Genomic DNA, 144,179 nt, shown 5'->3' on the forward strand with positions numbered 1-144,179 from the left:
TTCCCATATGTAAACGGATGTGCAAACTCAGATGAGAGCTTTGACTGTAAAAAGACTGATGCTTCAACCATTTTAATCCACGAAGGCCGGGGAAGATGTGGAAAGCGATATTTCCATCTTGCTTTGTTCAGAACACATTCCCTCCAACTCCTGCTTCTTTGCAGGAAAACTTTGTTCAGACAAGCTGCTTGGAGCAGTAAAGATCACAAGCAGCAGGCCCAGATGTTCCAGATTCAGAGCACAGATGTTCACATATTTCAGGCAGTACCTCACAGTTTATTACCCTGTCTACCTCAGCAATAGATCATTCTGGTAAACCTGCAGCAAACTACAGTTAACAGGAATGGGGAGCCATTCGACCCATCGCATTCCTGCCAGCTACGTAAGAGCCAGTCGACCTAATCCCAATTACTGGCTCTTACTCCGTTGGCTTGGCGGGTTACAACGGTTCCAGAGCCATTTCAACGTGGTGATCACCTCTCCCACCCCTTCAGGCAGTGTGTTCCAGACCCCCGCCCTCAGGCTGAGAAAAAGGTCTTCAAGAACCCTCTCGTCCTTCTCCCACTTGCCCGACATTTGGCCTCTCTGAGAAGTGAGATCAGCATTCACTCAGTACATGAAATAAAAATTAAAATAACCCTGCAGGTTCTGAAAATCTGAAGAGCAAAGAGAAAGTGCAAGGAACACTCACCAAGTCTGGCAGTGTTGGTGGAAGAGAGTTAATTCTTCAGATCGGAGTCACTCTATATGGATTTACTGCAACAATGGAATGGTTCCATTCGGCCCATTGAATCTATGCTAGCCCCTGCCAGTGTAATTCCATCAGTCCCACTCCCATTTTTATTTCCCTGAAACCTGTTCTCCCTCATCTGACCATCAATTCCCCTTTGGATCCTTTGCCACTTACATACATTGGGGGGCAATTAACCCACCAACCCACACGTCTTTGGAAACTGGAGCACCGGGAGGAGACCCCTGCGGTCACAGGAGAACGTGAAAACTCCACGCAGATAGCCCCCGCGGTCAGGATGGAACCTGAAATTGTGAGACAACAGCACTACCCGATGCACCACCCTGCCACCCAAAGCCCTACTGCTTTATAAAATTCAATTAAGTATCTCCTTACTTTACTCTCTTCCAAAGGAAACAATTCCAGCCCAGCCAGACTTTCTTCATAACTAAAGCTCTCAAGTAAATTTCCTCTGCACCACCTCTGGGGTGATCACATCCTTCCTGTAACTGTGACTTGAACTGGACACACTACTCCAGCTGTGCAGCAGCTGTTTTTCCTCTTTCTTTACATATTTCAGCATTTGGGTGTTGCTGGCAATGCCAGCATTTATTGCCCATCCCTAACTGCCCTTGAGACAGTGTTGGCGAGCCACCTTCCTGAACCTCTGCAGTGACACCCTGACTGGGCGACAATTAGACGGCTTGCTGGGACAGTTCGGTGGGCAGTAAGGAGTTAACCACATGGCTGTGTTTCTGGGGTGAGGGCCGCAGATTTCCTTCCTTAACAACATGAGTGAATCAGATGTGTCTTCAGAGGCAAATTATTGAGGTTAACCTTTTAATAAAAAAATTCATTTTTTAAAAAATTTAATGAAACCCCACAGTTGTACTGGTGGGAATTTGGACTCTGGATTGCTGGTCGAGTAATTTAACCATTGCACCACCACTTGACGGTCTAACAGTCATGGAGCATAACCTTGCATTCTGTGCCTCAGTAAATCCAGGGACATATTCCAGTTTCCTTCTTACCCACGTTATCTGCCTGTCCCACCATCTCGCAGATCCCTCCACACTCCTCATTTATTGTGTATTCCTCCACCCTGTTTCTCCTCTCCGAATGCATCACTGGCCACTTTTCCCCTGAAGGAACACAATTTGATGTTTGCAGGTTGGCCATAAAGGAGTAGATACCTCCAATGCCCACCCAACCGAAACACAAGAGGGAAGTCACGGCGGGAACGGCAAGGAGGAACAGAGGAGAAACTCGCGGAATTGTTAGGACCCCAGATGTGTTTCTGCCTGGGGAGTTACATGTTACCTCAGTACTCTGTTGCTTTCTCTGCAATCAATAGGGTAGCCATCATTCTGTGTCTGAGCTGGCCCACTCACTTGGTTCATTCTTCTATCCACCACGGCAACAGAGAGGCCACAGAAGAGGCTGGCGAGGGTGTTGCCAAGGATAGAGAAGTTTAGTGATGTGGAAAAATAGCCCTGGAAGGGATGGTTAGCTTTGGAGCAGAGAAGATTGAGGGGACAAAGAGCAAGATGCTGGAGGAACTCAGCGGGTCAGGCAGCATCTGTGGAGGCAAAGAGGTAGTCGACGTTTTGGGTCGAGACCCTGCCTCAGGACTGTGGGGAGTTTTACAGAGGGGCGTGCAATTATGTGAGGTCTGGCCTGAGGAAAAGGGACATTACCCCATGACGGAGAGGTCAGTAATTATTCAAGATAAAAGTGCAGCAGAATGAGAGGATTTGAGGTAATTTTGTTTTACCACCCAGAGGGCTGTGTATGTCCTGAACTCACTCCCTTCATGGTAGTGGGGACAAAAACCCTCATCACATTAAACACATAACTGTCTGAGCTCCTGAAACTCCATTTTAAAATGTGATTGCCCATCGGTTTTACCTGAAGGATTCATGTTGAGGGACTGGACCAGAAACTCGCGTCCATCTCATCCTGTGAGCAGAAGGGAGAGGGGAGGAAAGTAGAGAAGGGAATGTCTGTGATAGCAGAGCCAGTGGAGGTGGTACCTCACAGCTCCAGTGACTCCTTCCCTCCAATGCTGCCTGTAGGGAGTCTCCCTGTGACCATGTAGCTTCCGATAGGTCCGCTGACTTCCTCCCACGTCTTAAGTATGCCCTAATACGTGAACTGGTCACTGCAGATTACTCCTTAGGAGAATCGGGGAAGTTGATGGGCATTTGAGAGAGAAGAGTTTACAGGGAAATAAGTGATGGAATGGGATTGCTCTACGAACCGGCTTAGACCAGATGGGCCGAATGGCCTCCTTCTATCCTGTATGGAAATGTTAATGCCAACACTGTGCTTCCTTGGCACCCTCTGTGCCAATCCCAAACACCACCAAACAGCAGTCTGCATCTGGATTATCTTTTTCCTCCTCCTTCCTCAACCTCATTATTTTGTTTTTAACTGGTCTCCAGTTCTCACCTCCTTAGCCATGATCTCACGCGAGCGGACAAACAGCCTGCTCTCCGCTCTGCACACTGCAGCCACAATCAGGACACCAAAGAGCAACGAACAACCGTCCAAATGGCTCATCTGCTCCTTTACAAATTTGCCTCAGAGGGTGTAATGTTGCTAAGATTCTCCCAGCTGATAACCCAATGGTGTAACATTTCAGCAACTGGGGAAAGAAACATCAAAGACATGGACGGAATTCAGGCAGGTTTTGGATCTGTCCCCGGTATCTGGACTTTGAGACTCTTCCTGGAGTTTAAGGAGAGAGCTGGAGGCATGAAGTGGTGAAGTACGGTGAGTCAACGACTCAGTAGCAGACCAGATTTAGATGGGTTGTCTGCCTTACTCTTCCTTCTATTCCTTAAGGTCCTCAGTAAATTAGAAATGATTCTGGAGAAACAAACAGAAATGTTCTGATGAAATAGACACCTCCCATCCCAAGTACAATTAATCAGACAGAAAGAACAAATCAAGACACACACCGGACTTAGGAATTCCAAAGGCTTGTCCCTACTCTCAACCCTCCTTTTAAGAAATTAATTCCCATTCGTTTCCAGGTTCAAGAAGTGCAATAATTAGGGAATAGGCAGTCTGAATTCTATTTCGCTCAGTGGCTGCAAGTTGACAGCCCATGTGACCATAAGATATAGGAACAGAATTAGGCCATTCAGCCCATCGAGTCTGCTCCGCCATTCAATCATGGCCGATTTTTTTTCAACCCCATTCTCCTGCCTTCTCCCCTTAACCCCCTTACCAATCAAGAACCTATCAATATCTGTCTTAAGTACTTGGCCTCCACAGCCGTCTGTGGCAATGAATTCCACAGATTCACCACCCTGTGGCTGAAGAAATTCCTCCTCATCTCAGTTTCAAGAGGACATCCCTTTATTCTGAGGCTGTGCCCTCAGATCCTAGACTCTCCCACTGATGGAAACATCCTCTCCACATCCACTCTATCCAGGCCTTTCAGTATCTGGTAGGTTTCAATGGATCCCCCCTCATCCTTCTGAATATTGAGTATGGCCCAGAGACATCAAACACTCCTCATATGTTAAGCCTTTCATTCCCGGGATCATTCTTGTAAACCTCCTCTGGACCCTCCCCAGGGCCAGCACATCTCTCCTTAGATTCAGGGCCCAAATTCGCTCACAATATTCCAAAAGCCAGTCTGACCAACGCCTTATAAAGCCTCAGCTGCACATCCTTGCCTTTACGTTCTAGTCCTCACGTGGTACGCAGCATCCGCAATGCTAATTCTGCAAAGGAGATTCAGCGGCAAAAGGACTCAGGAATTTTAAAATGGTTCCAGCTTTAATTCATTCCTTTCAACAATGTATCACAGGCACTCATTGACTGTGAGGTACTGCTGGGCACATTTTTCCTCTGAAGTTTCAGGTAGTAAACAAAGTGCAATAACTCAAGCCGCCATAGGAATGCAAAGTTCCAAGTGAAGCTCCTTACATGGCTTCCCTTCCAATGCATTGGCCTGATCCTAGCAATGATCACTGGACACATGGACGTCAAGCTAAGCAATGTACAAGCAGCACTTCTGCCAGAGTTACTAATCCTAGGAAAAAACAAGCGACAGGAAGGACATCTGTTAAACATCTGTTGTTCGAATCCCATCATCGTCGATGTTGTAATCGAAGTGGCGCTCCTTTTGGGGAGCTGGCTGGGACCGGTGTCTGCGCCGGTTATCCTGACCATTCACCCCAGCCAGCTGCGAGCCGGGCACTGTGGAGGGCGTCTGCAGCTCGCTGTGATGCCTGCTCTCCTCCTCTGTCGACGAGTCGGGTGGCTTGGTAGCAGCAGGCACAGGAGTCCACGGCTGCCACGACGACACCATGGAGGTGGACTTGGTGAGAGGTCGCTTCTCCTCGCCGTGAGTCACAGCGCCGGAGGAGTCGGCTTGAACTGGAATTGCCTGCGGACAAATAGAGCAGAAATGAGGAGGGCAAAGGAAGTCGAGAGGTTTTATTTCCACACCCCCATCCAACACGTCCTCCCACTAGGACCCGAGACTTCTCAACACATCCATCATCATGTAGTCACCCGACCATCACCCTTCCCGAGAAGGTGATGAGCAACATTTGAACACATTTTGAAACTCTTATTGCTGCTTTCAAATATGTCTGACTTCAACCCCTCCCCAACTGTGTCACCCTCTCCAGCACATAAACCCTCTCAATTCTACCCCCTGCGATGTCCCCAGATTTAATTGCTCTATCACTGGTGGCTGTGCCTTCAGCTGCCTGGGCCCTAAGCTCTGGGATAACCTCCCTAAACTTCTTCACCTGCCTTTAAAACACTTTGTAAAACCCACAGTGGTGCAATTAGCACAGCTGCTGACTCACAGCTCCGGCGACCTGGATTCAATCCTGATCTCTGATGCCGTCCATGTGGAGTTTGCACGCTCTCCCTGTGACTGAGTGAGCTTCCCCCCCCCCCCCCCCCCCCCCCCCCCCCACCCCCCGGCTGCTCCGGTTTCCTCCCACATCCCAAAGACGTAGGCTTGGTAGGTTGCAAATTGCCCCTTGTGTGTGGAGGAGTCAATAGAGTCTAGGGGGAGTTGATGTGAATGTGCAGAGGATTAAATGGGTTAGTGTAGAATTATTGTAAACGTGTGCTTGATGGTCAATGCAAACTCAAGGGCCAAAGGACCTTTCACCATGCTGAATGACTTTACAACATATTTTTGTGTAATCTCATGACCATCAGCCCTAATGTTCTCAGGAAGCACATTCGGACTTCACCTCATTGAAGGCACTATACAAATGAAGACTGTTGTGGAGCAACATGCGTCCAGATGCATTCTGACTATGCTGAGAACTGTCAGCACTTTCATGGCCTACTGGTAACGTCCCGCTGTAGGACACACATATCTTCTGAAGCAATGAGCATTTGTCTCTCTGGGTAGGGACCAGCGCCTGGTATTGCCCCCCTCCACGTGTCCTGATATCTCCTGGCCAAAACCACCCCAGCTCCGCATCAGCAGACGTGAGTTAATACAGCTCCACTGAAAGCCGCAGCAATCATGTGGGCTCTGACTCACTTCCCTAGCAACTCAGTCAGTGGGTTAGTGACTAATCAACATATGCAGTCACTCCCTTTCTGAGCTGACTGACTGAGTAATCGAAGACTCCATCCATCAAAGCGAACTGGACACTGTTTTCTGTGCTATCAACAGATGGTATACATGGAGGGGGAAATTTGGGTCAACAGCTTCTTACTCCTATTGAATTTGTCCCATTCATTTCAGCTCCATTGCAACAACAGCTCTTGCCTGTTGCCAAGTCCTGAGAGGGGATCAACTCCTTTGGGTGATACCTCCAGTGCAACTCTGGGGCCACTGTCAATGTCCTCAGGAGCGTGGCTGGTCCATCGCTGGCCATTTGTGGTGGGAAGAATGGGAATGCGAAAACTGACCCTGATTCAGACTCTACCTCACCAGGAGAGAGCGTCAAGTGGACGTGTGAACGGCAATGGTGCTCGTTTATTCAACAGGGCTCTTTTAAATAACAATTTAAAATGTTTTGGTAGAATGCAGTTGAAAAACACACAAACACCACTACACATACACATACAATCCCCATCTTGCAATCCTCATTTATAATTCACTATTCCATTCCCATACCCTACATCTCTAGTCTTCTTACAGTGTGATGGATATTCACTCTCCAGGCCTCAAAAAAGGTTTATTGCTAACCTCAGCTTCTTAGCACGGCAGCATGACCTGTCCAAAGGTCAGGCAGCGGTTCTTCACTGAGCTAAAATCCCCTTTGCAAAAATAGCAGAAACTGTCCAAGGCTCAAGATGTTTGTTGTTTGCTAAGTTAAACTTCTAACCAATATTCCCTGCTCAGCCTCTTAACATAAACAAGGGAACAATGGGGTCCACATTAATTAAACCCTCCAGTCACCTGGCTTGAAAATGTGGTTGAAAAAACATCACGTGTCAATGATGTCAACTAAGTGAAAGAAACAGTATAAAGGTTAGAAAGCAGTCAGGGTCGGGGGAATGACAGAGAGAAGGGGCAACAGAAAGAAGACCTAGAATTCATTCCTCAGCTTTTGGTTTTTGCAACAGACAACTTGTTCGTCTGCAACTTGTTGGTATGATTTTTTAGTTTGTTAGAATTGTACTTGTGTTTGGAAATCCTTTGTAAGTTACAAGTTGTTGTTAAGAATTACTTATTAGCATTAAATGCATCTCACTTAAAATAAAATAAACTGTGTTTAAACTGCTTCGTTAGCTGGAAGTATCTTCTCCTTGGTTCCTTAGGAAAGACGTGCTGATGTTGGAGAGGGTTCAGAGGAGATTTAACGAGGATGATTCCCGGAATGAAAGGGCTTACGTATGATGAGCGCTTGTCGGCTCTTGGACTGTACTCACTGGAGTACAGAAGAATGAGAGGGGACCTCATAGAGACATTTAAAATGTTGAAAGGACTGGACAGAGCTGATGTGGTCAAGCTGTTTCCCTTGGTGGGTGAGTCCAGGACTAGAGGGCACAATCTTAGAATTAGAGGGTACAGGTTTAAAAAGGAGGTGAGGAGGCCAGACCATTGGAGGTGTTTAAGGAAGAGATAGATAGATATCTAAATAGTTGGGGTATCAAGGGATATGGGGATAAGGCCGGAAATTGGGGTTATAATAGTTTTTTTTGCCCCCCCCCCCCCAAAATTTCTCATTCCTTTTCCCCTTTTCTTTGGAGCAGACTCGATGGGCTGAATGGCCTACTTCTGCTCCCTTGTCTTGTGATCTTGTGATCCACCACTTGAAATAATGATTACTGACAGCTAGACCTTTCCATAGAGACTAAAGTAGTGAAGTAAACTCGTCCTTGAAGTGTAGGTTGATACAGTGTAATCTCCCTATAGTGAGGGTACTTGTAAATACTTATGCCAGATAGAACATAAAGTCTTGACTTAAAGTTTAGAGCTCTCGGATGGTACACTCAACATCATCATAACAGGAGCTGTTTTGAGTACTGCTGTACATGTGACCAATGACACAACAACCATCAGTGGGTTTGTAATGTCTTTAATTTGACTCCCATTTTAATCTGTGTTTTTAATAAGCAATGGATGTTTAAGTTCAGGGGTACATACCGTGGCATTGCTTGAACCTTTATGCAGCTTAATTGCCGTGTTGATGGCTTTGATCCAGCTTTCCATCTCTGCAGGACTGTCTGCCTGTTTAAACAAAACACACGACAATAATCACACCTTCTACTGCAGACATGAAAGATCGAGGCTCACATAAGTAATATTAGTCGGCCATCTGGCCCATGGCTGATCTGGTTGTGGACTCAGCTCCACCAACCTGCCTTTTCCCCACAACTCTTAGTTCCCCTACTATGCAAAAATCTATCTCACTGCGTCTTAAATATATTTAATGAGGTAGCCTCCACTGCTTCCCTGGGCAGAGAATTCCACAGATCACTATTCTCTGGGTAAAGCAGTTCCTCCTCATCTCCATCCTAAATCTACTCCCGAGTCTTGAGGCGATGTCCCCTAGTTCTAGTCTCACCCCTACCAGTGGAAGCAACTTTCCTGCCTCTATCTCATCTATCCCTTTCATAATTTTATGTTTCTGTAAGATCCCCTCTCATTCTTCTGAATTCCAGCGAGTATAGTCCCAGGCAACTCACACAACCCTGTTTATCACTGCTCAGCTGCTGAATGTGCCCAAGTCCTTTGCGGAGCAGAGTTCGGTTGGCACCATTGTGTACTTTGACCACATGGGTTCCCAGACTTCCAATGATGCCTGGAGAACCCATGTAGTCAAAGTACATAATGGTGTACGTTCTTCTAGATCTCTTGGATTCACATTGCAAGTCTTTCCATTAGAGAAGGGGCAACAAACACCTGGTAAGGCAGATCTTCCCCTGCTCTGTTACTGCTGCCTGTCTACACCTTGCTGATTCCTCCAGCCTCATCCTGGGGACCAATTTTCCCAACCCATCAGTATGACCAACCCAGAACTCAGTGCAGGCAGCTGGCTGCACTCATAGAATGGCTTGGACAGCAGCCAGTGAGGACTTTGGGCCACCAGCAGTCAAAGGTGTCACTGGTACTGAATGACTGCATTCACTAACATTTGGCATCTGTCAAGCCAAAAGGCTTTTAAAAAATTAAATGGATGTTTCCTTTTGTGGGAGAACCTAGAACTAAGGGTCACTGTTTAAAACTAAAGGGTGGCCCATTTCAGATCATGAGCAGGTGATTTTTTTTCCAGAGGGTAGAGGTATTTTGGAACTCCCTTCCTCAAAGGGCTGTGGAAGCAGAGTCTCTGAAAACATTTAAGGCAGAAATAGATGAATTCCTGGTAAGATGGAAAAGGTCATGGGGAGGCAGGTGGGGAAGCCCGAGTTCCAGAGTGGAACTTGTATTCAAATCGATTATACAGCACGGAAACAGGCCCTTCGGCCCAACTCGTCCATCTCAACCAAGTAACCTACCTGAGCTACTAGTCTTACATCTCTCTAAACCCTTCCTATCCATGTACCTGCCCAAATGTCCTTCAAACGCTGCAGTTGTACCTGCCTCTACCACGTCCTCTGGCAGCTCGTTCCATATACACACAGCCCATCAGTTGAATGCGGCTTTGGAGGATGTGACACTGGATGTTACCTCAGTGCCAAAGACCCCAAACCTGACCGATACCATCATTTCCAACTCTCCTCCAGTCTCTCTGTGCTGCTATACCCTCGCTCGTCAGCCCAAAGGGCGTGGGTTGATGCAGTTGAAGTTTGTTCTCTCTTGTTACAGCTAATGACTGCTCTTCAAAAGTGAAGGGAAAGGGAACCAACAACTAGAGGGCACAGGTTTAAGGTGAGAGGGGGTAAAGATTTAAAAGGGACCTGAGGGGCAACTTCTTCACCCAGAGGGTGGTGTGTACATGGAACGAGCTGCCAGAGGAAGTGGTTGAGGAAGTGTTATTGTAAATGTACAATAACAACATTTGGAAGAGATTTGGATAGGAAAGGTTTAGAGGGATATGGGACTAGCTTAGATAGGCATATCAGTCAGCATGGACAAGTCGGGCTGAAGGGCCTATTTCTGTGCTGTAGTACTCTGAGTCTATTCCTGAATTTTAGGTTACATTCTGCATGCAGCAAGACCTGGACAACATTCGGGCATGGGCTGGTAAGGGGCAAGTAACGCTGGTGCCACAAAAGAGCCAGGTACTGACCATCTCCAACATGAGAAGAGTCCAACCACCTTCCCTTGACATTGAACCATCGTTCAGCCCCACACCATCCACGTCCTGGGGTGTCACGATTCACTAGAAACCCAACCGTACCAGCCACACACATACTGTGTGGTGAGTGACTTCCCTCCTAACACTCCTATGCCTTTCCACCATCTCCAAGGTACGAGTGATGAGTGTGACGGAATACTCTGTGCCTGGACGAATGCAGCTCCAATGCTCAGGACGCTCATCATCCAGGTCAAAGCAGCCTGCTTGATTGGTACCCCATCCCACCACCCCAACCATTCACTCCCTCCGCCACTGGCACACAGCGGCTGCAGTGTATGCCATTTACAGAACGCACCGCAGTTACTCACCAGGGCTATTCCAACAGTGTATCCCGAACCCACACCCTCTAACGCCAAGACACGCAGGGGCAGGGAACTCCACGATCGGTAGTCACTGACCGTCGCTGGGTCTAACTCTGGGAACTCCCTCCCCAACAACACTGCAGGAGCACCTTCCCCAGAAAGACCGCAGTGGTTGAAGGCAGCAGCTCACCAGCACCTTCTCAGGAGCCATGAGGAAGGGGTAAATAAATACTGGAGCAACACACAACCTGCTAGAGGAACCCAGCGAGCCAGGCAGCGTCTGTGGGGGGGGCGGGGAAGAATTATCGACGTTTCAGGTCGAAACCCTGCATCAGTAATAAATGCTGGCTTTGGCAGTGACTTTCAGATCCCAAAATAAAATATGTAAAACAAAATCAGCTGAGAAATTGGGAAGTCTGGGTGCTTTGACTGTCAGAATACCATTTTGCCCCGACATTTTGCCATGGCAGGCACGGTAGTGTATTACAGCGCCAGAGATCCAGGTTCAATTCCGGCCACTGTCTGTAAGGAGTTTGTATGTTCTCTCCGTGACCGCATGGGTTTCTCCAGGTGCTCCGGTTTCCTCCCACATTCCAAAAGACGTATGGGTTAGGAAATTGTGGGCATGCTATGTCGGCGCCAGAAGCGTGGTGACACTTGCAGGCTGTCTCCAGAACATTCTACACAAAGATGCATTTCACTGTGTGTTTTGACTAATAAAGATATCTTATCTTACCTGATAGGGGTATGATGAGTTAATTGTGGAAGGGGGCTGGGCCCTTCTGAGGCATGTGACATGTGGAAATCCTGCTTTAAATGCTTGGTGCTGCCACACACTCAGTTCCACTTGTTGATGTTGACCATCCCTTGGACACGTTCTGGACACTCACCCAGGTGCAGGCCCAAATGTTTCAAAGCTCTGGCTCATTAAGAACATTTTGCGTGGTTCGTTTTAGTGCAAAGAGATGGATATTGTGCTACAGATAAAGCCCATAGCAGCCGACTGCAGAGGTTCAGGGAAGCCGGCTCTCTCTCAAAGTCAAAGTCGAGTTTATTGCCACATGCACAAGTACATGTGTGCACAGGTGCAATGAAATACTTCCTTGTAGCAGCATCACAGGCACATCGCGCCAGATAAGCAGCATACAAGAAGCAACAGCAACACACGAAGGTGCTGAAGGGACTCAACGGGTCAGGCAGCATCTATGGAGGGAAACGGACAGTCGACGTTTCGGGTCGAGACCCTTCATTAGGACTGGAAAAGCGGAGTTAGCCAGTATAAAAAGATGAGGGGGAGGAAGTGGTAGAGCAAGAGCTGGCAGGTGTTAGGTGGATCCAGGTGAGGGGAGGAGCAGGTGATAGGCAGGTGGGGGAGGGAGGAGAGTAAGAAGCTGGGAGGTGATAAGTGGACGTGATAAAAGGGCTGAAGAAGATGGACTCTGATAGGAGAGGACAGTGGACCATGGAGTACAGGGAAGGAGGTGGGGAGGAGAACCAGAGGGAGGGGTGTGTGGGTGACGGACAGACGGAGAGGGTGGGGGAGGGGAAAGAGAAGCGGTGATGGGTGTCGGTGGGATCAGGGGAAATAAAAGGGAAGGGACAGAGGGGAGGGGTTACTGGAAGTTAGAGAAATCAGTGCTCATGCCGTCAGGTTGGAGACTGTCCAGGCAGAACATGAGGTGCTGTTCCTCTAATGTGTGTCTGGCCTCAACTCGGAGGAGGCTGTGGACAGATGTCGGCGTGGGAGTGGGAAGTGGAATTAAAATGGCTGGACACCGGGAGATCCCGGCTGGTACGGCAGACGGACGAAGCGATACCCCCCAACCTGTGTTGGGTCTCACCAGTGTAGAGGCCTCGGCACTGGGAGCGCCGGATGCAATCAGTGACCCTGATGGGTTCACGTGTTGAGGGACTGCCTCACGTCTGTCCACGGTCTCCTCCACAGCCGAGTCGAGGCCAGACACAGGTTAGAGGAACAGCACCTCATGTTCTGCCTGGGCAGCCTCCAACCTGATGGCATCAACATCGGTTTCTCCAACTTCCGGTAACCCCTCCGCTCTGTCCCTTCCCTTTCTTCCCCCTTATCCCATGGATCCTATCATCCCTTCTCTTTCCCCTCCCCCACCATCTGCCCATCACTCACACACTCCTCCCACTGGTTCCCCCCTTCCCTTTACTCCATGGTCCAATGTCCTCTCCCCTCTATCTTCAATCTCCTTCAGCCCTTTGTCACTTCCACCTCGCAGCTTCCGACATCATTCCCACTCTCCCCCCTCCCTCACCTGCCTATCACCACCCCCCACCTCACCTGGATCAACCATCACCTGCCAGCCCTTGCTCCATCCCTTTATACTAGCCATCTCCCCTCTTTCTTTCCAGTCCTGATGAAAGGTCTCGACCCAAAACATCGACGGTCCATCTCCCTCCACAGATGCAGCCTGACCCGCTAAGTTCCTCCAGCTCCTTTGTGTGTTGCTCCAGAATTCCAGTGTCTGCCGTCTCTCGTGTCTCCACATAAACAGCAGACACTCTTCAGTGTCTAGGTGGTGACACACACTCTACGACGATTGAAGAAAGCAGGGTCCTTGGCTTGGAAACGAGCCACAGAGCTCCAGTGGATCTCAACAGGGCACTGCTTCGACTGCATCTGATCGCTGTGTCTACAGTGTGGAAGGGGTATGGAACCAGACTATTTCATATTTTCTTATGACATGGAAGGAGGCCTTTTGGCCCATTGAGTCAATGCTGGTTCAGAGTGCAATCCCATTCCCTACGAATGTTTCCTGGAACTTGTTCTCCCCACATTTCCACCTGCTCCTTCCAACTTCTACTGTTCACCTGCCCTGGCACAATTTACGGTGACCAATCCAGGGGAGATGTCAAGGGTAAGTTTTTTTTACTCAGAGAGTGGTGAGTGTGTGGAATGGGCTGCCGGCAACGGTGGTGGAGGCGGATGCGATAGGGTCTTTTAACAGACGTTTGGATAGGTACATGGAGCTGAGAAAAATAGAGGGCTATGGGTCTCTAAGGTAGGGACATATTCAGCACAGCTTTGTGGGCCAAAGGGCCTGAATTGTGCTGTAGGTTTTCTAAGTTTCTAATTCACCTACCAACCCACACGCCTGCTTGAGATGGAGAGAGAGGCCGAGTCTCCTCAACTCTGCTCGTGTGACAGACTCCCCATGACCAGGAACCAGTGTGGGGAATCTTTGCTGCATTCCCTCCATAGCAAGCATAAACGTTTTAGGTACAAACAGAACTGCACGCAATATTCCTGGTACACCCTCACCAAGACCCTGAGGAACTGTACTCCGTTATCTTTTCTCTTGTACTCAAATGCTCTCACACTGAAGGCCAACATATCAGTTGTCTTCCCAAATGCTAGTGCACCTTCATCCAGTGACTTGAGTACAAAAGCTCACAGGTCCCATTGAACATCAGCATTTGTCAAACTCTCACCGTATAAAGATACTCAGCAAATAATCTCACATTTTCCCACACTGTAGTCCTCATGATGTCGTTACCACTTCAGTTTGTCCTCAGCCTCCTATAGTCTCCCTATCACTACTCACAATCCCACTGAATTTCATATCTTCTATAAAAAGCCTCTTTAATAGTCATGCTCTTTATCAACTGACCTGCACTAACCTATTTCCATCTAGTCTTTTGTCTAACACTGCCTCTCCCTATGTCACACACCGGCAGGATGTAGAGTAATTCTGCACTGTATATCAGTCCATCGTGAAAACCAGCCTCCCCTCCATCAACTCTGTCTACACTTCCCACTGCCTCAGGAAGGCAGCCAACATAATCAAAGACCCCTCCCACCCCAGTCATTCTCTCTTCTTCCCCCCTTTGGTGGAGATAGGATATACGAGCATCTGGAATCCAGTGGCTTGATTAAGGAAAGCCAGCATGGCTTTGTGCAAGGCAGGTCGTGTCTTAATAACCTGGTTGAGTTTTTTTGACAGGGTGATGAGAGAGATTGATGAAGGTAGAGCTGTGGATGTCATCTATATGGACTTCAGGAAGGCATTTGATAAGGTCCCACATAATAGGTTAATCAAGAAAGTTCGGATGCATGGAGTCAGTGGAGAATTGGCTGTGTGGATCCAGAACTGGTTTGCCCATAGAAGACAGAGGGTGGTGATTGAAGGGACTTATTCGGGCTGGAGGCCTGTGAGTAGTGGTGTTCTGCAGGGATCTGTGCTGGGACCTCTGCTGTTTGTGATGTACATAAATGACCTGGACGAGTATGTTGTTGGGTGGGTTAGTAGGTTTGCAGACAATACCAAGATTGGTGGACTTGTGAATAGTGTAGAAGGCTGGCGACAGATATAGCATGATATAGACCAGCTGCAGATGTGGGCAGAGAAATGGCAGATGGAGTTTAACCCGGATAAACGTGAGGTGTTACACCTTGGTTGGACTAATGTCAAGAGGCAGAACACTCTAAAGGGCAGGACCCTTAGTGTTGAAGAGCAGAGAGACCTTGGGGTGCAAGTCCATGACTCATTGAAAGTGGCTACACAGGTAGACAGGGTGGTTAAGGCGGCTTATGGAATGCTTGCTTTCATTAATCAAGGTATTGAGTACAGGAGTCAAGAAGTTATGATGCATCTCTATAGAACTCTGGTTAGGCCGCATTTAGAGTATTGCGTGCAATTCTGGTCACTTCACTATAGGAAGGATGTCAAGGCTTTAGAGAGGGTGCAGAGGAGGGTTACTAGGATGCTGCCTGGATTAGAGGGCATGTGCTATCAGGAGAGGCTGGACAAACTTGGGCTATTTTCTCTGGAGCAGCAGAGACTGAGGGGTGATCTGTTGGAAGTGTATAAAATTATGAGGGGCATAGATAGGGTGGACAAGCAATATCGTTTTCCCATTATTGAGCGATCCAATACCAGAGGGCATGCATTTAAGGTGAGAGGGGGTAGGTTCAGAAGAGATGTGAGGGATAAGTTTTTTTACTGAGAGACTGGTGGATGCCTGGAATGCGTTGCCTGATAGGGTGGTGGAGGGAAATTCATTGGGGACTTTTAAGAGGGGCTTGGATGGGCACATGAACGAGAGGAAAATGGAGGGATATGAGCATTCTGTAGGTAGGAGGGTTTAGCTATGTCAGCACAACATTATGGGCTGAAGGGCCTGTTCTGTGCTGTATTGTTCTATGTTCTCCCATTGGCCAGAAGATACAATAGCTTGAAAACACGCACCGCCAGGCTCAAGGACAGCTTCTATCCCATTGTTCTAAGACTCTTGAACAGACCTCTTGTACGATCAGATGGACTCTTGACCTCATTATCTACCTCGCTGTGGCCCTTGCACCTTATTGTCTACCTGCACTGCATTTTCTCTGAAGCTGTAATACCATATTCTGTATTCTGTTATCATTTTCCCTTGTACTACCTTGATGTACTTGTGTTTTGAAATAATTTGTCTGGATGGCATGCAAAACAAATTTTTTCACTGTATCTCGGTACACGTGACAATAATAAACTAATGACCAATTAAGTGTGACGGCAGTCACGGGAAGATTCTGTGAAAGCCAATGTCCTCGTGTTGTTGTACAACAGTGCATCCTGCTGACAGGACAGTGATATTACAGGAGCTTTTCCACAGTATTGCCTCTTCACCATTGTGTGGCGCTGCTGTGCCTTCACAACCAATATCACAGTGTGAAGCTTTCATTATTTACCATTACCTTAACCTGCCACTTACCTGCAAAATGTACTTCATTCGGCAGATGAAAATGCAAGGAAACCAAACAGAGGGGCACAGAGGGAGTGCTGCAATGTTGGAGGTGCCAGGATGTGTAAATTCAATTGATGTCCCATCTGAATGAGATGTTAGACTGAGACCACTGTAACTATTGTGACGAGTCTGTCCTGGTGTCCTGGCCAGTACTGCTGCTGCCTCACAGCTCCAGTGACCTGGGTTCGACCCCAACCTCGGGAGCTGTCTGTGTGGAGTTTGCACATTCTCCCTGTGACTGTGTGTGTTTCCACCAGGTGCTCTGATTTCCTCCCACAACTCAATGACATGGGGGGTTGGAAGGTTAATTGGTTACCATCCACCTACACTCGGGGTGACACACAAAATGCTGGAGGAAGTCAGCAGATCAGTCCTGAAATGTTCACAGTCCCTCCATAGATGCTGCTGCTGAATTTTAAGACTGCACTAAGGCCAGTTTGCAGTCATGGATCATAGACTTTCCATGCCGTATAACTATGTCTGTAAACTACTCCTGGTGTAGGTGGGCAGTGGGAAAATTAGGGAAGTGTTAATGGCATGTGAGATGGGATAAATTACTGTGGGGGAATGGGATTGATGGGATTGCTCCAAGAGCTGGCACAGACTCGGTGGGCCGAATTGCCCCCTTCTATGCCGTGACAAAATATGAGAAAAGAATTCTATTTGTTCATTATCTCTTTACTGTTTGCAAGAGCTTCCTGTACATAAATTGGCAGGTACATTCCCTTCTTTCCAACAGTCACTGCACTTCAAAGAAAAAGTCATTGGCTGTGAAGCACTTTGGGAAATCTGACAGGGATGTGAAAGGCCCTATGGAAATGCTGGAGGAGTGTGCACAGAAGGGGATGGGTGGCCTCTTTCTGTGCTGCATTTAACTGGTCACAGAGACCAGCAGTGTGGTGGGTGCAGCTGATCCCTCAGCCAGTGCTTTGATTACTCCCCGTGGATTATTCCCCATGGATCATTGTTAAGAAGCGTCACTAGAGCCGACTCCCAACTTTCTTCAGGAAGGATTCCCGTATCATTCGCATATTTCATTACGGCACGGAAGGAGACCATTTGGCCCATCAAGTCCATTGCATTCTCAAAGCAATCCCATCGGCCCACTAATTTCCCTGCAATCCATCCTCTCCTACACGTCCACCAATTCTCCCGCCTCATACCAACACACTGGGGGCAATTCACAGCGGCCATTGAACCCACCAACCTGCACGTCTTTGGGATGCGGGAGGGGAAACCGGAGCACCCGGGGGAAACCCACGCGGTCACAGGGAGAACGTACAAACTCCATGCAGACAGCATCCAAGGTCAGGATCGAACCTGCCATTGCTGGAACTGTGAGGCAGCTCCGCTACTGTGCCAGGTGACGTACAAGTGATCAGGTTTAATGCCGCTTTGCTTTCTGGCCCCAATTTTTTGTTTGCTTGCATTTTCAAATGGTCCGTCTCAGTGTGAAACCACACTAGTTCACCCAGCTATGCAAATAGAGTGAGGTATTTTAATAATTTTGACAGAGTTACCTGAATGTAGAAAGTTCTACTCGTTGTAACTAATTCAAATAAATTATCCCTCATCAGTGCTTGGCTGCAAGCAAAAGAAAAGACTAAATAAGTGAAGGAGCACATCACAGAGTGGACAGAAGTCTTGAACGGATTGTGTTAAATGGTTCCTTTTACCTGCAGCTACAGTTCTGAGCTTTCTGAATATCCTTCAGTGGGATCGCCCGAAGTGGTTCTTTTTCCTAAAAATAAAACAACTTTTATTTAACAAAAATGAATGAAAAGGTGTTTCACAGGACAAGAGAACAGGAGTTGGGATGCCAATGTTACAGCTGTACAAAGACATTGGTGAGACTGCCCATGGAATATTGTGTGCAGTTCTGGTCGCCCTGCTATAGGAAGGCTGTGATTAAGCTGGAAAGGATGCAGGAAAGATTCACAAGGATACTACCTGGACTTGAGCGCTTGACTTTAAGGAGAGAGTGGATAGACAGGGACGGTTTACCCTGGAGCGTAGGAGGCTGAGGGGTGACCTTATAGAGGTTTATAAAACCATGAGGGGCATCGATAAGATAGATGATCACAGTCTTTTTCCCAGGGTAGGGGAGTCTAAAACTAGAGGGCACGGGTTTAAGGTGAGAGGGGAAAGAATTAAAGGGGACCTGAGGGGCAGGTTTTTCACACAGAAGTTGGTGGGTATGTGGAACGAGCTGCCAGAGGAAATGGTAGAGGCAGGTACAACTGCAACATTTAAGACATTTGGACAGGAAAGGCTTGGAGGGGTATGTGCCAAATGCTGGCAAAAGGGACTAGCTAAGGTGGGCACTTTGGTCAGCATGGATGGGATGGGCTGAAGGGCCTGTTTCCGTGCTGTACAAATGTATGACTGTCATCAAGCTAAATCCTCACAGGAGACAGGCCAGGTAACCCAAGCTAGGTCAATGAGATGGAGAGTGGAGGGGTGGGGGGGAAAGGGCTGACGGGGGGGGGGGGGGGGGGGAAGGGCACGGCCATCTATGGAATGGTGATTCAAGTTGGAGAGGACCCGGGTCAGCAGATATTGCCGGGGGGTGGGGGGGGTGCAGATTACAAGGGATGGAGGGGCGTGGGCTTGAACATAGAACAGAACAGCACAGGAAAAGGCCCTTAAGCCCACCATGTCTGTGCTGAGCATGATGCCAAATTAAACTAATCCCTTCTTCTCTTATACCTGCACATGATCCATATCCATTCATTCCCTGTCTGTCTGCCTCCAAAACACCACTGGCATATCTACTTCGACCACCTCCCCTGGCAGCCTGTTCCAGGCACCCACCACTCTCTGTGTGTGGAAAAACTTACCCCACGCATGTCCTTTAAACTTTCCCCATCTCACCTTAAACCCATGCCTTCCAGTGTTTGACACTTCTTCCCTGGGAACACGACCCTGATTGTCTACCCTACCTATGCCTCACACGACTTTATAAACTATCAGGTCTCCCCTCAGCCTCCGGTACTCCAGAGAAAACAACCCAAGTGTGCCCAACATTATAAGATGGAGGTGATGCTTAACTAGAAGCCAGGTGGTTACCGAGCACAGGGGTTAGGGCGGAGGGCTGTGACACAGGGTCAGAGACAGAGTCTGTTTTGGAGGGGACCAACCTGAGGCAGTTTCCCAGTGCCAAATCCCATTGTCGGGGTCCTGCTTGGACAGGTGCCCTTTCAGAAGGATTGGAGCAGGGCTCAATGAAGCAATGTTTGCGCCTCATGTCTCCACAGTAACCCCAAGAGAGCATCTGGGAGTAGGTGCTGCACCCCAGGATCCACTGTGTCTGACTGGGTTCCTCACTGCCTGAAAGTGCCAGCTGCAGGGAGGATCTGGGTGGTGGTCTGGAGACCGTCCCGCTCACAGTTACATCCCCAATCAAGTTTTATTTTATTGAGAGAGAACTCTGCTGATTGCAAAATGCAGATCTCGTTGAATGAGGGGGGGATTCTCATTGAAACCTACCGTATACTGAAAGGCCTGGATAGAGTGGATGTGGAGAAGATGTTCCCATCAGTGGGAGAGTGTCGGATCCGAGGGCACAGCCTCAGAATAAAGGGACATCCCTTTAGAACTGAGATGTGGAAGAATTTCTTCAGCCAGAGGGCGGTGAATCTGTGGAATTCGTTGTCACAGAGGGCTGTGGAGGCCAAGTTTTTGGGTGTATTTAAGGCAGAGGTTGCTAGGTTCTCGATCGGTAAGGGGGTTAAGGGTAACAGGGAAAAGGCGGGAAAATGGGGTTGAGAAAAAAATCAGCCATAACTGAATGGCGAAGCAGACTCGATGGGCCAAATGGCCTAATTCTGCTCCTATATCTTATGGATTTTTGGACCATCTCAGCTGTCTGGGGCACACTCAGACTCACCAAAGGGACTCACCAAAGGGAAATTCCAAGTGACCAGTCTTCCACCCAGCCGCCAGGGAAAATCAAGACTAATTTTTAAACGACGAGTGACTGTGTACAGCCATTTCACAGCCCTGCCTCTGGACCAGTGTGTCCACCAACTCCCCCTTTTTCTGATTCTTTCTGCCATCAGTCCAAGGGCCAACTCGCCTACGAGATCGCACTGCCAACAGTTAATCCCAAAACGCCAAACGGCTCGCAGTGAAAACTTACCATTTCACATTTGAAGTAACTGAAAGAATTTTCATCCAGTGTGAAGTACCGCCTCTTCCAACTTTTCCTCTGCAATATTAATGACAAACATGTCAGCTGTCCGCCAGGAGTGTGTGGAGACACAGTAGGAAACAAAGGATAACCTTAAACGTTGAAGGAGCATTGAACTGACACCCTAAGGAGACCTCCCTACTGTCACAGAGTGGTACAGCACAGAAACAGGCCCTTCGGCCCACCGAGTCCATGCTGACCTTTCTGCTCATCTATACTAATCCCATTTGCCCGCATTAGGACCACGTCCTTCTATGCCCTGCCTATTCAAATGTCTGTCTAAATGCCTCTTAAGCATAGAGATTGTATCTGACTCCGCCACCTCCTCTGGCAGCACGTTCCAGATATCAACCATTCTCTGTGGAAACAAAACATTTTCCCCTCAGATCCCCTTTAAAACTCCTTCCTCTCACCTTAAACCTCTGGCCACTTGTTTGTGACACCTATGCTATGAGGAAAAGATTCTGACTGTCGACCATATCTATGCCTCTCATAATCTTATAAACCTCCTTCAGGGTCACCCCTCAGCCTCCTTTGCTCCAGGTAAAACAGGCCCAGCCTGTCCGATCTCTCCCCGAAACTAATGACCTCCAATCCAGGCAACATCCTGGTGAATGAGGTATCCGGTGCAATGACGGGCCTGCTCCCGCTCCTCCTTGTGCCTGGGTCCTTGTGCACAGCAATCTGTCCGAGCAGGGTGTTGGACCAGCACAGCTGGGCCCAAGGTGTCGGGTGACTGGTGGACAGACCCGATGATGCACAGCACCAAAGCTCGGGAAGCCACAGAACCCTGGAAGACTTACACACAGGAGGCCATTCAGTCCATGGAGTCGAGGAAGGTCTCCTCACTTTAACCCCACCTACCCACACTGGATCCAAGGCCCAGCACGTGAAAATGTAGGGAGGATTTCTGCCTTTCAGGTCAGTGAGTTTCAGACCCCCACCGCCCTCTGGGTGATAAAATATTTCCTCGTCTCCTCTCTCATCCTTCTACCCATTACGTTCAATCTAGAACCTCTGGTTTTTGACAGACCTGAGGGAAACAAGTCCTCGCTGATGATTTAGGCTCCTAATGATGTTATATGCAGTAGTACACACCAGGGCACTATGCATGCCCAGGGAGCCAATGTTGTTGTAGCCAGGGGTCCATATCTCCATGCAGGAGGCCATTCAGCCCACTGAGTCCATGCTGGCTCCCAGGGTACTCCCCCAAGGCCCATTGCCACACAGTGATCTAGCCCCTGATGCTCCCACCACTCACTAAATCCGGGATCGTTTCCAGTGGCCAGTTAACCACTGGAAATGCACGTCTTTAGGATGTGGGAGGAAACTGGAGCACCCGCGATCACAGGGAGAACATGCAGACTCCGCACGGACAGGACCAGAGGCGAGGATCAAACCCGGGTCGCTGGAGCTGTGAAGCGGCAGCACCTGCTAGCAGCTCAGCCGAATCTGAAGGGCGCCGCGTTATGACGGTGTGGCAGCCCACGGCCAGCCCCAACTGCAGCAACACTCACCACGATGCCCTGCTTCACACAGAAGCCACTCTTCAACACCTGTGGCCCCGACGTCTGCTTGCTCCCGCTCGGAGCGTAGCTTGTGGAACGTTTCAGGACGCTGTGTGTGGTGGACTCCGCTGCCTCCTGGCCTTCTCCGCCATTCACCTTGGAGGCAAAGCAGAAAGACACTGAGCACAGAAACAAACCCAGCCCATGCCACCCCATGGTGGGGGATGTGGGTGGGGGTGGTGGGTGGCCACTCCGAGGGCAATTAACCGCAGTGTTGGCCAGGACACAACTCAGCGCCATCTCTCCTTCCAAACACCATCTGCTCCACGGACGGAGGTCACATTAACTGTGAACCATCTGCCCCAAAGCTCTACAGAAGATTAATTAAGGGTCTCGACCCGAAACATCGTCTGTCCATTTCCCTCCACAGATGCTGCCCGACCCGCTGAGTTCCTCCAGTCTCTCGTGTGTTGCTCCAGATTTCAGCATCTGCTGACTCTCGTGTCTCCACACCAAACCTGTTTTCTGCCTGAGAAAGCTGACCAATTTATCACCCGACTGGCCAGAATGCAACATGAGAAAACAGAGACCGAGAGACACAGGAGACTGCAAATGCTGGAATCTGGGAGGAACTCAGCGGGTCGAGCAGCATCTATGGGGGGAAAGGGATTGTCGACGTTTCGGGTCAAGACCTTTCATCGGGACTGGGACCTCCATTCCAAAACCCACTTTGCACTTAAGGAGTGGGAAGCGTTACTGACCTGGAGGTGAGGTAACACTTCACGATGTTTTGGCTTGCCGGTATCCAATAGAGGTCAGTGAAACTGGTAGCTGAGTTGCTAAGCGACTATTACTGTAGAAACGGTCCTGGAGAGGATGCAGCATGGTTGCATCTGGTGCATTTAGGAATTACGTTACTGACATTCAGGTCTGGGTGCCAACTCCTTCTCTCCTGCACCATCGCCGACACCAGAGATCTTTCTTTCATAGAATCATACAATCGTTGAGCACAGAAACGGGGCCTCATCCTTACCGACCCTGATGCCTGTTTACGTTAATCCCATTTTAGGCCCGTATCCCGCTACACCTTTCCTATCCTAGTACCTTTTATACATTGCAATTGTACATCCTCTGGCAGCTCGTTCCAGATAACCACTACCCTGTGATTGACAAACTTACCCTTCAGATCTTTAAGTTTCTGCCCTCTCACCCTCTAATTCCACACTTCCCTGCCCTGATGAAAAGACTCTGACCATATACCCTGTCCATGCCCCTCATGACTTTATAATCCTCTGTAAGGTCACCCCTCTCTTCTTATAACTCCAGTCATCCATTCCAGGCAAAATCCTGGTGAATCTCTTCTGCACTCTCTCTACTGCTATCACTGTCTTTCTGTAGTGTGGCGACCAGAACTGTACACGGCACACAGAGCAGTCTAACCAGTGTTTTGTACAGCTTCAACATGATGTCCCAACTCTTATACTCAATGCCTCGGCCTCCGAAGGCAAATGTACCAAACGCCTTCTTCACTAGCCTATCCACCTGCGTTGTCAGAAATGTCCGACTGGTCACATCACCTAAATTCAGCAGAAAAATGGTTCACATATTTCAGGGTAAACGTACATCACGAGTGTCACGGCAACCAATCACCACCCACGCAAAAGGACCATTTGCAGTGATCAATTCAACAGGCCCACACTCTCCCTCCTGCCTTTCCATTTCACCAACACCAGCATAAAACTGTTCCGATGCGCGAGTGAAGACCATGATCACACGCAGCCGTACAGCACAAAAACAGGCCCTTCAGCCCACCACATCCAGGCCACCACTAGCTACACTAATCTGCAAATGGTTTCTCAACTGCAGGAACTTCTGGCTGGTAGCTCCAGCACAGCGCACTGTTCGTCTGTTCTGAAATGGGTCCCAAACAGGCTGAACCTCTCGTCCCCACGCACCGACATCCACGGTGCAGCCAAGGTCAAAACCGGCGGAAATTTGGGCAGAGAATCAGAGGAGGTGGCGATGGAGCAGGGAGCTCGAGGCTCTGGATCAGAGCAGAGAATGGAACATTAGGGCAGCACGGTGGCAGAGCAGTTACCACTGCCGCTTCACAGCTCCAGCGACCCGAGGGTTCGATCCTGACCTCGGGCGCTGTCTGTGTGGAGTTTGCATGTTCTCCCTCTGACCACGTGGGCTTCCCCCGGGTGCCCCGGTTTCCTCCCACATCCCAAACACATGCGGGTTGGTGGGTGAATTGGCCGCTGTAAACTAGTGCTGGTTTTGTTCATGGCAAAAAGGACCAGAGGAGTTGATAGGTTTGTGCGAGAGAGAATAAGTTGCAGTGTTACAGGGAAGTCAGGAATGGAACCCTGGAAGCTGGCATTCACCTGATAGGCCAAGTGGCCGCCTTCTGCATTACAAGCCACTTCCAGTAGTTCGAAGCCTATTCAAAGATCTGGTGTATGGTGGGATTTCTGAGGTCTGGTGCGGAGTGTCAACAAAGGAGCATATAACAAATGTGGAGAAACAGAAGGTCACAGGGCTGGAGCTGGGAACAGCAAGAACCTAAAGGAATTTGAAAATGTTGCCTCTGGGAGGGCAGTTTCAAGACCCTCTGTAAGTCAGGGACCGCAGGGGTGGGGGGGAAGAGGGAGGGGGAAGAAGGGTGGGGAAGGTCGGAGCGCGGCTGCAGAGTTGCAGTGAGTTACGTAGAGTTGAAGGGTTTTGTTGAGCTTGGCCTTACGTGAGATTGAAGACAGAAGGCAGGCTCGTGCCCTACCAATTAACTTTGCAACCTTCCACCCAGTCCTCTAAGTTCCCAACAACTCCAGGTAAACACAGGGTTAACACTGCATCTTAGCCTGTCGTAGACAAAGCATCATCATCCCAGTAACACCACCATAAAATATTACTATTCTAAAGTCTCTTTTTACAAAAAAATGAGTCAAGACTTTTCACAATGGAGACACAAGAGACCGCAGATGCTGGAATCTGAAGCAACACACAAGATGCTGAGGGAACTCAACGGGTTGAGCAGCATTTTAGGTCGAAACCCCACATCAGGACTTTTCACAATAGCTGCAGAGAACCGATTTTTTGATGACGCTAGAAAGAATGTTCTACAGATGTTGCTCTGGAAGAGAGAAGGTGGTACTTGCCCTGGGTGACAAGGGCTCGAGGAAGCTTCTCATATGCCAAATGTTTGGATGATCAGCTCGCAAACAGAGTTGTTTCGTATCATCTTGGGCACTGTGCTTCAGAACAGACGTGAAAGGTATGGACAGCCCAGCAGTGAGGGAGTTTAATTACAGGAAGCAGCCCCTCTCCTTACTGTAGAGAAGGTGATTTGAGAAAAGCATGATGGGGTTAGATAAGCAATGGAGAAACTGCTTCCAGTGACAGCAGCAGTGGCGGCCAGATGCCATAGATGCAAGGCGATTGAAACAGAACCACAAGGCATCAGGAGGAAACACTTTATTTATGCAAAGTGGTTGTCATCTGGAATGAACTGCCCTAAAGAGGAAGTAGAAGCAACAGCAAACTTTCAAAAGATCAAAACACATGGTCTGAAGATTTAAGACCATGAGACTAATTAGGCTGCTCTTTCGAAGAGTCACCACAGGCACAATGGGTGTCCTTCAACACATGACTCTAATGACTTAATTTCTCCTCTTTGGGTTGGTCTAACCTTTGTGGATCTTCAGCATGGTTGCAATTCACTCTTTAACCAATTTCCTCAGGGCTGGTGCTCTGTAACTAACCACCAGCCCCACCAAGCTTCACACCCTAGCCAAACAAGAGCCTCAGTCGGGTTTTGTATGGCTGGGCCTTACACCCACCAGAAGAGGCTTCAGCTTCTGATGTCAACAGTCCTTAAGTATAAACATCAAGGTGGTGTAGGTACAACCACATCACAATACACTCTTGACCTCTGTCAGCAGCCTCACTGGGCAGGCACCCATGATGTGGCAATGGGCAGATGTGCGTTGCCAAGCTACACAAAGACCGACTGCTCGAGTCCCCAACTGTGTTCTTCATCCATTTTAGGATGTGGGAAGACCAGTACTGGCTGCCCTTGGGAAGGTGGGGCTACTGTAGTCCGTGTGACGATGGAGTTCCAGGACTTAGCAGGAAGGGTCGGCGATATACTTCCAAGTCAGGATGGTCTGGAGCTTGGAGGGGAACCTGCAGAGGGTGGTGTCCCCTTCTGCCTGAAGGGACTGCAGGTTTGCAAGGTGCTGTTGGAGTGGCCTTGCTGACAAACTATGGTGCCCTGTGCAGATGGTACACCCTGCAGCCTCAGAGTGCCTGTGGCAAAGGGAATGAGTAATTAAGATGGCAGAAGGGAAGCCAATCAAGTTTCGCCTGGAATGACGTTGGCACTGAGGTGTCAAGGCAGAGGTGTTAGGCTCAGGATCCCTGGTCAGTGAGGTAAAGGGTACCGACCAGACAAAGCTCCCACTTGCACTCAAGTGGGGAAGCGGGTGGATGTGGAGGTAAATACGGCATTCAATTCAACTCTCCCCAGCTCAATACCCCGCTAGTAACCTCGGCCAGAGACAAGAGGCAACAGAGACCAGCGTAAGCTCCAGAAACACCACCTCACCTTCTGCCAAATTACAGCCGTCAGGACCCTACACTGTTTCAGACAGACAGCCTTTCCAGTCTGGGTCAGAACTGGCCAGTACTGGTAAGATGTCAAGCACCTGTAACCCAGTCTCTCTGCTTCCACCCTCTCACCAGACATTTCCTTTGACCTCTCCACCCTTCCCCTTCTCTGCAATCCAAAACAAGCTCCACTTTTCCCCACCAAGAAATGGTCCTGGACCTGAAACGTGAACTGTTTCTCTCTCCACAGAGGCTGCCTGACCTGCTGAGTGTTTCCAGCATTTTAATTTCAGAATTCCAGGATCTGCAGTTCCTTCCTTTCGATCTATGTTTATCGTCTGACCCGTGGCCCACAGCAGATGTGAGCTTTAGAGGGGCAAGTTTATTAATTCCAGGTGAGAATGCGCAAGGGGTGTGTGAGTCAGAGTTCCTCTCGCTGAAGCCAGCGATTCACGAACACAGTGTCCTGCCAAGAAAAGATACCGAGCTCTTCCTTTAAAGAGAATGACGACAGCACAGCATCCTCAAGTGCAGTGAAGAAAGAAAGAAAAAAGCTGACACAACTTCTGTTCACCTTTGACTACAGTTCCCAGTGCTTAGAAAACTGAAGTGGTTTCACCCTGTGCAGATAGAATCGTGTTAAGCAAGTGCACAAGCCAAATAAGGCAAAGATTATTCACACGTTTAGTGAGAATATGATTGATTAAGCTCAAACTTTCCATTGCATCCTGTAGAACCGCCCCGAGTCAAACCATTTACCCCCTGTGAAAGAAGCTTAGACCTTGTACAGTGTTTGCAGAATGAGAAATAACTGCCACACTGTTTTGCAGAGTGAGGGGATTTTCTGAGCTTCGCGGGGTCTCGTTGAGCGCAGTTGGCCCCGTGCCAGCTGGGCTACCTCATGCTGACAAACCTCCCTGTGGGTGATGCACTACCTCTCAACTGGAGGGCAGGCACAGCCATAGACGTAGCTAGCACTGAACTGGTGTCCAGACCCAGTGACCCGACTGACTGACTGACTCTCTCAACGACAGTCCAGCTAAGCATTTGAATCGGTTACAAACCAAATGCTGGAAGATGGGATTAATATGGATGTGTGCTCACTGGTCAGCAGAGGGCCAAATTGGCTCTTTCCATGCTGCACAACTCTGTGATTAACAACCATGAACCAAGGTGCCCCTGGAAGCTGCTCCAACACATAAACAGCCCCGCTGGTTCCTGTGGGTGAGGGGACATGGACTGCCCCTGGAGGAGGGGCAAAGCAGATTGGGCCCATGGTCTCTCGAGAGCAGAAGATTGAGCAGAGATCTCATTGAAATGTACAGAAATTCTAACGGGACATGACACAGTAGTCGCAGGGAGGATGATTCCCCTGCCCGGGGGTAGCCAGAACCAGGGGTCACATCTGGGGTTGGCCATTCAGGACAGAGATCAGAAAAACTGTCTTGATACAGGAGGTGAATCTTTGGAATTCTCAATTCCAGAAGTTGTGGAAAGTTAGTTGCTTGGTATACAAGACCATCATGTATAGGAGCAGAATTAGACCATTCGGTCCATCGAGTCTGCTCCGCCATTCAATCATGGTTGATTTTTTTTTCTCTCGCAACCCCATTCTCCCTGTAACCCTTAATCTGTTAACCAATTGAATCAGTCTCTGCCTTAGACACACCCAATGACTTGGCCTCCACAGCCCTCGGTGGCAACGAATTCCACAGATTCACCACCCTCTGGCTGAAGAAATTCCTCCTCAACTCAGTTCCCTTTATTCTGAGGCTGTGCCCTCGGATCCTAGACTCTCCCACTATTGGAAACATCCTCTCCACATTCACTCTATCCAGGCCTTTCAGTATCCAGTAGGTTTCAATGAGATCCCTCCCTCATCCTTCTGAACTCCATCGAGTACAGGCGCAGAGACATCAAACGCTGCTCATACATTAACCCTTTCATTCCTGGGATCATTCTTGAGAACCTCCTCTGGACCCTCTCCAAGGCCAGCACATCTTTCCTTAGATACAGAGCTCAAAATTGCTCACATTTGTCACGCATATAAATTGCTCACGTTAAGGGACTAGAGGGATACGGGGTTAGTACAGGATAGTGGCACTGAGGTAAAAGATCAGTCATGATCTGATTGGATGGTAGTGTGGGTGTGAGGAGCCAATTGGCCTACTCCTGCTCCTATTTCTGATGCTGTTATAATTTATTGCTGGTTCCACGCTGGTTTTGACCCATTCTCAGCCACATATCGCACGCATTAGAATAGTGAATCGATGAATTGAAGTGGCACAGAAGGAAGCCATTCGGCCCATCGAGTCTGTGTTGACTACAAGGGCCCTGAGTGCATAATTGGAAAAACAAACAAAATGCTGGAGAAACTTAGCGGGTCAGGCAGCATCTGTGGAGGGAAATGGACAGTCGACATTTCGGGCTCAGGCCCTTCCCAAGACGTCGACTATTTGAAAGAGCATCCCTTCTCAGATGCTGCTTGACCCCCTGAATTCCTCCAGCAGATTGTTAGTTGCTCCAGATTCCAGCATCTGCAGTCTCGTGTCTCCATTCACGGAAGGACGGCAACCCTGTCCCTTCAATCTCCCAGCACAGTGGGAGCACTTAAAGCAGCGTTCCCATGGGACAGAATTCCATCAGGCATTGAATTCCTAGGATAAGGATAGTCATGGAACCTCTTCATGAGAAGGCTCAGCTCAGACTACCTTGGAAGAACGTTCCCTGCTGCGATCCAGATTGTGATTCTGACCTCATACGGAAGACCTTTACCTTCTGGATAAGGTCTGTTCCAGTGCCATTTCCAAACCGTGTGATCCCATTAGAAGGTTGAGTGAAGAGACATCAATCCCGTGTGGCCCTCTGACTCATGTCACTCAAACACATGGTCCATGTACTGGTAACATCACTCCCACAAGGGCTACACCACAGTTTCTGGATGCCTGCTTGAGTGTGCCATCATGTTTTGGATCAAAGTCCATTGTGCAAAAGCAATGCCCTGCCTGAAAGAATTTGAAGCCAAGTCCTTTCCTGGGGAACACCAGCTTGCAACTTTGTGGGAATTCCAATTGGAATCTTTCTTTCCCAGATTCCAAGGCACTAAACTCTACTCCTCCCAGTTGTTATTCAACCAAGTCTCTGCTGATTCAGGAATCTTCCCAGTTGATGCAGGCTGGCGTTACATTGAAATTGCTACAGAAAGTTTAGAGTTCCTGAGCTATTGACTTAGAGTACTTGGTGGGCATTCAAAGTTTGTGTGTTTGAAAAACCAAGTGGTAGTTCAAAGCAAAAATACTTTCACAAAATGTTTGGCTTTGAAAATCTATGTGTGTGTAATATTTCTAGACCTTTAGGAGACTGTTTGTAAATTCCCGTGACTTTTTCAGTCATTTAGCCCTGAACCACAATCCCACACTCAGTTTGCCAACTTTGCTCCGCCCAAACCTTGTTTAAGTCTAATAATTGTCGAGATTACCAGAGGGGGAACAAGGCAAATTATTTTTAGGTTTACCTGTTTTTACCTGCTGAGTTGAAAGATTCTGTGTCACAAGGTTGCCGCGCAGGTCGATAGGGTTGTTAAGAAGGTGTATGGTGTGTTGGCCTTCGTTAGTCGGGGGAGTGAGTTCAAGAGCCATGAGGTAATGTTGCAGCTCTATAAAATTCTGGTTAGACTACACTTGGAGTATAGTGTTCAGTTCTGGTCACCTCATTAAAGGAAGGATGTGGAAGCTTTAGAGAGGGTGCAGAGGAGATTTACCAGGATGCTGCCTGGATTGGAGAGCATGTCTTATGAGGAAAGGTTGTGTAAGTTAGGGCCTCTCTCTTTGGAGCGAAGGAGAATGGGAGGTGACTTGATAGAGGTGTACAAGATGATAAGAGGCATAGATCGAGTGGACAAAGACTGCATCCCAGGGCGACAATGGCTAACACGAGGGGGCATAATTTTTAGGTGATTGGAGGAAGATACGAGGGGGATGTCAGGGGTAAGTTTTTTTTATACACACAGAGAGTGGTGGGTGCGTGGAACGCACTGCCGGCAGAGGTTGTGGGGTCAGATACATTAGGGACATTTAAGAGACTCTTAGATAGCCACATGAATGATAGAGAAATGGGGAGCTATGTGGGAGGGAAGAGTTTAGATCTTAGAGCAGGATAAAATGTCAGCACAACATTGTGGGCTGAAGGGCCTGTACTATGCTGTAATGTTCTATGACCCAAAAACAGAAGTTGCAACTTTCAAAAGGGAATTACAGTAATATTAATAAAGGAAATATTTGCTGGACTGCAGAGGAAAACAGGGACTGGGCCCAATTGGATGGCAGTATCAGAAAGCTAGCACCAGCCCTAAGGGCCAAATAACCACTACAGTCTGATATTACCAAAATAACCAAGATCAGTGTCAGGAAAAGGGTGGCACAGTTGGCAAAAATTGCCAAGTTCTAGCCAAGTGCCACTTTAAGGCCAGATCCTGCAACTCGGATTCAATGTTCTGTTAATCACCCACTCCAGGCATTTGGGCAAGTTTACTCTTGTAATCACCATGTAAGTGAGGTGAAAGGTTAGGGAAGCCCATGAGCCAAGATATTTAGGGAAACAGTGAGGGCGACAGGGGAGGAGCTTCCCTTGAGCTGCGGGTGGGAAATGAATGGGTGCCAGATGCACATACAAGGGACTGAGGAGGAAGAGAAGGAATTGCAAGTTTAAGGGGAGGGACCAAGGAATGGGAGTGACTGGAGAACAGGCATGGACTCAATGGGCTGAACAACCTCCTTTCCTGCCATTTCATGCCATCAGGCAGGAGGTACAGGAGCCTGAAGACCCACGCCTCAAGGTTCAACAACACTTTCTGCCGTCGGGTTCTTGAACCCACCTGAAAAACCTTAACACTACCTCAGACTGTATATTTTTTCCTCTCTCATAAAATCTTTCACTAGTGTCACTATGTATACTTTACACTCATACGAGTTATATATATATCTTATGTTAATTTAACTTCATGTTAACTTGTGTTTGTTCCTCGTCTTGTAATGTACTGTGCTGCAAAAAGCTGATTTTCACAGCATTTATACCCTGTGTATGTACGCCTGTGACAACAATAAACTTGAACTTATGATTCAGATCAGAAAACTAATTCAGGTCCTTTGGAACTAACGGGAACAGGCAGAAGGAATCAGTCCCTCTCTCCATCCCGTTATCCCCAATAACTGAAGGAACAGTCAGCGGCCCCAAGAAGGTGTAGTTCCTGGGATGTGGTCTTCTCTTGGAACACCAGCATTCATTGCCTCCCCTGAAATGAGAGTGCAGGTGAGAGTCGATTGCATTGTTGGGTTCAGAGTTGCATGTAAATTAATTGGTCAAGGTACAATGAAGAACTGTTTTGCATGCCATCCATACAGATCATTTCACCACATCAGTACATCGAGGTAGTACAAGGGAACCAGGGAAGGAAGACCGTCGGCACAACATGGTGGGCCGAAGGGCCTGTTTTGTGCTGTATGGTTCTATGGTTTCATTTTGTTGAAGGCCAGTGGCTACTACCTTTGGATTTTTTAAGGCAGTGGTTGACATGTTCTTGCTTAGCAAAGGGGTGAGAGGTCACTGTGGGTGGGCAGGGATAAGAAGCTGAGGTCACATTCAGATCAGCTGTGCTCTCACCGACTCAACGGGCCGAGCAGCCTACTCCTGCTCCTAATTAGTATCATGTGAATTTCTACAACAATCCGGAAGTTTCACTGTCACTCATTCTGTTTTACTGCAAATTTTCTTTATTTAATGACTCGACTTTCAGTTCCCTTGCTATTGCAGTGAGATTCAAACCCATGGTCTCTGGGATCAGAGCTCCATCTGCCAGTAACCCAGCCACTGTAACCCACCTCCCAGTTTGATGCAGAATGCCCGAACCCAGAGTGTGTCGAGGTGCACAGAAAGGCTTCAAACTGATATTCTGGAGCCCAAACGGTTAACAAATCTATTTTAGAAAGCAAATGAGGAAAAGCAACAGTTATGGAGAGCCAAATGCAAATGCAGTTTCTAAATGTGCACTGTGGTTGATTGTGCTGATGAGATAACTAAACTAGAATTAACCAGCACTGCCCAGTCCTTAAATGGCTGGGCCCCACAACTTCCTGCATGGTGCCTTTCACTACACTAATGGCTGAACACAATCTGGCCACTGCTTTATCATGGGTAGTTCAAATCCACTGTATTGGTTTGAACAGCAGTGAGATGGCTGTGTCTTGTCCTCGAGATGGATCCCCCAGTGCCGTGAGGGTGTGGGGTACTCAGGGGAACATCGAACAATACAGCACAGAACAGGCCCTTTGGCTCACAATTTTGTGCCGATATAGCTAATCCCTCCTACCTACAGAATGCCCATCTCCCTCCATTTTCCTCTCGTTCATGTGCCCATCCAAGCCCCTCTCAAAAGCCCCCAATGAATTTCCCTCCACCACCCTATCAGGCAATGCATTCCAGGCATCCACCACTCTCTCAGTAAAAAAACGTACCCCTCACATCTGTTCTGAACCTACCCCCTCTCACCTTAAATGCATGCCCTCTGGTATTGGATCGCTCAATAAAGGGAAAAAGATATTTCTTGTCCACCCTATCTATGCCCCTCATAATCTTATACACTTCCAACAGATCATCCCTCAGCCTCTGCCGCTCCAGAGAAAATAGCCCAAGTTTGTCCAGCCTCTCCTGATAGCACATGCCCGCTAATCCAGGCAGCATCCTAGAAAACCTCCTCTATACCCTCTCTAAAGCCTCGACATCCTTCCTATAGTGAGGTGACCAGAATTGCACGCAATACTCTAAATGCGGCCTAACCAGAGTTCTATAGAGATGCATCATAACTTCTTGACTCCTGTACTCAGTACCCCGATTAATGAAAGCAAGCATTCCATAAGCCTTCTTAACCAGCCTGCCTACCCGTGCAGCTGCTTTCAGTGAGCCACGGACTTGCGCCCCAAGGTCTCTCTGCTCTTCAACACTGTTAAGGGTCTCGCCCTTAAGAGTGTACTGCTTAGTGACAAGGGAAGAGTTGGTGGTGAGGGCAACAAAGCTGTGGACCCACACACAAGATGCTGGAGGAACTCAGCAGGTCGACTGTCCATCTCCCTCCACAGATGCTGCCTGACCCCGAGTTCCTCCAGCATCTTATGTGTTGCTCCTGATTCCAGCATCTGCAGTCTCTTGTGGCTCCAATCACATGGCACACGTGAGGCCTTTATGTAGCCACTACTGGATTAGCAATCTAGGATTAAATAACAGGAGGCAGCTAGAGGAAATTAAACTTCATTAATTTGATCAATCTGGAATTAAAACAAAACCTAGTCTCAGTAATAGTGAGACTACTGGCCTGTTGTACAAGCTCCTGAAATTCATGAATGGCCTTCAGGAGAGGAAATCTGCTGGCCGCACCTAGTTTGGCCTGTATGTGACTCCAGACCCACAGAGGTGTGGGTGATTGTTGACTGCCCCCTTAAATGGCCCAGTAAGCACTCAGTTCGAGGGCAGCCCAAGCAGTGATCTTTCCAGTAGTGGCATATCCTGAGAATTAATATAACACCAGTGCTCGAAAGAAGCAAGAGGTCCCATTGAGGCTCACATCAGCCACCCACACGGGGTTCCCAACCCCACAGCCTGAGCGTGGAAGATTACAGATGTAAACGTGCTCAGAAAAACTCAATGTGCTGATATGGGGGAGGGGAGAGGGGTGGCACACTGGTGCAGCGGGTAGTGCCACTGCCTCTCAGCCCTGGCGTTCTGGGTTCAATCCTGACCTCAGGTGCTGTCTGTGTGGAGTTTGCATGTTCTCCCTGTGACTGCATGGATTTCCCCCAGGTGCTCCAGTTTCCTCCCACATCCCAGACAAGTGCAGGTCATTAAGTTAATTGGCCACTGTAAATTGCCCCCAGTACGTAGGTGGATTTCAGGTGAATGGGGGGGGGGGGGGGACTTAATTGGAAAGATGAGAGAGAATAGGGTTACAGGGAAATAAGTTGGGGAATGGAAGTGATGGGTTTGGGTCTGAGGGCCAACATAGACTCAATAGATCAAATGGCCTCCTCCTATGTTGTAAGAAGATCTGAAATGTGTAAACGACCAGTGGCGGTCAAATTAAAGGTCCATGTTCTGGGCAAAATCCTTGCAACAGTCGAGCTCCCGGGCACTGCAGCGACCCGCAGCCCGTTAACAACCACTGGCCACTCCCTCACTGTAGTTTCCTGCTCTGTCTGTCCTTGCTCACTGCACTGAGACATCATTGTCCATCCGGACCAGGGTCTCCACACCCAGACTCCCGTGACCACTTACACAATCCGTCGAACACATGGCCAAGATCTGAGGCTCAACTCACCCAAGCCGCCTGCATTTCCTTCCCTCAATGTACCTCCCCTGACACCCCCAAGCTTTCACGTTGCAACCTTGGGGGAGGTCTCCTCGCCGCTCTCTTTACAGCCCAAGCCCCAACTTTCCCTGGCTCTGCGTGGAAATTCCTGTTGTGGTCATCCTCTCCCCTACTCTCACCTCCTTCAGTCTCAAGACACCCTCTCCACTCGCACTGGGGTTTTCCTTGACTTAGTACCCTGGGACGAGAACTTTAAACAGAGAATGGGGTTGGTGGATAGAGAGTTTTCACTTCTTCCTGAAACCCCTCCCACTTTTGTACCATCCACGTATGAGGAGTGTTCGTGTTCAACCCCAGATCCAAGTGCTCTATAGCGAGCCAAGGCCCCACTGCTGAGGCCTGACCCGTCGCTGTCAAACAACCCTCTGCAGAACAACAAAAACTTCATTTCTATAGCACCCTATACAACCCCAGGACATTCCAGTAAATCCAGTAGTCAATGTGCACACAGCAAGCTCCCACAATCGGAAACCTCACGACAGACCATGTGCTTCAGAAATCTTGATTATAAAATCAGAGTTATCCAGCACAGAAAAAGGCCCTTCAGCCCAACTTGTGAATGCCAACCAAGGTGCCTTGCTGAGCTAGTCCCATTTGCCTGTGTTTGGCCCATATCCCTCTAAGCCTTTCCCATCCATGCACCCGCTCAAATGTCTTTTAAACGTTGCCTCTACCACTTCCTCTGGCAGCTCATTCCATACACCCACCACCCTCTGTGTGAAAAAACTTGCCCCTCAGGTCCCCTTTAAATCTTTCTCCTCTCACCTTAAACCTCTGCCCTCTAGTTTTAGACTCCCCTACCCTGGGGAAAAGACTGTGACCATCTATCTTATCTGTACCTTATATAAGGACAAGTTTTAGCCAGGGCATCAGGAGAGACTCCCCAGGGTGCCTATCTGGACAATCTCTAGTTGCTAGTCTAGTAACTCCTTCATTACCCTCCCACGTGAGGAGAAGCAACTTCTCCTTTCCAACTCCAAATTCTCCACCCCAAGATCTGTGGCAGCTGAGTCATTGAATATATTCGAGTCTGAGATAGATACGTCAGGCAGGCACGGTAGTGTAGCGGTTAGTGTAATGCTTTACAGCACCAGCGACCGGGATTCAATTCCCACTGTCTGTAAGGAATTTGTCCGTTCTCCCCGTGACCGCGTGGGTTTCCTCCGGGTGCTCCGGTTTCCTCCCATGTTCCAAAAGACGTATGGGTTAGGAAGTTGTGGGCATGCTATGTTGGCGCCGGAAGCGTGGCGACACTTGCGGGCTGCCCCCAGAACACTATGCAAAAAGATGTATTTCACTGTGTGTTTTGATGTACTTGTGACTAATAAAGAAATTTTATCTTACTTCAGCTCCGGAGAAGTCAAGGGTTAAGGATTCGGGATGAAGGGAATTGGGCAGGTCAGTGTTGAGGACAATATCAGATGCCATTGGGTGTTGGAGCAGTTACACAGGGCTAGACAACACTGATTTCCTACCTTCATGTGCTTATAGGCACTTAAAATGTGTTAATAAGATGAACTGTTTGCTGAGATTGTTTTACAAACTAGTGTTAACTGTCCCGCTTCATGTGGGATAAGAACCTTACAGTTGGCTCTCACATGACATGCACACAGTCATCTTTTCTTGCTGTATGCTCTCCTACTGCGTCATATTACAAAAATAACCATCTATCACTTTCGGTCAATGCTCTAAAGTATAACCGTCTCACCTTCCGCCTCTCTGTATACAGTTCTAATGTCTGCTTCCTGTCACGTGAAGCCCAGTGTACTGAGAAGTCTGGTTTAAAATTGCCTGATCCAAACTGTTTGCAAACATGGTGTTGTATCTGACCCCATCACTAAGGCCTCTGTTACCTCATCCACCTGCTGCTGAAACCTTCATCCACGCCTTCGTTATCTCTGGAATTTTCTCCAATGAGCTACTTGTCTAGTTCAAGATTATCGTCATGGGCATACATACCCAGGGTACAAATGCCATGAAAATTAGGGGATTTTTCAGCAGCAGCACAGTACATTACACACATGACAAACTTAAATTAGCAAATTATACATAACTTACAGGACAAAATAAACATAATACCCTGTAAACCTGAGGTTATCCAAAATTCCACTGCCTGTGTCCTGACACACACAATAACCCATCACTCTGATGCTTGCTGAAGTCTCCTGGTTGAGCAGTAAAGTTATGGCTACGATCCTGTTCTCCCCTTTCTCCGTAAACACCTTGTTGTGACCTTGCACCTTATTGTCTACCTGCACTGCACCTCCTCTGTAGCTGTGACACTTTGTACTGTTATTGTTTTTACCTGTACTACCTCAATGCACTCTGCACTAACTCAATGTAACTGCACTGTGTAATGAATTGACCTGTACGATCGGTGTGCAAGACAAGTTTTTCACTGTACCTCGGTACGAGTGACAATAATAAACCAATACCAATCACCCGGTATCCTTAATTTCAGTTCTTTTCCCTGAACTTACTGGCTCCACCACTGATGGTGTGTCTTCTGTTGTGAAAGCCTTCAAGCTTCTTCCCCTCTACCTCTTTCTTCCTTTCAGATGACCAAACCTTTGGATTGAAAACTCTCCTGGGAACCTCCTGGATATGTTAAAGATGCCATATAATATTGTCACTGAAGCCTCCTGTTAAGCATTGATCAAACGGACTCCCAATGAATGACATTCTAACCCAATCCCAGTCAAAGTGGATTGGATTGCAAAGTGAGTTGCACGAGCCCTTATTATACTTTAAAATGGAATTTACCATGTCAAGGAAAAGGGTTTTGACTTCGAAGGACCTTCCCTTTAATCATCTAGCGGCTAAATGGCCAACATGCAAGGTTAGTAAGGATACTGGTTCTCTATTTTCAGACACAAAACTTGGAAGAATTTCATGTGAATGTGCCCAAAGGCATTTGAGTAAAATTTGCATATACTTTTAGGTACAGGGCTAGGGCATACATTTCACACTTGCTTATCACTGTATGCAAATCTACAGGATTAGCAATCTGGTTCAATGAGTTGCGAGAAAGGCATGCATGCATTTCTAGTGCTGCTGGTCTGAAGAACTTTTGTGCTGCAAACCCCGGGCCTGTCACAGGACTGAGGCGGCCCCTAGGTGCAAGTCAAAGGCCAAATCGACTCCAAGTTTACTCTGGGACAGAGGGACCTATCCAGCTCCTGGGCTGTTGGGACAACACAGGAGCCAGAGTGGACAAGCAACACCCACTTTCTAGCTGTATCCGGCTCAAGCACAGCTTCCTATTCTGCTGTTATTAGACTCTTAAACTGACCTCTCATATGCTAAAGATGAACTCCTGCTCTCCGATCTACCTCCTCATGACCCTCGTCTACCTGTAGCTGTACTTCTTTCTCTTTAAATGTACAGTATATTCTGCATTGCTATTTTTTTACCCCCTTTTGTACTACTGACATAAGGAGTGATCTGTCTGGATGGCAAGCAAACAAAGGCTCTTCACTGCATCTCGGTACATGCGACAATAATAAACCAATTACAGTTACCTCACATTGGACTAATTCTCACCACAGCTTCAAGCAACACTTTCTCTGTAACCTCAGAGTCCCACACGACACTCAAAGCCATCCAGTCTCTGAATCCTTGCGCACACCCCCGTCCCTTTGGCCCAACCTTTGTAGATTCTACTTTGAGTAATTCCCTTCATAACCTCCCTCCACTCCAACCCTCCACCTCCCTCCTCAGCGCTCAGCTGTGCCTAATCGATGGAATACCCACCTCCGAGTCAGAATGGTTGGGGTCATGCCCCGTTACAAAGATTCGAGCACAAATACTAGGCCAGCGCTTTACACGGTACTGAGGGGGTGCTACGCTCCCTGTCCAGGCAGATGTAAAGGATCGTTATATTTATTCATTTATGGGACATGGGCAATGCTAAGCAACGCCAGCATTTACTGCCCATTCCTAGCTGGCCGTGAACCGAGAGTCAGATAAGAGTAAACCACGATGGTACGCCTGGAGTCACACACAGACCGGACTGGATATAGGTGGAAGATTTCTGCCTCTGAAGGAATTAAGTGAACCAGATAGGGTTTTAACAACAATCTGATTCTGGTTTCTGGCTTTTTCTTTCATTCCAGATCCATCTAAATACTTGTATTTCTGTGGCGGGATTAGAACTCGCGTCTCCGGATCAGTGATCCAAAGCTCTGGGTTCTTGTCCCTCTCGGAGCTCTCCTGGTCTTACTCATCCGTTAATCAATGTTGTTGCTTGTGGGAGCTTGCCGTGCAAAGTCAGCCGCAACTCTTCCTACTTCAACAACAGTGACACTGTCGGTTCACAATCTCTATGGAGAAGGGGTGACAGAGAAGAACATTTTCTTTCTCTTTTAAGCTCATCCCTTTGCCAAAAACTTTGGATGTCACTTCTATGCTCTCCTTTTCTCCTCTCCTCCCATTTTCCTCCCTCTCTGAAGCCACCATGGCGTCACCTCCGCCCTGTTAAAGGGACAACGTAAATTTAATTTGTTGGTGAAAAAATAGTTTTCTAATCCATAAAAAAGTCTCCAGGGCAAGAATGCATTTAAAAGTGAGGTGGGGGGGGGAGGTGGAGGGGAAATGGGGGCTGGTGGTAAGAGGCAAGGAGGGCTTCTGGGGGAGAGAGTTTCTCTCACCTGGGTGATGGGTGTTTGCACTACAACCCCACCAATGATTTCAGTCTTGTAGGGGATCTGTTTCCGCCCAGTCTGGGCTTCCGCTGGAGGTTTATTAATTTCGGCGCTCGGCTGAGGGTCATTGATTTTGCCCTTTGGCACCTGCCAACATAAGAGAGGAAACTTATCAAGACACACCTTCACCCACCCCCTTCACCGCTAGAGGGCAAAGGTCACCCGCAGCCTGGCATTTCATCAGCCAGGGTGTCGGGCGTGCTCAGAGAGGTCAGATGTGGGGTGTCGGGAGGCTGATCTCCATTTCCAGCTTCATGACATCAGCCAACTCTGGCTCAGTTCTTGAAGCCCTCAGTCATTTCTTCAGCCGAAGGTCTCCTGCGTCTTATGAACGCCAGCACCCTCAAAGCTCTGCTGCCCAGGTCCTAACCCACACCAAGTTGTTACCCCTGCCGCTCCAGCTGACCTACATCAGCTTCCAATTTTTAAAACCCCTCCACAGTCTTACACCTCCCTATCCCCAAAGCCCCCTCCAGTCCTGTAACCACACTACACCACACCCAAAGTCCCCCCAACACAAGATCCCTGCATTCCTCCAATTCTGGACTCGTTTCCTGAATTTCCATGCTCCACTCTTGAGAGCTTAGCCAATAACTGCTAAAACTATCCCACCTCTCTCCCCACCTTAAAGACGTTCCATTAAACCAAACCTCAAGAAGAGCATTTGGTCATCTCCCTGATAGCGCGTGGCATCAGCCTTTCAATCTGATATCACAGCATGTCTCAAGACATTTTGCAGTTATGTTCGGTGTTGTGTAACCTGCTGTCTCACATGGGAGAATGTCCTGTTCACCACTCCACAAATCACCCAGCCACGGTTATTTACTGATTTGCCCACTCCTGATAAGTCCTTTGATCTAATTACTGTGAAGTTAATGCACACCAGAATGTACCAATGCTTTCTGTGAAGGGAACAGAGAGATTGATAACTGGGGTGAGGTGGGGGTTGAGACATTTTTTTCTTTTCAAACATGCACCAAGCACAGTTCAGAGCAAAGGCCATGTATGACAGCAGGAAACCGTAGGGTGTAAGAATATGAAGCCATTTCCTGAACATGAAATAGCTCGCTAATGCTGCCCAGGCTGACCTGAGCTAAAGAGACCACAGAGTTTGGCTGCACACAAGGGGCAGCAGCTCAGGGTACAATGATTCTCTGAGTTGCCGCTATAATGTAGCTATACAGCAGCTAGTGCATATGCACAGCAAGCTCCCAAAAAAAATGACGTGATACTGACCGGATCGTCAGCTTTTTGGTAAACATTAACGAGGGGTAAGTGCTGGGAAGGACCCTGGAGAGAACTTGCCTTTGGAACCGTTCCTTGGGACCTTTTATATCTACCCAGGGCTGCAGTCAAGGCCTTGGGTTAATGGTTAGTCCGAAGGCCAGCCCCTCTGACAATGCAAATCTCTCTCAGTACTGCACCAGTGCGTCAGCCTGGACTTGAGGGCTTGTTACACCTATGGTTTATTGGTTTTACTTGGGGGGTGCTTGAGTCTGCCTCCTTACTACCCCACCCCTCCCACCTCCCCATTTCGTCACCGAAACAGGAACCCACGCGCCCCCCCCACCCCAGTTCCCTCTCAGTCCTGCCAAACCTCACCACCCGTCAGTGCCGCAGAGATCTGCAACTCCTCCCCTCCCACCCAGTATCATGGAAACAAAGGATTAGCCCCACGCGCCGCTGCCCCCCGTCCCACTCCTCTCACCCCACACCCCAGCCCGAAACTGGCAGATCCGAGGCTTACAACTAACTCCAAAACCATAAATGAACATTTGATACAGAAGGATGAGAAACTGTCCGTGTAACCGCCAAATCCTTAATTTACTTACACTTATTATTTTTGCATTAGTTAGCAATGCATTTTTAAATACAAACAGAAAATGCTGCAAGTACTCAGCAGGTTAGGCAGCATCTGCGGAGAAGGAACATTTCAGGCTGATGACCTATCAGAATTTTTAAGGCAGTTTGATTGTTTAAAGCTGACTGCTGTATCCCAGACTCTGGGTCACCAACACCTGGATACCATTCCCAGAATGGGCAGGCTTCTCATCAGGAAAGGTTGGTCAGACTACACTTGTATCCACTGGTATTTAGAAGAGGGAGAGGGGGCCTGATTGAAACACTGCTGAGGGGTCTCTGCTTCCCTCTTCAGGTGGATGTGGAGAGAATGCTCCCTTTTGTTGGAGAACCTCAAATGAGGGGTCTTGGTTAACTAATTCAAGACAGAATTGAGGCAAATTTTTGCTGAGGGCGGAAAGTCTGAATGTTTTGAAGGTGGAGGTGCATCGATTTTTGATAAGAGGGTGAAAGGTCACTGTCAGTGCAAAATAACACAGCTGAGATTACAATCAGATCGGCTATGACCTTACTAAATGGCACGGCAGGTTTGAGAGGCTGAATGACTTATTCTTGCTCTGACTGAGCTCATACGTGAGTAGAGAAGGCTGCCAGGAACCACTCTGCTTTCCTTAATTCTTGCTGCTCTTGCAGCGTCCGTGTGTTACGTCAGGGGCTGCATCACAGGCTCGTCCCTTGATACAGATGTTCTGGAACAGCTGCCGGCCGTGGTCTGAGGTGGGGGGGGGGGGGGGTGGTGGGGTGAGATGGTCTCCCAGTGGCGTGTCTACACTGTCTCCCCTCCACCCCCGTTCCAGCTGTCCTAACATGACGTCCTGACTCGTGGTGAAAAGCAGCCACACCTGAAAAGCAAACCTCTGGACTCCCCCCCACCCGCCCACTCTGTGCCATCCCAACTCGTCTCCCGCCCCCACTCACCCACTCCCGCCTCCCTATTCTCCCCTGATCCCACACTTCCCCTGCCTTCCCCGCTCTCCCTTTCTCTCCACACCTCCCCCCAATTTTCCCCTCTCCCCCACTCTCCCTTGCCCCTTCCCCCCACCGGCCTGTTGCTGGTTCCTATTCTGAAGCAGCTCATTTGAGCGTTGGTGAGATTGGACAGGTGGCAAGAAACCCGGGGAAGGGACACCACTGCCATTCGCACTCCGGGCAGATTTTACATTGGTTGAGGGGATGGGGTGGGATTGAGGGACCAGGAGGGAAGGCAGGAAAGTGGAGAGAAGGTACGGAATGGTCACAGTCCAACTGATCAGTGAGGTAGTCTCAAAGGGCAGAGTGGCCTTCTCCTGTCCCCTCCACTCTTTGGAGGGAGAGCTGCATACTGCTCTGGGCCTGTAGGTTGGGTCGGTGGGGGTGAAGGAACACTTCTCCCACTGGGGAGGGGTGCGCACCCTCGTTCCAGTGCAACCACACAGGGGCCAGCCAGGTGTGGGACCTCAACGTGGAAGGGAGGTTGGAAGTAACACGTACCGTAATCTTGCAGGACTTATTCAAGGCTTCCACCCAGTCGAGCAGATCCTTCCTGTCATTGGCCTGAAGGAAGTAGGGACGCTTGGCTGAGTTTATAACTGCAATCAAAGTAGAAATGGCTTTGTTAGACAAATTGGATCATAATCTGCTGAGAAAGCAGATGGCTGTGGTTTTCAAACCCATTTTGTGGGTTGCTGGAGGATCCAGGTTGTGCTCCATGCCAGCAACAAACAAGATGCTGGAGGAACTCAGCAGGTCAGGCAGCATCTATGGAAGGAGATGGACAGTCCACCTTTCAAGTCGAGACCCTTCATCTGAGTTCTTCCAGCATCTGCAATCTCTTGTTGTCTCCACGTGCTCTCTATTATACTGTACATCAGTTCCACCGGGGAGGCTTGGTTGGTTTAACAGAGCTGATTGGAGATCCGCTATCCTCTAAAGCATCCCAGAAGATTGAATGGAGCTGTCAACAGAGTCATCTCGTGGCATCTACTCAATACCCTGCTCACCAAGGCCCAGCTTGGGTCTCTCTCCAGACCCCATCACGGCCTTGGTCCCAGCAGCTGAATCCCAGAAGTGAGGTGACTTGATGTCACTTGACCAAAGTCAATGAGCACCAATGGTTAGAGTTAACCCTTGTACAAAGGAAGATGGTTGCAGCTGTTGGAGGTCAATTATCCCAGCCCCACGACATGACTCCGGGAATTATTCACGGCACTGTACAGTGGTGGTGCATTGGCGAAACTAGAATCCTGGACTAACAATCCAGAGATCCGAGTTCCAACTCACCAGGGCAAATATGGATCTTAAATTCCAGTTAATAATCTGAAATTTCATTATATATATATATATATTAAAAAAAAGAGGCATTTCGACAGACACTAGGCCTGGAGTAGGATTCTGTCCCAACGTGGGCAAGTGTAGATGGGCAATAAGGTTGGCATGAACGTGGTGGGTCAATGGGATACTACTCTGCCGTAAACCTCTATGACTCCAATCTTAATAACAATGGCCACAGAGTCCTGGGATGTTGTAAAAACCCCATCTGGTTCACTTATGCTCTTCAGGGGAGTTAATCTGTCACTCTTCCTTAGTCTGCCCTATATATGTGACTCCTGACCCACCAAAGTGGTTGACTCTTAAATAAACCAGACAGCAACTCTGTGGGTAATAAATGAAAAATGAAATAACAAAGTACAAAATATTTGTGTTTAAAAAAAAGACCTTCCTCCCACCATAAGGAAGTGTGAATGTTTGATGATAACCGCAAAATGTTGAATTCCACTCCCAACTCCTCAACAGATAAATCAACCCGTGGCTGCTTGCAGCAAAACCAAAACATTCAGGCATGCACTGGTAAGTGACAAGTAACGTTTGCACCCTAAGTGCCAGACAATGACCATCACCAGCAAGAGAAAGTCAAACCATCTACCCGGCCAACACCCCCAGTTGTTGAGACCGCAGTCCATTGGGCAGGCCACTTGCCTGACACCAGACCCCTGCAACAGGCACTCTGCTCCAGGCTCCGTCACGGCAAGGGACTGCCCGCGATCAGAGGAATCGATTCAGGGACATTCTCAAAACCTCCATGAAAAAGTGGAACACCTCACTGACTCCCCGGGCTAGTGACCGACCAAAAGAGAAGCAGCAGCATTCAGGATGGAGCAGAGAATCTCAAGCCCTTCACCACAACACAGTGCAAGGAGCATGTCATCTCCCAAATTACTCACCCCACCTGCCCCATCAAGCACCTCCTGCCCCACTTGGGTCAGATCTACACATCTCATGTTGGCCTCAGCATCCATTTCAGAACCAGTGTGGAATGAAGTCACCCTCAACCCCAAGGGATAGTCCAAGGAACCATCTCACAAGCATATCAAGAGCAGTGAGACTGGACCAGACTCAGGTGTTGCAAGAGAGGAGACGACCAAATTTTCATTGCTATGAGTGATGGAGATCTTGTGTTCAATAATCTTGATTTGGTACTCACAGAGAGAGAAATGAAGTGTTAGTAGCATGTGCTAAACACATAACAGTGTGCATGTGTTGCACTGATTTTAAACTCCATTGGTATCAACAGATCCAACTTTTGGAATCAGAATACCTCATGAGATGTGATGTCACACATCGAGTGCATGCAGCCGATGACGTGTTTCCAACCACAGCAGTAATCTGGGCCCACCTGACCTTCTGTCGGTCACACTGTCTGTACAGCCTCCCCTCACTCTGCTCCTGATGCCTGCCCTGAACCGCTCCTCCCCATCTATTCTTTAGATTAGTTTGCAATCCTCACAAGACCATGTATGAAATACGTCAAGGTACAATGGAACCCAACTTGCCTACCTCCGCCACCCACCAAATTTAACATAAAGAGACAAAAACACACAACTCCCAAGACGCCAGAAACTTGCAAACTGGGAGCACCTTAAAGGGACAGATTACACCCCCCTCCCATTACACTATACACACATTACATCATCCCCTCCAGTGGCAGGACACCACCCCTGGCACTGTGAGGACCGCTCACAGATTGGAATGCACGTCAGAGTCAAAGTTTATTGTCATATGCACAAGTACATGTGTAGAAAGGTGCAAGACATCACAGGCACATAGCAGCAGATACACAACATTCACAAGAAAAACAAACATAAATTATGCAAAATTATACAAGAAAGAACACAATTAGAACAAAAACAACAGTCCATTGCAGTGCAAAGTGGTCATAGTGTTGCTATACTGAGCTGACTGGGGGTGTGCAGGTCGGTTCAAGAACCGAATGGTTGAAGGGAAGTAGCTGTTCCTGTACCTGGTGGTGTGGGACTTCAGGCTTCTGTACCTCCTGCCCAATGGTAGCTGTGAGAAGATGGCACGGCCCAGATGGTGGGGATCTTTGATGATAGATGTTGCCTTCTTGAGGCAGCCCCTCCTGTAGATACTACCGATGGTGGGGAGGGATGTACCTGTGATGTATTGGGCAGAGCCCACTACTCCCTGCAGCTTCTTATGTTCCTGTGCATTCAAATTGCCATCCCAGACCATGATGCAACCAGTCAGAATACTTTCAACAGTACATCTATAGAAGTTTGTTAGCGTGTTGGGTGACACACCGAATCTCCTTAACTGCTTCCTGCACACATCGTTTCCAGTCTCTGGGAGCATTCTTTCCGCACAGGAGTGACACCCAGCCAGCCTGCAACTCTGACATAGTCAGGGCTGTGTAAAAAGCACACAGCCTGCCGCGCTGTGGATCTTAAACCAAGCATTGAGAAGGGGTTGGGTTGACGAGGGGAGTCTGCGAGCCAGTGGCAGAGATGTGTTTAACTTGGCAGACAGTTGAGGAAGCGGGGCTTGTGGCCACCCTGTTGGATTGACACAAGGCACCCTGTCCAGAAGATGGTGGTACACCACACACATCAGGACAGACGGCAGGGTCTGCCCACCTTACAGCTGCTCCAAGACCCAGAAGCAGGTGACAGAGAACCCATCCTGACCTTTGAAACTCAGCGTAACCATAGCAAAAGGATGTCACAAGTAAGTGCAACGTTCTGAACTTCCCTTTTCTTGATCAGGAGGGGATATTGGCTCATATTTGATACCTGTGTTGCACTCGAGCTGAAAGGTCACAGAACACAAACTGGTGGAGACAGCTGGGTTGGCTTTGACAACCTGCCAACGTATTCGTTCACCCTTTGCTGTTTCTGTGGTTGCTTCTTAACGCCTACGTTGTCTGCACACCATTTCAGTTACTGGTGTTACTTGAAATGCTAGACCTCAGTAACACAATAGTAAAAATGTTGATCCAACAGTCAGAGAAATTTATAGCACAACAGGCCTTTCAGTCCATTGTGTCCATGCTGGTTAATAATACACTTCATGTTAATCCCCCAGCACCAGCACTCTCCCCACCACTGCCCACTTTGGGGCATCAGGAAGTGAGTCACTTGCCACTGGATACCCAGCGTCTGACCTGCTCTTGAAGCCATGGCATTTGCGTGGCTGGTCCAGCTGAGTTACTGATCAATGGTGACCCTCGGGTGTTGGTGGTGATGCAAGGGGCACGAGTGGTTTCTTTGATCCCCTCCATCAACCTCATCTCTACCTCTTCTCGTGTTTCCTTCCATCTCCACCAATCCTGCCAGTCCTCTCTAGCCTACTGTCCACCCACCTTGTGTCAAAGATTCGGCCACACCTGCTCAGGTATCAGGGTCATAGAGCGAATCAGCACGGAAACAGGCCTTTCGGTCCAACTGGTCCGTGCCAACCAAGATGCCCATCCAAGCTAGTCCCAGTTGCCACATTTGGTCCATATCCCTCTGAACCTTTCCTATCCACATACCAGCCCAAATGTCTTTTAAACGTTGTCAATGTACCTGCCTCAGCCACTTCCCAGGACCACTTTTAGGCCCAGGATTAAGGGCCAACTCTCTTTCCCAACCACCAAACAACATTCTCCAGCACCATGAGGCAACCTTACCCTTCTTTCTACACACAGTCATGCCGAAGTCCTGCTTTACCTGCGTTGTTGTTCTGCCATATTAGCGGGAAGGTGCTTGAAACCGATTTCTCTGGGAGATGACAAGCCTCCTGCCCCCCAACGAGATACCCCATGTGATTTTTAAGCTCTTCCTTGTGACAACGTACTGCAGTTCCACGTACAGAGCAGGGCAACACGGGAGAGGTCGGGGAACCCTGTACCCCAGCTGTGCGTGGCTCACTCCATTACCCCAGCTGTGCGTGGGTTATATTCTGTTATGCCAGTCGTGTCCAAGAAGTATTCTTACTTATTTTTATTTATACTGTTACAGGACGTGGGCCTGGGACGACACAGAGCAGGGGTTTGTGGGCAGGCACAGTAGTGTAGCGGTTAGCGTACCGCTTTACTGCACCAGCGACCCGGGTTCAATTCCGGCCACTGTCTGTAAGGAGTTTGTACGTTCTCCCTGTGTCTGGGTGGATTTTCTCCGGGTGCTCCGGTTTCCTCCCACATTCCAAAGACGTACGGGTTAGGAAGCTGTGGACATGCTACGTTGGCGCCGGAAGCGTGGCGACACTTGCGGGCTGCCCCCAGAACACTACGCAAAAAGATGCATTTCACTGTGGGTATCAATGTACATGTCACTAATAAAGATATCTTATCTTATCTGTGTGTGTACCCCACCAGACCAGGGACGACACGGAGCAGGGGTATGTGTGTACACCACCAGCCCCGATCCACCACTCAGTGAGATCACAGCCGATCCAATCTCGACCTCAGCGTCACCTGATCCCCACAGCCTCCCACTTCCTCACAGCTGAACATCTGTCACTCGCGAATACATTCAAATTACTCCTCTTCCCTCATCTGGAGAATTCCAGAGATCTGCGACCTTCTGAGGAATTCTCCCTCATGTTAAATGATTGACTGTCATTCTAAAACGCTGTCCCTCATTCTAGACCGGCCCACAAGGCAGACATCCTCTCCCCCATGGACCAGTCGAGCCCCTCACAATCTTACATTCCAATAAAATCACTTCTCATTCTTCTAAACCAATCCAGTGGGCCCAATCTGTCCAACCTTTCCTTATAAGACAACACCTTCATCCCAGGAGTCAACTCCATGAACACCATCCTTCGTCAGTCCCACACCATATAAACAATACTCTGCTTTTCCATTATAGGTATAGACAGATACAGCATGGGAACAGGCCCTTCGGACCATCAACCACACATTGACAGCAATCCTACATTAATCCCATTTTATTCTCCCAACATTCCCATCAACTCCTGCAGATCCTACCCCTCGCCTACATATCTGGGGCAATTTACAGTAGCTGATTAACCTACAAACCTGCACTTCTTTGGGATGTTGTTGGGGGGGGAGCGGGGTGGGGGAGAGCTGAAGCACCAGGGGGAGATCCACAGAGTCACAGGGAGAACGTGCAAACTCCACACAGACAGCACCCAATGTCAGGATCAAACTTGGGTCCCTGGAGTTCTTTCAGCTGTACCATGATGCCACCCTAATTGCCCCCAAACTCACTGGCTCGTCAGACCATCACAGAGATGTTACTGTGGGTTTAAAAATCACATCTAGCCCACATTGGGAAAAGATGGTAAATGTCCTCAGTTAACCAGATGGTTTTCCAACAATCCAGTGGTTTTGTGGTCATAGTTACTGATACTAGCTTTTCATTCCAGATTTATTCAATTACTTGAACTAGAATTCAGCAGTGCCCATGATAGGATTCGAACTCGTGTCTCGTGATTAATTTGCCAGGCCTCCGGATTCGGGTCCAACAACTCCAATTAAGAAACAGGCCATTTGTCTGTTTTATCTTTAGCCAATTTGATTCTCCTCCAGCTGGAGAATGTAAAATTTAGATGTTGGTTTTCCAGATCCTCTCACTTATTTACATTTACAGCATTCCATTGGGAGCGACATTTCTGAAATAAAAATTGGGCACTCACAAAAAGCCAGTATTCATGAAAATATTGCTGAAGTTGGGAATCCAACAGCAACACAGCCCTGTTAAGTGGGATAAGTGGTTGGGAAAAATTTAGCACAGACCTCAACCCACAGTGTGTCTGAAAGAGTTAAAAGCTCCAGAATTTGTCTGAAACCCAACAGATCTTTGAGATGTGATACACAGCAGATCTGCGCATTTGCTTTCTGGATGGATATACGTTTGTCATCATGTTATAAGTATTTAGAATTACTTGCAAATATTGGACATCAAAGACCAAGAACCAGCGAATTCAGACACCTGAAATGACACCTTTGTGGATCTGGAATCAAATGCTGAGTGGGCTAAATGAAGATGGTAATTTCCTTCCAGAACAGGGAGCAAGGGTGTGGCACAGAGGCAGGAGAGGGGGTCAGGCAGAGGGGGAGGGAGATGGCTTTTCAGAAACAGTTTCATGGTCACCATTCATAGTTCTAGATTTATTGAATGAACAGAATTGAAACTCTCCTGAAGCTGGGTGGAACTTGAAACGAATCACCATTATTAGCTGGGATCCCTGGATTAACGTTGCCTGGGATGGAATCTTTCAGATATGAGATTAGATAAACTGGGTTTGTTTGCCTTGGAGCTGAGGAGGCTGAGGGCTGACCTGACAGAGATGTACAGGATGGTGAGAGCCACAGATAGGTAGATAGCAAGAAACTTTTTCCCTGTAGTACAGGTGTCTAAAACCAGAGAGCAGAGGGTAAAGGTGAGGAATAGGAGTTTAGGGGGAATTGGAGGAAGGGTTTTTTTTCACCTAGAGGGTGGTTGGAACCTGGAACACACTGCCCGAGGGGGTGGTGGAGAGAAAGACTCACGTTTAAGCATCTGGACAAGTACTTGAATCAGCAAGGCAAAGAAGGTTACTGGGTCAAGTGCTGGAAAATGGGATTGGTATAAATCAGAACTTGATGGTACAGCACAGGAACAGGCCCTTCGGCCCACGATGTCTGTGCCGAACACGATGCCAAGTTAAAATAAATCTCTTCTGTCTGCACATGATAGATTCCCTGCATATTCTTGCGTCTAAAAGCCTCTTAGACACCACTATTGTATCTGCTCCACTGTTGCCCCTGGCAGCCCATTCCAGGCACCCACCACTCTGTGTGTGAAAAAAACTTGCCCCGCACATCCCCCTTAAACTTTCCCCCTCTCATCTTAAATGTATTCCTCCCAGTATGGTTGGCATAGACATGGTGGGCCAAAGGACTTGCTTCTGAGCTGTATGGATCTGAAGGAGTTAAGCCATCAAGATTGTATCTACTATGCACTAACAGCCAGTTATACTGGAACACAATGCTTCAGAGACCCCAAGGGTGAGTGTTAGCATTTAATTATCTATATTAAATTTAAGCACTTACCAAAGCAAAATTCAACTTTTGGTTTCTGCTTTGCTGTAGCTTCACTGACCTGAAAACCAAGTAGAAGTTGTATTAGGAAATGTTTACACTGGGAGCTGGTTGTTCAAAAGTACACTCTGGATTTACCCAGGAGACTAAGGCTTGGAGCCCCTTCCATAAAAAACTGAAAATATTGGAAACACTCAGCGGGTCGGGCAGCTTCTGTGAAGAATTTTCATCCTGAGGCATTAACTTTGGTTCTCCTTCCACAGCACTATGTTTCAGATTTTCAACAGCTGCAGTTCTTCTGATTTTCATTTTCTGAGTCCCTTTTAAAATTTGCCGTGGGGATGACAAGTTAGACATCAAGTGGAGGTTTCTAGAACAAGGGGGCATGATCTCAGACTAAAGGATCATGCATTTAAGACAGAAATGAGGAGGAATTCCTTCTCCCACAGGGCTGTGAACCTTCGGACTTCTCCATCCGAGAAATTGTGGAGGCAACCATGAGGTATTCGCAAGACAGAGAGACAGATTTTTGGTCTATAGTGGGGTCAAGGGTTATGGGGATGATGGAACAGGGAGCGAGAAGAGATCAGCCGTGGCCTTACTGAATGGAGGGTCTGGTGAGGATGTGTGGCCGACTCCTGTTCCCATTTCTTGTGTCCTCATAAACAGGGTCTGAAGGATTTCACCATTAGACCATAAGATATAGGAGCAGAATTAGGCCATTCAGCCCATCGAGTCTGCTCTGCCATTCAATCATGGCTGATTATTTTTCAACCCCATTCTCCTACCTTCTCCCCGTAACCCCCTTACCAATCAAGAACCTATCAATCTCTGCCTTAAACACACCCAATGACTTGGCCTCCACAGCCCTCGGTGGCAACGAATTCCACAGATACACCACCCTGAAGAAATTCCTCCTCATCTCAGTTCTAAAGGTATGTCCCTTTATTCTGAGGCTGTGCCCTCCGATCCTAGACTCTCCCACTGATGGAAACATCCTCTCCAGGCCTTTCAGTATCCAGTAGGTTTCAATGAGATCCCTCCCTCATCCTTCTGAACTCCATCGAGAATAGGCCCAGAGACATCAAAGTCCTCATAAGACACTCGGGTTCAATCCTGACCACGGGTGCTGTCTGTGTGGAGTTTGCAGGTTCTGTGTATGTGTGTTTCCCCAGAGTTTCCTCCCACATCTCAGAGACGTGCAGGTCGGTAGGTTAATTGGTTGCTGTAAATTGACCCCTAGTGTAGAAGAGTGGTAGGAGAATTGGAGGTGTGGGGGTAGGTGGGGAGGAGTTCATGTGCAATGAGAGAGAATAGGTTACAGAGAAATGAGAGTGAATGGCTTTGATGGGATCAACATAGACTCAATGGGCCAAATGGCCTCCTTGTGTGTCATAAGTAGTAAGCAAGCGGATCTGACAACGCACTGGGCACACTTCAAATCCAGCCCAAAATAAGCCAAGCCATGTCCTCACCCATTCTGAGACAAGTCCACAGCACGCTGACCCTGCCCACATCCCTGTGACCGCAGGCTGCTCTCCGTGCTTCGACTCAGCCTTCGAGAGACAGGATACGCCCAAACTCATTGACTAACGCGACTTGGAAGTGCATTCACGTTCAGACTGATGAAATCTTCCTCTTGTGAAATGGGCCCAGGTTTGCAGCTGTGGGCCAAGTTCAGCCACAGGTGACATCAGAGTGTCACAGCCCCTACCAGCCCTCTGCCCTTGGGTGTGCGATGTGAGAACTCCCCCACCTTGGCCAGAGGGGAGCAACAGCAGGGGAAACACTATCACTGCTACTCACACACACCCTTCCCAACAATGCAGAGGCCAGGAACTGAGCACCATGGAGAGTTTAAGCATCGAGAATGCATTTGCAGCATAGACAGGTTGCAAGTCATTATGTTAATTCTAAATGCAATCCCCAGAGTATAGGACTGTTGGAAATGGCAGTTGCCTTCTCACTGAAGCTCCTCATCTCAGAGGTCCCCTAAACTTACCAGTTTGTTTATCAGTGTGCAACTGCTGCTCAGGAATAATGGAAGGTTGGATGCCACTTGAAGGAGGCCATTCAGCCCATCAGTCTCTCACTGCCTCTGAAGGAACTGTCCAATTTGGCGCATGCCTCAGTACTTTCCTAATCCAACTGCATTCCACCAGTTTTTTCGGCGGAATGGTCCATAAATTCCTTTTGCCTGGATTGGAGAGCATGTCTTATGAGGATAGGTTGAGTGAGCTAGGGCTTTTCTCTTTGGGGGAGGATGAGAGATGACTTGATAGAGGTGTGCAAGCTGATAAGAGGCATAGATCGAGTGGACAGTCAGAGACTTTTTCCCAGGGCGACAATGGCTAACATGAGGGGATATGATTTTAAGGTGATTGGAGGAAGGTATAAGGGGGATGTCAGGGGTAAGTTTTTTTCTCCCCCACACAGGGAGTGGTGGGTGCTTGGAACGCACTGCCGGCAGAGGTTGTGGGGGCGGATACATTAGGGACATTCAACAGACTCTTCGAAAGACACATGAATGATAGAGAGATGGGGGGCTATGTGGGAGGGAAGGGTTAGATAGGTCTTAGAGCAGGATAAAATGTCGGCACAACATTGTGGGCCGAAGGGCTTGTACTGTGCTGTAGTGTTCTATGATCTATAAATCAACCACCAGAACAGTCCATAAATTAACCACCCACTTTTGTGACAACATTTCTCATTTCCTTTCTCACTTGGACATGGTCCAGAGGAAACCATTTTTCTCTACTTGCTCCTGATAATTTTGGACACCTTTATTAGGTCTGCTCTGCTCCAATCTCAATCCCAGTTTCTCCAACCTCTCTGTTGGATTACTGCGCCTCCTCTCTCTAACATCCCAGTAGATCACCTCTGTACTCTCTCCAGGGCCCCGCTAATGGGCATCGTCAGAGGCCAAGCATGTAAACTATGCAGAAGTTGGAACAGGCTAGAGAACATGTGCCTCCCTCCCCTCCCACCAGACCAAGGGAGTTGAGAGTCTGTGGAAAATGCGCCATGTGCACCAACTCCCAGCCTGCCTTCTAACGGGAACTGTATGTTGGCTAGGGTTGCAATTGTACCACACAAAAGATAAAGTTGTGCGAATGTACGTGGCCTCCTGGACTGATTCCGATTGCCTGAGAGGACCACACAGCAATCTTCCAGTTTTGTTGCTCCCTTCCTGCCCCTGGTCTATTGCCTGCGAGTTGACTCCCTTGGCTGCAGGGAGTGTGGAGCACACCGGAAAGCAGCAGAGAGCGATGTGGCTTTCACATGTATCATTCCCTGACCAATCCGTAGAATACAGCCAGCACATAGGGCCTCTCAGAGAAGGTTGTTCTCAGACACAGTATTCAGCCAACTTCCTGCTTCTCAAAACAGAGTTAAGGGGAGACAAAAGTTTCCTTCGACCAAGCCACTCAACTCACTCTTGTATTAAACAGGAACAAACTGTTGGGTGTTCTCAATCTAGCTTTCTCTTTCTTAGGACATAGAAGTGTCATTTCTTGCTCATTCCTAACTGCCTTGTTGAACCACAGCAGTGCATGTTGGAAAAAGAGTGCCAGGATGTATTCCCAGTGGTGCCGAAGGACTGGCGATAGTTTTCCAAGTCAGGATACTGAGCGGCTTGGAGGGGAGCCCTGCACCCGCTGCCATTGGTGGAGATGGTGGCTTTGGGAGATGCTGTCAGAGTAGCCTGGGTGAGTAACTGCGGCCACGACGTGCCAGTGGTCAAGGGAGCGAATGCTTAGGGTGGTGGACGAGGTGTCAGTCAATCTGGATGACATCAAACTTCTTGGGTCTTCGGCAAGTGGAGAGTAATTTCTCTCGCTTTTGACTCGGACCTTGTAGATGGTGGAAAGACCTCGGTGTATTTGGAGTTGAGCAGTGTGGCAGGATACCCCACCTCTCACCGGCCCCTGTAGCCACAGTCTATGTAGTTAATCTAGTTAAGTTTCTGGTCAAGAGTAACTGCAAGAGTGATGATATTGGACAACACTGAATGTTAAGAGGAGTTGGTTAGCCTCTCTCTTGTTGGAGATGGACATTGTTTGGCATTTGTGGCACCTATGCAGTCTCTTTCCCAGTTTTAGGACCAGGCTACAGGTTTCCCTTCCCACACCACAAGTGCCATCCCAATGGATAAACGTGTCTTTATTGTCTCAAGCATGTGTTAAAGTAGCACAGGTTAACAATCATCTCCGAGACCTAATCAGTCACTTGTTGGTGAATACCTAGCATGCCCAGTGTTCCTTCACCTTCAGAGAGATAAGATGCCTCAACAATGTCTTACCATGAGATAACATTTATTTGATTGTACAACTTAACCCTGAAAAGTTAATTGGAATGGTATCACAAAACTTCCAAATTGGCTAAAACAGCATTTTCAATGGAGAATGCATCAATTCATTCCATTGCCACTTTCTACACTTAAACTATTGTAGTAACTTGTTGAAAACCACGATGTAGTACAGAATTGATCTTCACATTCACTGAAAAAACAATAAGATGCTGGAGGAACTCAGCAGGCCAGGCAGCATCCGTGGAGAAAAGCAGGCGGTCAACGTTTCAGGTCAGGACCCTTCTTCAGGACTGAAGATAGGAAAAGGGGAAGCCCGATATATAGGAGGGAAAAGCGGAGCAGTGATAGGCGAACAAAAGAGGGGAGGCGGGGTGAGCACAGGGTGGTGACAGGTAGATGCAGGGAAGAGATGGTGATGGGCAGGTGCGGGGGAGGAGGGGAGAGCAGATCCACCGGGGGATGGGTCAAAGGTGTGGAGGGAGGCGGCCCATGGGGGGAGGGGAGGGGAGGAAAAAAGGTGAGGAGAGAAAAAAAAATAAGAGGCAGGCTAGGAAAGAAAAGAAGAAGCAAGCTGGGGTGAGGGTGGGGGGATTGGTTTACTTAAAAAGTGGGAGAATTCGACGTTCATCCCATTAGGCTGCAAGGTCTCAAGGCAGGAAATGAGTTCCTCCATATCAGTCCTCAGTCTCCTCCACTGCTGAACTGGAGGAACAACACCTCAGTTTCCATCTTGGGATCTTACCGTCTAACAGGATAAACATCGAATTCTCCTACTTTTGAGTAAACCAACACCACCCCCCACCTTGCCTCTTCTTTCCTTCCCTTTCCAAGTCTCTTCTCCTCACCATTTTTCTTTTTTTCCCCCTCTCTCTCCCCCCTTTTCCTCTCCTCCCCTCCCCCCCATACCTTTGACCCATCCGCCGGTGGATCTGCTCTCCCCTCCTCCCCCACACCTGCCCATCACTATCTCTTCCCTGCATCCACCTATCACCACCCTGTGCCCACCCCCCTCCCCTCTTTTGTCCACCTATCACTGCTCTGTTTCTCCCCCCCCCCCTATATATCGGGCTTCCCCTTTTCCTATCTTCAGTCCTGAAGAAGGGTCCTGACCCAAAATGTTGACCGCCTGCTTTTCTCCAGGGATGCTGCCTGGCCTGCTGAGTTCCTCCAGCATCTTGCTGTTTTTTCACCTAGATTCCAGCATCTGCGGTCCTTTTTTTCACATCAGTTGAAGCAGTTTACAGTCTGTCACTGTGCAGTGGGTAGAAGTCACTCCATACTTTGTCAATGACCTTTGCACAAAAAGTACCTGGGCCACAACTTTCCACACTAGACTGCGGAACAGCAAGTAAACCACTGACCTTGTGGGAAGTCCCAAGACAAGCAGGTTGCTTCTTTTGAAGGTCAAGTGCATTTTATAAGGAGGATGTAACCCTTCAGCTTGGGATTCAGTCAGTACCAAGGCCAGTGAGAGTCCTGTGATGGTGACTCAACCTTCCACCCTTCTTTGTGGAGACTCTCTAATTGTTTCACACTCGAGTCACAAGCTGTCTACATCTGGCAGCCAAATCACAGCTGGCATAGCACTAAAGCAATTACATCTGGTCTGCCAAGCAGTGCACATCAGAACTCCTTTTATAATGGTTGTATTAGCACACAATCTATCTTTATCTTCATCACTATCACCTGTCTTAATGCAGTCATCTTCCACTCCTTGCTGAATATTGTCCAATTTGTGCTCCTTGGGACGTTTCACAAAGTTTAAGGCATTATATTCCATATTTCTCACCACACGATGTGGCCACTTGGGCCTTCCAGTCTCTGCTGGCTCTCAGCGCAGTCCCAACAATGCAATTCCCCCACTTATTTCCCTGTAACCTCTTTAGCCGCACATGTCCATCAAACTCCCTCCAAACCCACCCCCCCCCCCCACCAATTCTCCTACCACCTGCCAACATTGGGGAAAAGTTATAGCCACCAATTGACCCATCAGCAGTGGATGTGGGAGGAGATTGGAGCACCTGGGGTAAAACCCATGTGGTGAGAGAGAGAACGTGCAGACTCCACACACAGACAGCGCCAGAAGTCAGGATTGAACCGAGGTCTTTACAGCTGTGAGGCAGCAGTACTAACTACTGCGCCACTCTTCTTTGCAGGCAGAACCATCTCTGCCTGAAGTCGCAAAGAGACCCAGCTTCCATCTTTCATTACAAAACCACGGACAGCTATGTGGCCAATCTGAGATTTCACCCTCTCCTCAACTCCGATGTCTGATCAGGGAAACAGCCGAAATAATTGTTCTACCCCATTTAGATTTCCCTCTCTGAGAAAGCAGGTAATTAATTGTAGTTGCATGCTGCATGCAATATGGTAGACTTTTGGACATTGAGGGAATCGATAGATATGCGGTTCGTGCAGGAAACGGCCACTGAGGTAAAAGAACAGCACAGAAAGCTTGAGGGGCTGAATGGCCTAATCCTGCTTCTATACTTCTGATGTAAACTAGGTCAATTAAATACCTTGGAGATGTAGGGTAACTGCAGACTGCCGACATACTTAGCTCCAGGGGGCAGATTCTGAAAGAAAGCAAAGCAAAATGAATATTATTAGCCAGTTATTTTTGTGGGATTACTTGTTGAATCCTTAAGCAACTCGAGGCAGAACCAAGGTAAGAGACTTCACTCCCATGACCCAGGCAAGGCGAAGCTGACATGTGTGCTGACACACAACACTCCATCCCTCTCCAGGTTTCCTTCTCTACAAGACCTGGTGCAATTCTCAGCATCCAATGCAGCAGTCACACATGCAGCAAGCTGTGCAGGTGTGAGAGCCAGATGCAATATGGTATCACCATTCAAATGCAGTTATGTTACTGGACTGTAATCCAGAGGTTTGGACTAACAACCGGGAGACCAGAGTTCAAATCCCAACCAAGGTAGCTGTGGGATTTAAATTCAGTTTATAAACAAAAATAATCATTATTAATGATCGGCAACATTACTGTCTTGTTGGAGAAACCCATCTCATTCAGTGATGCCCTTTAGGGGAGGAAACTTGCTGTTCTTACCCAGTCTGGCCTATATGTGACTCCAGACCCACCAATGTAGTTGACTCTTAACTGTCCTCTGAAATGTCCAACAAGGGCAATAAATGCTGTCCTTGCCAACAATGTAGGGATTGTTTTTTTTTCCCCCAAGTTCAATATATGGTTACAGTTATGGACAACATGTGTAGGATGCCGGTGAACACCAGGAGCAGAGAGAAAAGAACCATTTTATTCCTTATTCTACCTTCAATCTACGCCAACAGTGCAGCGCATCACAGAGGGGCAGCGGCAGTGTCAGAGGCGACGTTTCTGGGGAAGACAGGAGTTGAGGATTATGGGGAACAGGCAGGAAAATGGAGCTGAGGCCAATCATTGGAATGAATGGCTAGAGCAGGTTTTTAGGGCTAAGTGGCTCCTCTTGCTCTTAAGTTGCAGTGTTCAGATGTTGGGGTGGATTGCTTCAACTTAACCTGGACAATTAAAGCACGAGATTAAACTGCCGTGAATGCTGGAGAACTATGAGCTGTATCTGAACGGACGATCTGACCAATCACATCAGGTCAAATCAGGCATTTTGCTCAAACTATGAAAGTTATGGTCACGCATCTCCAGAGAACTTTCCAAGCACCATGCAGGGTGTCCCTTACTGGTGTAGGGTAGGAAGGGGTGGAGAAAATTCCTTCAAACTGCAGATGATTTCGAGATAATCTGGTGTTTTGGGGGTTAATTTTCGGTAAGGAACAGGGCTGAACAGACCCGTCTTCTGTGAAGCGTTGCCATGGGATCAGTTGCATCCACGCGATAGGGAAATTAAATGGCCGGTGAATCTGTGCCGACCGTCAAATGCCCATCATCACCAATCCAACACAAACCCCATTTATTCTCTGCACATTCTCATCAACTCCCCCCAGACTCTACCACCTGTCCACACGCTAGGGGCAATGCACAGTGACCACTTAACCGACCAACCCACATGTTGTTGGGATGTGGGAGGATACAGGAGGAAACCCATACAGTCACGGGGTGAATATGCAAACTCCACATCAACAGCACCGGAGCTTAGGACTGAACCTGGGTCTCTGGAGCTGCGAGGTTCTCTACTTCCCCTGGGTTGGAGAATTCCAAACATTCACTCAGAGAAGAAATTCTTCCCCATCCCACAGAGACAGTCGTACTGCACAGAAACAGGCCCTTCAGCCCACCAGGTCCATGCTGACCTTTTTGCCCATCTACACCGATCACATCTGCCCACATTAGGACATCTTCAATGGGCAGCCCCTTATTCTGAGACCATGCTCCATAGTTCTAGATGCTCCCACGCAGCAAAACCTCTGTCCCAATGGGATTCAATTGGCCGTGAAGTGTTCAGCACAGTCTGTGTGCTACACAAAGTTCAAGCCTCCGTTTGTTTAACACACAAGCTGAATCAGCTTGTATTTGGGCTCTGGGTGTGGACGAGGCGGTGCAGTGAAGCCTGTGCCCACCAATCCACCCCGTGAAACTGTGCTTTCTCTTTTGCAATAATAATTAACTTCAAACAAAAGCAGCACTGATATGGATACAGGCTGTTGGTTTAAAGAGCAAGATGTGGGCAGAACTTCCTGTACCCCACCCAGGTCTTGCTGAAAGGAAGACGTGCAGTCACAAGGTGTTGAAGCAGAGTCAGATACCTTGTGGTGTCACTTTAAGCCTCAACTTAAATCACCATTCCCATTGCGCTCAAAGCCCAGTTAATGCCCGTGCCCTTGGAACCTTGCTCCTTTTTGTTGAATCCAGCATCGCTCTCTCTGTTAGAGAGGAGAGGGAAGAAAGGGAGCGAGGTTGGCACTACAACACACAAGAAGCTGGAGGAACTCATCGGGTCAGGCAGCATCCACTGTAGGACGTGGACAGTCGACGCTTCAGGTCACTTCTGGACAGATGAAGGGTCTTGACCCAAAACGTCGACTGCGTACTTCCCTCCACAGATGCTGCCCAACCCACTGAGTCCCTCCAGCTTCTTGTGTGTTGCTCCAGATTCCAGTATCTGCCATTTCTTGTGTCTTCACCAATTCTGAGTGTCCACTCACCACAGAGAATGAGGGGCGGGAATTTACAGGGACGAGGTGAACTGCCGGAACCGTCACAGCAGGGGATCGGGTGGTTGGGAAGGGGTGGGGTGGGGGGGGGGGGGGGGGAGGTAGACCTATCAGGGAGCTGGGAAGGGGTGAAGGTGTGATGGGGCACAGGGTGAGATGGGGAGTTGGACATGTCCTGACAGGTGTTTGTGGGGGTTGGGGGTGGAATGAATCGTGGAGAGAGGGAAGGATGGGGAGTGTTGGAGACAGGCATGGTTGGCCCTGGATGATTATGCTTGTTGGTGTTGGAGGAAACACCTCATTCATGATCACTGCTGGAAGCTCCCTCAGCTCTTGGATTAGGCCTGTTCAGATCCAGCAATTCCGAGACCCAGGAATCCCAGCCTCCACTGGTTAATGAGTACAAACGAGGCCTGCATTCTCGTCTGATGACTTTCCTGGATCCCAGAAGCAGACTGGTCACCTGACCCGACCCCCAGACTGGTCACCTGACCTGACCCCAATTAAACCAGAATTTGGAGGGTTTGGGTACTTTCACAATCTGACTCCACCTCACTAGAGCTTTGAGACCTCTCATCCCTCACAACCTTCTCTCAAATCTTTGTGGTCACAATGGCTACCTCCAAGTGCCAAGCCCCAGAGGAATGAGTCCACTATATTATTCATAGACAGGTAGACTGGTACCCAATATGCTGCTGCTCCATACCCACTGCCTGGCACAGCTCACGAGGTAGGCATCAGTGGCAAAAGTTCACACATTGAACAGATGTCAATGTCACTGGCAATGCCAGCATCCAGTACTCTCTCCCCCAGTGGAGGGAGAGTCTAGGACCAGAGCGCACAGCCTCAGAATAATGGGATGTCCCTTTAGAACAGAGATGAGGAGGAATTTCTTTAGCCAGAGGCTGGTGAATCTGTGGAATTCATTGCCACAGACGGCTGTGGAGGCCAAGTCATTGGGTGTATTTAAAGTGGAGGTTAATAGGTTCTTGATTAGTAAGGGCGTCAAAGGTTACGAGGAGTAGGCAGGAGAATGGGGTTGGGAAGGAAAAATACATCAGCCATGATCGAATGGCAGAACAGACTTGATGGGCCAAATGGCCTAATTCTGCTCCTATGTCTCATGGATCCCTGATTGGTGCCCGCCCCCCCCACCCCCGAATCGAGGCAACAGTTACAAGCGAAGCACAAGGCACATTTAGACCAGAGTGGGAAAGCACGGCAGATTTCCTTCACTAACAGCTATCAGCGAACCATATGGATTGTTAACAACATCTTGTGTTTACCATTACTGAGACAAACTACTTTTCTTCCCCAAATTCCAGAGTTAATTAATCACTTCAATGGAAATAACCCAGCTGCCATGGTGGGATTTGAACTTGCGTCTCTGGATCCCAATGGACTGACGTTCTATTTTTGTTTAAACATCCAAGGGTCTAATTCTGTCCAAACTTTGGCTTTTCAACTAGGCCAGCCTGTGGGATGCGGATGCTGTGTGTAAAAGGTTCAAACCAGTCACCGATGATGTTGGCTGGGGGAGGGAGGAAGGGAGGGAAGAGAGGATAGAGGGAGGGAGGGAGGGAATTTCTCTGCCACCTCTCGGACTCAAGGCCGCAGGTCAGGGGTCAGAGTCATACAGCACAGAAACAGGCCCTTCAGCCCAACTGGTCCATGCCGACCAAGATGCCCCATCCAAGCTAGTCCCATTTGCCAGTGTTTGGCCCATAACCTTCTGAGCCTTTCCAATCCATGTACCTGTCCAACTGTCCTTTAAAAGTTCATACTGCACCCGCCTCAACCACTTCCTCTGGCAGCTCATTCCACATGGATACCATCCTTTGTGTAAAAAAAGTTGCCCCTTACGTTCCTCTTAAATCTTTTCCCTCTCACCTTAAATCTATGCCCTCTAGTTCTTGATACCCCAACTCTAGGAGAAAGTGCGAATGCACTCAGTCTATCTCTGCCCCTCATGATTTTATATACCTCTATAAGATCACCTCTCAGTCTCCTACACTCTCAGGAATAAAGTCCTAGCCTGTCCAACCTCTCCCTATAACTCAGTCACTCAAGTCCTGGCAACATCCATGTAAATCTTTTCTGCACTCTTTCCAGTTTAATAATATCGTTCCTATAGTAGGGTGACCAAAACTGAACACAATACTCCAAGTGCGGCCTCACCAGTGTCCTGTACAACCACATTGTGACCTCCCAACTTTTATACTCAATGCGCTGACTTATGAAGGCCAGCGTGTCAAAGCCTTCTTCACCACCCTGTCTACCTGTGACTCCACTTTCAGTGAACCATGTACTTGTACTCCAAGGTCCCTCTGTTCTACGACACTCCCCAGGGTCCTGCCATTCACTATGAAAGTCCTACCTGGATTCGACTTTCCAAAACGCCACACCTCACGCTTATCCGAATTAAACTCCATTTGCCATTCCTCAGCCCACTTGCTCAGCTGATCAAGACCCCCCTGTAATTTTTGATAATCTTCTTCATTGTCCACTATACCACCTATTTTAGTATCATCTGCAAACTTACTAACCATGCCCTGTACATTCTTATCCAAATCGTTGATATAGATGAAAAACAACAATGGGCCCAGCACCAAGCCCTGAGCACACCACTGGTCACGGGCCTCCAGTCCGAGAAACAACCTTCCACCATCACCCTCCGCTTTCTACCATCAAGCCAATCATGTATCCAATTAGCCAGCTCTCCCTGGATTCCATACAATCTAATCTTCCAGAGCAGCCTGCCATATGGAACCTTATCAAAGGCCTTACTGAAGTCCATATAAAGCGCATCTACCGCCCTGCCCTCATCAACTTTCTTGGACACCTCATCAAAAGACTCAATCAAATTTGTAAGACATGATCTCCCATGCACAAAGCTATGCTGACTACCCCTAATTAACCCCTATCTTTCCAGATGTACGTACATCTTATCCCTCAGAATCCTCTCCAGTAACTTACCTATCACAGATGTTAGACTTACCGGCCTATAGTTCCCAGGTTTTTCTTGGCCGCCCTTTTTAAATAAAGGCACAATATTCACTACCCTCCAGTCTACTGGCACCTCACCCGTGGCTAACGATGATGCAAATATCTCAGCCAGGGCTCCCGCAATTTCTTCTCTAGCCTCCCAGTGTTCTTGGATAAACCTGGTCAGGCCCTGGAGATTCGTCTACCTTCATATAACTTTTAAGACATCCAGCACCTCCCTTACTGTAATGCAGACTTATCCCCAAGACCTCCCCATTTACTTTTACTAGTTCCTGAGTCTTCACATCTTTCTCCATGGTAAAAACAGAGGAGAAATATTCATTAAGGACCTTGCCCATCTCCTGTGGCTCCACAATAAGGTGTCCCCTTTGGTCTTTGGGGGGGCCCTATTCTCTCTCTAGTTACTCTCTTTCCCTTAATATACTTCTAATATCTCTGGATTTTCCTTAATTTTCTCTGCCAAAGTTATCTCATGCCCCCTTTGCCCTCTTGATTTCCTTCAAAATTTTTAAAAATTTTTATTTACAGCGTGGTAACAAGTCCTTCCGGCCCAACGAGTTCGCGCCGCCCATTTTAAACTCAAATTAACCTACCCGTACACCTTTGCAATGTGGGAGGAAACCGGAGCACCCGGAGGAAACCCACGCAGACACAGGAGAACATACAACCTCCTTACAGACAGCGACGGGAATCGAACACCGAACGCTGGCGCTGTAATAGCGTCACGCTACCGTGCCGCCCTTCCCGAGTACACTTCTGCATCCCCTATACTCCTCCAGGCATTCACGATCCCAGCTGCCTGTACCTGACCCGTTGCTGTCTCCTTTTTCCTGGCCAGGGCCTCGATATCCCTCGTCATCCAGGGCTCCCCCCCATGGTGCCTCAATGTAGACAATCCATGTTTTAGGTCAAGACTCTTCATTTGGACCCTTCATTTGTCCATTTCCCTCTACAGATGCTGCCTGACCCACTGAGTTCCTCTGGCAGTTTGTTTTTTGCTCCATCATCTGCTGTCTCATGTCTTCAAGAACATTTGACTTCAGAAGGGATGAAAACTGATCCTGAGCAAAATCCATACCACACAGTGTTACCCAATGGACTCTGTATTGATTAGAGCTCTAGGGACGGGTTTGAGCCTTGTAATCATTCCAGGACTATGTTTAAGCCACCATAAATCCTCAATAGAAATATGAAATAAACCCTGCTTGCCTGCTGCTTTCTTAAAATGAATTCTATTTGTTGATCAACTTTAGCCCTCTCAAAGGGCACTGGCGTTGCTGGCTCAGAGAACGGTTAGTCTGCTTGAAGTTACCATCAGAGCTGTCACGGTGTGAACCCAATGCCAACTGATTGGGAAGGAGTTACGTGCATCGACAAAGGCATTGACAGCAGCCTCCTCCTGCACCCTTCTCTGATTCTATAAATCAGAACACCCACTAATTTTGCTTCCTTGCATCAGCTGCTTTTCATACTGAGTACACCAAGGGCACAACTTCACTACCAGTAATGGACGACACAGACAAAAACTGTCCACAATCCCCCCCTAGTGTCCGGGCCACAATGGCTTTGCTTTCCCGTTCCTTTTTCCCTACAGAATAGCTAACAGTAAGTACTTCTGACCCCTCAATGGTGGGATAAGGTTGCTTCAGTCAAGACATTTCACAGCACGGCCCAAATCACCAAGTCACGTTGCAGCTGTATAAAACTTTGTTTAGGTGACATTTGAAGTATTGCGTCACCCCATTACAGGACCGATGTGGAGGCTTAGGAGAGGGCGCAGATGAGGTTCGCCAGGAGGTTGCTTGGTTTGGAGTGTATTAGCTAGGAGAGGTTGGATGAACTTGGGTTGTATTCAAGAAACAACCCTACACCATCACCCTCTGCTTCCTACCATCAAGCCAATTGTGTATCCAATTCGCCAGCTCTCCCTGGATTCCATACAATCTAACCTTCCAGAGCAGCAATGTGGAACCTTATCAAAGGCCTTACTGAAGTCCATATAAAGCACGTCTACCTCTCTGCCCTCATCAACTTTCTAAAACACCTCATCAAAAAACTCAATCAAATTTGTAAGACAGGGTCTCCCATGCACAAAGCATTGCTAACTACCCCTAATCAACCCCTATCTTTCCAGATGTACGTACATCTTATCCCTCAGAATCCTCTCCAGTAACTTACCCATCACAGACGTTAGACTTACTGGCCTACAGTTCCCAGGTTTTTCTTTGCCCGGTAAAAGTATATAAAATTATGAGAGGCATAAATAAGTAGAGTCTTTTTCCCAGGGTGGGTGTCAAATACCAGAGAGCATAGCTTTAAGCTGAGAGTGGTAAAGTTTAAATGAGGTTTTTGAGGCCAGCTTTTTTGACACAGAAGGAGGTAGGTGCCCTGTATGGGCTGCCAGGGGAGATGGTGGATGATACAAGATGATACAACAGCAACATTTGAGAGGCATCCAGACAGGCACATGAACAGGCAGGGAATGGACAGATACAGACCATGTACTGGTAGATGGGATTAGTTAGATTGGCATCATGGTCAGCATAGACATGGTGGGCCGAAGGGCCTGTTCCTGTGCTATATTGTTCTACATTCTAACCTCAAACAGTATCACTTACAAGTTCAGATTTCATACCATCACTGAGGCATGGACAAATGAAGTGACACACTCAGATCTCAGCATTGCAAATGGGTAATTCCAACCCAGTCAATTAAACAAATCTGGAATAAAGAGCTGGTCTCAGCGTTGATGACCACAAAACGACCAGCTCGTTGTAAAACCCCATCTGGTTCACTAATGTCCTACTGGGAAGGAAGTCTGTCATTATAATTCCATCTGCACAGTGTGGTTGACCTGTGAATGCTCTATGAAATGGCCCAGCAAACCACTCTGTTGAACCAAACCACTATTAATAGCTCAAGGTGGTGGTTCACCACCAGCTTCTCGAGGGTAACAGTGCCCAGCATTGCCCTCATTACACACACAACAAACAAAATTGAACAAATTGGGATTCTTTCCTGCTGGAACTGTTTACAAGATCAGTTGGTTTATAGCTGTAGTACAGAATAATTGGGTCCCCATGTTACATGAAAAAATGGCGAGGGTGCAAAGGAGGTTCATGGGGACCTGGTCAGGACTGAAGAATTGTAGTTACCTGGAAAGTTTGGAGAGGCTGAAGTTATTTTCATTAATAACAGGGTGGCTGAAGTGTACAAATTGATGAGGAGTCTCGACAATTAGGAAGGACCTACTTCTCATAGCTGAAGGGTTAAAAACAGAGCCTGGAAGAAATTGGTCGAAACGTTCAGGAATTGCAGACCCCACCGCCCTTTCCTTCCAGAGGCTGGTGGGGTCTGGAGCTCACTGTCTGAGAGAGTGGAGATGGCAGAAACCCTCCCCACATTTAAACGGTGCTCGGGTACAAGCCTGCAGGCTCCTCAGGTTATGGATCCAGTGAGGGAAGGTGGGGTTAGGGTCAGGAGCTCGTTTCCCAACCAGCCCAACAGGACGGGCTGAATGGACTCCCACGGTTCTACAGTATGTTCTTGGCTTGGCTTTTTGTGTGTTCAGATAGTTCCCTTCAGGAGGTTTGGGAGTAAACAGCTCAATCACACTGGGAACTGATTATGTCAATGACTTGTACCAGATGTTCCCCGTACCAAGATTTACAGAGCAGCTTGTACACAGCATAGCAGAAGGAAATGTTCCCCGTACCAAGGTTTGCAGAGCAGTTTGTACACAGCATAGCAGAAGGAAATGTTCCCCGTACCAAGGTTTGCAGAGCAGCTTGTACACAGCATAGCAGAAGGAAATGTTCCCCGTACCAAGGTTTGCAGAGCAGCTTGTACACAACATAGCAGAAGGAAATGTTCCCCATACCAAGGTTTGCAGAGCAGTTTGTACGCAGCATAGCAGAAGGAAGAGGAGGAAATAAAAGGGAAGGCACAACACACTTCTGCCTGCATTCTGGATTAACCAATCCCATGACAGAAGAGTGCTGAAAGCTGCAGTAAATCAGGCATGGGTTAGCAACCAAACAGACCCGTGCCTGAAATACAAACAGCCCTCCAGGCCAACACGGACTGCTTACAACCGAGAGTGATTTCCAGTGGTGCTGACCTAAGCGTTAGCCACGAGCCACATCTGGCAGGCAGGGAATCCAGATATGCCTCAGTGCACTGCTGATTATGCAAATAAACAGCATTTAAAGATGAACTATTACTGAGCTTGTGATCTAAGCACCCATATCCACGCCACCTACGCTTGTCAACCTGAGCCTCCTGGTGTGCTCGTTGGGAAGACTGAAGAACAAAGCACGTGAGTGCTTTTGATGTCTGCCAGTGATTTACCTCCTTTCATTCTGGATGGCAGCAGCTGTTAAGTAAATCCACATCTGTGTTGTACGGTTATGGTGCATTACAATACAACAGGAACTGTATCAAACTAGACTGGAAACCAGCACATACTGACAGGTGGTAGTACAAAGAATGGGGGAAGAGTGTGTGCTGGGGTATAAAATTAAAACTGGCCTGGATCCAGGGACATCTGTGGAAAACTCATTTGGACATTAACCCCACACCAGATTCAGGCAAAGCCATAAAAGCACCCCCTCCAATCTGGCAGAAGCCCTTTGCCCAACCCTTATCACCTGACCGTCACACCAAGACTGACATCCAAGATTCCGGCTCTGGGCTTGAGCAACGTTCTCATCCTCTGTTCCCTGGCTGTTCCCTGCTGAGTTATCACCACCTGCCGCTCACACCGCTAAACCTGAACTCGCATCCAAAAGTCACACTCCGATACTCGACTTCTCCCTGACCGACGTAGACACCTCCTTCCACCGCGAGACCGACAAGACCACCTCCCTCCACCGCGAGACTGACATGGCCACCTCCCTCCACCGCGAGACCGACATGGCCACCTCCCTTCACCGCCGACACCAAGTAACGCCAACTGGACTCAAATGTTTCAGCAGAACGTACACCCACACAGTCCGATCCCATTGGGCTCTGGTCAGGGAGCCTGGTCCCAGTTTGATTCCCCTACTCATTTTGGCCTGTTTTATGCCTGGTTTCTTGCCTCTTGCAGGAACCCATCGATTTTCAGGAGATACGGGGATCATGTACACATGTTGTGATACCAGTGTATGAAGCAAACTGTGTACCAAAGTGTCCTTCACTGTCCTTGGATGTTCTATAAACGTGACCAGGGCATTTTCCATTAAAATTAATGCATGCAACATGGAAGGTAACACCTTTCCAACAGCAGCCTCCGGTAACCAACAGTTAGTTATTAGACTATTCCCTGACCCCAGATCTCAGACACACCTTACTGCAAAATGAACTGTAGATGAGATTTTATCCTCAGGGAATAAACAAGGAACCTGTGCTGGATCTGGTTCTGGGGAAGTAAATGGCTACAATGGAGCATGTTTCAATGAAGAGCATTTGGGGAATAGTGATCATAACTTCATCAGGTTTAGGAAATGTCTGGAGTGAAGAGGTGATGAGTGCTTGTATTGTACTGATGGAAGGCCAACAACCTGAAATACCTGCTCTTGGTTCGTGGCCCAGTGACACTGCTTGACCACCTGTCCTTCATCACTGTGTCTAAATCCTGCAACCCCCATCAGCACTGTGGGAGCACCTTCACCACATGGACCGCAGCGGTTCAAGGAGTTGGCTTGCCCCCACCACCTCAGGGGCAATCAGGGATGGGAAATAAATGCTGGCCTTGACGACAACACCCAGATCCCAGAAATGAATATATAAAGTTTGCTTTTATTTTGTGTTTCCAGAATTTGCAGCATTTCACTCAGCTGTTTCCACCCTAGATCCCATCAGACCAGTGGCTTCTCCTCTCTGAGCACCACAGTAAAATTCTGATCACTTGCTATCCTGTTGTGAGAGCTTGCCTGGTTCCATTTCCCGCACTCCCTGTTTAATTCATCTGGTTCAGCTGAAAATTTATTTTATTATTGTGTCACATTTGTAAAAAAAAAATGAATTAAAAGTGTGTTAGTATATCAGCAAAATACCCAATGTTCTGGAAGATCTGCCTGTCCTGGGGACACCAGTTTATCTGAGTTTTACTGTACCAACCTTTTATGTTACCTCTTCTCTATCCCATCCAAATTCAACGTACTTCATCCTTCATTGTCTTGTTACCACCGATGTGACAAAGTGCAACATTATCATTTTAATACCAGCTCTCAGCTTCAACCACACCCTTTGCATCTACAGGACCTCTTTGCTATCCCTTTCTTTGACTTATTTTTTTTAACCATTTCCACGTCCCTTTTACGTTACTTGTAGCCCAGACACACTCTCCTTACTCTCTTGCTTCCTAAGCTAGTCACTCGTGTGGTTTTTGTGTTTGCCCTGGGTGCTACCGAGCCGATATTTACTATAAACCTCTGCTCCAAGTCATTTTCTTTCCTGTTGTCTCAGATGTATCTCTGCGTTCTACGGTGTCTCTGAAATCTGGTTTTGTCAAGATTGCAGGCAAAACAGAATGGGATGTTTCCACCACAAAGTGTGCTCTAAGCATTATTGACCCAAGGATTTCCAGGTGTGTGTTTTTCCACCGTCTGGGGAGCTCTGGCTTGGGAACTCCTGCCTCTCATCCAGTGGGAAAGTCCCTCGTCTGTACCTGAGCAATCTCCCCTTTGAAGTCCTCACCCTAATCAAGTGTTGCTTGCTTGCCAATCTTTGAGTATATCGGGGCCAGAACTCTCAGCTCCCTGCAAACAACCATCTTCCACTTGACCATTTTAACAACTGACTTTTCCTAAATTGATGACATTACAGTCACTATTGCCCACAGAAATATCCTACAGATTTCCTGTTTTCTTCCCCAGTACGGCGCCCTTAGGGAAACGGAAACATGCTGACCAAGGAAGTTCCGCTGTACACATTCTAGAAATTCCACCCCGTCTTTGGCCTATGCATTACCCTAACCCCACTGTGCGTCAGGATGATTAACGAACCCACCACCCCTGCTGTTAAGTTCTTGCATCTTTCTGCAATTTTCCTGCAAAATTTTCTCTTCTTTTCACCCCATTATTTCATGACCTCATATCTCACCAACTGCTCCATATTTTCTTAATTCAAATGAAAAGGACTTTGTCTTTAAACCCTCAAGAACGTCATCGCTTCCTGACACTCTCTCATCTTTGACCAAGATTGCTACCGCCAATTTCTTTACCACTATCCCCATTTTCCTGAGGACATGCAAGTAGCTAATCCTCCCCTTGATAGACCAAAGTCTACATTACTGCTATTGGTATAATCCTCTGTGCCCCTGGCTCACCAATCTTAACAACCATGCTTCTGAGCACTCACACACGTTCTCTAAACCACTCTCCATTTAGCTCGCACTCCGTAAGCATTGCATTCGAACACAACTAAATGTTGTATGATGGAGCAATCCGCTTCTAATGTACATTACCTAGTTTGACTTCCTACCTCAAATAATCGTTGCAAACCAACTATATTTCATTCCTGCAGCTTATTCTGAATTCTGCATGGGTGAAGCTCTGCTAAACTAGTGGCTGTCAAGATCTAAAGCATTGTCTGACACTTGGCTCAGACTGATGCAACCAGAGAGTCAGTGCTCACACCTATAAGATCAGCCACTATATAAACCACAGGGTGTGGTACCTCTGCACAACATATACCGGGCTACAGGAGATCAGAGTCGTCTTCCCCTGAAGACTCAGCATTATTTAACAGCCTAATCTCCACAAGTTAAGTACATGGAGCTATGCTCAAAAAAAAAAGCACAATCTCTACAGGATTTGCAAAACTGCTCGAGAAGACCAATGTTTCCAAATCTGCAAGTTAGCAATGGGAGCAGGTTGTACCTCTCCAATCTGTTCTGCCGTTCCATAAGATCATGGCTAATCTTAACTTTGCATTTCTGCCTACCTCAGGTAACCTTTCATCCTCTTACTTATGAATCTATCTGCCTCCATTTTAAGATTATTCAACTATCTCAAGTCATAGAGTCAGAGTAATACAGCACAGAAACAGGCCCTTTGGCCTAACTCGTCCATGCTGACAATGGGGACCACCAAGCTCGTCTCATTTGCCCGCGTTTGGCCCATATCCCTCTCCTATCCATGCACTTATCCAAATGTCTTTTGAACGTTGTTATTGTACCTGCCTCAACCACTTCATTCCATATACTCACCACCCTCTGCAAGAAGAGGTTGCCCCTCGGGTCCCTTTTAAATCTTCCACCTCACACCTTAAACCTGTGCCCACTAGTTTTTAGTTCCCCTTCCCTGGGAAAAAGACTGTTTGTGTTCACCTCATCTATACCCCTCATGATTTTATACACCTCCATAAGGTCGCCCCTCAATCTCCCACGTTCCAAGAAATAAAGTCCTAGCCAGCCTAACCTCTCCCAGTAACTCAGACGCTCGAGTCCTGGCAACATCCTCTTAAATCTTCTCTGCGCTCTTTCCAGTTTAATGATGTCTTTACTAGAACGTTGCCAGGACTCGAGGGCTTGAGTTATAGGGAGAGAATGGTCAGGCTAGGACTTTGTTCCTTAGAGTGAAGGAGACTGAGGGACGACCTTATAGGTGTATAAAATCATGAGAGGCATAGATAGGGTGAATGTACACAGTCTTTTCCCCAGGGAGAGCAAATCAAAAACTAGAGGGCATAAGCTTAAGGTGAGAGGGGAAAGATTTAAAAGGGATGCGAGGGGTAACTACTTCACGCAGAGGTGGTGGGTACATGGAATGGAGTGGCTGAGGCAGATACAATAACATTTAAAAGACATTTGGACAGGAAAGGTTTAGAGGGATCTGTGACTCTGCAACTCTCTTCCTCAAAGGGCTGTGGAAGCAAAGACTCATGACCTTCAGAGAAAAAAAAATTGCTATCTCTGTCTCAAATTTAAGAGACTCTTAGAAGGGACATTTAAGAGACTCTTAGATAGACACATGAATGATAGAAAAACAGGGGGCTATGTGGGAGGGAAGGGTTAGATAGATCTTAGAGCAGGATAAGATGTCAGCACAACATTGTGGGCTGAAGGGCCTGTACTGTGCTGTAGTGTTCTATGTTCTATAAATAGGTGATCGCTTATTTTTAGTAACCCCCTAGTTCTAGGTTCTCATGCAAGAGAAAACATTTTCTCCACATCCATGCTGTCAAGACCCCTCAGGATCTTGTGTGTTTCAAACAAGTCCCCTCTCGCTCTTCTAAACTTTAACAGATACAAATCCTCTTGTCACCTTTTCCTCCATTAAATGACCTGTAAGATGATCTAAAACTGTATTTATGATTTTCCTCCTCTGGATACTTATAGTGCTTCAATGAATACTGAAGAGATTGGTCAAGGAGAGGGACAAGCATCAGAGGACAATGAAGACCCATTCATTGTAACGCTTTAATGGAGTGTCCAAGAAGCAACCAAACAGGGTTAGTAGGGAATAGTTACGCTGTGCAATTGGTTACATAATCTCAATAAAGGATACTGAGCCTTGGTTCTGCAGTGTTTATGTTTATATTCACAGAATCTAACAGCACAATATTTGGCATAACCCATACAGCAATCCCAAACTAATCCCACTGCACTACTCTGCCTAATACAGTTTGTTTCAAATATCCACACTCTCCCCCTCTCACGAAAATCGGTTTGTACCTCCCGGGATAGGGATTGGGATAGGGAAGCTTAAAGGATGGACTGACCAAGGCTCTTTGGATGTTGAACTAACAGACTCCCTCCAAATCTGGTATCTGCCTTCTTCGATACAGGGATCAGAACTGTGCACACTACTCCAGATGAGAGCTCAATTAATCATTTTAAACCAGAGGTGGGTAGATTTGTACAAACTGAGAGCAGAAAAAGATAAGGAAGTTTAAGAAGTTAGGGCAGCAAGGATCTCACTAAACAGCCAGAGAGGGTCAAGGGGCTGAAGGTTTTCCTGCTTTTAGTAAAATGATGGAAATAGTCTTTACTCCATTTGCCCCTGTGGAAAAGTACCCCTCATGGTAGGGGTACTTTCATTAAATCCTTCTCTGGGTGAAGGGTTTAAATGAACAGCAATGGCAGTGCAGAGACCCGGAGAAAGCAGTTCTCTCTTATGTGTACTAAATGGCTGATATCACAATGCATGTGCATTCAGCTCCAAACCTGAAATTTGGTTCCATTTAAGTCAATGAACCTAAAGTGTTGAACATACATCACAACACCAAGTGCTTAGGTTACAACATAGAACAGAAGACAATTTTTCAGATCTTCAGGGCACTGGTCTAAATAAAGGCAAGTGGTGGCCCACAAGGTCTAGAAGCCCAGGCCACACAAAACGGTGCTTGTAAACCTCCACCCTTTGTTTTACCAAAACATTACAACAGACCAAGGTGAAAAATAACACACTACAAATGACTGACATTAGGGCACAAACCTGGGGGTTATCCATGTACCATAAGAGCGCATTGTCTGAAGTGTCCAAGATAAAATATCGCCGGAGAAATTTTCCACTGCCTTCAACCTCCTCAATGTCCAAGAACCCGCAGACACGGCTGTATCGATCCACATAAGGCATTTCTGTTCTCACTGATCATCACACTGAAGGAGAACAAAACCAAGTGTTAAAATGGTTACCATTGCCTTTCAGGACAGATAAAGCAAACATTTTTTTTTAAAAACAGGAATGCCTATGCTTTTGAAACACATCAGGGAACCAATCAGCCTTTGGTTCTGTTGTTAAACATATGCAAGACCATTGGCTACTGATTGTGTGAATCTTGGGATCCAAGTCTATAGCTCCCTGGAAGCGGCCACACAAGTAGATAGGGTGATAAAGTAGGCATCTGGCATGCCTGCTTTCATTGGTCGGGGCATTGAGTACAAGAGTCAGGAAGTCATGTTGCAGCTGTATAACACTTTGGTTAGGTCGCATTAGGAGTATTGTGTGTAGTTCTGGTCACCCTATTATTGGAAGGATGTGGAGGCTTTGGAGAGAGAGCAGAAGAGGTTTACCAGGATGCCGCCTGGATTGGAGGGTATGAGCTACAAGGAGAGGTTGGACAAATTTGGGTTGGCGTCTCTGGAGCATTGGAAGCAGAGGGGAGACCTGATAGAAGTTTATAAAATTATGAGAGGCATAGATAGGGCAGACAGTCAGAATCCTTTTCCCTAGAATGGTAGTATCAAGTACTAGAGGACATGCATTTAAGGCTAGAGGGGGAAGTTTAAAGGAGATGTGCGGGGCAAGTTTTTGTTTTTACCCCAACTACCAGGGGAGATGGTGGAAGCAGATACAGTAGTGGCATTTAAGAGGCTGTTAGACACTTGAATATGGAGGGATATGGATCACGTGCAGGCAGAAGAGATTTAGTTTAATTCACCATCGCGTTCTGCGCAGACATCACGGGCCAAAGGGCCTGTTCCTCTGCTGTACCGTTCTATGTTCTGCTCTTCATTCAATCAATAGAACCCAAAGTGCCGAGGCAGGGACGACCCACAGCCAATTTTCAAGTTAGTGACCAGTGGAGTTTCTCATCTCCATTGTCATCTTCCAAGGAACTCCACGCAGCGGCAGATTCCAAACACATTTTACATACTTTACAGGATAAAACGAATAATGGAAGCAGCTTGGAAACAATCAAAGAATGACAAATGTGGCTCCCAGAATGGGACCAATACTCCAGTTGTAGCCGAACCAGTGGTGCTCACCATAACGTTCTTGCTAGTTCTCTATGTCTCCATTTATAAAGCCAGGGGGATCTCTGCTGTACACTTCTCTCCAACACTAAAGGTAACCACTTCTACATTCTTTACTGTTACTTTGCCAAACTTCTATCCATGATGCTACAGCAATCCCCACCTCTCGATTCCACAAGCTCCAATCTTGATAACAAGTCTATTATGTGGCATTGTATCAAATGCATATGCAAATTCCATAAACTACATTCCCCTCCTTGGCCCTCCCTCGTCACTTCAAAGAATCCTATTGAATTAGTTCAACACAATTTGCCTTTAACAAATCCATGCCGACTTTCTCTGAACAAGCCACACTTGATCTACTCATTGCTAATTCCGTCACTGAATGTTACCAAAACTTTCCCCAATACCAAAGTAAAAAGTTTTTTAAAGGCTGCCTTTCATTTCAAATGGCAATAAAGATAAGAAAGGATTAAAAAAAACATCTGGTAACGAGAGTGTTGTTACCGAATTGGAAACTTCCTAAAGATTTAACCATGCATCCTAAAAAGATTAATCCAACCCACACAATGGGTCAAAAGTTGAGAATGCAATCTCCATCCACTGTTACTGCAGCTGAGCTGATGTTCAATGTATTACCAAACAGCTGCCTAGCTAATCACTTCCAGTAAACCCAAGTCGGAAGGAGATTAATATTCAAGAAAGTCTAATGCAGTATCACACCGAGTAAATGCAAAGCTTCCAATAAATAATAGTTTTTGATGCAAATTCTTGTGCCCGTTACATGTGAAGTGATGACGGTTGTATGGAGGTAATGAGCTGTAATTTTAAAGCCGGTCTTTATCCTTTGGCGATACAATATCATGACAGCGATACACATCAGGCCTTGGAACGTCAATGTGATTCAAATACAGCCCATCACTCCCACACAAAGTCTTACAGCCCGGAAGGTGGCCATCAGATGGAACAGTCTTAAACTTACTGGGAAATGTCAGAGGCTCCACTTCCAGCTCTCCACACTTATCTGGAGATTCAGCAGTGCTGTGCAAGTCTGCAAGTCCCAGATTTGGCAATTGGTTTATTATTGTCACACGTACAGAGATACAGTGAAAAGCTTTGTCTGTGTGCCATCCAGACAGATCATTCCACACATTAGTACATCGAGGTAGTACAAAAGGAAAAATAACAGAATGCAGAATTTGGTGTTACAGTTACAGAGGAAGTGCAGTGCAGGTAGACAAATAAGGTGTAAGGGCCATGACAAGGTACATTAAGAGATCAGGAGTTCTTTATTCTACGAGAGGTCCTTTAGGATTTGCTGAGTACTCTTGAGTTTGTATGTGGTAGGAACAGCTGGGAGTGTTTATTTGCATTTGTTTGGATTGAGTTTAGACAAGGTGTTTTTAAGTTTTTAGTTTTTTTCCCCTTTTTTGTGATGTTTAAATGACTGTTAATCTAGGAAGTTCTCCAAATGTCAGAAGATGTGCTCAAAGTCTTTATCTATGGACAAAGTTGGGGATCTGGCTTAGCCAGCTGTTAAAGTTTTTTTCAGGTATTTTATGGGCGAGGCTTGTTCTCCCCTGTCCCACCCTCACTACGTCTGCACAAAGGAATTAAGTGGCTGCATCACACTACCAAGACTCATTACACTGATGGAGACAGCCATGGGTAGCAGACTGACTCTGGCACATCTGCAAGTCCACCTCTGGTGCTTACAGCAGCAGTGCCTTCAGCAGCATCGCTGTGAGCACATGTGGCCCAATCCTAGATGTTTATCTGTTCATTCACAGATAGTAGGCATCACTGGCCATTTATTCTCCATAATTAGATGCCCTTGGACTGAGGGGGCAGTTAGTGTCGACCGCATTGGCTCTGCAGCCACATATGGGCCAGACCAGGCAAGGTAGTTACCAGGGAACCAGATAGGTTTCATGGTTACCATTGGCTACTGACACTAGCATTTTTCCTAAAAGAAAAGTTCACATTCTTTTAATTACTTGAATTTAAATTTCCCAGCTGCCACAGTGGGATTCGAACTCACCTTTCTAGACCAATGACCCAGGCCTCTGGCTGCATCCAGTAACAACCATTGCCCAGCAAATTTGAGCTTTACCCTCAAGTACATGGCCAGTGACCTTTGAAGTTCCCTATGGATGCTAATCCTTTCAAGGTCCATTCTAGATTATAACACCCTTCAGTGTTAAATGTCTTCTCCTCACTAACATTTATAAATCCATGCAATTTATTGTTCCCAACTTCAATGACTATGGCAGCTGGGAAAATGGCTCAGAAGGCCAGAAACATCTTGGTTTTGGTTCTCAGGTGCTGCCAAGCCAGCTGATCCCGAGATGGAAGGAGAACATCTATAACTGCGAGAGCAAGATGGGGCAAAACAGCCAGGTTTCTGTTCCCAACAGAGTCAATTGGAATTGTGCACATGTAGGTGTGAGTACTGTTGTGGGAGATACCCTCCAAACCCCACAGTAGTCAACTGAGACTCAGTTCCTTTGTTTAACAGTTTATCCAAGCAAGGAAGCCACTCAGATACAGAGTTCCAAAATGACTTAAAAATCTTAACTTATGTAGTGATTATTATATCCCAAGCATTATTACACATAATCAATACTGTCCATTTCTATGGTTACACATCAGACATCAGCATTTCCTTGACCAACCTGAGATGAGACCCTTTTACTGGTCTGTCAGCCAACCATAATAATGCATCCCTTTGATTCAATCAACGTCACACCCTCCAAAAGGTCATTTGTATCCTACAGGCCCCAGCCTCTCTGCTGACTACTTGTGTGCACCAACCTATTACATCTCCCTATATTGCTGCAGAGACTAATTGCTGTGTGGGCACAGATCGGAACTGGCTTAAGTACGTTGGTGTGTACATCATACCTCCAGCACAGACTACACCCTTGCACAAGTAGACTATTGAACGGTTTCCTTATACAACGAGATGGACTCTTGACCTCACAATCTACCTGGCTGTGACTTTGCACCTTTATTGTCTACCTGCACTGCACTTCCCAGTAGCTGTGACACTTTATTCTGTATTCTGTTATTGTTTTTACCCTGTAATACCTCAAATCACTGTGTAATGAATTGATATGTACAAACAGTATGCAAGACAAGTCTTCACTGCACCTCGGTACAAGTGACAATAATAAACCAATTCCAATATCAACAAAACTGGTTGAGAAAACTGAACCATACAATGCACAAAGATTCCACTTTACCTGCGGTTGCTCTTGGAATGAACAATTCCACTCCCCTCTCTTTACCCAGGGAAGAGCTGCTACTGTCTCATGCCTGACTTGCATCAGAATGGTCTCCATTTCAGGATAACACCGACCGGACACGCCTTCCATTTCCATTCCCTATTCAGTGGGACACGCTCACTGTCTCAACCACAAAACTTTCCCACCGGTCACCACAGTGAGTGCATGGCGACACCATAGCGAGCACTTCACTCCACCAAGGATCAAGCCTCCCAGACAACCAATCAGAAAGGACCTCAGGCAGAAAAACAAATTTATCTTTCTGCTTCCATCTTGAGAGGCTAATCTAGCTTTCTCCACCTCTACCATTCACTTTAAACTGACACAAAGCTTCACCAATGACGCAATCTGTACAACCAATGGATTCACAACAGACCATTTCATAATCTAAGGCACATACCCTCATCGTTGTGACATTTTCCCCAAAGTTTTTAAATTTTGTTGAAGATATTCTGTCAAGTTCATTTCATTGAGACAACTGTGTCATCTATATGTTAACTGTAGATTACAAGATCAGGGAGGTTACGGTATATCTTAATAAAACATCGGTTGGGCCATAGCTGGAGTACCATGTGCAGTTCTGGCCACCACACTATAGGAGGGATGTGATTGCGCTGGAGAGGGTGCAGAGGAGATTCTCCAGGATGCCGCCTGGGGTGGAGTGTTGCAGTTATGAGAAGTGACTGGAGAGGCTGGTCGTGTCTACCTTGGGGCTGAGGCAGAGCTGATAGGGGTACAGATCCTCCCCAGGCTCCGCTCCCGTGAACTGTTCGTAACCCGGACAGTTCGCAAGTCAGAAATGCGGCCGCGAACCCAGTTCCCGGGCAACAGCAGATGCCTGCAGCCCCACGATGCTCGTTCACGCGTACGGGCTGTACATAAGTCAGGCGTTCAGAACCCGAGGACCTGTATATAAAATTATGAGGCATAAACAGAGTAGATAGTAAGAAACTTTTCCCAACAAGATAGGTAAAATTAGAGGACACAGGTTTAGAGTAAGGGGGAAGAAAAAAAAGAGGTTACGAAAGGATGTGGAGAAGAATTTTTTCCACCCAGAGGGTGATTGGAATCTGGAACGTACTGCCCAAGGGGGTGATGGAGGAAGAGACTCTCACAATATCTAAGTATCCAGACAGGCACTTACATCACCAAAGCAGAGAAGGCTACAGACCAAATGCTGGCAAATGGGATCAGAGTGGATGGTAACTGATGGTCAGCACGGATAGGGTGGGCCGAATGGCCTGTTTCTGTGCTGTGTGACTCTACGTCAATTACAAGAGGGAAACTATTGCATTGACATAGTGGCTTAATTCAGCTTCAAACAGCTCCTCAAGCACTGTTAGTTTTGACATGGAATCACTGGGCAGCCAAAATCTGATGGTAATGTGGGCACAGCAAGATCACACAACGAACGAGCTAAGTGACTGGTTGATCAGTTAGTTGATGGATGAGTGGGCACACTGGTAAGGATGCCAGAAAATCTCTTTAACAGTGATGCGATGGGGTTCTTGTGTCCACCTGACAGCGCAGATAAGATACAAGATATCTATTTATTAGTCACATGTACATTGAAACACACAGTGAAATGCGTCTTTTTGCATTACTGAGAATGTGCTGGGGGCAGCCCGCAAGTGTCGCCACACTTCCGGCACCAACATAGCACACCCACAGCTCCTAACCCGTACGTCTTTGGAATGTGGGAGGAAACCGGAGCACCTGGAGGAAACCCACGCAGACACAGAGAGAACGTACAAACTCCTTACAGGCAGCAGTGGGAATTGAACCCAGGTCGCTGGCACTGTAATAGCATTACGCTAACCGCTACGCTACCGTGCCACCCATGCAAGGCCTCAATGCAAGGTCTAACTGAAGATTCCAACCACACCCTGGGTGAAAAAAAATTCTTCCTCAGATCCCATCCAAAAGACAACACCTCTGACTGTGCAGCAACCCCTCTGGAGTGTCTGACCATGCCAGGTATTCAAACTGGAGGTGGTGGGCCATGGTAAAGTTAGAGGAACAAAATCACATGTTCATAGTGGGGAACAGGGGATCAAAGAGCAGAGAGAGGACACAGAGAGCAAGTTCCAGAACATCTGGCTTCAAACTTTTTGCACTCATCTCTGGGCTGGGATTTGAACTTTCGATCGTGAGCTGGAGATTTACCCAGATCTTGGTATTTAGATTTACCAGGATGCTGCCCGGATTACAGAACATGGGAAGGTTGAGTGAGCTCGGGCTTTTCTCTTAGGAATGACGCAGGATGAGAGGTGACTTGATAGAGGTGTATAAGATTATGAGGGGCAGAGATAGAGTGGACAGCCAGCACCTTTTCCCCAGGGTGGCAATGGCCAATAACAGAGGACATCAGTTTAAGGTCAGAGGAGGAAAGTTTAGGGGAGATGTTGGAGGTAGTTTTTTTTTATACATACACGGGAGAGTGGTGGGTGCGTGGAACATACTGCTGGGGGTGGTGGTAGAGGCTGATACAACAGGGAAATTTAGAAGACTATTAGATAGGCACACGGATGCAAGAAAAATGAAGGGTTATGGGCTGTTTAGGAGGGAAGGATTGGATTGGTCATGAGTCAGTGTTTCTATAGGTCAGCACAACATCGTGGGCCGAAGGGCCTGTACTGTGCTGTACTGTTCTATGTTCTATTGAGGGGAGTACTGAACCACAACTGACACTATCGCACGGAATTTATAACGTCGAGCCAGAGGCAGGCAGGGGCCACAGTTTAGCACAAGATCCTCAGGGTGTAGTTTAACCTTCCATCCCCTATTGAAACCTCAGGCCTGAAATTACACTGTCAAGTCCAGAGCAGTGATTACAACCACAACCTAACACCAGCGTACTGTCAGACGATCAGTGCAGATGTGATGAAACGCAAGTCTGGACACATTATCATCATCTTTTAACCATTGGCTCGAGCGCTGAGTTAAGGATCACTCTAGACACCCAGGTATGACAATCTATACACTATCGGAGCCATTGCCTTTGGGGCAAGTTGAGACCCCATCTCCTCCAGAAGATGGAATGCCAAAGATCTGATGGCATTCTGTCAAAGAAAAACAGGGGAGCTACCTCACCATCTTGGCCAACGTTTTCCCTCAGTCAACACTGGTGTAAAACAAAGTAAATAGTAACCCCACACAAAATGCTGGAGGAACTCAGCAGGTCAAGCAGCATCTGCGGAGGGAAATAAACAGTCGATGTTTTGGGTCGAGACCCTTCATCAGGGCAGGTGGCCAATCCTGATGAAGGGTCTCGAACCGAAACGTTGACTGTTTATTTCCCTCCATAGATGCTGCCTGACCTGCTGAGTTCCTCCAGCATTTTGTGTGTTGCAGATTCCAGCAAGTGCAGAATCTCTTGTCATTGCAACATTGCTGCTTGTGGGAGTTTCCTGGGTTGTGATAGTTGGTACACTTCAAAATACTCAAAAAGCTTTTGTGTTTCAGAATGTGTTAACAGGCAGAGATGCAGATTGTCCTCAACTTCCTCTTTCCAGTGTATACTTCCAGCGCCCCACACACACACAGCTCCGATTTGTACTCTAGTTTTGGCAAGACCAAAGAGGAGGGTGGTCTTGCCTGATCTCCCACCCTTCTCCAATTGATTGCCAGAACAAAATGGGATTTAGCCAGGAAAATTCAGAGATGACAGAAACCTACTGGTCACAAGCAGATGCCTGTTTCAATGGAAGTTCTCATTCCGGTTTAACAGCCAAGCACTTATGAAATTATAACCAAGATCTGCAAAAACCAAAGAATACTTTAAGAGAGACGAGTCTGAAAAATGATAATAGAGCTTCCTCTTTTCTTTCCGTGTTGCACAGCTATTAAAATGGGTTCACTGTCAGTTGGCTTTCCGAGCTTTAGAGTAAATTCTGAAACATCCCACCAAGTTATGTGGTTCAAGGACCTGTTTGCCGATTTGAAATTACGTTCACCCTCCCCTTTCTTCGTGGACTTGTGAAGGTTTTATCAGCATTGCCCGTTCACTCCTGTGTAAAACTTAACTGTCTCCAAGAACCAGATCTGGAGGTTTCCACACGCCCCTGCACTCAACGTTGGCATTTCCAAGAGTGGGCCACCACATGGTGCACAAAATGAATGCTGGCCAGGTACTCGTGACTCCCACAGCCGGTCAAGCTTCTACATTATAGCGCTGGTCCCTTTATTTAAAGGAAAGATATGCTAGCATTAGAGGCAGTCCAGAGAGATTCATTAGGCTAATTCCTGCAAAGAGCAGGTTGTTCTATCTCAAGCAGCTAAAAAAGTTAGATCTACGTTCTTTGAAGATTAGAAAAATGAGGGGTGATCTTATTGAAACATGTTAGATCCCAAGGGAGACACAAGAGACTGCAGATGCTGGAATCTGGAGCAACAAGCCGTCTGCTGGAGGAACTCAGCGGCTCGAGCAGCTTCTGTGGGAAGAAAGGAATTGTTGATGTTTTGGGTTGAAACCCTGCACCAGTCCAGCAGATTTGTTAGATCCTAAGGGGACGTGACAATGTAGATGTTGAGACGTTTCTGCTTGTGGGAGAATCTCACAGTTACAGGATAAGGGGGTAGTCTTTAGAACTGGGATACATAGGAATTTCTTCTCATGGAGGGTTGTTCTCTACCCCAGAGAGTCATGGAGGCCGGATCAGTGGATACGTTAAAAAGGAGTAGATAAGTATTTGAAAGTTTGGGGAATTGAGGGACCTGGAGAACTGGTACAGAAAAGGTCAGCCAGGAACACACTGAATGGCGGGTCAGGCATGAGGGGATGAGTGGCCTACTCCTGCTCCTATTTTCTTGTGTATTCATGTTTGATGGAGCTCAGTCACAGATCAGCTGCTTTTTACTCCATTTTACTGTTCCATCCACTCACAGCCCACCCACTGACAATGGGGAACTGGTAAAATGGTAAAACCAGTTGCAAATTACAACCACCTTCTCCTACCTTCAAGGTCAGAAGTCTCAATTAACTCAAACCCCATCAGAGTTTTGTATCAGTGACCTAGCCCAATGCCAGCTGAGGATCAGAACAGCAAGACGTATGGGAAATAAAGAAAGACCTTTTATTTCTCGAGGTCCTTAGAACCAAGGTGAAGCTTTGGAAGTGTAGCCAGTTGCGATGTGGGGAAATGCAGTGGCCAATTTTTGGCAAAGCAAGCTCCCACAAGTAGAAGTGAAAGCAGCGCCAGATGATGGGTGATCTTGATGGACAGATTATTATTCAAGCACCTCGGGAAAACACCCCTGGCTCTTCTTCCAAGTAGTCATGGGTACCAATCCACCCACAGCTTAGCATCAATCCAAGGAGTGGTGCCTCTGACAGTGTAGCACTCCCCCAGTACAGCAATGGTGTGCCGATGGGGATTTTTGTCCTTGGGTTTCTGGACAGGGAGAAATGATCAGAGTTTGGATGTGATGCAACGTTTAGGTTTTGATTAGTGAATCCCTCCCATCATGGGCACCCCAGTGGGTTTAAAGATAGACTGCATGGTGGGGGCTGAGCCACAAGCAATGAAATAGAAACTCAGCCCCCTTCACTACACACCATCACTATTCCATTACAAAGTACTGAGCACCAGCTAGAGATACAAATGTTGAGCACGTACCATACACTGAGACACCAGTTTTCTTCAGCATTACCATTACCCTGCCACAGTGGAGCTTAAACTCTCCCCCTCTGTAACTATTTTCCCTCTGAATACATTGCTTATATTGATTTCTCACAATAGCGAAAGAGGCCATTCAGTCCACCGAGTCTGTGCCAGCTCTCAGAGCAATCCCACGTCACCCTCGTTTTCCCTGTTACCTAATCTCTTTCACACGCCCATCCTGTTCCCCACCCTCCCCCCACTTCTCCTGCCACCCACCTACTCCAGAGGTCATTTACAGCAGCCATCCAACCCGCACGTCATTGGGATGCGGGAGGAAATGCCGCACCTGGGGGGAACCCAGGAGAGTGTGCAAACTCCACACCGACAGCGTCCAAGGTTAGGATCGAACCCGGGACCTCGGAGCTGTGAGGCAGCAACTTTACCCATGCAGCTCACTTCAACCCCTTCTTAAAGCCACCACCACCACTCGTGGTGCTGCACTCTCCCAGGTTACTTTATCGCCACACTCTCTTTCAGAGAGAGAGGGCCTCAGCTACATTCTGTTTAAAACTTTAGAAAATGGAAGGTTTTCACAAAAGAGAACTGACCCCCAACCTGCCCCCCCACCCACATCGGATACAGACATGAGGGGCTTACAATCGAGCCAGTCAGCCCCCATCTCACTGGAGCTCAGTCGCTTCTGTTCCTTCCTCTTGCCGAGGGCTTTTAAACCTCCTGCCTCCACCATTCCAACAAACTAAAACCAATTCAGGCGTGGACCACTTAACCCGAATAACTTACTACGTTTGTCTGTCTTTCAGTTGGAGGGGTTAAAAATGAGGGTTGGAGAATAATTTCACAGCTCATTCAAGAAGGCAGCAGGATGGGCCAACAAGATACCATCATCCCGGGAAACCCTAGAAGGGAGAAAGGCCCGTATCCCCTCTCACCTTTCAGCTCCCATTCAGGATGTTCACGTTACCTCGCAGCCAATGAAGGGCCTTTGAAGTATGTGAGGTAAAAAGTATGAGTCAGCTTAGAGCCAGTGGCCACACACAGCAATGTGATAGTGAATCATCTGCCTCAGGTGTGGATCGGGGGAAGTGTTATGCACAACACCAGGGAAAACACTCTGCTCTTCCTCAAACTGTGCTGTGGATCTTTAACGCCTGCACTCCAGAGCAGACAGGGCCTCACTTTCATGCTTCATGCAGAAGAGGTGCCTCAGATCCTACTGCACTCCCTCGGCGCTGCACTAGATTACTGGCCTAGGCCCTCTGCTGAGATCTATGCAATAGATACGCTCAAAGCTCAGGCAGACAGCTTCTTGGTCTACAGGGGAGTCCAGGGTTACATGGAGGATTGATAGACCAGACCCCAGGGGCCAAATGGCCAACTTCTGCCCCCAATTCCTGACACTCCTGGAGCGGGACTTGGAACCCATGACGTTTCCCCTCAGGAGCGAGAGTGGCTCAAATGAGCTGCAGCAATAACGATGGACAAAGGGCCTCGGCTGAATCAAACAAAGCCCTCACATCATTGTCATACAGCACAGAAACAGGCCCAACCACAGCCGTGAATGTCCAGAGGGCATCATCACTCCTTGGATCCAAGGATTGTATCGGGGTTAAAGCAGTGCCCATGTCAATCACAGCCCTGCTGCTTCAACAGTACTGAAGCACCGTCTCCCTGTGGACTCTGCAGCTGACCCCTGCTGAATCGCCATTGTGGCCCACAAAGCCTCGACCATTAGGAGACTGGAGCCTGGGAAAGGTTGGCCACTGGTGAATCGTGGGCCTGTGAGCCTCCAGGGGATGGAGAGCTGGAGGCCATAAGATGGGTGATCCTAGGAGCCATGCCGATTCAGCAGACCAGAGATCAGTGCCTTGCTGGGGCCGGGGATAGAGGAAGGTAGGGGAATGAAGATCAGAGCTGTTATGTGTCCAGCGGAAAACATCACAGGGTCAGGTCACTGCATTACATAGAAAAGTACAGCACAGGAACAAGCCCTTTGGCCCATGACGTTATGCCAAACTAATTAACCTTAATGACACCTAATCCCTTCTGCCGACACAATGTCCACATCCCTCTGTTCTCTGCATATCCACGTACACTTCTAAGAACCTCTTAAATGCCTCTATCGTATCTGCCTCCACCATCACCCCAGGCAACATATTCCAGGCACCCACTGGTCTCTGGTTAAAAAAAAACTTGCCCCACACATCTCCTTTGAACCTACCCCCTCTCGCCTTAAATGCATGTCCTCTAGTATTAGACAGTTCGACCCTAGGAAAAAGATACCGGCTGTCTACTCTATCTATGCCTCTTGTAAATTTTATTAACTTCTATCAGGTCTCCCCTCAGCCTCCTCCACTCGACAGAACACAACCCTAGTCTGTCCAACCTCTCCTTGTAGCACATGCCCTCTAATCCAGGCAGCATCCTCTTCCGAGGAGTTGGGGAGTATAGGATAGAAGTAGGGGGATTACCGTAGCGGGGTCCCAGTCCGACAACTCGTGGAACCTAGCACTTGGGATTGACTCAGGACAGTGCTGTCTAACATCACCCCGATGAAACGTCACCGTGTGGGGAAGGACACAACTTCGTCAGCGCTTGACACATTAACCACGCCAGATGTACAAGCACAACTCATGTTAGGGGCTGGGTCCCAATCCCATTCCCAGAGGAACACAACACAAGCCAGATGTGCTCGTTCTCGAGGTTCACTCTGGGAAAGGTGACCATGATGATGTAAACAGAACCAGTAATCGGGCACCAAGGCCAGTGTTCAACCTTCCACCGATTACTTAACCCGAAAACCAACTCCAATCGGAGGAAATTTCATCCAACTCTCACTGCTCAATGACTGATCCAGTGTCGCGTAGCTCACGTCTCCGAGCTCATGTCTGATCATCTTTCCCAGAACCTGGGAAGCACAGCTCTCTTGACCAGCTGCCAACAACCAGTTCGGTCTGGCCAACAAATGACTTTATTCATGTTAAAATTCAATGCCTTAAAATACAATGCAGAGGCAGTTCCTGCTAAATACATTAACCCAAGCCTTCTGAGAAATGCTCCAGCCTGGAATTTTAATGTGGGTCAAACAGAAACCAACTTTACTGGCACTGTCAACACTGAACAGTTTAACACATCGCCGAGAGTGATACTTCTTCAGTTTGTAAAAGTGAAGTAATTACTAGGAGACCTGACTTACAGCTGATCATGTAAAAGGTGTCCTTGTAATAGGAGAAGTTTGTAATGTTATCAGAAACTTTGTGGTTGTCTCGTTTTATTCTGTACACTGTGCACACTTTGTTGTAGGTTCCACTCGTTTGCTTAAACTCCTGACTTCCCAATGTTCAAAGGTCAATCAATATTTACATGGGGTTTTCTATGGTTTTAGTAAGGGGAACACTGTGGAATCTCCCACACATTTCCCACTCAACCACTTGTGCAGAGAGATGGGAAGACCCCTCTCTGAGGAACTTACTCACTGCCCTGTGGCAGTTTAGCAGGGTAATACACAGAGACAAAGAACCAAAGCAGGCCCTTCAACGCATCACGTCCATCCTGAACCTTTTGCCCATCTGCACTAATCCTACTTGCCCACATTAGACCGGTGTCTGTCCACGCCTTGCCTACGTGTGTCCGTCTACGCCTTGCCTACGTGTGTCCGTCTAAATGCATTTTAAACATACTAATTGTACCTGATTCCACCACCTCCTCTGGCAGCAAGTTCCAGACGTCAACTGCTCTCTCTCATTAAAAAAAATCTTGCTCTTCAAATCAGCTTTAAATCTCCTTCCACCCACCTTAAACCTATGTCCTCTTGTTTTCGAAACCCCTACCATGGGAGAAAGAATCCCACTATCTACCCCATCTCTGCCTCTCATAATTTTAAACACCTCTATCAGGTGGCTCCTCAGTCTCCTCTGCTCCAGGGAAAAACAAGCTCAGCCTGTCCAGTCCCTCCCCATAACCAAAGTCTTCCGATCCAGGCAACATCCTGGTGAATCTCCTCTGCACCCTCTCCAGCACAATCACATCCATCCCATAGTGTGGTGATCAGAAAGGAGGGAACTCCTCTTGACCACGGTGAGAAAGAGACTGCACAGAATCCCGTTGAATTTATAGTGACCAATCGCTGATGTTTCTCTAATGCCCAGATGTTAATGGGCAGAGTTTGTCCTGGGCTCAAAGCCCCTCGCCTCTTGCTCAGACCACCACCAACTTTTTTCTATACAGTCTTTCTAACATTGCAAAACATCCTAAGCAATTCTCTGAAGCATTACTGAGAAAAGTTTGAGCAGCCTCTGTGGGAGGTTGTAATGTGTTCCTGGAATATCTCCGGACTGGCCCAGATGGAGGGATTTAGGGAGGGGGTTGCAGAGCCTGGAGCTGAGGTAGCTGTAGGCACAGCCACCAATGGCAATGTGATTAAATCCGAGATCATGAAAAAGCTGAATCTACCACCCCAAACACTCTCTCCCTCCACCAAAGGGTGCAGTGTGTACCATCCACAAATTGCACTGCAGTTACTCACCCTTTCTACTTTGACAGGGCCTCCCAAACCCACCACCTCTACCAACAAGGACAAGGGCAGCAGGTGCAGGGCAACACCACCACCTTGCAGGTTCCCCTCCAAGTCACGTATCATCCTGACTTGCAAATATATTGCTGTTCCTTCATCTAAAACCTAGAACTCCCTCTTCAACAGGACTGTGGGAGCACCTTCACTGAACAGACTGCAGCAGTTCATTGTCACCAGCTTCTGTGGGACAATGTGATTGGTGATAAATGCTGACCTTGTTATTGGTGTATTGTTGTCACATGTACCAAGATACAGTGAAAAGCTTCTGTTTGCCTGCCATCCAGTCAGGTCATGTCATACGCAAGTACAATGAGGTAGTGAAAAGAAAGACAGAATGCAGAACAGTGTTACAGTTACAGAGAAAGTACAGTGCAGGTAGACAAATAAAGTGCAAGGGCTACGACGAGGTAGACTGGGAGATCATCGTTCAAGGGTTCATCTTTTAGTGTATGAGAGATACGTTCAAGAGTCTGATAACGGCTGGACAGAAACTTGCCAGAGACACTCAGATCCCAATGCAAAGCAAGCTCTGGGGGAGGTGCAGGGCTGGAGGATGTTCCCTATTACAGAGTAGAGAAACCACAGAAGGGGCTGAAAACACGGACGGAGATTTTAAAAGATATTGTTGAAGTGCGAGTCAGTGTAACAGTGAGTACAGGGGTGAGGTCTGACCAGGAGTTGGGACAGGGACAGAGGAACTTCAGAAAGCTCCTGGTACAGAGGACAGCAGCTGCCTAACGTGCATTGTGAAGTCAGTCTGGGTGGTACAGGGATGGACAGGGCAGGTGGAAGTAGAGGGGCGCATTAAGGGCAGATACGAAGGTCCGACGCCTATCTCATCATCAGATGCCAAGGTTACCAAAGGCCTAGTTCACTGGCAGAGCCCGATGGTGGCCAGAGTACGAAGTCAGGCGGGCTTTGAAGTTGAAGCAGTTACCCATATTTCGTTCACAAAGGAGACCATTCAGCCCACAGAGTCTATCCCATTTCCCCACCCATTTAGTCCCCTGTAATCCATGCTACCTCACAAGCCCATCAACTTCCGCCTGATTCTCCTACCACCCACCCACACACTAGGGGCAATTTATATCGGCCAATTAACCCATTGACCCACACGTCCTTGGGATGTGGGTCACAGGGAGAACGTGCAAACTCCACACAGACAGTGCCCCAGGTCAGCATCGAACCTGGGTCGCTGGAATGGTGAGGTTTGCAGCACTATCTGCTGCACCATTCTGTGGTCTGTGGAAATTTCTGCCCACCCTGTAGTGGAAGTTGGGCAAGGAAAGTCACAGCAGAGTGCTGGAGAGAGAGGCCGTGGGGTGGAGAGGGGATAAATGACGGCACAGGGGACTGGGGGCACATAGAATGGGACCTGGATGGGAGGTGGAAGAGGGACCATGGACACGTCCTCCTACAGATCTGGGAATACACCAGGTCACATCCCAGGCCCACGCCGACTCCATGTCCACGTTCACCTTATGGAGCGCCAGTTGTGTGCCTATCCTCAGATACAACCCTTGGTCTGAGCGACAACCACGAGAAAGGTGCGCCAGAGTCTTTACTTTCTTAGGAGGTTAAGGAGAATCAGCTTGTCACCAAACACTAACAGACTTCTACAGATGTACTATTGAAAGTGTCCTGACTGGCTGTATCACGATCTGATACGGCAATTCAAATGCACAGGAACTCAAGATGCTGTACAGAGTAGTGGACTTAGACCAATACATCACAGGCACATCCCTGCCATCTTCTCACAGCTACCATCGGGCAGGAGGTACAGAAGCCTGAAGTCCCACACCACCAGGTTCAGGAACTGCGACTTCCCTTCAACCATTCGGTTCTTGAACCAGCCGGCACAACCTTAATCACTACAGTATAGCAACACTACGACCACTTTGCACTGAAATCAACTTCGTTATTCTTGTTCTAATTGTGTTCTTTCTTGTAAATATTGTGTTTGATTTGTGGTTTCTTGTGAATGCTGCTTTTATGATGCTATGCGCCTGTGATGCTGCTGCAAGTACGTTTTTCATTGCACCTGTGCACACATGTACTTGTGCCTGTGGCAATAAGCTGACCTTCAATAAAGCCTCCAATCACCCCCAGCAGCCAGAGGTGTCACCCAAAGACAGACCAGCCCTGCCCATATTCACTGCTTTCCTCCATTAACCTGTGAACTCTGAACTGGAGCCCCAAACTTGGATCCTCTCTTCCTGCGCCGGTCCTAGCTGCCTAGCTGGGGCAATTCCCCCACTGCCTCCAACCCCACTCCTGCAACAACAGGCTCATAACAGTCAGCAGCACACTTACCCATGACATGTATCACAAGACAACCCTTCAGCTGAACCCTGCACACACAGATACTCCAGATTCCCTACAGGATTCCTCCCCCCACAGAGAGGCTGACTGTAATGCTGCCTACAGAGAGTGCTCCTGCCCTACAGGTCAGGAGCAAAACTGAGGCTCAGGTCTTTGGCCTACTGTTGTCATGTGACTGCATCCAATGTACAATACCCAGAAAACCAGTAAGACAAGTCAACAAAACTGTTTTAATCATCAGTTGTAGACTGATAAACCCTGGCACAAATCGACACTCAGTTTAACCGTTTCCTGACCATCCTCTGGTTGTCTGGTGAACAGATTCTGAAAGCAGTGAAAACTGTCTAGACTCACAGAGCCCAATTTCGACTGAGATAAGGGCCCCAGAATCAGTGTGCCGGTCTACAGGACAACATGTGTCACCGAGGAGCTGGTTCGCTGTGGTGTCAATGCAGCCCCAACAGGAGTGTCCTCCACGGTGCCCAGCCCCAGTTCACACCACCACAACCGGTTCTCGAGTACGCGAGTTATCCCGAGAATGGCCATTTCCCCAACAACAATAAACCAGGGGTCCTTGAAAGGCCAGGCTGGGCAGCTTCAGTGTTCATCCGACCCAGGCCGCAATGGTGGTGACGTCCAGGGGCACTGAACCAGCGCTCACTCCAAGCCACCAGACCCACAGATCAGAAGGACTAGCAGAGACCCTGGGCCACATCAGGAGTTCCCAGTCATCCAAAGTAGCAAGGGGCGCGAGCAGGTGGGCCTGGGACGAGAGTAGGGACAGAGGGGCACAGGGAAGGTGGCAAGGATAGGAATAGGGCCAATGGCAGGAGCAGGGAGGAGCACAGAAGGGGAGACCTTGGGGACAGGGGCAAGTGCAGTGTTCAAGGGGCAGGGAGATCTGTGGGGCAGGGAAAGGGAGCCCTCAGGGGCAGGGCAGTCTCTGAGGGGCAGGGGCAAGGGCAATTGAGCCCGAGTAGCCAGGCTGCAGAGCCACCAGCACTTGGATCAGCCACCCAGCAGGAGGATCAGGAAGGGCTTGAGGGGAGGGGGGGGGGGGAAGAGCCCCAAAGGCTGGGCTTTGGCTTCAGTGCAGGAATTTCTGCCCCCGCCTCCTCATCCAACCCTCACCACGTTGCTGCACCGCTGAGAGACTGACCAATCGAAATACCCAACCAAGTATCGAGGGGCACAGCCCCAGCCCCCACACGGCCGACATTTTTAAAGGAGAAAAGGATTTTGACAATGCTGCCCTCCAGTTCCTCAGCTGAAGTTCAGCCTCGAGGCACAGGACTCAGAGAGGCAGGGAGAGCTCACCAGGATGGACAGACCTGAAGCGGAGACCCAAGCCGGAGGTTAAAGCTGGAACAACGAAACCTACCTCGTCCCTGACAAACATCGGGTTCTCCGGACAGGGTTGCTCGAGATTCCTTTCACGGCAGCCGGCAGCAGAGACGGAGCCAGTCTGACACCTCGTCTGAATGACAGCGCCCGTGACAGTGCGGCACTCCCACAGCTCACAACAAGACGTGTCTGACCAGGGCTGTGAGGTCCACACACACCACAGAAGGTGCAGCACCGGAAGGTGACTCGGGCCACTTGTACACAATGGGGACGGATACTGGACCACTGACTACGCAGCCTACAGCTCAGTTTAAAAGGAAAGACAGGCCGTGGAAAGTTGGAGCTGCAGCCACAGCTGCCTCTACGTCTCGTCTCTGCAGAATGCCCAGCTGACTGAAGGGCACATGACGAAGGAGGAAGCTGGTGGGAGGGGGTGAGACAGATGGGAGGGCGCCGAGAACGGGACTTCCCCACGGATCAGTCCCATGCTCACAGTGCCGGCAGGGCAGGCAGTTTCACCGGAAGTGGGAATGGCCGAGGCTGGTCTCGTGATGCACCGCGCACTCGCTCAGCCCGGTGACGGGAGCCCGCAGGAGCCCAGTACCAGGGCCCTGCGCACGGCGTCCCCACGCACACTGTGTCCCCACACCCCCGGGAGCTGAGACCACCCCCCCCCCCCACCCAGAACGTGGCTCACTGCAGCAGGGTTAATGCCACTGGCATTCATCGAAAAGACCCCCAGGCTGGGCGAGCAACGTCTGTTTTCTGTGTAAGGGTGCAGGGGTGTCAGGCAGAGGGGGAGAGAGAGAGCGCGAGGGAATGTGAGAGGCAGAGAGAGTGAGGGAACGCGAGAGAGAGAACACAAGAGAGAGAGAGAGGAGAGAGAGAAAACGAGGGAGAGAGAGAGAGAGAGAGAGAGAGAGAGAGAGAGAAAACACAAGACAGAGTGGGGGGGGGGGAGGGGGGGATATAATGGATCTGGGATTGACAGCTCTCCAAAAAAACATAAAATTACAAACATGTGGGGTTCAAGCAGGAAATCGATCCCCACACGGAAGTCTTTTAACTGCACCCTGGTCTCCAGCAGGTGTTTGGCCAAGCCCTTTGCTGTGGTGCAGGGTTAGGCATCACTGAAGTCGCCCGGCGCCCTGTGGAACAGGTAGTGTGTCTCCAGCGACTCTCCATTGATCAGGCCGGGCAGCTCTAGCCAGAGAAGGGGGTTGCTCCTGTTCCATGTTCTCACCCCCACAGACACGCACAGGCCCAGGGGCTCAGTCACCACAAAGTGACTGCCTCCAGTGCACAGGGTGACAAGCAGGCCATTCTGCCAGTTCAGTCTGTGCTGGGTTTACCACAGGGCACACTGCATCCCTGATTCCCACAGCCCCTCCATCACCCCACCTCAAACATCACATCCCTCTCTGCCTCCATCACCAATGCCAGGGGTGGAAGGCCTCAGAAAGCCTCCTCCAGATTTGCATCCTTGGCATGCACATCTGCTGCACCTCATTCCAGCCACCTCCGCTACAATGGGCCCTGCCTTCCCATCCTCTCCATCCCTTCACCAATTTCAAGCTGTCCATGAGAAGTGATGCCTGCAGATTTCCCTCTCCTGACCACAACCTCCCTAATCAATAGACCATGCCCTGCAATGGGTCAGATTCCCCACGCTAGGCCCGGTCTCTCGGCCCCAGACTGGTCCCTCCACCCCAGGGGGAGGCTCTCCTCACTGGGCCTTGCCTGCCTGTGTCCCAGGCCAACCTCCCCATGCCTGGCCAGTAACCAAATCTCTCGGTTACCCCCTTCCCCGTATCGGATGGCCTGCAACACAAGGCCACAACTGCCTCGAGTAGAGGGCTGTACCTTTAACCACTGCTGGACCTCAGAGATACAACCAGACTCAGGAACAGCTTCTTCCCCACCGCTGTCAGACTTCTGACCCCATCACCTGTGTCACATTCCCTCCCCGGTGGTGCTGCCACATTCTCGAACCCTTAATTCTACCTCTTCTGTTATGGTCTTATTTCATTCTGTTCCGTTGCACTCCTAGTTCTGTTTGCAATATTATCTTTGCACCATTCCATTGTTCTGAGCGCATCCTCAATATTGTGCTAATATTACCATGTACGCTGTTCACTCTGTGAGCTTCACACGATCAAGGAATTTCACTGCACCCTGGTGTATATGACAACAAACTAATCCGAAGCCTGGATTTCAAGTTGCCATTGAACGCAGTGAGTTCTGCAATATCAAAGGAAAGGCAGCATCAAGGGGTCGCATTGACAGCCAGACACAGCGCACAGGCTCTTTTCCTCAAGAGTTGTTCTCGGGGACAATGTCTCCAACCATCCACAATCCGGGGGTGGGGAGCATGCAAGCCATCCAGCACCACTGCATGACATACTGCTCCAGGCAAGAATAAACGACGATCAGGAACCGGAATCACGCTTGCCGTCACTTGGCAGGTTTCCTTCCCTAGGCAGTTGTTTTGAATGATCCCACAGCTTCACTTTCACTGATTAGACTCTTGACTGACAACACCACAGCAACCAATGAGATGGAGGTGGGCCAAGTTTCTCCTTCCCAACTTCTTCCAATTTAGTGCATGGCATCAAGCTCCCAATGTGGTCTCCTCTACTTTGGGAAAAATCAACTGACAACTGGGCGATCGCTTTGTCAAACACCTCCCTCCCTGAACTCCCAGATGCCTGTCATTTTAATTCTCCATCCACACTGACCCCTCTGTATTTGGCTTCTCTCTTCCAACACAAGCTCAGTGAACGGCACCTCACCTTCTGACCAAGCCCTCAAACCGTCAACATATTCAACTACTTCAGATAGCCAGCCCACCTGGTTTACGTCACAACATGCCAGTTCTGACAAAAAGTCAGCAACTCGAAATGTTAACTGTTCTTCTCCCCACAGATGCTGCCTGACCTGCTGAGTGTCTCCAGTATTCTGTGTCATTTCAGACATCAGGCACTGCTCTGCTTTGTATCTCATTGTTCCTACTCTGAAATTCCCCTCTCGCTCCTCTTTTCTTATTAACCATCCACGTTTACACATCCTCAAGTCTGATCCGCTGCAATTAACTATCCTCCACCATCATCTCTCAGCTGATGCCACTATCAGTCTGGTCGCCACCCTATCGCAGACATTTTCCTGTTCTCTCCACCCTTTCGCTACTTGTTCCATTTCAAACATGTTCCATTCCCTACTTTCCTCAATCTAATGATCGAACTGCAACGTTAACTCTCCTCTCTCTCCACAGACGCTGCCTGACCTGCTGAGTGCTTCCACCACACCCTCCTTTTATTTCAGATTCTCAACACCTGCAGTGTTTTGATTTTCACCAACTTGTTGCAAGGCCTTAGAACAAATTCAACCATCAATTTCAACTGCATAAAATTACTGGATCATCTCTGAGCATTGAATAATTTAGTTGGGGTGCTTGGAAGAAAAAGTCTCAAAATAGCCCCATGTGCATGCAGTATCTGCACTTCTTTTGCTTCTGGAAGATCTGTGGTCCAAAAGAGACCGGTACGGTACCATACAAGGCCTGTGTTTCCCTGCTTATCACCGCCCAGCAGCTGTCTCCACCTTCACCCTCCTCACACCTCGCTCCCTCTGCCCCTTGTTTTTCCCTCATCTACTTCCAACTATCACCCACCTGCCTCTCTCTCCCCCAACACCCTCGCCCTCCCCCACACCTGGCCCCATCTGCCCATCATCATCCACCCACTCCTCAGTCCATCTATCACCTACTGGCCCCCGTCTCACGCCTCCCCCTTCAGACCAGCTGCCTTCCCTCTCCACTCTCAGTCCTGATGCAGGCTCTCAACCCTAAACATCAACAAGTCCTCTCCCCCCACAGATGCCACTCGACCTACTGAGTTCCTCAAGCAGATTGGTTGTTGCTTCAGTGCAGATGTACGAGAGGGAATTTTATGTGAAGAATAAATTTCATACTCTCATAATGGTAACAGAAGAGGCTGGAAACACTCAGCAGGGTCAGGCAGCATCTGTGGAAGACCTGAAACGTTAACTCTGGTTCTCTTGCTACAGATGCTGCTTGACCTGCTGAGCATTTCCAGCATTTTCAGAATTTTAGCAGTTTTTTTTTGATTTTCAGACTTCTAAACATCTCCCTAGGAGAGGCAAGTGGGAGAGAAAACATTTGCCCCATAACGTGGAGTCAGCTCTGCACTGACGGTGAACATTTCACGCTCAGAAGCAGTTGCTGCCTTTACAGTTTACGCTGCCCAAAACATTAATTACATGTAAACACTGCACCTAGCCAGATCACTTAGTGCTCTAGAGTTGCAAATAAAAAGATATTTCTGCCTGTAGTTTGGTGCTAACGTCATCTGGCAGCAGCTCGTCCAAACAAGATGTTCTCCGCCAGGCTGCCGCGTAGCCGTGCTGAGAGCCTTCGCGGTACCACAGAGCACCCAAGGGCGGCTCAGAACAGCAAACGGAGCACCCTCCCAACTCAAAGCAATCAACCAGTACCCATACCCCTGGGACAGGTCATGAGCTGGATGGTGAGCTTCAGCAATGTCCCGTTTTGATTGGAACATGCACAGTCAACTCCCGCCCCTCTGCACACACAGTAGATGGGAGGGGTCGGATGGAAGACAATCGGGCTCCTTGAATCTTCTCCACCACTGATCAGGGTACATACTGCTCACATTCTACCCAATCCCACTAATGCCCAGTAAGTCCTGGATATAAAAACAGGAAATACTCAACAGGTTAGGTCAATGAAACACTAACACTCCACAGACACTGCCTGACCTGCTGAGTATTTGCACCATCTGCAGTCCTTTGCTTTGCAATGCGGAGGTTCCACAACACTCAGCAGTCGAGCAGTCAAAGATTCACGACCCACCGTAGAGAAACGTCTCCATTTCTCACCCTAAACTCCTACTGCCTCACTTCTCATGAATTACGAGGAGGCCATTCTGCCCATTGAATCTATTTTGGCTTTCGAAGCAATCCAAACACCAACCTCCTCCACTTATTTCCTATAACCTCTTCTCTGTCACAACCCCATCAACTCCTCCCGATTCATCTACCAATTGGCGACAGCCGGGGCTGTTTACAATAACCTGGAGACACGAGAGACGGCAGATCCTGGACAAGTCTTGACCCAAAACATCAACTGTTTGCTGCCTGACCTGCTGAATTCCTCCTGTAGTTCTTTTCATAAGCTAATGAACCTACCAACCCATGGTTCTTGGAACACCCAGGGGAAACTCACCCAGTCACAGGGAGAACGTACAAACTCCACACAGACAGCACTGGGGATCAGGATTGAATTCTGATCGCTGGAGCAGTGAGGAAGCAGCACTACCTGCTGCGCCACCATCCCCCCGCTTCCAGGAATGTTCTCGACCTCACAACCCCTGTAAGACCCCTCCATGTTTCAAGGGTACGGCTCGATCTCACCTCCGTGAAGGAGTTGAGGGCAGATTGCCGGACCGCAAGACCGCCGAGCGATTGGACAACAGTGGCCTGCCTTCGCCAAGTATCTCACTGGCTGCACAGCGCCATGAAGGCGAAAGGTGCTATACAAATGCAAGTCCCACCTATGCCAACCAAAGAGCTTTCCTTTGGCAGGGTAACACAGGGAAAGATTGCTGATCAGCTGTCACTGATGAAGGATGGTTTGCATTCATTGCCCAGCTGGGACAAGGCAGGCACCTCCCCTACAGGGTAACCCAAACCCAGATGCCACCAATAAAATAATTTTGATTCACTGACAGTTCCGCAACAGCTAATTTGGCACAGTGAGATCAAAGGACATAAGAAACAGGAGCAGGAGGAGACCATCTGACCTGTCGAGCCTGCTCCACCATTCAATAAGACTCAATCTCTCCTCATAGGCTAATCCCCTCACCTGCGGAATCAACCTGGTGAACTTCCTCTGCACCGCCTCCAAAGCCAATATATCCTTCCTCAAGTAAGGAGACCAGAACTGCACACAGTACTCCAGGTGCGGCCTCACCAATACCCTGTAAAGTTGCAGCATAACCTCTCTGCTCTTAAATTCAATCCCTCTAGCAATGAAGGCCAACATTCCATTTATCTTCTTGATAACCTGTTGCACCTGCAAACCAACCTTTTGCAATTCATGCATGAACAGCAGTGACATCAGTGCAGAGGCAATTCAGAGAACTCCCCCATTCCTCTTCAAGACATAGCTGCAGGGAGCAGAGGCTGGGTCCTTGTTTCTGTCAAGGTCTGAAACCATCACCTCCCACCGTGCAGAGGTGTCAACCTTCACATCAGACCCACAAACTGCAAGACCACATCCTGGGCTGCTGCTCATGCACCTCCTGGGCGGAGTGTGGAAGAAGGGTCAGGTGGCACCTTCCTCCTCACGCCAAAAAATCCAGGCAAATCATGGAAACAGTGCGAGAAACTCACCCGCACCGGGACAGCCGTCACTTGCCATCGGAGCAATGCTCATCACAACCTCACAGCCCCTGACCTGCGTTTCAGCACAGATGCGTCACACCTCACGACCACTCACTTTCAGGCTCCATTTGTGCTCTTCCTCACACCGACTGCACAAATCACACAGACACACTGAAGCAGCTCCCAGATCCATTCTCCACTCTGGCTCCCACATCCGAGGGAGGAGTCAGATCGTGACTCAGGGTGGGTGGGGTTGGAAACCTGCTTGGACTCTCACATCCCCTCAACATTGAGCGCAGAGTTAATTGATTTATCATCATCACATGTACATTGAAAAGCATTTGTTTGCGTGCTATCCAGACAGATCATTCCACACACAAGTACATTGAGGAGGTACAAAAGGAAAGCAAGACAGAATGCAGAATATAGCGTTACAGTTGGTATTGGTATTGGTTTATTATTGTCACTTGTACTGAGGTACAGTGAAAAACTTGTCTTGCAAACCAATCATACAGGTCAATTCATTACACAGTGCAGTTACATTGGGTGAATACAGAGTGCATTGAGGTAGTACAGGTAAAAACAATAACGGTACAGAGTAAAGTGTCACAGGTACAGAGAAAGTGCAGTCCAATAAGGTGCAAGGTCACAACAAGGTAGATCGTGAGGTCAGAGTCCATCTCATCATATAAAGGAACCATTCAATAGTCTTATCACAGTGGGATAGAAGCTGTCCTTGAGCCTGGTGGTACATGCCCTCAGGCTCCTGTATCTGATGGAAGAGGAGAGAAGAGAGAATGACCCAGGTGGGTGGGGTCTTTGATTATGCTGGCTGCTTCACCAAAGCAGCGAGAGGTAAGGACAGAATCCAAGGAGGGGAGGCTGGTTTCCGTGACACGCTGGGCTGTGTCCACAACTCTCTGCAGTTTCTTGCGGCCCTGGGCAGAGCAGTTGCTGTACCAAGCCGTGATGCATCCAGATAGGATGCTTGCACAAATAAAGTGCAAGGACCATGGTAAGGTAGGTTGGGAGATCATACAAGAAGTTCATTCAAGAGTCTGATAACAGCAGGGCAGAAGCTGTCCTTGAGCCTGGCGGTAAGGAGAAGACTGAGGCCACCTCTCAGTCTGCTTTGTTCAAGCTGATAATTATGAAAGGCTGGTTAGGCAGACAGGTGAGGAGGAGGGAGAGGAGCCTGTTCAGAGAATCAAAGAGAGGGGTAGGTTTCTGAAGTGAGAAGGTTGCTTTTCAATTGCAGATTTGGAAGACGTAATGCCAGGAGAAAGATGCAAAGCAGAACAGCCACAATCCTCCGCAAAACATGATGACCATCTCCCAACATAATGCCAAACTTTCCCTCTCCTCCACACACATTAAACAAACCACGTTGTCAATGCAGGTGCTGCTGAGCTGTGTCCAGCCAATACCCGAGGTACTCAAATCTTTCAGGGTTGTGCATGCACCGTCATGGGTCTGAAGAACATAGAACACTACAGCGCAGTACAGGCCCTTCAGCCCACAATGTTGTGCCGACATTTTATTCTGTTCTAAGATCTATCTAACCCTTCCCTCCCACATAGCCCTCCATTTCTCTATCATTCATGTGGCTATCTAAGAGTCTCTTAAATGTCCCTAATGCATCTGCCCTCACAACCTCTGCTGGCAGTGCATTCCACGCACCCACCACTCTGTATAAAAAACTTACCCCGACATCCCCCTTATACCTTCCTCCTATCACCTTAAAATTATATCCCCTTGTGTTAAGCCATTGTCACCCTGGGAAAATGTCTCTGACTGTCTATTCGATCTATGCCTCTTATCATCTTGTACACTTCTATCAAGTCACCTCTCATCCCCCTCCTCTCCAAAGAGAAAAGCCCTAGCTCGCTCAACCTATCCTCATAAGACAGGCTCTCTAATCCAGGCAACATCCTGGTAAATCTCCTCTGCACCCTCTCTAAAGCTTCCACGTCCTTTCTATAATGAGGTGACCAGAACTGAACACAATACTCCAAGTGCAGTTTAACCAGAGTTCTATAGAGCTGCAACATCAATACATCATGAACTCAATACATCAGGACAGAAGTGCCTTGAAGAACAATAATACTTGTAACTCCCGTGTACAGACAGAAGCCTTTGGAAAGGGAAGATGGATCATTGGTGACACGCTAGCTTCCCCATTTCTGGCACTGATGTTATGGCAATGTACTGAGCAAAGCACCATCAAAAAGAACCTGGTCATTCCTTCAATGCAGCGCTGAGGGAGTACTGGATTGTCAGAGGTTCTGTTTCATTTTCCTGAATGAGACATTAGACCTGCCTCCCACGGAACAGTTCTTCAGGATCTTGGACAACATTCAGCCCTGAAGCAACAACGGCCAAAGGCAAATCAACAGCCAACTTCTGTCAGCAAAGTCTGAAGGACATTGTGCAGAGATTGCTGCTTGCATTTTCCACTGTGAAACACAGTGGGAAGTCCTTGGACGATGAACGGTACTGTACAGAAACCTGACCTTTGGGTCCTGCAAAAAATCTATTTCGGATGCAAACGGAGCAATGCCTACGAATTCCAGTGTGAGGTTTTTGTACTGGATGGGTTGTGGCTGCTCATTCCAAAGTAGGCATCGTCAATTCTTTGCAGTGTTCCTGCTTTTTGTCCCCACCGCAACCCCCCCCCCCCATTCAATAACAGGACGCGAACATCACTGGCAACACAAACAATCGTTAAACATCCTAAATGCCCTTGAACCGAAGATGTAATTAAGAGTCAACCTCATTGGTGGGCCTGGAGTTACATATCAGTTAGGGAAAGCAAATTCCTACCACAAATAAAATCAGTGAAGCAACTGCATCATATTGACAATCTAACAGTTTCATTGTTACTATTACTGAAAATATTCTTTTCTTAAATTCTAGATGTTATTTAATTTTTCAAATATAAATTCACCAGCAGGATTTGAACCATGTCTCCGGAACAATAGTTTAGAACCTGGCCACTAGTCCAGCAACTTCACTATCCTACCGTTCTCAAACAGCCTCAATCCCCATGACACCTCAAAGCAACAAGTACTGATTGTGATCAGCAAAGCCACAAGTGGGCTGATACAGTTTGTAGAGAAGCACACCCAGCCTGGAATACAGTAAATTTAACTGTACCAACTCGAACACATCATCAGTGAAAATGAGGCGTTATTTGGATCTACTGTGCACTGTGGGGCCAGATGTGTGGTTCCCAAACCACCATCGGAAAGGGGGTAAGATAGGGCTTGTGGGAACGATACCTCAATTATTTTCCTTGACACTTTAGTGCCTTTCTGAGGGAGCCCCACACTGCTTTTCAAAATCAGATATTAAGCTGGGCTGCACCTGCCCTCTCAGGTGAGTGTAAGAGACCTCCTGGCACTTCCAAGAAAAGCACAGGAGGTCCCAGCCAATGTTTTCCCCATCGACCTATACGTGGTTATTATTCATTGATAATCGTGGAAGCTTGCTGTGCACAGATTAGCTGCTGCTATTTGCTTTTACGTGACACATCACTGGCTGTAAAGCGTTTCGAGCTTCTGAAGGTGCAATGTGTGCAATTCCTCCCCCTGTCCTGTTGGTTTGTGTTATGCAAGCACCTCGACAGCTTGGCTCACACCTCAGTGTTACCTCACGCCGCTTGCTGAGAGAAATGGACAGAAACTCAAGGGCCCAGCCACTGATATCCACAACCCAGAACACAGCCGCTTGCAAACTGATTGCTGCAACTTAATTTTTTAATCCACAGCCTGAGGAAAGCCCCACAAAAGGGAGAGAATTGCAGAAGGAAAATGCCCCAGTGTTGGCAAATAGAGTCAGCCAGCACAGAGGGGCAGGGAGCGTGCAGAAGGGAGGGGGAACAGCAGAGGGGAGAGAGGAGACGAGAGGAGAGGAGGGAAGGAGCGGGTGATGAAGTGGGTGCAAAGAAAGGGAGGAGGGGGTCAGGAGGGTGAAGTTGGGCTGGTGGCTCAGAGGAAGGAGTACAGAGGGGTTGGGGACAATAGAGGAGAGGGCAGGTGGGTAGGAGGAGAGGGCGGGCAGAGAGGGTGCTGGCAGAGGGGGGAGCGGCAGGGAGGGTGGGGTGGGGGTACAGGAGAGGGCCAGCCGAAGGGGAGCTGGTGGGGTTCGGCAGGGAGGTGGAGGGGAGGATTGGTGGGGCAGGGGAGGGCTGGCGGGGCAGGGAGGGGGAACGGCAAAGGGAGGCTGGTTGGTGTGGAGGGGCAGGGAGGGAGTCAGCGGAGAGCGGAGGGCGGAGAGCGGTGGGGGGGGGGGGTGGAGCTGGAGTGCCGGGGGATGGTTCTGGGGAGGGGAGGGGAGGGAGAGGGTCCTGAGGAGGGAGTGGGGGTAAGTGTCCTGGGGAGGGGGGCGAGGGGGAGGGGGGGGAGGGGGGCGAGGGGGAGGGGGGGAGGGGGGCGAGGGGGAGGGGGGGAGTGTCCCGGGGAGGGGAGGGAGTTGGAGGGGAGGGAGTTGGGGGGGGGGGGAAAAGTGTCCCGGGGAGGGGAGGGAGTTGGGGGGGGGGGGGGAAAGTGTCCCGGGGAGGGGAGGGAGTTGGGGGGGGGGGAAAAGTGTCCCGGGGAGGGGAGGGAGTTGGGGGGGGGGGAAAAGTGTCCCGGGGAGGGGAGGGAGTTGGGGGGGGGGGGAAAAGTGTCCCGGGGAGGGGAGGGAGTTGGGGGGGGGAAAAGTGTCCTGGGAGGGGAGGGGAGGGAGTTGGGGGGGGGGGAAAAGTGTCCCGGGGAGGGGAGGGGAGGGAGTTGGGGGGGGGGGGAAAAGTGTCCCGGGGAGGGGAGGGGAGGGAGTTGGGGGGGGGGAAAAGTGTCCCGGGGAGGGGAGGGAGTTGGGGGGGGGAAGTGTCCCGGGGAGGGGAGGGAGTGAGGGGTTCTGTGGAGGGGGGGGGGCTAGAGGAGAGGGAGAGCCGGAGCGGAGAGGAGGGAGAGCCGGAGGGGAGGGGAGGGGAGGAGAGGAGAGGGGCTGCAGGGGGGGTGCCTACAAGCTGAGGGGGTGGACAGAGAGGTGGAGTGCAGTGAGGGGAGAGGTGGAGTGCAGTGAGGGGAGAGACTCCCTCCCCCCCAGCTCTCCCTCCCTCCCTCCCTCCCGTCCCAAACTGAAACTTTGAACGTCTGGCTATAAAAGTCAAGATTCAAACCCAGGAATGTTTTGCGTGTCTCCCACTCCCCAACCCGCCGACAGCAGCACTGAACCCAACACCCAGGGCAGAAACCACCTGCTCCAAAGCTGCTCACCCTCTGCACAAACCCACCAAGACAAAAAAAAACACCCTAAAGTTAAAAAGCAACGTGTTCAGATAAACGCAAGTCCCCAACACCCCATTTCGCTTTGGTTGTGTTCAATGCAAGGGGTCTGTGATAGTACCAAGGCACTCCGCCCTGTGTTGGAGACAACGTCCAGAAACTCACCCACAGAGGAGCAAACAATCTGTGCCATCACAGCCCCGCCGCTCTGACCTCAGCTCACAGCTGAATCCCCTTTGCAAATACAAAACTCCAAACTTCTCGCCCTTCTACCGCGCCTGGTGCGTTGCTGTTCGAAAGAATTTCTTGCTTGCCTTTTTTCCGGGTTAATTTTTCGTGAAGACAATTGTCATCAAACCAGCTGATGTTGTCCGGATGTGCCCGTCACCGATAGCTGGGAAACGCCGCTCTTCCTCGCTCTGCAAGCATTGATCAGTTATTTTCCTGTCTTTTGGGTTTTGTCAATTGCAAGCGGCAGGAAGGACAGGCGAAGAAAATCTCAAGGCTTTTGCAGTTTCTGTGCAGCTGGGCTAGGAGGAGTGTCTGCAAATGCAAATCTCCTGCAGAGTTTGAAGGGGCAGGGCTGTCGGTGGGTGCGGTCTAGTAGATGAGACTTTTCTTCCTCATTGGCAACCTGGTACAGAAAAGCTGTTGATTTTTTTTCTCTTTCTGATACTGCTGCTTTCCTACAAGTTTCCTGAGATTCGGTACTTAAACTGAGCCTGTAATACCTGGAGCTATCAGGCATGGAGGCAGGAACTCGGCTTGAGTTGCTGACACTCGGTAGCCTTGCAATTTGAAGGCAAGGGACTTTGCAGCCACGTTTTATTAACAAAACAAAAACGCCCGGTATGTGAACTCTGAGGCTTGACTTTTACAACCTGTATTTCGCAGGCACTAGGGTGCAAAGGTTCAAGTTTAAAAGCGGTGCCAGTGTCTTTGCAGCGTTGTAGCAGGAGGGTCTGCAGAGTGAGGTTCGGGTCTGAGAGGAGTGTGAGTGGGCAAATCACCGGCTAGTAACAACCGGAACTTTATAAGCAGCCCAGGGACATCAGTACAAATCCCATGCTCGCAACTGTGGGATTTTAAATCCAATTCATAAAGGGGAACTTTGAAAAAGTCTACTCATTAGTAATGATTAACCCATCTGGTTCACTATTGGAGGCTGCAGCACCCTCGCCGTTTAATCACTTCAATTCTGGAACTTTTATCTCAGTACCACTAACCACCTTTGTCCATACAACATAGAATGGGGCCATTCGGCCCGTCGAGTCTATGCCAGCACTCAGATCAATCCCATTTCTTCACTTCCCTGTAATCTATTCTCTCAAAATCCCTCAAGGTTGCCGTGCAGGTCGATGGGGTTGTTAGAAAGGCAATATGGTGTGTTGGCCTTCGTTAGTCAGGGGATTGAGTTCAAGATTCGCGAGGTAATGTTGCAGCTCTGTAGAACTCTGGTTAGACCATACTAAGGAGTATCGTGTTCATTTCCGGTCGCCTCATTATAGGAAGGATGTCGAAGCTTTAGAGAGGGTGCAGAGGAGATTTACCAGGCTATTGCCTGGATTGGAGAGCATGTCTTATGACGATAGGTTGAGCGAACTAGGGCTTTTCTATTTGTAGAGAAGGAGGATGAGAGGTGACTTGATAGAGGTGTACAAGATTATCAGAGGCATAGATCGAGTGGACAGTCAGAGACTTTTTCCCAGGGTGATAATTTTTTCCCGAGGGGTCATAATTTCAAGGTGATTGGAGGCAGGTATAAGGGGGATGTCAGAGGTAAGTTTTTTACACAGAGAATGGTGGGTGCGTGGAATGCACTGGGTCACTGGGGCTGGTATTGGTTTATTATTGTCACTTGTACCGAGGTACAGTGAAAAACTTGTCTTACAAACCAATCGTACAGGTCGATTCATTACACAGTGCACAGAGTTAGTACAAAGTGCATTGAGGTAGTACAGGTAAAAACAATAACAGTACAGAGTAAGGTGTCACAACTACAGAGAAAGTGCAGTGCAGTAAGGTGCAAGATCACAACAAGGTAGATCGTGAGGTCATAGTCCATCTCATTGTATAAGGGAACCGTTCAATAGTCTTATCACAGTGGGGTAGAAGCTGTCCTTAAATCTGGTGGTACATGCCCTCAGGCTCCTGTATCTTCTACCCGATGGAAGAGGAGAGAAGAGAGAATGTCCCTGGTGGGTGGGGTCTTTGATTATGCTGTGAGACAGTGTGCCAAGCTCCTGTACCATGATTTCCTTAATTTTTCAAAAATATATTTATCTTGAACATATTGAATGACTGAGTGTCCACAGCCCTCTTGGATAAATAATTCCAAACATTCACCACCCTCTGGATGAAGAAATTTCTTCTCATCCCTGTCCTGATTTGCCAAGCCTTTACTTTGGGACTGTGACCCCTGGTTGTAGACACACTAGCCAGGAGAAACACCATCCCCAGATCTACCCCGTCAAGCCACTCTAAGAGTTTAGTACACTAATGAGAACACTTTCATTCTTCTAAGCTCAGGAGAGCACAGGTCTGCGTGGCCTTCGATCCACTAGTACTTCTATGTACTGACCTGGCTTATCAAGCTAAGCAGTTGTATGGACTCAAGTGGTTGAGGAAGGAGCTTGCCCTCGCCTTGTGAGGGGTCAGTTGGGATGGGAATTAAAATATGCCCCCTCTCTCCCCAACCCCTGCCCTCTCTCTCTCCCCTGCCCTCTCACTACCTCCTGTTAAATCCTATGAAGCCCCTCAAACAATAAAAGGGTGTATTACCCCAGGGGACCACATAGGTGGGAATGGGCTATGGTTTTTAAAAAAAATAAGTTACCACTACTGAATGTAAAAGTTTTGCACTGTTTCTTCTTTTGTATTTTTTAAAATTATGAATAAAGTCTATTTTTGAAATTTAAAAAAACCTCCTGTTAAATCAGTTCCAAACAACCATTGAAGCCTGTCTGCTCCTGGGCTGGCAGTATTATTGGGCTGAGAATATCTTCACAGTGCAATGCCAGTGCATGAGGTGATGATACCTCACCAAAGCAACCACCCCACTGCTGGATTGCAATGGACACCTCTCCATTGTGAGCTGTCAGTGTTGCAGTAGGACCAGCTACAGCACACCTTGTCCATCCACAACAGACGTGCTCAGATAATTTATTTCCCAAATGATGCCCAGTTGGTTTCAAAAGCACTAACGGGCAAAAATTGGGAAATTAATCACCAGAACATATGTGTGGCTTTAAATTCAGCAGTGGCTTAAAATGCACCCAGCTCCCATTGTATGCACCATTGCATGGGTGCTTTTAAATGGTGAGGCACTGGGAAATATTAATCTGCTTTACATAGGTCACTGGAAGAGAACATGTAGGTGCAACTAGGAGGATAAATGAATGTTGGAAGAGAATTGGATTATATAGGGCCTTGGTGAGCCCAAACCTGGAGAATTGGGTTCAATTCTGGTCTTCCTACCTATAGGAATATCGGCTCTGGTGGTCAATTCCCTCGCTCTAGCCCCAGGACAGGTGGTCACTCTTCCAGTTAGAACTTCAAGATGTGGTGGTCACTCCCTCGCCTGGAATCCCATGACACGCAGTTACTCTCCCAGTTGGAAACCTGGGCAGGCGGTCACTTCCCTGTCTGGAACACTGGGCTGGACAATCACTCTCCCAACTGGGATCCCAGGAGGGGCAATCACTCCTGCCAGAGTCTGGATCTGGTGATCAGTCATCTCACCAGAATTCCAGGGTGGGTGGTCACTCTCTTGCTGATGCACATTTAATTCCTGAGTTTGTTTAACCTCTGTTTAGGAATCTCAGATAAACCATGAACAATAAAACCTCTACTGTGTGAGATGTTTGAAGGTGCAGTATGTCCTGCATTATCTGTGCTTTTGTACTATCTGTCAGGCACTCCCTGCATTATCCTACCTATTCAAGTCGACGGTATATATTCCTGTTCATTTTCCCTGTACACATGTGCTGTTTGTGACAGTACTGTTGTGAATGTATGTACTGAATTAAGTGCATACCCATGTATATCGCAGGTGTGTGTCTGAATTTACTTGTTCCAGCCTCAGTTTCCCATTTGGTTTGTTAGTTTCTTACAAGATGACTCCTCAAAGACTCCATTGGTTCACTGATTGATTTTGATTAAATGAACATTTTAAAAAATGGGTTTTGAAGTAAATTTGAGGAGGTTTGTGCTTGTGGTTACAGCTTGAACATTTCGAGCCTGTGATGTAGGTCGCCATTTGAAAGACTGATCGTACACATCAAAGTGCATTGGAGTGCGCTTTTTATGGTCCCTGAGTGTCAATAAACTGGGGGTCAACAGTGCATGGTGTATGAACATGTGTGTGCATGTGCACATGTGTGGGTAGGTCTGTTGTATCTGTGTATATGAGGGCACATATGTCAGTGTGCATGGGGTGTGCATGGGTGTGTTTGGTGTGTGAGTGTACATAGTGCATGTGGGTGCATAGGCCATGTTTGTGCATGGTGTTTGAGTGAACATGATGTGTGTTCGAGTGCATGGAGTGTGTGTGTGTGCATGGTGAATGTGCATGGCATGTGCTTGTACGTGGCATATATATGTCTGCATGCTGTGTGTGTGAGTGCATGTGTGCACCTGCATATGCAGACTATGCTTGTACCTGCCATGGTTTAATATTTCTGTCTGCATATTGGTGTTATTATGCCTGGTCTGTATATGGTTCTCGGGCGTTTGGAAAGTCAGCTGTGGTTGTAACCCCAGCATAAGGAAAATTGCCAGCCCCCAAATTTCCCCCATTCATTTTTGTTCTTTCTTGCAGCTGAAGTAGGTACAAAGGCCACGGGCAGTTTCAGATCGCTCTGATTTTAATGAGAGTTGGTGTTCTGTGAGTGTGATTCTGTACATGAGATGCAGAGCAAGCGATTGCTCTGTCTGGAACATGTTTAATTGCAGTACTGGCTTGCTTTGAGATCTGATGGTGTTGCAAGGGTTAAGTTATTGTGCTAAGAATCCAAAGGTCACAACATCTGCTCTGGAGTTGAAATATAATTAATAATCTTTAATTTAACTAGTTATGAATTGTGATGACAAGAAGATTGTCATAACAATGCTTCTGGTTCACTGATGCCCATCAGGAGATGAAATCTGCCTTCCTTGTCCAGTCCAGCCAAATGCCCCCTGATTTGGCCTGGCAAACTGAAGGAGGATCTCCACCTTCTCAAGGAGCATTTAAAGAGGGGCAATAAATGCCCCAAAAATGAACGAGAAAGCTGTGAAGCTTCTCTCGGGTGAAAAATTTCCCGAGCCACAATGCATAGACGATGTATAATGGACTAAGCATTATCCAATGAATTCAAAGTCGCATTAAATCAAACATACTTCCTTCTAATAAAAAGTCCTACTTTTTAGAAATCACAAGACTTCAGAACATGCTACAAAATGAGGTCATATGGCTTGTTATCTGTGTTTAATATATTTGTCCACTGATTCATTGGTTGGAGCTTTATAACCTGAACTCCCTGGTCATTGTAAGATGCTTGTTAAATTGGATCATTCTGTCTCCAAAGACCCTTTGGTTCTCACTGATGTCATTGTCCAGTTGTTTCTGTGGGAAGACTGCAGACTTGATCACAGGAGGCTGGAATCTCCCTGCTCCCATTGGAGAGTCACAGCAGTCTAGACTGTAACCTCCCTGCTGGCTGAAGTCAACGTTTCACGATCAGATGCACTTTCACCAAGAACTCTACTCCCCTAAGGGCTGAGTTACTTGTGGTTAGAAACAGCAAAGAACTTTATCACGCAGAAACACGAGCAAGGAGCCAGGCTTTGGTCTCCTATCTGACGTCAACGTATTCTCAAGATCAGATGGTTTAGATGTCTTCAGAAGACCAGCCCACTGTTCTGCTCCCCCGAGTGCCAGCATGTGAGCTAATGTGGTTAGGGGTGGCAAAATCTGCTGGGAGCCAGTTACAGATTAGCCTGAACAGCAGACACCCTGTCTGATGTGGAACTGCCTTAAACTCTGCCTTCAGGCATTGATCATTTGAAGCTTTGTGAGATTCTGTACCCTCAGAGAGTGTTGTGTTTGTCTTCCCCTAACCTGGGCATGTGCAGAGGTGGTGGGACCCATTGGGTATATTAAGGACACGTGGGTACCTGTGCTTATAAATGACATAGCCCAGGTGGGGTGAAACCTTAATCCCTCTGCTGTGCCTGAATGCCATCGTTTCATCGAGGATCAGCACCACATATTCCCCCTGGACGGTCTACAACCCGACAGCATGAACATTGAATACTCCAACTTCAAGTCACCTGCTCCCCCTCTGTCCCTTTTCTCTCTCCTCCTGATCTCCCCACTTCCTCCCCTACCCACCCACCCCACCCCCCATCACCCAGTTTCTTTCCCCTCCTCCGCCCACTCCATCTGCTCATTGCCCACAAACTCCTCCCACTGGGTGTCCTCCATCCCCACTGTTCCCATCTGCCCTTCCCTCCTCCCATCTGCCAATCACCCCCCTCACCTGGATCCACCTATCACCTGCCACCCCTTCCCCTCACCTCTTTATACTGGCCATCTCCCCTCTATCTTTCAGTACAGATGAAGGGGCTCGATCTGAAACATCGACTGTCCATTTCCCTCCACAGATGCTGCCTGACCCGCTGAGTTCCTCCAGCGGCTTGTTTATTGCTCTACATTCTAGCATCTGTTGTCTCTTTGTGTCTGCCACCATTTCACGCTTGCTGGAGGCAGCCTAAGGAGATGGACAGTTGCTGTCCACTCCTGGCCAGGGAAAGAATTTGTACTGATCCTAAATTTTACCAGAATGCTGCCTGGATTAAAGGGTATAAGCTATAAGAAGAGGTTGGACAAACTTGGGTTGACTTCTCTGGAGCGTCAGAGGCTGAGGGGAGACCTGATCGAAGTTTATAAAATTATGAGAGGCATAGATAGAGTAGACAGTCAGAATCTTTCTCCCCGGGGTAGAAATGTCAAATACTAGCGGACATGCATTTGAGGTGAGTGGGGGAAAGTTTAACAGAGATGTGCGGGGCAAGTCTTTTACACAGAGAGTTGTGGGTGCAAGGAACGGGCTGTCAGGGGAGGTGGTGGAGGCAGATATGATAGTGGTCTTTAAGAGGCTTTTAGATAGGCACAAGAATATTCAGGGAATGGAGGGATATGGATCACGTGCAGGCAGAAGGGATTTAATTTAATTTGGCATTGTGTTGGACAGAGACATCGGGAGCTGAAGAACGTTTTTCTGTGTTGTGCTGTTCTAGAGAAACAAAGGACTGCAGATGCTGGAATCCAGATGAAAAACATGATGATGCTGGAGGAACTCAGCAGGCCAGGCAGCATCCGTGGAGAAAAGCAGGCGGTCAACGTTTCGGGTCAGGATCCTTCCTCAGGACTGAAGATAGGAAAAGGGGAAGCCCAATATATCAGAGGGAAAAACAGAGCAGTGATAGGTGGACAAAAGAGGGGAGGCGGGGTGGACACAAGGTGGTGATAGGTAGATGCAGGTAAGAGATAGTGATGGGCAGGTGCGGGGGAGTAGGGGAGAGCAGATCCGCCGGGGGATGGCTCAAAGGTAAGGAGAGAGGAAGAAAAGAGGCTAGGAAAGGGAAGGGAAGAGGCATGGTGGGAGGAGGGTGTTGTGGGGAAGGGGGGTGCGGATTACCTAAAGTGGGGGAATTCAATATTCATGTTGTTAGGCTGCAAACAAAGGCAACTCCTTCAACAGTTTGGTGGTAATGCAGTAGTGTGAGTGACACAGGAGGTGTCCTGTGGGTATGGGACCTTTAGACTCAACACTTTCAGACCTCCCCTGTCAGGTGCCTCACCCTCCTCTCTCTCTGCTGCTGCCCCGTCCCCTAACTCACCGCGTGTCCTTCACCCACTGCCCCTGTGACCCATGCTGGCTCCCGTTCAATGATACCCAACCTATACAGATCTGCCTGTCCCTCTAAACTCTCCCCACACCCCGTGTGTCTCAGCTCCTCATCCCAGTTTCTTTGCTCCTGCCACCCCTCTGGGATGTAAGCCCTCCTGCCCCAGATCTCTCCACCACTCTCCCCTCCTTAGACCCTGCCTCTTCTCGGCCCAGCAACCCCAACATCTCCCAACAACACAGCTCAGTGTCAAATGCAAAGTAGCTTTTAGGTTGGTGCTGGGAGGATCTTTCTCCCTCTCTCTCCGCCACACAAGCCACAGAAACATGCCTGGGTACCGCACAAAGACTGGGTCCTCACCACAAGGAACTAAAACTTAGAAAGAGAGAGAATCACGACAGGGTTATTGCGACAGACCCCACTATCTGGGAGGAGCACTTCTTCAGATATACACCCAGCCAGACAGGACGCTGAGATGGGACAGAGGGAAAAATAAAACAAAAACGTTTTTATGATAAGTGGAACAGTCATGTGTTTCCATAAAATTTCAGATGGTTGAGGGCTGGCTGATTTCTAGCGGAGAGAGTCAGCAAGTCCTCATTCCTCAGTCAGCTGCCTATCTTCAATTCTCTAGTACACCTCCACATTCGGTCACTTCCTCGTGCCCTCGGGAGCAAGTGGTTTTGCGGAGATCGGCTGGTTCAACAATGGGCTGGCTTTTTATTTCGATCCAGGAGGCTGAAAAGCCTTTTTTTTTATCTTTCTGTCGCAGTTGCAGCTCACGGAAATTCCTCACGCTGCCTGCCTAGGATGTTCCGTGTTGTGCTGTGAAGATAAGTCTTCACTTTTACTCCCATGCATGGTGACTGGGAGATGGCACAGGATGATCCGATCTCACGCAGCTGTGACGGGGTTAACAGTGGGCACAACTGCATTGAATTCTCTGGTAAACTGCTCCCCTTCTGTCCCTTTTCTCTCCGCTCCTGATCTACACAGTGCCCACCACCCTCTCCCTTTCCCCTCCCCCACCATCTCCATCTGTCCGTCATCCACACCCTCCTCCCACTGGACCCCCTCCCCACCTCCCTCCCTTTATTCCACGCTCCACCTTCCTCTCCCATCGGATTCCATCATCTTCGGACCGTTTCGCAGAGCGCCTGCGCTCCGTCGGTAACCGCGATCCGCATCTCCCCGTTGCCAGTCGCCTCAACTCCCCCTCCCGCTCCATCACTGACATGTCGGTCCTCGGCCTCCTCCACTGCCGGGAGAATTCCAAGCGCAAACTGGAGGAACAGCACCTCGTTTTCCGTCTTGGAACCTTGCAGCCTAACGGCATCAACATTGAATTCTCCCACTTTAGGTAATCCCCACCCCCCTTCCTCACACACCCCCTCCCCACACCCCCCTTCCCCACACCCCCCCCCCACCGTGCTTCTTCTCTTCTTCCCTTTCCTAGCTTCCCCGCACCTGCCCATCACCATCTCTTCCCTGCATCTACCTATCACCACCCTGTGCCCACCCCGCCTCCCCTCTTTTGTTCACCTGTCACTGCTCTGCTTTCCCCTCCTATATATTGGGCTTCCCCTTTTCCTATCTTCAGTCCTGAAGGAGGGTCCTGACCCGAAACGTTGACCGCCTGCTTTTCTCCACGGATGCTGCCTGGCCTGCTGAGTTCCTCCAGCATCATCATGTTTTTCATCTGGATTCCAGCATCCGCAGTCCTTTGTTTCTCTATATTCAGCCCTTTGTCACTTCCACCTATCGCCTCCCGGCCTCTTGGGTTGGTGCCATCCTCCCCTCCGCCCATCTGCCTAGCACCCCTCCTCACCTGGATCCACCTATCTCCTGCCGGCTCTTGCTCCACCCCTTCCCCTCTTTACACTGGCTATCTCCCCTCCATCTTTCAATCCAGATGAAGGCTCTCAACCCTAAACGTCCACTGTCCATTTCCCTCCACAGGTGCTGCCCGACCCACTGAGTTCCTCCAGTTTTTTGTGAGTTGCTATGGCACATCTCCTGTTCAACAACAACCATTTGTACGATGTTCATAACACTTTGCGTCAATGCATACAGGCAAAGAAACTGGTTCAAATCCACATCAGGGAGATATTAAGCCAAGTGAGGAAGGCTTGGTTGAAGAAACTTTAAGAAACAGTTTCTGTGAGAGGCAGAGGGATGTGGAGGATAAAGCAGGGAATTCCAGAGCCCAGGTCCCAGACAGCAGAAGGTACGGCTGGAGATGGCGGAGAGATGAAGTTCAGCAGGAGGCAGGGACTGCGGAGGTGCAGAGATGTTGGAGGGTTAGAGCAACGTAGGGTCAGCAGTTGTGGCTGAACCAGGAGCCGGTGTTGTTCGGCGAGCACAGGGGTGAACGGTTAGGGTCAGGGGAAGGACAGGGCCAGAGTCTTGGATGGTCCCTGGTTTTGTGGAGAGTGGATCAAGGGGGGACAGTCAGCGGTGCTTTGGAGTAAACAAACTGAGAGGTAACATAGACAGGGTTTCAGCAGCGCACAAATGCGAGCTGAGGGTGGAATCAGAGAGCTGATGTGTTTTGTCAGCAGTTAACCTCTCTAAAGGAGGTGAGAACAGATAGTCCAAAGTTCCACTTCACTGATCACTACCCACAAGTGTTTGGCGTCCTTGGATCTAAATTTCCCAGTGCTCGGCTCCATTCCCATTGCTCACCATTGTCTCCTGATGTCCAGTGACTGTGACCAGCAGCCACTGCTGATTTAGCTCTCCGGCACACTGGCTTTTGTACAGCTTTTCAACAGAAACTTGCACAGATCGTCTGACTCAAACAGCAACCGTTCCCGTGGTAACAAGCTGTCAATGTCAAATCACAGGACCCGCACGGTGGTTGTTCATTGGGCAGCGAAGTTTACTCCAGGCTCATCGCCCTGCATTCTTTCCTTGACTCTTTCAGCTGCCTGACAGTCTGTGAGTCACCTCCTTCACCTCTCTGACTTCGTGTGATGCGTCTAGTTTACCAAACAGTTTGCCGTTTGTTCTGGCTTCCCCACCTCCCCCTCCACCCACACCCCACCCCCCCCCCGCCACCCCCCACCACCAGCTCAGACTCCTGGTTCAGTCCCCAGACTCTGGGGAGCATATGGGTCCTTATAACCAAGGATATCTCCTTAAGACATTTTCTGGGCATATGAACGACTGCATCAAGAAAACATTTATTGGCCATTTCTTGGAATCTACAGCTGGGAAACAGGCCATTCAGCCCAGCTGGTCTTTGTTGGTATTCACCCCATTACTCAATATTTCATTATCACATCATCATTCGCATCAGGTACAGCAGAGTAATGGTTAAGTTATTGTGTTAGCAAGGACACTGAGACTATTGATCCGGGTGCGGGTTTGAATATTGTCGTAGAGACAGTGGAACTTAAGTTCAATTAATCAAGTCAATATGTAATTACGAAAAACCTAGTCTCAGTAACAGTGACCATGTAACAACTAAAACCCCCTCTGGTTCACCAGCATTCTTCAGGGAAGGAATCAACGTCCTCACCCAATCTGGCCTCTGTGTGAGTCCAGGTCAACAGGAACCAACTGCCCTTTGAAACGACCTGATGGGGCATTTAGGAATGGGCAATAAATGCTGCCCAGCCAGGGTCATCCATGTCCTGTTAATGAATGGAACTGAAATGTTATCCAGCTCCTGTCTTGATACCCTTACATTTCCCATGAGCTATTATCCACTCTGTGCCACCTCTCACCTCAATAAACCCTGACAGTCGTACATTGCACAGCCTCACCACTCACTCACTGAAGGAATTCCTCCTGATTGCCCTGTTGCATTTACTGGTGACCACCCTATGTTGACCACCTTGGTGTGACCCTGCTCGCAGGAGGGGACATCTCCACATGCACCTTACCAGAGCCGACTTTAGGTACCCGGGCACGTCGCTGCTGCTTGTGCAGATGAGAAGGAGGGAGTTGAACTGCACACAGAGGTTGTTGGAAGGATGGGGCTCCCTCTCACCATAGGCAATTGATGCTGCATGCAGGGTTAGTTCAAAATCTGAGGATGTGGAGAGATATGGGGAAAAGATGAGTGCTTGATCCCGGGTCCCTCACCATTCCATCAAAACCACAACAGGTTATTTGTTGTCACTTGTACAGTGAAAACTTGTCTTGCATACCGTTCGTACAGATCAATTCATTACACAGTGCATTGAGCTAGTACAGGGTAAAAACAATAACAGAATACAGAGTAAAGTGTCACAGCTACAGGGAAGTGCATTGCAAGTAGACAATAAGGTGCAAGGTCATAACAAGGTAGATTGTGAGGTTAAGAGTCCATCTCATCGTATAAGGGGACCGTTCAATAGTCTTATAACAGCGAGATAGAAGCTGTCCTTGAGCCTGGTGGTACGTGCCCTCAGTCTCCTGTATCTTCTGCCTGATGGGAGAGGGGAGGAGAGAGAATGACCAAGGTTATGCTGGCTGCTTCACCAAGGCAGCGAGAGGTATAGACAGAGTCCATGGAGGGCAGTCTGGTTTCTGTGATGTACTGGGATGTGTCCACGACTGCAGTTTCTTGCGGTCCTGGGCAGAGCAGTTGCCATACCAAGCTGTGATGCATCCAGAGAGGATGCTTTCTATGGTGCATCAATAAAAGTTGGTGAGTGTCAAAGAAGACATAACACCTTTCTTTAGCCCCCTGAGGAAGTAGAGGCACTGGTGAGCTGCTCCAAAACCCCTTCATCATTTTAAAGAACTGTCACCCATCAATCCTTGGCTATTCCAAAGAAAGAAAAGCAGCTTCTCTTCGTCAGTACATTCTGTCAGTTTATAGATCATACAGTCGAGGTCAGAGACACACAGCATGAACACACCAAGGCTGGTCGACCATCTGCACCGGTCCTGCATTAGTCCCATTTTATTCTCCCTGTGTTCTCATCAACTGCCCCCTGAATTCTACTGCTCACCTACACACTTTACAGTGACCATTTAATCTACAACCTGCACGTCTTTGGGATGTGGGAGGAAACTAGAACACCCGGGGGAAACCCACACAGTTTAAAGAGAGAACATGCAAACTCCACACAGACAGCTCCCGAGGTCAGGATTGAACCTGGGTCTCTGGGGCTGTGAGGCAGCATCTCTACTTGTTGCGCCACCGTGCTGCCCTTATGTCTTCCTTGTGATCTTCTCCTTTATACAATACAGAGGCCAGAACTGTGCATGGTTGTTCACGAGAAGTCTGGGCTCATCTGGGGACTCGAGACGAGCATCAAGCAGACTGGGCAAACAGGTCCCCTTGCCTCTGAACCAACAAGGTGTGCAAGGTCCTGAGAGGATGGGCTGTGGAGAGAGACACCAGAGACTGCAGATGCTAGAATATGGAGCAAGAAGCAACCTGTTGGGGGAAAGGAATTGTCAATGTTTTGGTTCAAGGCCCTGCATCAGGAACTCCACCCTCAGTCCTAATGCAGGGTCTCGAGTAGAAAAAATAACTTGGCTTCCTCCTCTTCTTCCTGTTCATGATCTATGAAGTGACCACCTGTGCCATAGATGGTCAAAGTGGGCAAGGATGGTCTTAAAGGAGGAGGGAGAGGCAGAGGTGTTTAGGAATTCAAGAGGGGTTGCGGAAGGCACAAGTATAGAGTAACTTTCATTTAACATGGCCATTCCACTTTGTCATATGGGCTCTGGTGTACTCAGCATGTGCTCTGTGGTCAAGTGGGACTGCTGTCCACAGTGAAACACTTCAGATGAAGAGGACAATTCTGCCCATCTTAATTCAGGAAGCCTTGGAAACACCATGAAGCCCTAGTAGTAATCTCCCCCAGAGTTCATCCACTGCCAACCTTCCTGAAGTTCATTCTACCTTTCTTAGTTTCGGCTGTGGCTTCAAGAGGAGAAGAACACCTGGCATTTGCTGCAGTGCATGTGAGGACTGCAAACAGTTCACGGCAGACTTTGCAACCAAGGCGTGCACCTTCCTGAGTTTTTATACCCTAGGTGATGAGTAGGAAAGATCCACCATTCACAGGCTGAGCCCACTACTGGGGACTGACTACAGCCAGCAATCCTGTGCCCGGGCAAACCCACCCTCTAGAGTTCCTTCCCTGGGCAGTTTTCCCCTGCCGGACTGTCAGCAGTGAAGTTTCACATGAAGTTCCCAAGCTCCTGACAACTTCCTGTTCATCGCGTTACACAGAAAAGTTTGCAAATGCTGATGTGAAATATGATTCCCAACTGACAGGCCTGTGCAGCTTAAAGGAGCGCGCGTTCTACAAGCAGCTTGGGAAATGGTGCACTGCTGCAGCTGGTGCTGCAGAGTCTGACAATAAAGCTGCTTGTTGCTGTTGGCTTTTTTGTGCATGTTTATAGGTGACAGGACAGGTGATAAACCTTGGAAACAGGAACAAAGGGAGCCTTGTTATTGGGCCAGATACCAAGGATAACGGCTCTAAAGGACACAGTTGCTAGTTCTGTTTCTTCACCGTTTTATCACCGCTGTTTGCAGACAAAGAATGCATAACCTCAAGTAACAGGTGACGGTGGAGTAGACTGGTGATCCACAGGACTGCACTCATTGCCCATCCAGCTACACGGGTTCAAATCCCACCACAGCCACTCGTTGGAAAGATGGACTTCAGTAAATCTGGAATTGACGTCGACTTTCCTTACATCTCTCCAGATGCTGCAGCACGCAGTCAGAACTGCAGCTCCCCATCCATTGAAACCACTCTCACAACCACCACCCCCAGCCCCCCTCCTCAACTCGCCATATGGTTTCAAGGACCCCTTTCAGGTCCCTCTATTCTTGCCTCATCAGTTTTAACAGTGGACCATGTACATAAACATGTGTGTGTGTGTGTGTGTGTGTGTGTGTGTGTGTGTGTTTGTGTGTGCCTGTTTGTGTGTGTGTGTGTGTGTGTGTGTGTGTGTGTGTGTGTGTGTGTGTGTGTGTGTGTGTGTGTCTGACGTGATCCTATTGGACAATGGTGTGTCTGCTTCTCAAATAATGTAATAGTTTTGTTATAACTTGGACGTGTATACGTATTTAACTTTAAGAGCAATGTGTGTCACGTGGTGTGACTTGTGCTACGTTGTTGGATCAGTCACTGATATTGGTGGTGGTGTTCACTTTTTCATAAAGAATACTTGGTTAAAAGCTCTCTCCTTGTAACTGACGCAAGGTGCTGGAGGAACTCAGCAGGTCAGGCAGCATCTGTGGAGAGAAATAAACAGTCGACGTTTTGGGTCGAGACCATCAGAACTGGAAGAGGGCAGAAGCCAGAGTAAGAAGGTGGGGGGAGGGAGAGGAGCACAAGCAGGCAGGTAGAAGGTGAGTCCAGGTGAGAGGGGGAAGTCCTCATACATGACAGAGACAACAAAGTGTAATCACCCTCAATTGACCCATTAACCAGCTGACCTGGTGTCACCCCATCACAGATATTCCCTTCATCCTATCCACCCCTCCCCCACCTTCTCTGCAGCTGAAAACTAACTGATTTTCTCACTTTCCCTGTCCGAGACGTTGACTGTTTCTCTCTCTCCACAAGTGCGACCTGACCTGCAGAGTGTTTCCAGCATTTTCTATTTCATTTGGTGTCCCAGTAAGCTCTGGAGTTTAAGACCTTCAGCCTAAGTCAGACTGAGTTGAACCCCTTGAGGGAAGATTGTGTTGCAACGAGGAGATGACTTGAAGTCTGACCATCCCATGCACTGCGTTATCTCATGGTCTGGGTGTGCTAATGGTCTGCTGCAGCCAAGATGCAGCCAGTTAGGTTGAGTGGCACGGTTACAGAGGTGTGTCGGCTGGAACCCCTCAGAGGAAATGTTAGACCTCCTAAACCTCAATAAAATGTCAGCAGGGGAAAGGGAAAGATCCAGGTGCAAGGGGGAGTCACAAGAAGAAGGCTGGTGTGAGACAGACTCTGTGCAAGAGCAAAAAGGTGGGAAGTGTTTAGAAAAAGAACTACATTGGGAAATATTTTGGTTGGGTTTGTGGTAAATGGGAATATTTAGGAAACTTGTGATTAGTGTAGTAGTTAATAAGGTATTGGTTTATGTTAGTCAGGGGTTTACCAGTGATATTTGTAAGTGTGATACACTGTATTCTTGGTGATCAAGTAGTCAAAGTAACACTTCGGTAGATTTGTCATGTGAGAGAGTCATTTATTGGGTCTACCAGCATCAGAGGTACCTACTGCAGCTCTGATTACATTATATGATGGTGTTATAGTTTAGAGCACAACAAAACAAATAGATTTATGCTTGGCTGTATTTAGAGTTGTTGACTGTACATATGATCAATTTCCTGTATCACTTTACATCAGACATGGCTAACTGACAGAACTATGTAAGCAGGTCTTCACTATTATTATGGGTTTACTACATTTTTTAAGGGGATATAGTATTATTTTGGTCTGTTATTCAGTGTTCTATCAGTCACTACTGTTAGTTCAATGTTGCTGGCCTTCATTAGAAGATGATTGGCTTAAAGCACTATCATTAACTTATTTTATTAAACAGCATTACAGAGGAACCTTTGGCTGTCACAGGTTTTCTGCCAAGAGCAGAACAACATATAAAATGTTTGTGTGCTGTCTTGTAAGTAAACCTCCACATCTTTTGAACGCATATTTGCTCTCCCTTGATGAATTCTGTAGCCATTACAGACAGTGATGTTGAATAGAATAGAGCCTGAACAGAAAATGGTCAGAAACACAAAACTCACTCAAGTCCCAGCGGTGAGGTTCCCTGGGTTCCACCAGCCTTGAAGGGTATGGATGGTTCTAAACAGGATTCAAACCGGATATGGCAATGTGGCCTCTCAGTGCATAAGTGGTGAAGCAAAGTCTGTGTATGTGGTAACCTGGATCCAACAGTGGACCATGTCATCACTTCCTGCCTTCAAGAGATAAGTCTCTAGAAAGCCTGCACTGTCCTTATGAAGCTCAAACTCAATGCATAAACTTTTTTTTTCCAACCGCACACAAGAACAGAAGGTTAAAAAGCTGGTATCTGTAAGGGTGCCCAAAAACTTGAAGACTGAACCTGTTCATTAATGTCCTTCAGAGATGGAATTTGCCAAACTTACTCTGTCTCACTCACATGCGACTCCAGACTCTGAAAGGAGCTAACTAGCCAATCAAGGAGATACTAAATGCAGGCTTACAAATGAATCCACACCCAGCGAATGAATGGAAAAGTCCATACGTTTAGACGGTGGATGACAGAAGTGTGAATCATTGTGTGGAGCGTGCACTGGATTTGTGGAGAAAACACTCAACATCAACCAATATCTGAACAAAGCCCATGGAACTTTCCCCTCGCTAACTTTGTGTTTCCCCTGGCAGTCCAACAGAAGTGAAATCATTGGAGAATTTGAACAGGGAGTGTTTGCTGTCACAATGTTATTGCTGCAGTGTTTACCAAACATTGCAAAACAGACCCATGCCTTTTCCTGGAGGAAATAGTTTCCACTAAAATACCTCATTCACGTGTTTTTTGTTGAGTCAGGACAGGTCAGGTGCTCCTTACCCAAAGATTCCCTCAATTGTCAAAATGCAACTTTAAGTCTTTGCTTTCTGTTTCTTTTTAACACAGAGAGTGACTGATATCTGGAACGTGCTGTCAGAGGAGCTGGTGGAGTCAGATACAATCATTGGGTTTAAGAGGCAGTTAAATAGGCAAGGCACTTAATTAGAAAGACGCAGAAAAATAGGATAGTGTAGATGGGCAAAGAGGTCAGCATGGACAAAGTGGGCTGAAGGGCCTGCTTCTGTGCTGTACAACTCCATGGCTAGTGAGCATGAAGCGACACAATGTTGTAAAGTCCAACTCGGTTCACCATCATCCTGCTGGAGAGGAAACCTGCTGCCGTTATCCCATTAGGCCCGTCTCTGACTCCATTGCACAGCAAAGGGTCTGATTCTTAACTGCTCAGCAAGACACACAGTTCAGGACTCAACTAGGGATGGCTTGCCGGCAAGGTCCGCAGCCCGTGAGAGATTAATTTAAAATAATGCAGAGAGCAGGAGAGTTCTGGGGATGGAATTCCAGAATCAGGATCTGAGATAGCTGATCACACAATACCGGTGACGGAGCGACTAAAATTGATAATATGCAGAACAGGTAGAATTGGAGGAGCAGTGAGATCTGGGAGGGTTGCAAGGCCAGATGAGGTTACACGTGTAGGGAGTGTTGGGACCCCGGAAGGAGTTGTAAACAAGGATGTAAATTTTTAAAATGGACTTGGATTGAGCAGGGGTCAGTGAGTGCAGAGACGATGTCTGAACAAAATCTGCTGTGAGTTCGGAATCAGGCAGCAAAGTTATTGAATGGTTTTGAAAACTATCCAGTATAATTATATGTAGAGGCATAAATAAACCAACACCAGGTCTAGCATTCCAGAGGAATAGCTCCCCGTTGTACGTGGTGTCTACGATTTCACTGAGCACTGAAGATCATGCTGGAGGTTGACGGAGCCAACAATGAGGCACATTTCTGGAGGGGCAGAGCTGAGGAGTTACTTTAAACTTGTATTGAACTTTGGTTAGACGGTTACAATATGCGTCAAAGGAGGCTAATCAAAGAAAAAGTTGGGACCAAGGCATGTACAAAGTTAAGGCAGATTCCTCAGAAGCTTAGTCAAGGGGTAAAGTTTAAAACAAGATTGAATATACAGGCCTAAGTTAATGTATGGGTGACTTTCAGTAGGTGTCCAGAACTATTCAGTGTACACAACGTGACTTCCTCTATACTGGAGAAGCCAAACACAGATTGGGTGACTGTTTTGCGGATAACCTGTGTTCAGTCCATAGGAATGTCCCTGAGCTTCCGGCTTAATTCTCTATCCCACTCGCACTCTGAACTCTCTGCCTGTGGCCTCCTGCTCTCTTACAACAGGGCTCAAAGAAAAGCTGAGAAACAACACCTCAATGTCCATCTGGAAGTGTTGCAGCCTTCCACACCCAATATGGATTTCTCCATCTTTAGGTAACTTGGCCCTTCTTTCTATCTGGATGTATCACAGCTTGGTACGGCAACTGCTCTGCCCAGGACCACAAGAAACTGCAGAGAGTTGTGGACACAGCCCAGCGCATCACGGACACCAGCCTCCTGTCCTTGGACTCTGTCTTTACCTTTCGTTGTCTTGGTGTAGCAGCCAGCATAATCAAAGAACCCACCCACCCGGGTCATTCTCTCTTCTCTCCTCTTCCATCGGGTAGAAGATACAAGAGCCTGACGGCACGTACCACCAGACTTAAGGACAGCTTCTACCCCACTGTGATAAGACTATTGAACGGTTCCCTTATACAATGAATGGACTACGACCTCATGATCTACCTTGTTATGACCTTGCACCTTATTGAACTGCACTTTCGCTGTAGCTGCGACACTTTACTCTGTACTGTTATTGTTTTACCTGTACTACATCAATGCACCCTGTACTAACTCAATGTAACTGCACTGTGTAATGAATTGACCTGTATGATTGGTTTGCAAGACAAGTTTTTCACTGTACCTCAATACAAGTGACAATAATAAACCAATACCAATACCAAGTGGCCACTTCTGCCTGTCACCTCTCTGTGATTTTGGCAATGTTTTCTCCCTCCATTAAAACAAGCTAACCTGCTGGACACATCCCACAGCCCTGCTGTTAGCAACACTTAACACAGACAACAAAGCATAATTGGCCTCTGATGTTGATCCATTTGGTCTCACCGCGTCACAGATATTTCCTCTCTTCTACCATCCCTTCCCCACCTTCCCTGCTACTAAAACTAACTAGTTTTCTCTCTCTCCCGGTTCTAACGAAGGGTTTGGGATCTGAAATGTTAAGTATTAATTCCTCGCTCCGTACACGCTGCTCACCCTGTGAGTGTTCCCAGAATTTTCCGTTTTTACTTCAGACTTCCTGCATTTGCGGAACTATTGAGGAATTATTGTTATCGGGCCTTGGTCGCTGGTGATACTGCACCAAAACATGCATATTCCTCAAAAATCACCGCTCACTCTGGCAAACCCGTCCTTGGATCTGGAGGGATCTATGGCTAACGTGGAAACGATAGGCTACTTCACCTTGTGCTGTCAGAAGGGAATCTGTAAACCAATGCAATGCACTCCATAGGTTGTTGGGAGGCTTGGATTGGAAATGCTTTTGGCATGTGGTTTCAATAGATAGCCAAAAACATTCATAAAACTCAGACATCTATAAAGTCAGTGCATCCGTTCAGACATGAAGGATTAAGTTTCATCTGCACAAAAGATGTTTGGGAAACCGCACATAATTGCCGTGCAACAGGTTTTTCGAGTCTCCTATCTAAATGCTATGGTAAGGACTTTGATAAGAATGGAGCCTGAGTCATAGAACATATAGCATAGAACAGTACAGCACAGGCACAGGCCCTTCGGCCCACAGTGTCTGTGCTGAGCATGATGCCAAATTAAACTAATCTCTTCTGCCTGTATATGATCCATATCTCTCCATTCCCTGCCTGTTCACATGCCTATCTAAAAGCCTCCTAAACACCGCTATCATATCTGTTTCCAGTACTGCCACTGGCAGCCTGTTCCAGGTAGCCACTACTTTCTGTGTAAAAAACTTGCCCCACACATCCCCTTTAAACTTTCCCCCTTTCACCTTAAAGATATACACCACACTTCTACCTTGGGAAAAGGATTCTGACTGTCTACCCTATCTATGCCTCTCATGATTTTATAAACTTCTATCAGAGTAAAGCACAGTAATGCATTCATTTCAGCTCAGGCTGAGGCCATTCAGCCCTTCATACCTGTGTCATACAGCGAACTATCAACTTTAATCACGTTGGCCTACTCCTTTCTCCTCCTTTTTCTCCATCAGGACTAAGTTGGAGGTAAGGAGGTAATTTTTCTAATTAGTGAAAAAAGGAAAGATTTGCATTTAACTGCTGCCTTTCAGGATATGCCAGTATGCTTTACAGACCATGAGGCCTAGTTACTATCAGAATGGAGGAAGTGTAGCAGGCAATCTGCCCACAGCAAGCCCCAACATCATGAGTCAGCTCTGTTCTTCTCTCCACAGACGCTGCCTGACCTGCTGAGTGTTTCCAGCATTTTCTGCTTTTATTTCATATTTCCAACATCTGCAGCTTTTTGATCTTCTGGCCAGGTGATCTGCTGCTGGTGATGTTGAGTGAGGGAGGACTGGTGGCTGGACACCAGGGTAAAAACCCATCTTCTTTGAAATAGAGCCATGGGATCTGTTCTGCCCACAGGAGAGGCCAACGTGGACCTTGGTTAAACATCCAATACATGGCATCTTCACTAGTTCAGCTCCCTCTGCATTGCATTGCACTGGAGGCTTTTGTGCTTTGTTCTCCAGTGTATTTCCCACAACTCCATTTGACAAATGGATTCAAGTGCTGAAGTACGATTTAAAATTCCAGGCCAAGAAACATCTCTCAGAAACAATAGAGTCACAGAAAGAGGGCCTTCAGTCCATCACGTCCATGCCAACTATCAAGTACCCATCTGTTCTAATCCTATTTCCCAGCAATTGGTCCGAAACCTTCTTGTCCTTGGTGATTCAAGTGTTCATCTAGATACTTCTTAAATGCTGCGAGACTCTCTGCCTCCACCACCCCCTCAGGCAGTGCATTCCAGATTCCAACCACCCCCTACTTGAAAAAATTCCTCTTTATAATCCCTCTGAACATTTTACTCCTTTCTTTAAACCTGTGCCCTGTGGTTATGACCACCTTCACCAAGGGGTAAGGTTTACTACTGTCTACTCTATCAATGCCCCTCATAATTTTGTCCCCATCTATCATGTCCCCTCAGCCTCCTCCACTCCAAGGAAACCAAACCCACCCATCCAGTCTCTCCTCACAAGTGAAGCGCTCCATCCCAGGCAACAGCCTGGTGAATCTCCTCCTCACCCTCTCCAGGGCAACCAAATCCTTGAATGGGCAGATGTAGCAAGGTCCCAAAGCACCCTGGCGTGGATTTAAAGAGGACTGCATACAATGTTAAGGCAAAGCAAAACCTCTCTGAAGGGCTGCAAAAATGTAGTTGGCTGTTGGCAACTAAACAATGCTGGCAGATGTGTTCACTTGTCTTCCTCTGCTGACTGTTGATCTGGACAAGTCTCTGAAAATCCCACTTGTAACTTTGAATGTTTCTATTTAATTCCCTCTTAATCTTCTCCAGAGAAGCTATGTTCATTTTTTCAACCAATCAATATCCCATCTGGTAGCTGGTAATTGGTTTATTATTGTCAAATGTACCTAGGTACAGTGAAAAGCTTTTGTTCTGCATGTCATCCAGATAGATTTTGCCATTCATAATTACATCAAGGTAGTGAAAAGAAAACAGAGTGAAGAATATAGTGTTACAGTTACAGAGAAAGTACAATGCAGGTAGGCAAATAAGGTGCAAGGGCCACGACAAGGTAGATTGGGAGTTCAAGAGTTCATCTTTTAATGTATGACAGGTTCGTTCTAAAGTCTTATAACAGCAGGATAGAAGCTGTCCTTGAGTCTGGTGGTACGTGTTCTCAGGCTTTTGTATCTTCTGCCCAATGGAAGGGGAGAAAAGAGAGAATGACCAGGATGGGAGGGGTTGTTGATTATGTTGGCTGCTTTCCTCTTCTCAATGTTGTCCCAGTGAATCCACAATGTGCCTTTTCATCTGTTCCTTCGCATATTCCCAAAAATCACAATCACTTCTCCTAGCGACGCTCAAAGTTGACTACGGATTAATCCACAGTGGCTTGCTTTTGTGCTCAGTACTAAAAATAGAAACAATGTCTTGTATTTAATGGTGTTTTCATGACTGATGGATAATTCATAATGTTCCGAAGCCAAAAAGATGTCTTTCTGACTCATAGTCATTATTGAAAAGTAGGGCATATAGCGGCCAGTTTGTGCAAAATTCCCAGAAATAGCAGCATTTCAATCCAAAAATCACAAAATAAAAATAGAAAATTCTGGATCAGTAGGTCAGGCAGCAGCTGTGGAGGGAGAAACAGAAATAATGTTTCAAGTCAATGATTTCACCAGAACTGTTGAAGATTTCCGATTGGAGGTCACCAGTCTGAAACATTAACTGGGAAAATTATTGGCCTGTGCATGAGGAGAATTTCCCTTCTTTGAGTTTGCCATGAATCTTTTACAATTGCCTGACAGTCGGCACGATCTTGGATGGACATCTGATCCGAAACAGAGACGTTCCTTTGACACCAGTACTACTGACCAACGGCACACCATCAATATCTTAGCGGAGTGGCCATTGAACAGAACCTTAACTGTAACAACAGGAAATCAAAGATTGGGCATGCTGTGGTGAGAGGCTCACCTCCCAACACTCTAAAGCCTTCTCACCACCTCCCAGGCTCATGTTGACACCATGGTGGAATAAATTGGTTAATTTGTATATTATTGTCACATATACCGAGGTACTGTGGAAAACTTTGATTTGCCTGCCATCCATACAGATCATTTCATCAGGTCAGTACCATTGAGATAGAACATGTGAAAAACAATAACAGAATGCAGAATAAAGTGTTACAGTTACAGAGAAAGCGCAATGCAGGCAGACAATAAGGTGCAAGGCCATGACGAGGTAGATTGTGAAGTCATGAGTCCATCTTTTCATACAAGGGGATTGTTTCATCGTCTTATAACAGCATCCTTGAGCTGTCCTTGAGCCTGGTGGTACGTGCTTTCAGGCTTTTGTGTCTTCTGCCTGATGGGAGGGGGGAGAAGAGAGAATGTCTGGGGTGGGTGGGGTCTTTGATTATGCTGGCTGCTTTACTGAGGCAGTGAGAATTATAGACAGAGTCCATGGAGGGGAGGCTGGTTTCCGCGATGTGCTGTGCTGTGTCCACTACTCTCTGCAGTTTGCTGCGGTCTTGGGCAGAGCAGTTGCTGTACCAAGCCGTGATGCATCCGGATGGGATGCTTTCTATGGTGCATCTATAAAAATTAGTGAGGGTCAAAGGTGACATGCCAAATTTCTCTAGCCTCCTGAGGAAGTAGAGGCGCTGGTGAGCTTTCTTGGCTATGGTTGGAACAGGACAGGCTTTTGGTGATGTTCACTCCTCTTCACTTCTGTGCAGTTCAAACAACTCTCAAACTTGCCACCATCCAGGACAAAGCAGCCCACTTGTCTACCTCCCTAAATACTCATTCTCTCCATCACCAGCACACAGCGGCTGCAGTGTGTACCACCTACAGAATATATTGCAGTTGCTCGCCCGGGCTGCTCTGACAGCACCTCCCAAAACACTATTTCTACTACTCAGAAGGACAAGGGCATCAGCTGCTGCAGACATGACCAAGTTGCTTTCCATTGTCACTGGGTCTAAATCCCTGGGACTCCCTACCCTGCAAGAGTTGCTTCACCACTTGGATTGCAGCTGTTATAGAAGTCAGCTCACCACCACCTTCCCAAGGGCAGTCAGGGATGGGTAAGCAATTCTACCCTTACCAGAGTTGGCATCCAATCACAAATTGAAGAATCTCAGAAAGAAACACTTCTACCTAAGGCCCTGAGATTCTTGCCTCTCCCAATTCTACCCAGGAACCCAGACAGGATGTCTTCTGCCAGATTCTCTCTGCTTCCAGGTGCCTGGGAGTTCCCAATGAGGAACAGATAGAGCAACATCTTCATTCTCCAGATGAATGTAGGCTGAGAGGTGAGCAAGGTCATCAGTGACAACAAATCCAGCCAAAAGCAGTTGTGGGATTTCAGGAAGAGCACGTATGGCGGGGTTCAGTCCAAGTGAGCACAGTTTATGCCGACTTAGCTTGAAGGCAGGTGACAGCCGTAGAAACCACCCTCCATGAGTCATGTGTGAACGGCCGTGGTAGGGGAACTGAAATCTTCAACAAACCCTCTGGGCAGGGCTGCAAGGTGTCAAATATATCAGAGCAATGAGGACAGCTGTCACTTCCACTGCTTCTCATGAATCAACACTTGCTGCAGGTCTGGTTCTAAATAAGTCTGCAAACCCCAGCAGAGGTTAGGCACAGTTTACTTGAGGAGCCAAGTCTCCAGAGATGTATGATTGAGACAGATATGCCCACATATGGAGGTAACAATCCGGATTGCATCACAGTTATAAAGAGTTATTGTAGAATTATTAGTTCCTCGTTATGTCTACAGCAATGAAGGCAGTTCAATGTTCCAATCTTTTTCATTAGGTTTCCACTGAATACAAACTCGACAGTGATGTTGGGTGCATTGTGAAACTTCTGATGCTTTCAAACGGGATTCCCATGGGAACCGATTTCCAGGTGAAGTTTAGTACAGAATGGATCTAGGAACCAGAGATTCCAGCTCTGAGAAATTGGGATTGTTGCCCTCAGGAAGGCTGAGAGGAGGTTTGGTGAAAAGTACAAGATTACTGCAGTGTCCACTCTTCTGTTGTGCTGTTCACTCAGGCAAGTGAACAGGAGAAAAATGAAGGCACTGGCAAAATGAAAACACTATTAAAGCAGTGACAAGTACAACGGTGTATCAGAAGTCTTACACATGATATACATATCTCTTCAAGATACACAGACACACATATATAAACTACAACCATGGTTGGTTTGGATATGGTAAATTGTCTCATTGTATCTGGTTCAAAGTCAAAGGAAGACAGAGTTAAAGTATTGGGCAAAAGATATTAAGGGAATGAGAGGACAAACTTTATTCACTCAGGGAGAAGTTAGGATCTGAATTCTTACCTGCAGGGAAGGTGGAAGCAGAACCAATCAGGGCCGTCAGAAGGAAGGTAGACCCGCAGAGGAGGGAGAATAATGTGCAGGTCACGGGGAGAGAGATGGAGAGTTAGACTAATGGGATTGTTCTGCCCAGAGTTGCTATGGACCCAATGGGCCGAATGCCTTCCTTCTGTGCTGCAACAATTCTATGGTTTGATAATTTATACGTTCTGGTGCAAACTTAGCCAGAGTTACTGCATTCAGAGCTAGCCTCACAGGGGCTCAGGAAGTCAGTGTGTGGGTGATCATCTGACTCTAAAGATTTGAGGCTTTAGGCTCAGTCCAGAAACTGGAGCCTGGACATCTAGGACTGAGGATCCAGTACAGCGCTAGGATATTAAATTGTGGCCCATTTACTCTCTCAGCTGTTGGTGGGTTTTTAGGTATTAAGGGAATTGGGAGATCTGGGGTTAGAGCAGGAAAGTGGCGCTGAGGCAAAGATCAGCCATGAATTTACTGAATGGTGGGCAAGTACAAGTGGCTGAATGGCCTGCTCCTGCTTCTATACCTGGAGATCCCAAAACACTCATTCAAAGAGGAGCAATAACCGTGGCCAATATGTAGCACCATAAGGTCATGCAGCACTGAAACAGGCCCTTCAGTCCACTGTGTCTGTGCTGACCATCAACCACCCAGTTTACACTAATTTTTCACTGATCCCATTTTATTCACCCCCACCTTCCCACAAACTCACCCACACACCACGGGCAATTTACAGCAGCTGATTAACCCACTAAGCTGCATGTCTTTGGGTGTGGAAGGAATCCGGAGCACCCAGGGGAAACCCACGCGGTGACAAGGAGAACATGCAAGCTCCGCACACAGAGCATTAGAGGTCAGAATTGAACTCAGGTCACTGGAGCTATGAGGTAGCGGCACTACCCGCTGCGCTAAAATACTGCCCGAGTCCAAGTCAGTCAAAATTACAAGGACAGATGGGTCCTGAGTTTGCCAGTCACCCACCCGCGGCTGAGTTATTCCTATAGTCCACTCCAGACCACCAGCTCCCAGCTCACTGATGTTACCTGGGCTCCATGTGAGGTCACCTGTCCTGGCACTGGCACTTACCTGGAGCACTTTAGCCACTGCTTGGGAATCTCAGCCAAGTGGAGGTGCTCCCTGGTTACCCTATCTTTACCATGTTGTCTCCAACCAGATTATTGTGATTGTGAGTTCCTCCAGTCAGAACATTCTACAACATCAGCTGCAGTGAGCTTCAGATGCCCTGTGCAAAGACAAGTCTTTCTCTGGCTGTGCAAAGATGTGTGCACCCTGGGAGAAGGTCTTGTCAAGTCAAGTCACGTCAAGTCAAGTTTATTGTCCTGTGCACAAGTACAGTGAGGTACAGGTACAATGAAAAGCTTGCTTGCAGCAGCATCACAGACATATAGATTCAGACAACACACAAAAACACAAATTATACATAACCATATATAAATTATATAAAACAGTGAAGAGAAAAAAAAAAGATGAGTAAAACAAGACATTATTGCAAAAAGAACACAGTGAGAGACAAGTCCATGGTATGCAAGAGGTGGTCCGTAGTGTTCCTCTGTTGTGGTAGGGTTAGCGTCATGCTGGTTGGTTCAAGAACCTGATAGAAAGAAGGTAGGGAGATGTTCTTGAACCTGGTGGCATGGGACTTCAGGCTTCTGTACCTCTTGCCTGATGACCTATCTTCCAAGTTCTACAGCAATTGGCAACTCCTGAAGTGGGAGAGAGAGAAGGATAGGGCTGGGAACTAAATTAAATGAGATGTAACTCAGGGGTGAGGGCATGGAGTCGGGGGGTCAAGCCTTCACAGCAACCCAAGAGTTGGACCATGAAACCAAGTTTTATCATTCCTAAATTTACTCAAATTTAAATTCCACAACTGCCATGGTGGGATTCGAACTCAGGTCTCTGTATTACTAGCCCAGTCATTTATCCACATCACTACTTTACAGGAATAATGAGATTGCAGGGGAGGGGATGCAGAGGAGATTCATGAGGAAGTTGTCAGGACTGGAATAATTGGAACTGCCAGGAATATTTGTATAGGCTGGGGTTGTTTTCTTCAGAATAGAGGCTGAGGGAAGATTTATTGAGGTGCATAAAATTATGAGGAGTCTACACAGATTAAGTAAGTAGAACCTGTTTAGCTTTACAGAGTGGTCATAAACCAGTGAGCATTGATTTAGAGTAATTGGTGGAAGGATTAGAGGCCAAGAGAAAACCACTTCTCACCCAGAGGGCGGTGGAGACCTGGAACTCACTGTGTGAAAGGGTGGCAGAGACAGAAACCCTCATCCATTTAACAAATGCTTGGATGTGTACTTGGAGCCATGATCTGCAGGACTATGGGCCCAGAGATGGAACAGGTTGGGTTGCTGTTGTTTGGCTGCCACAGACACATGAAGTAGAACATAGAACATAGAACATTACAACACAGTACAGGCCCTTCGGCCCACAATGTTGTGTCGACATTTTAGCCCTTCGGCCCACAATGTTGTGCCAACATTTTATCCTGCTCTAAGATCTATCTAACACTTCCCTCCCACATAGCCCTCCATTTCTTTATCATTCATGTGTCTATCTAAGAGTCTCTTAAATGTCCCTAATGTATCTACCCCCACAACCTCTGCAGGCAGTGCGTTCCACACACCCACCACTCTCTGTGTAAAAAACTTACCTCTGACATCCCCTTTATATCTTCCTCCAATCATCTTAAAATTATGACCCCTCGTGTTAGCCATTTTCGCCCTGGGAAAAAGTCTCTGACTGTCCACTCGATCTATGCCTCTTATCATCTTGTACACCTCTATCAAGTCACCTCTCATCCTCCTTCTCTACAAAGAGAAGAGCCCTAGCTCGCTCAACCTATGAGACATGCTCTCCAAATCAGGCAGCATCCTGGTAAATCTCCTCTGCACCCTTTATGAAGCTCCCACATCCTTCCTATAATGAGGCGGCCAGAAATGAACACAATACTCCAAGTGTGGTCTAACCAGAGTTCTAAAGAGCTGCAACATTACCACGTGGCTCTTGAACTCAATACCCCAAATAATGAAGGCCAACGCACCATACGCCATTTTACAACCCTATTGACCTGCACGTCAACCTTGAGAGATCTATGGACGTGGACCATAGTATGAGGAGCATTTGATGTCTCTGGGCTTGTACTTGATGGAGTTCAGAAGGAAGAGGTCAGATCTAATTGAAACCTACTGAACACTGAAAGGCCTGGATAGAGTGACGTGGAGAAGATGTTCCCATCAGTGGGACAGTCTTGGACCTGAGGGTACAGCCTCAGAATAAAGGGACGTCAGAAGGTGATGAATCTGTGGAATTCATTGCCACGGAGGGCTGTGGAGTCATTGGGTGTACTTAAGGCAGAGATTGATAGGTTCTTGATTGGTATGGGGGTTAAGTGTTACAAGGAGAAAGCAGGAGAATGGGGTTGAAAAATATCAGCCATGATTGAATGGTGGAGTAGACACGATGGGCCGAATAGCCTAATTCTGCTTCTATATCTTATGGTCTTATGGTCACACTGGGCTGAATGGCCTCTCCTGCATCATAAGCTTCGGAGAATTGTATGACTTTGGGAGTTTTCAGACTGTCGCAGTGGAATTTAAAGCTTTGGGCAGCTCTGTGCCCCTGCTCATGGTTCCTTGTAATTTTGACTGACTCGGGTTTGGGCAGCTAGTAGGAACAGGACAACCAGATAATCTCACCTCTTGCAGACAGAAACCAGGTGTACTTGTGGCAAAACAACATGGTGTTAGCAGAGTCTGTGATGAATCATTGACTCATCAACAAAGAGTTCAGGGCCCTCGGGCAGCATTGCATGCCCTCCCGCTACTGTTAGTCTGTTACTTTTATCCAGTACAACTCTCTTAGTCAACTACAGTAAGATAATAAATGTTTCCTCCTTGGTGAAGCATCAGTTTGTCTAGTCACTATTGCATCATTGGAAGTGAGCAACTTTTCAAACCTACAACCAAACCTTGTTTGCTAACTTTAAAACAGTTTCAGTTTGTCATGAGGATAAGTGCGATATTCGGTCCAAGAGTCTGTCCAGCTGCATCAGCACGTCTACGAGAAGTGAGATTGTCTGGTTGTCCTGTTCTCCGACAGCTGCCCAGCAAACCTTGCCGAAAGGCCAAATGGGATAGATTTTGGGATCAGTTGCTCTGATAATCATTATCAAGGTGAGTTGATGGACAGGTGAGGGAGAGTAAATTACAGGGAATAGTGGGGGAATGAGATGGATGGGATTGCTTGGAGAGCTGGAACGGTGGGAGTTCTCTTCTTTGCACGGAGGGTGGTGAACCTCTGGAATTCTCTATCTCAGGGGATTGTGGAGCTGGGTCTTTGGGGTTACTTAAAGAGGAAGTAGATAATTCAGTTCTGGTCGGTCCATTACAGGAAGGATGTATTGGTATTGGTATTGGCATTGGTTTATTATTATCACTTGTACCGAGGTACAGTGAAAAACTTGTCTTGCACACCGATCATAAAGGTCAATTCATTACACAGTGCAGATACATTGAGTTAGTACAGAGTGCATTGATGTAGTACAGGTAAAAACAATAGCAGTACAGAGTAAAGTGTCACAGCTACAGAGGAAGTGCAGTGCAGGTAGACAATAAGGTGCAAGCTCACAACAAGGTGGATCGTGAGGTCAGAGTCCATCTCATCGTATAAGGGAACTGTTCAATAGTTTTAACACAGTGGGACAGAAGCTGTCCTTAAGCCTGGTGGGACGTGCCCTCAGGCTCCTGTATCTTCTGCCTGATGGGAGAGGGGAGAAGAGAGAATGACCCGGGTGGGTGGGGTCTTTGATTATACTGGCTGCTTCGCCAAGGCAGCAAGAGGTAAAGACAGAGTCCAAGGAGGGGAGGTTGGTTTCCGTGACGCGCTGGGCTGTGTCCACAACTCTCTGCAGTTTCATGTGGTCCTGGGCAGAGCAGATGTGGAGAGGGCGCAGAAGAAGTTTACCAGGGCATGTGCTGTAGGGAGAGGTCGGACAAACTTGGGTTGTTTTCTCTGGAGTGCCGGAGGCTGAGAGGAGACCTGATAGAGGTTTATAAAATTATGAGAGGCATAGATAGAATAGCCAGCCAGTATCTTCTTCCCAGGATCGAAATGTCTAATACTAGAGGGCATGCATTCAAGGTGAGGGGAGGTAAGTTCAAAGGAGCTTTGTGGGGAAAGTTTTTTTACACAGAGAGCAGTGGGTGCCTGGAATGTGGTGGAGGCAGATACGATAAAGGGGCTTAAGAGGCTCTTAGGCACGTAAATGTGCAGAGAGTGGAGGGATATGGACATTGTGTAGGCAGAAGGGACTACTTTATTTAGGCGTTTAATTACCAGTTTTAATTAGTTTGACACAATATTGTGGGTGAAAGGGCCTGTTCCTGTGCTGTACTGTTCTATGTTCTATGAAATGTTTGAAGGATCAGAGAATTAAGGGCTATGGAGAGCTGAGGAGGAGGGGTTGAGGCCTGGGCAGATCAGCCATGATCATATTGAAGAACAGGGCAGGTTTGAGGGACCGAGTGGCCTACTCCACTCATATTTTCTTGTCTGGTCTTGTGGCATAGGCTCAATGGGCCAAATGGTCTCTTTCTATGCCATACTAAAATATGAGAAGCCTGAGAAATAAGTTGAGGTGAGTTGCAGAGGTTGCGTTGGGAGCTGGGTTGTGTCACTTGTCTAATCTATGTTCACCACTGTTTTTCCCAATCAGTGGCAGCTTTATTGTGATGTTGCCTGGGATGAGGCATGTCAGTTATGCGGAGAGACTGGATAGGCTGTTTTTTTTCCTTGGAATGGAGAAGGTAGAGGTGGGGACCTGACTGAGAATTACAAAATTATCAGGGCCACAGTATGGTGAATAATGAGAAACTTTTCCTTTAAGCAAAGGTGTCCACAACCACAGGGCATAGGTTTAAGGTAAAGTGTAGAGGAGATACATAAATACATATTATGTCCATGAAATCAAATTAGTGGCTTGCAGTATTGTGGGTCCCAAACTTGACTGACAGGGGAATTGACCAATCACCTCTACTCTGGTTGCAATTATAAGATTTCTTTATTAGTCACCTGTACATTGAAACACACAGTGAAATGCATCTTTTGTGTAGAGTGTTCTGGGGGCAGCCCATAAGTGTCACCACGCTTCCGGCACCAACATAGCATGCCCACAACTTCCTAACCCATACGTCTTTGGAATTTGGGAGGAAACTGGAGCACCCGGAGGAAACCCACACAGACATGGGGAGAACATACAAACTCCTTACAGACAGTGGCCAGAATTGAACCCTGGTCCCTGGCACTGTAATAGCGTTATGCTAACCGCTACACTAACTAGAATATACAGGGGTGACAAAGGCATTAGCTACCTGCATGTACAAATCAGAATTCTAACAGAGTGTACATGAAAAACAAGTGGCTTCATGTAAATATCCTACCCCAGGGAGGAACTTAGGGTTATTCATTATTCAAACTGATGGAAATCTTTACGTTTATCAGACAAGTAGAATCTGTTGAGTAAAGGAGGAGCCCAAAGGAAAATTTGAGTGCTTGCTTCTCATCTGAAGTGTGTGGTATCCTGGCCACCCCACTATAGGAGGGATATGACAGTCCCAGAAAGGGTGTAGAATAGTGCCAGGAATTAGGGATCTGGAAAAGATGGAACGTTGCCTTGGAGCAAAACAGGCTTTGAGAGATTGGATAAAGTGTGTGAGATCGTGGTGGTTTTAGGGATGGTAGATTGAGAGAAGATGTCCCATTCCCCTCTGAAACCGTCTCCCCAAAATTTTCCTCAAAATGTTGACACAGAAGGCTCATTCCACCGACGTTGGATTGGCATCCTGAGGCTCAGACCATTGACCAGAGATGGGAGTTCAAATCTTACCACAACGAATGGGGAGTTTAAATTCATGGTAACTAACCTGATCTTGGAATGATAAAGGTTAATATTACTATCTAGCTACAGGACTGTCTGTAAAACCCAATGGGTCACTGATATCCAGAAGCAAAATAGTTCTGGAAATTTCAGGGAAGATACAGCAGATATGTCCCTGCTGCCTTTAATCAGAATTGGAATTGGTTTATTATTGTCACATGTACCGAGATACAGTGAAAAACTATGTTTTGCATGCCACCAATCAGATAATTTCAAAACATAAGTACATCGAGGGAGTACAAGGGAAAAGCAATAACAGAATGCAGAATGTAGTGTTACAGTTACACTTAATGAAAGAACTTGAGAAACCTCTCACAAAGTAAAGCAGACAGCCAACCAGTCACCAGGTTGTCTTTTTCCCTTCAAACACAGACTCTCTGCTTGGCTTTTTCATTCATTGACAGCCAGCATGGGAAGGGATAATACAGGAGTCTGTGTACAACTGACTGAATCTCAAGGTATGTTCCATGTTTCCCAGAGGCTCTGTCTGCTGGGCATAGTTTTCCTTCAGTTGCTCTATCAGGCAGGATTTAAGAATTAAGGAGCACACCAGAATGGGCGTGTGCACCAGAGAGTTCACATGACAATGGGCACACTGAGATAGTCAGAACCTCGACATGTCTCAGCTCCCAGAACTGGGTTGGTTTCTCGCTTGTATCTTCAGGTTCCTGCTCTGGTTTGCCTTGCCCCTGTTTCATGCCAACCTGCACTGTGCAATGTACCATCACAGGACAATATCTCTTTAGCAAATACTTTGCTCTGCAATATAGGGGAGGAGGAGGAGGGTGGGGAGTCTGCAGCAAGAAGCATAAGCAGCAGATCAACTTTACATCTTCCATCTTCCAAGTTCAAGGGGTAGGATTCACTAATGAGGTTAAGAATAAAACGAAGGGTCTTCAAGCTGGAATATTAACTTTGTTTCTCTCTCCACAGATGCTGCCCGACCTAATGAGTGTTTCCAATCATTTCAGATTTCCAGCATCTGCAGTACTTTGATGATCAGACGAAGATAGGATACAGACCAGACATATGGGTCGGTAGGTCACTGTAAATTGCCCCTAGTGTGTAGGTGAGTGGTAGGATCTAGGGGGAAGAGGGGAGGGGGTTGATGAAAATGTGGGGAGAATAAAATGGGATTAGTGGAGACACAGGAGACTGCAGATGCTGGAAATCTGGAGCAACACTCAAAATGCTGGAGGAATTCCACGTGTCAGGCAGCATCTGAGGAGGGAAATGGACAGTCGAGGTTTTGGGTCGAGACCCTTCATTGGGATTAGTGTAGGATTAGTGTAAATGGGTGTTTGATGGTGTGTGTGTGCTCAGTGGGCTGAAGCGCCTGTCTCCATGCTGATGACCTTGTTGAGTGGGCTTGAGAGGCTAAATGAGCTCCTGTTTCAGTAACAAATTATTCAACAATAATCTTGACAGGACAAAGATGGCCTTGAACAGGAAACAGAATTATGAACTAAGTTATGATAATTTTGCCAAGGAGCACGTTAAGGGTGGTTTTGCAAACTCATACTAACCTCACTTCCTTTCCATATCACATGATTCAAACCATCAGACTCGTACTGAGGTGAATCAGGTGTCAAGCAGTGCACTGTGGAAGAATGCGCGCGCCCCCATCTCCCTCTGCATAGAGGTGTGCTTCTGAACCTCATCTTGTTCTGCACAGGCTAGCTTGCACAGTCTGCATTTGCTGTGGTCTACCATTGTCAGGGACCCAGCCCAGATAAACCCACCTACAAATTCAAACACGCCTCATCGCAGGGATAGCCATTGGGACAGTCCATTCACCAAGGCAGCTTTCCTGCACTCCAGCGCTGCCAACACTTTGTTAGTGCTTCATTAGGGAGCTTTTAGTTTAATTGGATGTGGGTGTCACTGATGAGCCCAATCCCTCCTGACCACCTCCAATAGACCAGTGAGCTGAGACGCTTGCCTGTACCACAGAGGTAACCACATTGGTGCATCTGGAGTCACGTACCTGATGAGGTAAGGTCAGCACGCTTAGAGCCATGGAGCCACACAGCATAGAAAAGGCCCTTTGGCCCATCTTGTCCATGCTTTCCATTGTATTGATCTATAATATTTCCTTTCCTGAGGACATCAGTGAACCAGATGGATTTTTACAATAATCTACTAGTTTCCTGGTTACTATTTTACTGACCTTAGCTTTTTAAAATATGATTTATTCATTTGGTTGAATTTAAAGTTCTGCTGCGGTGGAATAAGAACCCACTCTCTTGATCATCAGTCAAGACCACAGAGTTACCAGCCCAGTGAGTTAACCACTGAGCAACTGTATTTCTGCACTGTGACATCCTGAGGTAGTGAAAGATGTGGTGTAAGTTCAAGTCTTTCTCTTGGTTAAAGACCCAGTCTGTGAAGTACTTCCCCTCCCTTACTCTGCATTTCATGATGGTAACTATTTGTCTTTGGTGTGGAGTAGCCCATACAGTTACAGAACAGTGTTAGAGTGCAGAAGGAGGCCATTTAGCCCACTGAGTCTGTATTGGCTCTGTGTAAGAGCAATCCAGCCATTCCCACTCTCCCACCTTCTCTCTGTAAATTCCTTCCTTTCAGATATTTATCCAGCTTCCTTTGAACACTACAGTTGAATCTGCCTCCTGTACTCCTAGAGTCAGTCACTTGTTAACTTTAACTTTACTTATACAGAACAGTAACAGGCCCTTCCGGCCGAACGAGCCCGCGCCACCCAATTACACCCATGTTAACCTACTAACCTGTACGTCTTTGGTATGTGGGGGGAAACCGGAGCACCCGGAGGAAACCCACGCAGTTACAGGGAGAATGTACAATCTCCTTACAGACAGCAGCCAGAATTGAACCCCAATTGCTAGCACTATAATAATGTTACACTAACCGGTACGCTACCGTGCATAAACATTTTTGTTCTTTCATGTCCGTTTTGCCATTTATCTTCAATCCACATCTCCTTAGCTACTAACCCCTCTGCTAATTTTTTCTGTCAAGATGTGTACATCACTGGGAATGCCGGCATTTATTGTCCATCCCTAATCACTCCTGCACTGAGGAGGCAGGGAAGAGTCAAATCACATTGGTGGGTCTTGCATTTGCAGGTAATTAGCTCCTGAATCTCCTGGACATTCTCATTAAGCCAAGAGCAACAAACAATCTGCTGGAGGAACTCAGCAGGTCAAGCAGCATTGGTGGGAGAAAAGAATTGTCGATGTTTTGGGTCAAAACCCTGCATCAGGACTGATCAGGAGCAGTACTCTCGCTCTCATCAAACCAGGTGCCAATTTTGGTGGACTTCAGGGCAATGAGAGCCTGTGGACATTTTGTGGCTCCGTTGGCTGGGTACTGAGAGCTTGTCTGTCTAAGAAGGACTGCCTTTGTGGCCTTTATTTACCTCACTAAAGCCTCTGACTCTGTCACCCTATGGACCACCCTCCTCACATTCAGCTGCCTACAGAAGTTCTCCATTTCACGTGCAAGCAAACCATGATCATCATCAATGGGTCCACAACAGTGTGGCCCAGTGGCACAGCTGGTAGATCTCCTGCCTCACTGCGCCAGCAACCTGGGTTCAATCCTGACCTCTGGTGCTGTGTGAGTTTCCTCCAGACGCTCCAGTTTCCTCCCACACCCTGAAAATGTGTGAGTTGATGGGTTAATTGGCCGCTGTAAATTGCCCCTGGTGTGTAGGTGAGTGGTAAAATCTGAGAGGAGTTGATGGGAATGTGGGGAGAATTAAAAAAAAGGATTAATGTAGGATTAATGTAAATGGATATTTGATGGTTTGTGTGGACTCGCTGAGCTGACGGGCCTGTTGCTGTGTGTAGTCACTCTATGACTACGAACAAAACCAGTCTCTGAGTAGACTGTGGCTGCATAACTGTCCAGACACTTCTATCGATGTTTCTCACCATGTTGCTGCACCTCACCTTCAACAAACCTTCCACCGGAGTGGAGATACTCTACAGGACAAATGGGGAACTGTATAAACTAAGGTGCCTAGATGCCAAAGTCAAGACCAAGGTCACCCCAACCGCAGTAGTCAAGGTATGGTGTTGCGGTTCACTGACATGAGGCAAGTTAAAGTTCAAGTTGAAGTTTAATGTTATTGGCAAACATACCTAGAGTATAAATGCCATGAAAGTCAGCTCTTTGCAGCAGCAGTACTGTATGTTACAGACACAACAAACATAGATTATATAAACTTAAATTAACATAAACTATGCATAACCTACATGACAAAATAGACAAAAGTAAACAAAGCAACATTAGTGCAACTTGAGGGAAATACAGTCCGAGGTAGTGTTAGGGTTTTTCAGGTGGGTTCAAGAACCTGACGGCAGTGGGGAAGAAGCTGTTGTTGAACCTTGAGGTGTGGGTCTTCAGGCTCCTGTACCTCCTGCCCGATGGCAGCAATGAGAAGAGGGCACGGCCCAGATGGTGGGGGTCCCTGCTGATGGATGTCACCTTCCTGAGACATCGCCTCTTGTAGATGTCCTCGATGGTGGGGAGGGCTGGACCTGTGATGGAACAGATGCACCAGCTCTGCTCACCGTGTCACTGTGACGCTGGTGGCTGTGAGCATTCAGAGGCCATGCTCCAGGTCATTGTTGACCCATTCACTGAGGCAATGGGTCTTACACTTAAACATCTGTAAAACAAAGATCCCCGAGAAAGCCACCCCTGCTATACAACACCACCCTCCAGTAATAAGCATTCATGGTGACATACTGAATCACATCCCATATTATAGGACTGCATCCAAGTGAAGTGGGGAGAATTAAAAAAAAGGATTAATGTAGGATTAATGTAAATGGATATTTGATGGTTTGTGTGGACTTGCTGAGCTGACGGGCCTGTTGCTGTGTGTAGTCACTCTATGACTACAAACAAAACCAGTCTCTGAGTAGACTGTGGCTGCATAACTGTCCAGACACTTCTATCAATTTCTCACCACGTTGCTGTACCTCACCTTCAACAAACCTTCCACCGGAGTGGAGATACTCTACAGGACAAATGGGGAACTGTATAAACTAAGGTGCCTAGATGCCAAGGTCAAGACCAAGGTCATCCCAACCTCAGTAGTCAAGGTATGGTGTGACATGAAATTCACCTCCACCATCACAGCACCACCACAGCCTTTGGTCGACTGAGGTAAAGAGCACTTGAAGATCAAGACCTCAAACCTGCAGGTCTGCTGGGTGGCTGTGGTCCCTGCCCTCCTGGATGCTTCTGAAACATGGACTATCTGCAGGCACCTCAAGGCACTGGAGAGATGCCACCAATGATGTCTCTGCAAAATCTTCTTAAGTTCACTGGACGGACAAGGGTCCCCCGTCAGGACACCTCCAGCAGTGAAAAACTCACGATGCTCAGTCAGCTCCATTGGGCAGGCCACATCAGTCAGTAAACCTCATCACGGAAGACAAAGCAGAAGATTCAAGGATGTGCTCAAAATCTCCTTGAAGTATTGCAGTAAGCCCACAGGATCCTGATAATCCCTGGCCCATGACCAGTCAAAAGAGAGAAGGAACATTCGGGATGATATTGACAACCACAGACCCAGTATAGACAGTGGAAGGAGCGCCCCACAGCACAACCTACCCACCCACCCATCCAGTCAGGAGCGTCCTGCCCCATCTGGGGATGAGTCTGTGGGTCCCATTGACCTCTTTGTTCTCTCCAGTACCCAGAGAGTGAAAACAAGTCATCCTCTATCCCAAGGCACTGCCAAAGAAGGAGAAAGTTGGTTTGGGAGTCTCTGGAAATATTGACCAGTTGGATCTTTCTTTGTTTGGAAGCAGCCAGGATTGTGAAACCTGGGACACCATTGGAACGAGTTTTGAGGCTGCATCAACAGTGCATCTCTGACTTGCTTGAACGGCTTCTGGCACTGAAATGTAAGACCAGCACGTGACCGCTAAAGCAAAAATATTTCCAGTGTCAAGGTTTTTCGAACTGTAGAAAAACTGTCGGCTCTTTCACAGTAAGAGTCCAGCTTCAGTGCAGTTGCTATGATTCAGAGTTCGCTGCATCAGTCCATGACTTTTACTTTCTAACCTGAAAATTTTGTGTGAATTACACCCACGCAGATTTTAACTATAAATAGAACTGTCTGGGCACAGGCTGCCCTACCTACCTTGGAGCTGATGATAGCACAGAGACAAAGGGGCCAGTTGAATCAGACCAGCGAGTGACTCTCAGCTCTTTGGCAAAGTGACGGAAATGCTCAGCAGGCCAGGTAGCAACTGCAGGAAGAGATTTTTTCCCCAAAAATATACGTTATTCATTTTAAAAAATTCAGTTACATAACATGGGACTTTGATCTTTGCGTCAAGTGCATCACTGTATTTGCCTATAACATTGCAAAATGGTGGGCTGCACTCAGTGCAACGTCAATGCAAAACTCTTCAATGTATGTGAGGCGTGTAGGGGGACTGGGGCCCACACACCAAAGGAGGTCAGAGCTGGGTTATATAGTAACACTATATTCTGCATTCTCTTATTGCTTTTCCCTTGTACTACCTCAAAGTACTTATGTTTTGAAATGTTCTGTATGGAATGCTTGCAAAACAAAGTTTTTCACTGTATCTCAATGACATGGCCCAACTTGTCCATGCTGACCAAGATGCCCACATAAGCTAGTCCCATTTGCCCGCATTTGGCCTTTATCCCTCGAAACCTTTCCTATCCATGTACTTATCCAAATGTTGTTATTGAGGTATCATGATTGCTTATGGGACCAGCAGCTCTCTCCCTGACCCTGGCCATTCACCTGAACAACACTTCCAATGCTGCCCACAGTCACCATGGGAACCCCCATTCCTCCCTGACCACGAATCCTGCTCCAAGTGACCCCTGGCCATCTACTCTCCATGTGACCGACCCTAACTTCCTCCATCAGGCCCCGTCAGCTGGATCCTTCCCTTCCCCCCACATCCTCCCTCCTTGGCTGAAGCGGTTCCCACCCTGACTCAATCTTCTTCCAGGGCAGGAAGTGCTTTGGGTGCACAAAGTGCCTGGTGGTTGAAAACACGCACCTCCAGGCTCAAGGACAGCTTCTATCCCGCTGTTATAAGGCTCTTGAACAGACCTCTTGTATGTTAAAGATGACCTCTTGACATCACGATCTACCTCGTCATGACCCTTGCACCTTATTGTCTGCCGGCACTGCACTTTCTCTGTAGCTGTAATTCTGCATTCTCTTATTGCTTTTCCCTTATATTACCTCAAACTACTTATGTTTTGAAATGATCTGTATGGAATGCTTGCAAAACAAAGTTTTTCACTGTATCTCAATGACATGTGACAATAATAAACCAACACCAAGTTCCAGCAATCTTAAAGTCACGTCCTCTGCAGGATAGAATTCTGTACAAAACTGACACGGTACCACTCTAACATTTCAGAAGGACACAAGAGCATAAGAAACAGAAGGAGTAGGCCATTCGGCCCCTTGCTCCTGCTCCACCATTCAATGATGTTTTACCTCAGCGCTACTT

The 144,179-nt window shown here is 47.9% G+C and overlaps 1 protein-coding gene across 6 annotated transcripts; it reads right to left on the reverse strand.

The window, feature by feature from the left end:
* Positions 1 to 4,503: 4,503 nt before the first annotated feature.
* LOC127584389 (pleckstrin homology domain-containing family A member 2-like) lies at positions 4,504 to 104,780 on the reverse strand. Of its 6 annotated transcripts, none has more exons than XM_052041169.1 (12): positions 104,403 to 104,772; positions 73,987 to 74,150; positions 57,952 to 58,008; positions 51,133 to 51,181; positions 43,287 to 43,384; positions 39,903 to 40,043; positions 22,242 to 22,388; positions 20,674 to 20,742; positions 18,209 to 18,273; positions 18,053 to 18,116; positions 8,322 to 8,405; positions 4,504 to 5,135 (listed from the first exon to the last, which is right to left on the reverse strand). In XM_052041169.1, exons 2-12 carry the CDS (start codon positions 74,125 to 74,127, stop codon positions 4,812 to 4,814), a joined length of 1,239 nt encoding a protein of 412 aa, XP_051897129.1. In that variant the 5' UTR covers positions 74,128 to 74,150; positions 104,403 to 104,772; the 3' UTR covers positions 4,504 to 4,811. The 6 variants fall into 6 exon arrangements, with proteins under 6 accessions (XP_051897129.1, XP_051897130.1, XP_051897131.1 ...); XM_052041170.1 differs by lacking the exon at positions 104,403 to 104,772 and adding an exon at positions 104,254 to 104,401; XM_052041171.1 differs by lacking the exon at positions 104,403 to 104,772 and adding an exon at positions 92,433 to 92,774.
* Positions 104,781 to 144,179: the final 39,399 nt, after the last annotated feature.

The sequence above is a fragment of the Pristis pectinata genome, chromosome 29 (genome assembly GCF_009764475.1).
Source record: "Pristis pectinata isolate sPriPec2 chromosome 29, sPriPec2.1.pri, whole genome shotgun sequence".
Taxonomy (NCBI): domain Eukaryota; kingdom Metazoa; phylum Chordata; class Chondrichthyes; order Rhinopristiformes; family Pristidae; genus Pristis; species Pristis pectinata.

What these genes read in the sequence shown, in the direction of transcription:
- LOC127584389 (XM_052041169.1), bottom strand. Translation starts at nt 74,127, where the DNA reads ATGCCTTATGTGGATCGATACAGCCGTGTCTGCGGGTTCTTGGACATT. An exon ending in GTGTGAAGCAGGGCATCGTG is followed by an intron (nt 20,743 to 22,241) that starts GTGAGTGTTGCT and finishes TTAATATTGCAG; the next exon opens with AGGAAAAGTTGGAAGAGGCG. An exon ending in GCTCAGAACTGTAGCTGCAG is followed by an intron (nt 18,117 to 18,208) that starts GTAAAAGGAACC and finishes TTTTGCTTGCAG; the next exon opens with CCAAGCACTGATGAGGGATA.